The sequence below is a fragment of the Telopea speciosissima genome, chromosome 7, assembly GCF_018873765.1.
Source record: "Telopea speciosissima isolate NSW1024214 ecotype Mountain lineage chromosome 7, Tspe_v1, whole genome shotgun sequence".
NCBI lineage: Eukaryota > Viridiplantae > Streptophyta > Magnoliopsida > Proteales > Proteaceae > Telopea > Telopea speciosissima.
Genome location: NC_057922.1, coordinates 51295869 through 51413406, shown reverse-complemented (window position 1 = coordinate 51413406; position 117538 = coordinate 51295869). Strand labels below are relative to the sequence as shown.

Sequence of the window (117538 nt, the reverse complement as noted above, 5' to 3'; positions counted from 1 at the left end):
GCCCGGACCGAGCCACATCGATGTCTTATTAGACATGTTTTGGATTGCAGTATTATGACCCCGAAACTGAACCGAACCACACCGAAAACCGACTAAAACCGGCTCAAAACCCAGACCGAAGCCAAACCGATCTGCCCCGATACCAAACTGATAACAACCCGAAACCCATTTATAAAAATCAAAACAAATTTGTCCTTAGTTTTTTATAACTATGTACGTTCAATCGAGCGGTTCGGGCCGGTTGAGTCGGTTTCGGCATGGGAATGGTGAGTCCTAAACCAATAAGAAAATTTCGATTTTGGGTTCTGGTAACGGTTTGTTATCGGGGTCGACTTCGGTTTAACATACGTATTTATACAAAAACTATAAAAATACAATTGGATTTTTGAATGGGTTTTTATCGGTTCCTATACAGGGTAGATCAGTTAGGTTTCGGTTTCGGTCCGGGTTTTTTAGCCAGTTTTGGGTTTTTTCGGCTTCCGGTATGGATCAGTTCGGTTTTGAGGTTGTAATACCCCAATTCAAAACCTATCCAGTAAGACAACGGTTCGGACCGGTTTACCCAGTTCAATTGACACCCCGAGGTAAATCGATCCCAAATGGGCCAAAACCAACCCCTATTACAAATCAATACTAGAAAGCGATACAACCCGAACCCAAATAGAAACGAGCAGAAACCGAATTTTCCTTACTGTGTTGGTTTCGGATTCACCATTCCCACACCTAAATCGGCTCGACCCGTACCGACCAATCAACACACCTAGGTTGGCCAATACACATCGTACCAGATCGGGTTGATTCGATATAGTTTTACCGGTTCAACAAGCACAAAACCAAAGGCCTAACCCTAGACCCTGTCTAGATCTGACTAATACGATTTTTTTGATTCGATTACACACCTGCTCCAGCCAATAGGATTAAAATTGAATAAAATAATTATCTTTTTTTTTAGAAACAAAAAACGAAACAAAATATATATATTTATGACTTGGATTTTAGAAAAAGTAAACCATATTTTAATTTTTGGGGTTTGTTATTTATTTCTTTGCTTATTTCATGCAAAAACTACTAAATAGATGATTTTTATTTATAAAAAAAATAATTGAGTGTAAAAAAATGCACTGGTGGGAGTCGAACCCACAATACCAATGCCTAATTGATAATCTTGATCAATTGAGCTATAGAAGCTTTCAAATTAAGTTATTCTTTATTTGTCATCTTAAATAGAAGACTATTTTACGGAAAACAAAAAAAAAACACAAATATTTGCACCTGGTGGGAGTCAAACCCACAATAACGAGGCCTAATTCATCTCAATTGATAAATTTAGAGCTACAGGCACTTCCATATGTTTAATTTTACGAAAAAAATAAAATAAACCTAAATCTAGTGCTTAGCTGATTAAAAATTACAGTTTATAAGCGTCTGTTGGGGTCAAAATTCAAACAAAACAAGATGAGTCGAACAAGAATAAATTGATGGTTTTTTTTTTTGGTAAAGAGAATAAATTGATGGTTAATTCTACGCTAATATAGAGTGTCATTTATCGAGGTACAACTCGAGCTTCTCCTTCTATAAGCATGCGATACTAGATATAGTGCCATTTATCAAGGGACAATCCAATCTTCTCTTTTGATAGGCACATTATTCTAGGGCAAGAGATCTCTGCTTGGTCACATGGTCTTTACACCAGTGTCTGGACCAATGGGCAAGGGCGTCATTTCATGTTGCCCTGTGAGAGGGCGTAGGGGGAGTGATCACACCGATACATATTCGTATAACTCTCACATGTATTGATGTGCACCTTTATTTTTTTTGAAGTCCAAGAATGCACCGTCATAATACTCTTAGGAATTTAAAATATTTTCCACTTGACCAGCTCTACTTGGGTTGAAACTTGACATGTAAGCAAGACACGCCACCCATCCCAAAAATTTCCGCATTATCCATCCTGCAAACATGGATTAAATAGCTTCAAATCTACTTGTTCACAAAAGGAATTCAAAGAATTTTCATAACCCAAAAAAACTAAACTGTATTAGCCTTCTTCTTCTTCAGATCAGTATTGAATGTTAAATAGTGTTAGGGAAGGTGGTGGCACACAAGTCCCATCTTAAACTGCAGTGTGGCACTGTAACAGTTACAAACAGTAAGCACAAATAAGATCATCCACCTCTATCATCAACCTATCAATTTTGTAATGCAACAAAATTTTTGTCAAATGATATAACAGTCAAGAAATGGAAGGCTGAAAACACTTGGGAGAAACCCAATATAATGTAGGGAACATACGGTTTAATTGAACAACCATGTTTGACAAACATGCAGACTGTCCACTCCAGAGGGCACCCTCTCCATCCTACGGTACATATTGCTGGCCTTTATCCCTTCATTCACCCATTGCCTAGAGAGTGATTACCCTACAAAGTGGTGTTAAGCAGTGCCGCTTTGTACTGACTAGGCGACAGAAAATTTTGCAAAAATGAACACTTTGAACAAAAAAATGATGACTACAAAGTTATGATTTAAAAGCATCTACGTACATCGCAACTAGTGCATCTTAAAGTTATACAGACAATGTTTAATCTTCCATAAGGTGTGTTGGACTCTACATTTAGAGGGAGGGAAATAACTGTCAAAGAGAATTCTGCTTAAAAGATAAAGAAAAACTTAAATATCAGCACAAGGATTGTTGCTTACCAAGAACTAAAAATTCAATACTCATTCCCACCAACAAAAAACAAAAAGCAGAGGAAGAACCCATCCTCCCAGTACCAAGGGAGTATTTATGAACATAAACAAAGCATCAGTTTATCAGCTCTTGACACTTCCAAAGAATCTAGAGAGCGGCAAAGGGCCATTACTCTCATCACTATCACTTCCAAAGTGTTTTCTCCTTGATTTGTGCCTCCTTTCCTTCTTTTTACGCTTTGACCTTGATTTTGTTCTCTTTGTTTCTCTTTCATCATCTTCACTGCTAGAATCTGAGGATGAACTCGGGGAACTAGATTCGGAAGATCTCCTCCTTGAACACTGCAAATTATAGTTCGATGAGATCAAAGCCAATGATAGGAAGATAAGTTACACTGAAGACCTATCAATGAGATATTACACTTCGTGTTTTTCTAACATAGCCACATATGGTCTCATAATGCTCCAAAACCCTTTCATTCGAAAGTAAATGAACATGAACCAACAATTGGAGGCAATAACCAGTTTGTGTGTATTCGTATAAAAGGAAATAGGAAAAACGCCACAGCAAAAGCATGCAATCAATCAAAAAAAGCCACAACAAAAACATGCAATTTATCATTCTCAACCTATGTTATAGGTAACATCCACATTGGAGTTCCCTTATACATGGATACCACAAAAGGGAGCTTCAAAAATATCGAAAGATAACTCAGTGATACGCAAGACTGTAAAGAAGTCAATCATTCAGGTGATATTTGAATTTGAGTTTGGTATCATTCTCCTTTTTGAGATGATACTAGGATTAACATCAGCAGGTTGTATGATTGGTTGGCAGTATTCAGGTTAAGCAAGGCACCACTTCGATGCATTGTTGTCCATAAATTGAACTGACGGTATGAGAATTACCACTTTACTGCTCTTGGCATCAAGTAATATAACATTAGGTTGGGTTCGTAAATGCAACTTTACCCCGTTGAGTAGGTGAGATGATCACCTTGACTTACCAGCCCGGTGTTGGTAATATTTTGTCACTGGCAGGTTCTCAAGGTTTCTTAAGCTCACTGGACAGCGAGTCGACCCCAAGAATGAAGAAGTTGGTCTAGAAAGATACAAGAGAGAACTTAGAAAGAGACAAGAGGAAGAGAATTTAGAGGTGAAGGAGGTGTGCTCTGAGAAAAGACAGACCCTCGATGACATTCGATGACTATGGAGTGTACTAAGGATATGAAGCGAAGGGTAGGAAAGGGTGCTTAAGAATGAAAATGAAGAGGCTTAAAACAATGTCTCTTGGGATTTCTTGGATAATGTTGAATGGAAAAAGAGTTTTGGGAGAACTGGAGATCTTAAGGCCGTTTGATAACACTCCAAGAAACGCGTTTTTCCGTTTTTCTGTTCTAAGAAACGGAAAAATACCCCAAATAGTGTTTGATAAACTTGTTTCGTTTTTACTGTTTTTTGAAACATAAAATAAAATTTATGGGCCACAGAACGGGTTTGAAGAAACAAGTATGACTTGTTTTTCTGTTGCTTGAAACAAAAAAACTGAAACTGTGCCCGATAAAATGAGGAGGGGAGGGGGGATCGTTTGGGTTAAGAAGAACTCAGCACCATCGTCATCCTCAAGCTCCTCCAGCAGCATCCTCAAGCTCCAGCGCCTGCAACTCGCCATCGCCATCTAGGGTAAGAAGAAATTCAGCGCCATCGTCAATTCTTCATCCTCAAGCTCCTCCAGTGGCATCCTCAAGCTCCAGCACCTACAACTCGCCTATTGCTTTCTTCTTCTGTATCGCTGCCGCCTCTGTTCCCTTTCGTCATCCACCACCACCGCAAGAATCCAGAAGGGCCCCTTCTGATTTGTTATCAGAGCTCTAAACCCTCTTCTATTTCTCCATTGAAAGCAATATGTTGCAGAAACAAAGCTGTTCGTTTTACTGATCACCACCGTTCGTCCTCCCTTGGTATGCAGACTCTTTCGGCGTTTTCTCTGGTTTTCTCCTCTGTTTCTTTCTTGACCCATTACAAACTCACCATAACAATGTAAAAAAAACACCCCCACAAGTGAAAAAGGTTTTCCATACTATCGTTTCTTCTTCTCTTCTGTCATTTTCTCTTGCAAGCTACAAGTGCGAGCTTTGTTCCTTTACTTTTATTTTAATGTATCTCTCTACCCCTCTGCTTTTCCTCCATTGCAAACAAAGCTTTCTTTCTAGTTTCCTAGGTTCTTCATTCTTTCGCAAAGAAGAACTCCCACCAACAAACCATTTTGCCAATCTCTGTTTTTTTGGCCTCTAAAGTTCTGAGAGGAGAGATTACTCTTCTCCTGCTTCTGTTGCTCTAAGATTGGATTTTTGTCCGGCCTTTGTGTGTTTAAGATCTTATTTGATTTTTGGTCTACCTCCACTTCTTAACTACTCTGCAAATCTTTATTTTCGGACTACTGCAGTGGCATTGCCTATATACCTATTGGCAGTGTTGCTTGAGAAATTCAAAAGCAGGTCTGTTCTTGCTTCTGTGCGGTGTCAGAATGGAAGATCAAGGGCGTTAGATCCCCATGAATGATACATTTTTTTAATTTTTTTGGTGGATTCACATCTTAGTCTCTATTGACTGCAAGTGGGGAAGAAGAAGAGGAAGACGAGTTCTTACCCCACCGTTTTTCCGTTTCCAGAACAGGTTTACCAAACACCCCAAAAACTGTTTCTCAGCACAGAAACGAAAAAAGCTGTTTCTGCTGTTTCTCAGCACAAAAACAGCAGAAAGATTATCAAACGGTGCCTTAGATTCATAGTTGTTAGCTCTGTCCACTGCTCTGTTCTTGTTAATGGTCTCCTTGCAGTTACTTGGCAAGGAAGACCCCCTTTCTCACTTCTTTTTACTTTTGGTTGCCGATGCCTGTGGTAGACTCTACAATGATGCTGTTGAAAAGAACATTATTTGCCATTTCAGATGGGGAGAGAGGTGTTAGTTTCAAATCACCAATTTGTTGATGATACTACGGTTTTTTACAATGCCAATGGGCAATGGATTAGGAGAGTCAAAGGTTCCTGAAAGTGTTATAAAAATATCTGACCTTAGATTAATTTGGAAAAGAATAGATTAGTGGGTTATTATCAGTGAAGAGAACCTCACAGCCTTATTTGATACCTTAGTTGCTTGAGAACTGGACCATAAAATATCTGCGCCTTCCTGAGGCAGGTAATCTGAAGGCAAGGTTCTCAAGTTGCCCAGACAAGCCCAGGCGATAGACCTTCTGGTCGCCTAGTCATCATCTACGTACTGCCTAGGCATCACCCAAGAACTGATGGGTTTCTAGAAGCCTAAGAGATTAGGTTTACAAACTCAGTTGCAAACCAGAACCATAGTGAAGAGAAAAATACCTGATTTAGAAGAATTCCACTCATGGGAATGAAATTCTGTTTGAAGGTCACTTTAGTGTCTAGAACAACTCTTCGAAAGATGAGTCTGATCTACTAGGAATAGGATTCTAAAACAGAATTTCAGAAGTGACTATCAATGGAAGATCTTATGGGGTTCAAACCAGCACTTAAAGAGCATTAAAACACCAACAAATTTCAGCAATAAAATAAGAATACTAAGCCAAAACAGGATATCAATTCTCATTTTAAAATAGAGTAAAACTAGAAATCAGCACAAAATCAAAATTAACTGTAAGAACGTGAAGATTAAAATAGAGTAGAACTCCAATCCAACTTGAAGTAGGACTCCAAGAAATCAGCATAAAATCAAAATTAACTGTGAAGGTTAAGACCAGCCAATTGCCAAGTCTGGAAGCAGAATTAAAATCCAATGGTCAGATTTGAAGTTTCTAAAATTTCTAGTTGGAGTAGGAATTCAAGAAACCAGAAAAATATAAGATTTTTATGCTAAGAACAGAATTAGTATTAGAAATTGATATGAAGAGAGAAGAGAATTGCAGAAATTAACCTTGTAATCAATGGAGAAAAAGAAAAGAAAAGAGGTCTGGGATAACAATCCCATATGCCAAGCTCAACAGGTCCAAAACTATTATAAAAACTCATATTCTTTATTCAAATCATCTTCAATTGATGAGGGGTCCATTACATATATAAAGACCTTTGAAATTCCTAAATTGACTCATAAAAGGCATTGTTACCAAGGCAATAAAAACCTTTTAAATTCTTAAATTGACTTATAAAAGTCATTGTTGTCAAGGCATCACCTAGACCTCCATGCTCTTTCTTGGGTCCAAGGCGACAGCACGCCAAATTTACGTTGATTTATGTTTAACGTTTTGTTTTTTGATGAATGTGCTTATATTATATCCTATGCTTTGTGTATTATATGTTGGCTTTCTCATATTAGGTCATTACTAGCATAATCATAGCATATTGCATTGATACAGCTTCTAAGTTGCTTTAGCATAATTATATAAAACTATCATTGCTATATTACATAAAATCATATACTGCATGCCTACAACGCTTAGGCTACGGCAGGCACTTTGTCACGTAGGTGCCCCTCCAATGCCTTGGGTCGCCTAGTTGCTGTGACAACTATGATAAAAGGACTCCTATATATTCACTCTCTTGTACTGACTTAGTAAATAAACTCAAAACAGAACCTCTTAAAACCTATTAATTATCCTAGTCTAACTCAAACATTTAACTATACCCCCACTTTATTGACTTATAAAAGAGGCCCATTATAATAATAATAAAAAAACCAAAAAAAAAAAAAAGATTTCTAAAACTCGTCAAGATCTCAACCTCAGAAATCTCGACCTGGTCGAGACGAGATCTCATTTGTACACAGTTTCGGTCGAGTTTGTACCGTCTCGCAAAAATGATACTTTCCCCTTTATAAATAGGCAGGGTCTCAACCATTCGTTCGAAATTTCGAACATATCTTGCCAGTTTCGTGGTTTTGGACCTAGAGAACGGGGAAAAACTTGGATCTTGATTTTTTTGCCACATCATCACTCAATACTAATGGGATACACTGCTGGGGATTGCCACATCACTACGAAGAGATCAATTGCAGCTTATTGTGGAAGATTTGGCTACATTCAACTATTTCAGGTAAAGTTATTATTCCCAACAACTATTTTTTGAAAAAAAAAACCGACAAATACTTGTTGCATGGAGGGGTAGATTTTTTATATGTCAGACAACGGAGGCTGATCTACAACCTCACGGTGTTGAAATTTTTTTTGTTTATATATTTATTTTTTTTCTGGTAAAAAAATTGACTTTCCTACAACAAAAATGTGAAAAAATTAAGGCTAATATAAACTAGATGGGGCACAACTATATATGTAATCACCGTTGGCCGATCTACAGCCTCACTGTGTCAGAATTTATTTTCAGCACGTAAGGCATTGGCCGATCTACAGCCTCACAGTGTCAAAAATTATTCTCAACACGTAAATAATCATTTTTAATTTCCAAAAATTATGAAAATATTTAAAATTTTCAAAAAAATAGGGAAAAATAGGAAAATATTGTGATTTGTTTAGAAAAATAAAAGAAATTTATGGTACAGCAATTGAAGCACATATGAGGGTTCAAATGTCGTACTATATTTGGTTTTCTTGTATTAGGATAATATTTTAATTTAAAGAAAATTCTAAAAATTATTTTTAATTATGAAAAAAAATATGAGGGTTAAGGGAAAAAAAATAAATGTCTACAGTTTTTTTAGTGGTCTCAGTTTGATGATTCTCCGTTAATAATAGCTTCTTTTTCTTTATGCAACAGTAAGGAGGTGAGATAATAGTACCCTGCACCAAAGCTATCTGTGTCGGATCTGCTGGCTGGACAACATGCAGAACCTTTCTATCTCTTAAACCTATTGTAAGTACCATTTACTTATATTGTATATTGTATTGTATTGATCAATTAGAGTTATAGGGGCAGATTAGTAATTTACCTCTGTGGAACCCCCGCATCTCCAGTGGGGAATTCAGTTTCCAGTAGTTACCCGTGTTTGGATTGCCCCTGATGTCATATGACATCATTTTATAATTAAAAGAAGATAATTAGGTACAAAATTCTAATTAGAATCAGTTTTAGGAAGTAATTTATAAAAACAGATTTTTCCTATTAAGGCAAACATGCCTAATTAACTATATAATCAAACTACAATGCACTATTCACTATTCTAAAACATACCAATCGATTCAGCCTTAGAGAAGAAAATAGTAGAAAGTAGAAGGAAGGAGAAAGGAGAAGAAGAAGAAGGGAAAAGAAGGCTGTAGACTTGGGGCTGGTTCTCTCTACCTGAAATTGGAACTTGGGACTGAATTTGGTCATCTTGCTGCATACCATTAAGCTGTCTACAAACTGAATTCAGAGTTGTACTCAGGTAAGCCCTAAATTCAACTCTTCCCATCTTGCTCTCCTCCAATTCTTCAGTCCTAATCATATCCTAACCTAATCAGCCATTAAAGCTTAGGAAATCAAGCTTAATTAACCAATTTCAGCATATATAAACCTGTTTTGGATCAATTAGTGGTTCAATTATGGCTGTGACCTGAAAACTGCTCCTTAAGAACCCAATTTCTGGCTGAATTGATCAATTGACAAACCCTAGGATTACAATTGGGGTTTATTTGTTAAATCCCCAAATTACTATTAGTTTTTTAAATTAAATCATTAAATAGGTTTGACCCACCTTAGAATAGGCCGGGAACATGAAATCTGGACCTTGCATGTCAAGATCCAGGGATTACAGACTAAACCCCCAATTCTGCCTTTTGGACCGGATGCAATTGCAGGTCTGCAACCGGTCGACCGTTGGGTTTGACCCTTGAATCTGGTCCAATATTTTTGCCCCAAATTGCCCCCCAGTGCTTGGGTTTTGACCCAGGACTATTCCTGACCCTAATTTATGATGTTCTGTGTTATTTTAGGACTGTTTAAGCCTATTCTTGAGTGTTGTGTCTGGATTGCTGGACTTTACTGCCCTAGACTAGTCAATCATAGCAGGTAAGGGAATTTTGACTTAATTTGTGTGTTTATTGGGTTAATTGTATCTTTGTTGTGTATGTCATGTCATGCATCATGAATAATACTCAAATTCATGTAGTTTTATAGCTTTTGGTTCTTTGCACTAGTTGCATGTGAATTAGGATGCATTGGCATTCTGCATTGCATCGATATTTACTTGAAACTGTATAAATGATGATAATGATGCACTGGTTAACTTACAATTAATCTATCTGATGCATATGCCATCATGATAGACTGCATTGGGTTAGGATTTTCATTGCCCAGCACTACGTCCCTTACCAACAGGTGAAGAGGTGTTGGATAACACATGGTAGGTCCGAAGGGTAAATTCCGGAATGCCATTCACTGTCCTATGTTACCGTAGAACACTCAGGTGTGGGAATAAACAATAGGGTTAGTCACTGGGGGTCCGTTAGCGTCAGATGTATGATGCCTGAGCTGCCGGGTCTCCACCATAGTAGAATGCTTTCGCTCGGGTGACCGACATCTGGTTATGTGTTTCCGGGACCGAGGCTAGTATTCTATTACAGTAGTACTTATACCTCATGTGACTTAGTATCCATGTTAGAAGCATGCTTGTTTGGGGCATTCATCATAGACTATTTGTATGTGTTTGCATGCTTTTCCTTGGGGCTCAGTGGGGCTCACCCCTGTGGATCCTCATATTTTTCAGATGATATTGTTGTTGATTCTGTGAGAGTTTCTTCTACTCAAGACACTCCTTCAACTTTTGGAGTTGACACTCCTTTCGTGGTGGAGTACAATGCTTTGTGATCTTGCGACGACTATGCTTTCTCCTGAGCTGTTTGCTAGATCAGGCTTCCTCCTTTTTGTTATACACTTTTGAACATAGACTTGTGTAGATAAGTCTTTTTGTTTTAGATTACTGTTGTGTGGACCAACCTTGTAACTCAGTTCTCTTTTATATATATATCACAGCTGATCACTAGTTTTCCTTTATTACTGTCTTAATTCTATATTTAAATTGCTTCCGCTGCATTTAAATTCTGTATTTGTGAATATGATTGCGAATGGATGCGATCCTGGTGGGTTGGTTGGATGTTAGAGACATCCAGTCACACTTGGCTCTTATAAACTGGGCCGGGGTGTGACACCAATACTGACATAAGTTAAAAGAAAGTTGATTGAGATGGTATCGACATGTGCAACAGAGGCCTTTGAATGCTCCAATAAGGATGAGTGATATGATTCAGGTTGGAGGAAGTAAAAGAGCTAGAGGTAGGCCTAAAATGACTCTAGAAGAAGGGATGAGGAAAGACATGCATAGCCTAGGAGTAGTAACAAATATGGCTTCAAATAGATTTGATTGGATAATGAAGATCCATGTCCAACCTCATTTAGTTGGGATAAGGCTGAATTATTTTGACTTGAGCTGTAGGCTTAAGAGAGAGCCATGAAAAGATTAACACTTTGGATAATCTTTAGAGGAGAGTAAGGGTTCTATTTTCCTTCATGTTTGTTTGATGTTCACTTTGGCCAGGGAACACATCTTTTTTTTCTCTTGTGACTTCACTAGAATGGCTACTTTTAATCTCTTTTGGGAGTTAACTAGACCTAATCTCTGGAATCCGGATTTGATGGAATTTTGGAAATCAATTCACCTCGGCGAAAGGTGCAAGATCCTTTGATGATATGGGTGTATAGAGGCATTTGGACTATCTAAGAGAAGAGAAAAAACAGGCCATTAGGAGATTGGGTTAGATTCCATAGAGGAGGTTGAGACTATTATGTTGAGAACAGCAAGGAGGGCTGCCACTTTAGCAGAATTCCATGGTATTCATATTGACTATTTCATGAGACACATAACTGAGGCACCTTCCTTAATATTACAAGGACTAGAGAAACATGAAAATGGTGAAACACAGAGTTAGTAACCCTTCTTTATGGCCCTTCTTTGGAAGTTATCTCTCATGTGACAGATACTTCTTATTCCTTTCAACCCATTAGGCAATAGGGCATGAGTTACCCTTGTTGCCTTTCAATCGACACCATTCCTCATCCCATAACCATATTACATATTACTAAGAGAAGACTGTAGGCATGTGCAGGCCGGTGTCAAGGTACCATAGTTACTTATCACTCTAAGCCAACTGGTGGGATTTGGAAGTGAGGTGTTCCATAACAAAAAAAAAAAAAAAAAAAAAAAAAAAAAAATGACATAAACAAGATAGTCTTCAAGCAACATTCCACTTGCTAAGTCAGTAAGGCTTGTATATGTGCAGTATAGGACAAGAAAATAACATGACTATAAAATTGTTATCAAGGAACACACCTTTCTCTTTTTGCTGCTTGTCTTGTTATCCTTGTCTTTCCTGTCTGCATGGATAAATCTCAGTCAGAACAGAAGCTAGTAAAATTATTGAAAGCCAGGAGAATTATTCATAATTTTTCCACTAACCCCTTTTATGACTAGACTTAATGCTAGAATGGTTTCTACCGTGAGCAAGCTTGCTCGCCCTTTCAGCATCCAATTGAGCCCTATACTCTCTCATCATTCGACCTTTATCTGCTTCCAACTCCCCTTTTCTTATTTCATCTTCCTAATAGTTATAAATAACATGTCAAAGCCTTGGGTGTCAGAAACAAAAAAACAACAAAGAAACAACCTAGCATGCAGTAAGGAAGCATATCAGGACTCCAGAAGCAGAACATCAAAAAGGATAGAAAGCATTTGGAAAGATTATATTTATGTTAGTGAAGCACTAGGATATTTTATTCTGCTATGGTTGCATGCATCTTTTTGCTATCAAAGTATGTAGTACGCTACTTATTTGGACGAGAGAATGATGTGGGGAGTTTTCAGTCTTTGTTCTCTACTTGTCCTGAGCATTTGAAACCTTGTGTCGATGATGATTTCATATTTTATTTGAATTGAGTATTAGAATTCTTCTCCTTCACCAATGATATTTTATTCTGCTATGGTTGCATATATCTTTTTTCTTATCAAAGTATGTAGTTCGCTACTTATTTTTGTATAGAATGATTCTGTTTTCAATATCCATGCAGTGCATCAAACTATAAAATCATTTTAAGGGTCTTGGCCTATGACCCTATTTTCTTCTTGTCGTCACAATTGTTGTATATGCTTGTGTTTCTTTGCTTAGTAATAAAATTTGCAATCCATAAGAGAAAAATAATAAGCATTATGGATAATTTGCTTATGCATTTAATTATTTTATCCAAGATGTACCCAAAGCCCAAGACTTCCAGAATATTCTAGGAAGAGTTTCCCCAACCAAACATAAATACAAAAGGATAGAGTCAGCATCTCCAGCACAATCGCTTTTGAATTTTGAGATGAACCTCAGGTCTCCCATTTAAAGGGCAGGAGGCCTTGGTGCAACGGTAAGGTTGCTCCATTTTGACCAAGTGGTCACAGGTTTGAGTCTGCAAACAGCCTCTGCAATGACCCTTTCCAGACCCTACAGTGGCAGGAGCCTCGCGCACTGGGTACGCCCCTTTTTTCCCTCAGGTCTCCCATTGGCATCCTCCACCTCCAAGGTAGAGAAAAGATGCAGTATGTATAATAACATAATTGATAAAATCACTGGTGAAGCCATTCGAGAAAATCAATCAATCCTATAAGTAACTCAATGAATACCTGTTCAACACAATGAGTACTCATACTCATACTACTCTATATCCAATTTCTTACTTTCTAAAGTTCAATTCTCAATCATCAGCTATCTAAGCAGAGTTAAGGTCCATTACAATTGTAAATACCATAGTTCACGTACATTACATGAGTTTAGATCTGTATTTCCAAAATGTTTCTGAACCACATTCTATTTGAAGTGTCCTCTGGAAGGAGATACATCCTTTGCTCTACTATGGGGATGCTATTCCTCAACTAAAACAGTTATATTTATACAAATATTAGGGTATAACAGAAAAGAAGCCTGGTTTTAAGCATTGCAACAATACAAAGCACCTACCTGTCAAATAAAGCTAGATTTTAAAGGGGCAAACAGGTGGAAAAGTTGGTGGAATTAAAAACATACTGATGAAAGGACTTTCTGTGTATCCATATAAGTGTGTAGTATGATTTTTCCAGGACCAATGCAAGGATTTCAGGTGGATGACAAATTAAGAGGAAAATAGAGAATTTTCAACATCTCATATGCAAATAGCAGTACATTTGCCTCATTTCACAGTTACCTTTTGCTTCTTTTTGAACTCTTCCCAGGTAATTGTATGTGAAGTTTTGAGACTGGCCAAACGAGCAGCATGCCACTCTGGCGAATGAAAAGAACCATCCACCTGAGACTGTCCTCGTCAGTAAACATCCAAGAAAGAAAACCATCTAAGAAATGACTACACTCAATTACCCAATCAGAATTCTCAGTCAAGAAAACCATCTAAGATATGAGACTGCACCAATTACCCAATCAGAATTTTCAGTCAAGCATAGATAGCAATAGAACTCAATGGCAATCTGAGGAGCAGGGGGCGAATGCTCTATTTAACCCAGATAACTGAGGAAAATCAAGAGGCAGTGGCATTTTCCTCTCAATTATAGGTAACAATATTTAATTTAGAAAGGACAAACCAACTTTACTTCACCAATACAATTCAAATCCAAATTTATTAAATCCTCCACTGGATCATTCCTAACATAAGTGAATACTGACTGGCTATCAACAAACTTATTTCAACATTCCACTAACTCTAACAAATGTGAATTTATTATTCATTTAAGACACAAAAATACCAACTGAATTTAGCACTGCAAAAGTAATTCCTATCATTACAGAAAACCTAATACCAAGGATAACTTATCAGTATTGCTAGGAGTCTTAGTAACAAAATTGAGATGTACCACCAATACACATGTAAGAGCACAGATATACAAGAAAAATGAGATGCAGAAAGAAAGGCCAAGGAAAGAAATAGAAAGGATACCTGTTTCAATCTATAAATTATTAGAAACATTATAAATACATATGGAATTGTTTCAGAAACATACAAAAAGAAAGAAGCATTGACTGATAGAATCAGATTTTTTTTTTTAATTTCAAAAGTATACACAAAACCTAATTTCATTTCAAAAATAAAGAAAAATCAATATATCCATTAATGATTTGAACCTTTGTATCATATATCTTTTCCAAAAAAAATTCAAGGTGTCAAGTATCGGTATCGCCCAACATATTGGGAGGGTGGTTTTAAGAAATGTCTCGGAGACGTATCGAAGAGACGCTAAAATATGCATGGAAATTAAGAAATGCATGTACATGCTTAATATACATGCAAAATGCTGTTTTGAATCATAATACACCCAAAATAAAGCAGTAATTAGATCTGATCATAGGATGTTAAGTGGTCAGACCCAATATTTGGCATGTGGAAGATCACTAAAAGCCTAAATTTTGTACACAAGTATGCTCCATGATACCCTGCTTACTCATCAATTTTGAAATTTGAACTCAATCAAAGTTGGCCATGTCACAGTTCATAGCTTTGAAGATAAATTACATTTTGATAAACAAATGGATGTGATGTAGATAGAAATATGAAGAAAAGAGGCCAAAACACTGTTCACGTGAACAGTGTCACAGCCCCTATTTTACCTTGGTGTGAGTGCTACTAGAAGATCTTGTGGGGCCCAAGACCAGATTGCATAAAGACTTTTTAGAAGAGTCAATTTTGTCTATCCATGGGGATTTAAAAGTTTAGTTTAGTTTCTAATTTCAGATTTAGAAAGTAGGCTTAAGTTTCTATTTTTAATTAGACTTAGTTTCTAATTTTGTTCCTTGCATGTTGGCTGAACTATAAAGCCTAGTTTCTATTTTCTTTAGGTTTCTATTTTTAGGAGTTTCTATTTCTTAAGTTTCTAATTTTGTAAGTTGACCTATTCCATGAAATAGGCAGCCCCTCTTATAATAGAGACAGAATTTTTAGAGAAAAGAAACTGCAGGCCAGGTTAACCATCGAGTATGGATATTCCCCTATGCTGCAACAGCTGAGATAGCTATGGGTGAGAGACCAAGGGTGTGAAGCCCATTCCCCTCCTACCCCCTTCTTCTATCTTCTTTTCTTCCCTACCCCCTGTTTCGATCTCCACTGCCGCTACTACCTGTAACTCCAACAACTACTGAGAACACAATCTGAAGATCAGAATCCATCCTTCTATTGACCCCCAAGACTGTTGCTGCTACTTCCAATCGAACTAGGGCTGTTGTGTGCACATTCCTCTGCCCAGAAGGTCAATCGAGTGCTGCTGTTGTTGTCCCAAATTGTTGCTGCTGCTGCACACCATTAATAGATCCTTATCGTGTTGATCCTGGTTGCAATCGATCTCTCACTGGTTTCTCACAGGTTCGAGGTCAACTCTTGCTTTAGGATGTCTCAAAAAAACACAAGGGAATGATGACAATACATGGGTGGTAAATGATTGAGTTATGCTGTCAAAATTGACATGTAATCAATCCAGACCATGCCCTTCCTATTCAACGATAGGATTTTTCAAATCATCTTTCCATGTAATACATTAGGTGGTCAGTGCATGGAAGCTTCCTCGGGTGTAGAGACCACCAAGAACATTTACCCAACTATAAAAGAGGAAAAGGTGGGGCATAACATGGTTGAGGCTTTCTCCATGATTTCACCGACACTGCCGTTGCTGCTGCTGCCAGGTGAGTCCTCTTCCATCCTCAGCTGCTACAACTGCCGGGCGGAGGTGGTGGTGGCTGCTGCTGCACAGGGCGGTAGAGATGGAGGTGGCAGTGGCTGCTGCTGGTGGTGGTGGCGGAGGCTTCTGCTGCTGCCAGGTGGTGGCGGCTGCTGATACTGCCGGCTGGTGGCGGTGGCGGTGGCAGTGGCTGTAGCGGCTGGCTGCTGCTGCTGTAGCTGCTCCATGGAGGAGACTGCTGCTGCTCAGCATCTCGGTGTGTATCAACCCGTCTTGGTTTGTATATATTTGTGCATTTTGAACAAATCTATAGTTCATACCCTACAATCCTAGGTGAGTCGATTGTGGTGTATATATTTGTGCATTTTGAACCTTAAATCCTTATCAATTTATATTATCAACATAGTAAGAAATACTGCAAGTTAAAAAATTAGAAAGGTTTGCCTTGTTGTCTGTATTGTTGTTCACCCAACATTGAAATTGTTCAAGTGGTTAGGATTATCTAGCAAAGCCAATTTTTCACTTGGAGATGCCTTCGTGGGATTGAACAATTCAAGAATGTCTACAATGTTACACAACTATTATCGAAAGTTCACCCTGTGTTATTATTTGAATATAATGTTGTGTGGTATCCTACCATTTTATAATGGTGAGAGATAAGAGAGGATATGGCACCTAACCACTGGTTTAGAACCTTGAGTCTAGAGAGACGATGTAATTGATGGAACTCACAGGCAAATATGAGTTTCAAATATCTTGCATTTAAGTGGTTCACTGTGTTACCCTTGCTTTACTGTCACTAATTAACATACCTACAGGCTTATAGGCAACGGTAAAACCTTTGAAGGGCTTATGCTTAGAGGAGGTTTGCTAAGACTTTAAGGATTAGTATAAGAAGAATACTTAATTAGGAAATGCTTGATGTCCTGTGGTCCTCCTCCTTGCCTTGGTGAATCGAGTAACCTTGCAGTCTAGCCACCATCAATGGAACTGCTAGATGTATCAATCATGACTGCCTGACACCATATGGAACTGCTAGATGTATCAATCCTGTGGTCCTCCTCTTGTATAAGAAGAACATTATTCCTGTTACTCTTGCTTGACACCATATGGATTTTTTTTAATCATTGTTTGAACTGCTCAAAACCATAATTGGGACCCCTTTTTTTTTTTTTTTTTTTGGGGGGGGGGGGTGGGGGGGTGGGGGTTGGTGTTCATTTGGTTTTGAAACCTATGGATCCAACCTCCTCAGAGATGGATCGTGTAAAATAGAGTAAGTTGATCATGGGTACATTCCATCTAGGCTTGTAAGCTTCCTATGACGGCTAATTGTAAGAGAACCATGTATAAGATTGAGAAATAATTGTTCATTGCATGCACAATTGATATCCCATGGCTCTGCCCCTTTTGTACTATGCATGATGAAGTCATGGTACTAAATCTCGTTTCGTTTCGGTGTTTCGGTCTGACCGAAATTTCTGAGATATTGAAATTTCGGTCAAAATATGGTATTTTTCTGTGGGTGTAAAATGACAAAAATGACCGAGATTTCCGAAATTTCCGAAACGAGATGACCGAAATTTCATCGAAATTTCCGAAATATTCAAAATATTGCATTTTTTCATATCAGACTTGCGTTTCGTTTCGGACAGGTCGAGATACTCGAAATATTCGATATCTCCACCGAAATTTCGCGAGTTTTAGTACTATGGATGAAGTATTGTACTCTGCAGAGCTGGATCTTCTAATCATGTCATGTAAATTATCTTTGATTTATAATAATAGTCTTATAACAAACAAAAACTGATTTAAGGATGATCGCTGTAATCCTCTTTGCAAATTGTTGGATTAATTTATAGTGTGCCCTCCTTATAAATGTCAATAAATATTATTGTTATTGTAAATAGATTCCTAGTGTAATCCATAGTCATTACTATTGGAAGTTTTTGAATCTTATTGAAGTTCATGAAAGGGTTCCATTTGTCTAGTAGATATACTTAGGCTGGGTTGAACCTGTTCCAGAATGATGCAAGGCTTGGCTTGGACTTGAAAATCAAAAAACCTACTCACGGGTCTACTTGGGCTTGAGTTCCAGTGCAAACCCTTGTAACCCAGAGTTGATACCCTTGAATATCATCTTTTGGTTTGGAAGATTGTGATATAGGCAATAAGAGCATCAGATGTGGTTTGGTGGTTCTTCTCAAGGGTCCCTCTACCTCCTTGAACACATTTAATAAGGCATCAGAACATCAAAACACAAGGAATTGCTTCTATGGTTTCTTCTCATTTGAATTTCTTTCACTGTTATTTTCTTTTTCATTTATAGATTTAATGAGACTGTGGCTGCACTTGTGTGTTATTTATAAAAAATGCAACTTGCATATGATGATAATCATCTATTCCAATTGCTTTCAATTAAGTTTTCAAATGGCATCGAGTTCAAACCCTACTCCAATGATTATCAACTGGAGTGTAATTGAGACCGATAAATTCATTAACCTAGTGGTTGATAATGTGAGGAATGGTCAAAAGACTACCACAACCTTTACTAAAGCTGGTTGGACTAACATCAAAATTGGACTAGAAATTGCTTTTCAATGTTCTTTTACTAAGGAACAACTCCGCAATAAGATATACAAATTACGGGGTGATTATGATAACTTCAAGAAACTGCTAAAGATGACTGGATTTGATTGGGACTCACAGACTAGGAGTGCTACTGCAGATGATTCAGTTTGGAATCGGGCTATACAGGTAACAATCGAAGTTTCAACTATTATATGATATCTATATCATTAAAGTTTATAAAGAAGGTGTACTAAATCCATGGTATTTTACTAATAGGCAAACCCTACTTGGTCCAAATTTCGAAGGAGTGGTCTTCCATGGTGGCCTGAGTTGGAAGAGATTTATTCGAAACATCGTGCTCGGGGAGATAGAGGAGTGAGTCAAATTATAGTCGACATTCCTCCTAAAGTCATCAATGAGCTTGAGGATGAGTTACCTCATACCTAAGGATCCCCTCGTTATGTAGGTTTGGATGATATAGAAGAAACTAATGGAGAGGAAGAAGTGACTCCTATTGTAGACAAACGGAGGAGGCTAGATTGAACACCTCAAGATCGTAGGAAGAAGGGTACTGGAAAAGGATTGGTTGCTTCTGCATCAGAATTAAGCAGGTATCTTAATTGGAAAATGGACCGAACAGGCAGTATCACTCCCACTTCGTCCAACCAACCAGTAGCATGTACTAGTACACTGTCATTCCTACTGATCCTCTAGTAGATGGAACATACAGTATGAAGAATTGTCAAGCTATGTTGGACTCAATACCAGACATTACAAAAGAGATATATGTGAACGCTCATAAGAAAATTCACACTGACCCTGGTTGAGACTGTCATTTGTAGAAGTGATTCCTGAACGAAGGACATCGATGTTGCGTGCGTTGCTTAGGGAGTAACAAAACTTTTAGTCTTTTCAGCAGTTTGTGTGTGATTTTATGAACTATTTTGGATGTTTAAATGAACCTTTACAATATGTGAGACACTTTTGGAAGTGTGATTTTATGAACTATTTTAATTGGTGTAACATTTGGTTGAAATTGCTTTTTCAACCTTATATTATGCATGTGACAACTTCTACTTTGATTAAATAGTCTTTTGCTAAATGGATTTTTATGTATATTGATATCTATATGTATTTACAGATATGTCAATGAACAATGATGACCGTGATGATTCATCAACTGATGAGGATATAATGATGATACTAGAACTTCAAATTTAAATAGATCATTACTGGATTAGAAAACCATTAATGAATAGTAGTTACACAGGAGCTGTTAGGGTAGCAAAGATATTGAATGGTTATTCAAATCACTGCTACACTCATTCCAGGATGGAAAGACATGTTTTTCTCAACCTACGTGATAAGATGGTACGTAATGGTTGGTTGGCAGATAGTCGGTATATTCGAGTTAATGAACAACTTGTAATATTTATCACTACAATAGCGCATGGTAGGGCTAGTAGACAAGTATGTACGAAATTTTAGCACTCCGCACAAACAATTAGTTCTGTCTTCCATACAGTGCTGAAGGCTATGCTCAAATTAGCAAAGGAAACAATCACGCTGCCTTCTTTTGATGAGATCCCCAATGAGATTCGTTACAACAAAAAGTACTACCCATATTTTAAGGTAGTCTCAAATCTTTAATCTTAAACTACATAATATTGTTTATTTATTCGTACATATAATTACCCAATTTTGTAGTGACTTTGGTTGGTTGTATGTTCCATATAGGATTGCATTGGTGCAATAGACGTAACTCATATTAGTGTCGTTGTCAAACCTTCAAAGCAAACCCGATATAAGAATCGAAAAAGATTAATCACACAGAATGTCATGCATGTATGTTCCTTCGATATAAGTTTCACATTTGTGTACGTAGGCTTGGAAGGAAGTGCACATGATGCTCGGGTATTTGAAGCAGCAAGATCAGATCCCAACATAGGTTTCCCTCATCCACCTCCAGATAAAGACTATTACTCCAATTTTAAGCTTATACAAATTATAATTGAATGTTAACACCGAAATATTAATTTACAATGTCCATAATACTTCAAGACAAGTATTATGTTGTTGACTCAGGTTATGCAAGTCAACTAGGATACTTCACATCGTTTCGAGGTGAAAGTTATCATTTGTCAGATTTTCAAGGGGATGGAGGGCATGCAACAATAGCAAAGGAGTTGTTCAATCACAGGCATTCCTCTCTACGTAATGTTATTGAAAGGTCCTTCGGCGTATTGAAAAATAGGTTTTAAGGTCAATGAAATCTTATAAAATTAAAGAACAAGCCGCCATTATAGTAGCATGTTATGGACTGCACAACTACATAAGAGATGAACAAAGACGAGATGAGTTATTTGAAGAGTATGGTCGTGAACAAACAGTAGAAGATGAACTAAATCTAAGTCATCAATCTTTTGAGCATACTGCTGCAACTACTAGTCAAAGGGCAGGGGCAAGACTTATGAATGAAATTCAAATAATTATTGCAAATCGTTTTGCTAGAAAAAGGAAGATACCCCAGATTCCAATTCAACAGTGACAATATTTCATTATGTTTGAATTTTCAATTGTTACATTGTTTAACGTTTGATTTAATACTTTTGTTAACTTTAATTTGATTCTACTTTTAATATCTTTGATTATACTACATATTGCGAAGTCTACATTATGCTACTATTTCAAGCTTTTATCTTCCAGAACCGTTATTGTATTTATTTTTTTAACATTGAACAGATGACTTCCAATGAGACTTTGGTTACCGTTGCGAGATGCAAAATCTGCCAAACGTTGTGTAAAGTTTATACAACAAAGAACGGTCCAAATAGTGGTAGAGACTATTTCAAATGTCCAAACCATAATACATTTTCTATGTGGGTGGACGAATTCCGATTATGTGAATGTGGGTTAGGACAATGTAAAGTTCGAGTAGTAAAATCACAAGCAAACCTAGGCCGACGATTTTGGTGTTGCCCACTGACTACCAACTTCTACATTCAATTGAAATGTTGTGATTTGTTCTTTTTTAACCCAATAATGGTCTCTTGATATGGAACAATGTATTTGGAATACAGGTTGAAAACCGTTGTTGCAGATTTTTCAAATGGGTTGATGATGACATCAAATGCTCTAGTACCAAAGATAACCCACTCACAAATGATTCTGTGGGACCATCCACGTCTACTCCTTTGCCTGACAATCCCCCTTCATCTGATTATGCCAAGGGATATATACAAAAAGCAATTCAAGGCGAGGAAGAAAAAAAAAAATGTTAACTGTAGAAATTCAAGATGCAGAGGAAAAGTCAAGGATATTTAAAGGTATCCTTGATGCTGTTCAGAAACTTGATTTAAACAAAGGAGGAAATTAGAACCCCATTGAACATATTTGGTATCTTGCTTTGTTGTACACTTTTATTAGACCATAAAACTTTTGATTACGATGTTTATTTTAACCTTTATTAGCTACAGTACATTATTCAAAACAAATATGTTATTAAAATTTTCTAAGTATTGGTAACAGTATATGTTCCAGAAACAGATTTTATCAAATACCAGTGGTGTTCCAATTTTCTTCTGGAAACATTTCCAGAACAAGTTTACCAAGCAGGTCAAAAGCGGTTTCTCAGCACAGAAACGGAAAAAATTGTTCTGTTGTTTCTCAGTACAGTTTCAGCACAGAAACAGCAGTAAGGTTATCAAGCGGGCACGAAGTAGCTCAATCTCAGAAGGGAGTGTTTCTTTCTTGGAGGAAATATGTTTTGGACTTACTTACTGAAACAGGCATGCTTGGGTCTAAGCTTATTGACTCTCCTATGGATCACAATGTGAAACTCACTACTGAAGGGGGAGATGTTCTTGATGTTCCGGAGAGGTATAGGAGACTGGTGGGTAAGTTGAACTATCTAACAGTTACTCGACCAGATATTGTTTTTACTGTTAGTGTGGTGAGTCCATTTCTTTCTTCTCCCCGGACCTCTCATTGGGATGTAGTTATTCGTATTACGCTATCTCAAAAAGGCTCCAGGTAGAGGAATAGTGTATCGAGATCATGGTCACAACAGAGTTGAAGGATTTTCGGATGCTGATTGGGCAGGGTCTCCAACTGATAGGAGATCGACTACAGGATACTGCACATTTGTTGGAGGAAACCTCGTTTCTTGGAAAAGCAAGAAACATAGTATCGTAGCCCGTTCTAGTGTTGAGTCAGAATATGGAGCTATGGCACACTTGACATGTGAGTTGATGTGGATACAACAATTGTTATCTGAATTGAGTGGTAAAGTTTCAGCTCCCATGCAACTATGGTGTGATAATCAGGCAACAATTCATATTGCTTCCAATCCTGTATTTCATGAGAGGACGAAGCATTTTGAAGTCAACTGTCATTTTCGTGAGAAAATGCCGAATGGGTTAATTCTTCCTGGTCATGTTAGAACTAGAGAGCAACTGGCAAATGTGTTTACAAAGCCTTTGCGTAGTGGGCAAATTGATTATATTTGTGACAAGTTGGGCATGATAGATATATATGGGATTATATGCTACAGCTTGAGGGGAGTGTTAGATATTAGTTGTGAGCCAATAGTGGCTCTTGGGATTAGCACCTAGCTAATACCGAGAGCCTTCTTAGCTTTAAAGATATGTAGGGTAGTCTTTTAATGTTTTACCCCTATTCTTATGTTTATATTGTAAACCCTCTTCTCCCTGATAGCAATGGAATAGCTCTACGATTGAGAGAGCTCTTCTTCTCTTCTCTTCACCCTCTACTTTCATTAGTTACAAACCTTAAGCCATGAAACATTCAAATTTAAACTTGAAACCTGAAACCATGAAATCAAGAGATAAAAAATTCAGGCATGAGAGAGATTGGCAAAGAAGAAATTTTAGAGAACTCTAGAGGAAAATTCTGAGATGAAAAGGTCACTAGAGTTGTTTGCTGGAGTTGTGAGGCTGCCAGAGTAGAAGGTGGTGTTGACTTGAGCAAAAAAATGGTGGGGTGGTTGGACGGAGAAAGTGGGGTTTGCAGGAACAAAGAAGAAAGATGCAAGGGAGAGGAAACAGAGGAATGGGGTAATGGGAACCCGGATCAAAATAGCCTATTGGGTTTGCTATGGGCCCACCCGATTCAACAAAAATCAAAGCAATAGAAGGGAATGGAAAACTTGTGAATAACCAGAATTCCTAAGGATTATTAGAGAAGTTACAAAGGAAAGAATATGAAAGGGTTTTGATTTCTTGAGCAGGAGGAGACTTGGAAGCAATGAAAATAGGGGACAAAGAAGGATACAGATATAAGGAAGGGGTAATTAAATAACTACAGCAGTGGTACTTTAAAGGCAAATAAAAAAGGGTCTTAATCTTCAACCTACGATAAGTATTAAGAACAAGAGAAGAACCAGCAGTAAGCTGGTCTCATTTCAGATGAAGAATCTCCCTCATGTGGGCTCCTTCCAAGGAGAAACTCAAGATCGATGGTGACAATCCCAAACCCTATGAACTCCAACAAGCACTCACAGGATTCAGCAGCCTAACAACTAACAAAAGATGCTGAAAAAGGATATGGCAGTAAGAGTAAAGCTCAGTGTTCACTACCGTTTCACCTAAAAGCTCAAACTGTTAGGGAAGGGCAGCATCAATGTATACATCAACACTCCCCCACACCTGCAGGCCAAGATCCCATGGTCCTTGCATGTGGAGTTCACGTGACATTTCCCTCACGTAGCACCGAGGGAGAAGAAATGTCGGGAAAACTCTTCCGATGCACTTTCCAGGAATCGAATACTTGACCTCCCTGCTCTGATACCATGTTCGCTACCGTTTCACCTAAAAGCTCGAACTGTTAGGGAAGGGCAGCATCAATGTATACATCAACACTCAGAAAAGGTTGCAAGTTTAGTTCCCTAGTGCAGACAGAATATTGGGTGAGGGGTGTTAGGACACCTATAGGTAAGGAGAAAAGCCCTCACATCTGAATCCAAACTGATGGAACACCAAGGAGTTCAAACTCGCGTTATAGGGGCTGGGTTCTGCCCAGATACAGAGCACAATGGACAGTATTAAGAGGTCTGAAACAGAATACGATGAGAGGGAAAAGGAGAAAGAGCAAGGGGAAAGGAGATAGAAAAGAAGAGAGGAAAACAGCTCGCGCCACTCAAAACCTGTGAGAAAATTCTCAATTTTCATTCAATGTTCCATCTTCTAAATTATTTAACGTTGATTACAAGCTTGTATTTAAAGAGAAAATAAAAGACTCCTAACTAGACTCTAAACCTTAATGGAATCAAACTCTGAGTCCAAAAATAGAGTTCCAAGCTAATTTGGACACTCAATCCTACATAGCTAACATTAATAAACAACAACAACAAACTCAGCCTTATCCCAACTTAATGGGGTCGACTACATGGATCCAAACAAAACAAAATAGGGGAAAACTGAGGTCTAAACAGAGAAGGGGAAAAGAGGGATGGCGAATGAAACGAAAAATGTAAAACGTCAAAAGAAAGATGGAGAAATAGAGAGAAAAATGAAAGATGGATGTAAGAGGAACGAGGCACAGCCCGGCAAGTTAGGAGAATCTCAGCTACATGGGGTCTGGTACATGGATCCTTGCCCTCCAATAGGCTCTATCCGAGGTCATACTTGGAACAAGACCTAGACTATGTATGTCCTTCCTCACAACTTCTCCTACAGTTAACACCAATAAAGAAATAATTAAATGAACTTCAAATTACAAAATATCCCATTGAATAGAAAATATCAAGACATCCCTATTGAACCATAAAACCAGGTTTGGACCTGGTCCACCTTGCACCGGGTTTCCAGACCAAGCCAAGATGGTCCAACCATGGATGTGCACCTGCATCAGGAGGAGAGCCATCCGATCTAATAAGATGGCTCAGATCAGGAAAAGAGACACCATTTGTGGGTCATCCAATAAACCTTTTTCCATATAAATGTAGGTGCAGTACCAAACAAACACCACCTCAAACATGCAAGGTCGGGTGAACATCAACTAAATTATCTCTTTGATTTTCCCCTTACTTTGTTTATGCTCCAAACACTGAATTTTAGGCTCATAATTATATCACATAATCCAGTTGTTTTTACTTATAAGATTCACCAAAATTTCAGTTTTTTTTTTTTTGAGGGCGGGGGTTATAAATTTTTTTGCAGGTGAATGGGGGAGTATAAATTAATTTGTACACAAATGCTTTTTTTGCTAATGTGGATGTGCTCGTCTTTGTGTTTGCCAAATACTGAAACCGTGACGAAGTTAAGTCCTAGATCTCAAGTAAAAATAACTGATAAGGTGACCTACCTGATCCACAGTCCACAAGTCACTTTTTTAGACATTGCCACATCAGAATTGCAAACTTGCAATACCCTCAACAGTTTCAGGTCCTCATCTGTTTTCCTGAAGAACTTGAAGAATTAATACCTTGTTCTATGACACATGAGCAAAACCTTCCACCAAGCAACAGATCTCCATATCTTCTCCCTGTCTCAGTGATTCTGGGTTATATCGCATAAGTTTCTGTTAGAAGCCCTGGAACTGAATGCTTGAGTGATCAATATGGATCACCAAGCCCCTTTATTTATATTCAAAGAGTTACAATAATCATACTAAAAAGGAAAGCTACCCTTTCCGATTCAGATTAGGAACACCCAAATAAGAATCGGCCAAGGGAGAACAAACATAAAAAAGACAAAAATATCCCTATCGACCCCATCGGGTAGAACTACTTATTCTAACACTCCCCCTCAAGTTGGAGCATAAATATCAAACATGCCCAACTGAACAAGAATAGGATAAAAACTTTTCCACTTAATCCCTTAGTGAACACATCAGCTAGTTGGTCAGCAGACTGCACAAAAGGAACACAGACCAACCCTTCTTCCAACTTCTCTTTGATAAAGTGCCTCTCAACCTCCACATGCTTGGCACGATCATGTTGAACAGGATTGTGAGCAATGCTAATGGCAGCCTTGTTGTCACAATACAACATCATGGGACGACGGACAAGAGCACCAAGATCTTGCAATAAGCCTTTGAGGCATAGCAATTCACAAATACCCTGTGCCATAGCACGAAATTCTGCTTCGGCACTAGACCTTGCCACTACGTTCTGCTTTTTACTACGCCATGCAATAAGGTTTCTACCCACAAAAGAGCAATAGCCAGAGATGGACTTCCTATCAGAGGATCCAGCCCAATCAGCATCAGTATATGCTTCAACACGAAGATGGCCATTCGGAGATAGAAGGATTCCTTTTCCCGGGGCTGACTTCAAGTACCGGAGAATTTGAAGAACAGCATCCATGTGAGAAGAATGAGGATCATGCATAAACTGACTTACCATACTCACGACGGCGACTATATCTGGTCGTGTATGAGATAGATAAATAAGCTTGCCGACCAATCCCTAATAAGGACCTTAGTCAAAAGGTTCACCCTCCTTTTCTTTAAGCCGTATAGTAGCTTCCATAGGTGTATCAGAAGGATGACACCCTAGCATTCCAGTCTCAGTCAACAAATCTAGGATGTGCTTCCTTTGAGAAAGAAAGATGCCCTTAGAAGATCGAGCAACTTCTATCCCTAGAAAGTACTTTAGGTTTCCCAGATTTTTTATTTCAAATTCTTGGCCAAAGAAAGTCTTCAACTTGCTGATCTCATTATTATCATTCCCGATGACCACAATGTCATCCACATAGACTATGAGAATAGTTATTTTTTCACGATTCCTTTTTATAAACAGGGTATGATCAGCATTACTCTGCTTATAACCCACAAAAACCATAGCCTTGTGAAACCGTCCAAACCATGCACGGGGTGAATGCTTCAGCCCGTATAAAGCAAGTTTCAATTTACACACTTTGCCGTTGGTTTTATCACATGAGAAATCTGGTGGAATATCCATATACACTTCTTCTTCAAGCTCTCCATGGAGGAAGGCATTCTTCACATCTAACTGCTGCAATTCCCATCCCAGATTTACAGCACAAGATAGTAGTACTCTGACGGTGTTTAACTTTGCAACTGGTGCAAAGGTCTCCTAATAGTCGATCCCATAAGTCTGAGTAAATCCCTTTGCCACCAATCGTGCTTTGTATCGATCCACAGTGCCATCTACCTTCTGTTTCACCACAAACACCCACTTACATCCAATTGGTGTCTTTCCTGGAGGAAGAACCACAAACTCCCATGTATCATTCTTTTGTAAGGATTTCATTTCTTCCATTATTGTTGCCTTCCACTTTCCATCTGTAAAAGCTTCCTACCAATTTTGGGGAATACAGACAGAAAAAAGAGAAGAGACAAACGTACGAAAGGAGGAGAAAGGGAATCATAAGAGACAACATGAGAAATAGGATGCCGAGTACAAGCCTGAATACCTTTGCGATGAGCAATAGGTAAGTCAGGAGAAGAAGGAGAAGAGATGTTACCTGGAGAATGATCTGGTTCCAAGGCCGGCAACTAAATTGGTACTGGTGCTACAATGGATGGGAGCTGCGTGTTTTTGGAATGTCCCCTATGGTAGGTTTTAAGATTAAAGTCATAATTTTCTTCTGAAATTCCCTAATGGTTTGTTGAACTGGAGTCAACTCCCCCTTAATAGGATTTTCAGCAATAGGATTTTCAGCATTATCTAAGTTCTCCCCTGGGGAAAATCCTCTCTGTCTTCAGTAGGAGGGAGGGGAGGAGCAGAAGGGTCAAGAGGGGTGGGGTCAATATTCGGCTGGTTTTGTCCAGGAAGCTCAACCAACACATCTTTACTAAAATTCTCCCCCTGAAGAGGTGCAGATGGATAATAGGAGAGAGCTTCATAAAAGATAACATTCATACTGACCAACGCACGACAGGTGGAGGAGTGGTAACATTTATAACCCTTTTGGGATGGAGAATATCACAACAAAATACAACGGACGCCACGGGGTTCAAGTTTGCCTGGGGATCGGGTATCCCTAGCATAACAAACACAACCAAAAACTTTAGGTGGAACGACAAAGGAGGAAGAGCCCTGTAATAAAGTAGCAAGGGTTTGTGAGTCAAGGACTCAGGTAGGCAGTCTATTAATGAGATAGGCTGCAATAAGGACAGCATCTCGCCAATATTGGGAAGGAACAGAATGGACAAACATAATAGCCCGAGCCACCTCAAGGAGGTGGTGGTTTTTCCTTTCAGCCACACGATTTTGGGCTGGGGTCGACACAACTGGTCTGATGGAGGATTCCATGGGCAGCAAGATAGTGTTGGAACCGACCATCTATATATTCTTTACCATTGTCACTCCTCAATATCTTGAGAGTGGCATTGTATTGGGTCTGAACCATCTTATGAAAGCTTTGAAAACAGGAAAAGACATCACTTTTGTTATGCATTAAATAAACCCATGTACTCCTAGAATAACAATTAATAAAAAAAGCAAACCAACGATGGCCTTTGAGGGAAGATTTTCAGCTAGGTCCCCAAACATCAGAATGAACAAGATTAAAAGGAGAAGAACTTCTTTCATTAGAAATAGAATAAGTGGAATGATGTTGTTTGGCCAAAACACAGGCCTCACAAAAAAATTCGTCCTTACATCGTTTAACTAATAATGGAAATAAAAAAAATAAAGTTCCTAAAGGAGAATGACCTAGTCTTTTATGCCATTGTTGAAGTTCAGAAGAGACTAATGAGCTTTGATGAATAGCAGAAGGAAGTGGTGGTGGTGAAGCAGGACTCCCATTATCAAGCAGGTACAATCCACTATGCATCTTACCACATCCAATCGTCGCCCCTGTTGCCAAATCCTGAAAAACACAGTGTGAAGGGAAAAAAGTTACTTTGCAATTTAAATCAAGGGTAAGACTACTGATGGATAGAAGATTAGTGGTAAATTTAGGGATATGTAAAACAAAGGATAAAGTTAGAGAAGGAGAGCAACAGATAGATCCTTTCCCAGAGACAGAAGATAGAACCATCAACCACTCGAACTTTATCTTTACTAGAAGTAGGAGAATAACGATGAAATAGGCTAGAGGATCCAGTCATATGATCAGTGACACAGGAGTCTATGATCCAGGGAGAAGAGACTACCGATGCACAATGACCAACAAATGAAATACCTGAGTGGGCAAAATTTAAACCTGGGTGGAAGAACTGGCAAGAGTCGATGTAGTAGAAGGAGCGGAAGCCTGTAACATACGCCGGAAAGCTTGAAGTTCCTCCTTGGATAGTCCAATGTCAGTAGTAGGAGTAGTAGTAACAGCCTCGATATGATTGGCTTTGTTTTTCAATTTTCCACGAGCAGCACGCTTAGCTTCAAAGTCGCCTGGTTTACCATGCACCTTCGAACATGTGGCCTTAGTGTGCCATAACTTACCACAATGTTCACATTTGATGGCTGCCTTTTCAGATTTAGAAGTTTCAGCAATAGGAGGATTCGAAGTAGTCCCAGTATTTAGAGCTGACCGATCTGGAGGTGTAGTATGGAGCATAGTTGCACGGCGTCGATCTTCAATGTGGACTAATGCGTACGACTGTTCCAGAGTAGGGAAAGGATCCTTGCTGAGAATCTGAATTCTAATCGGATCATATTCAACATTAAGGCCAGCCAAAAAATCATAATTTCCTGTATGCAGCATTATAAGTAGCAGTAGTGGGTTGATAATCAAAGTAATGGTCAAGTTCTTGCTAGCACTTTCGGAGTTCAGCATAGTAGTGAGAAACTGTCAATTCATTCTGTTTAGTATCATGAATTTTTTCTGGTAATTCATATATACCTGAGCATCATTCCCAACCTAGGAATAGGTATCCTTTGCAGCCTTCCATGTCTGGGCAGCAGTGTCTAGGAGAAGATAACCCGGTGCAATGGAAGAATGCATTGAATGTATAAGGTATGACATTACCATAGAGTCATGAGATAACCATCGAGCCAGGGCAGATCCTTCTTCAACAGGTTTGGGAAGGCTGCCTGTAAGGTATCCCGTGTAGCCACAGCCAGCAATAGTAAGGTAAGTAGACCTTGACCACATCAAGTAATTAGTCCCATCTAGTTTAGTGGGAGAAACAAAAGGAAGTTACTCGGGTTGAGCAGATCCATCTAAGTCAACAGAAGTCAGATCAGACATGATGTCCCGAGTATATAACAGAAGGGTTTTGAAATTCTCAAAAATTTAGCCGTCAGAAAAGACTCAAATTTGGATCGAAAATCCCTCTGGTAGTGAACAACAAGTCTACAAACGATCAGCCACTCCTGATGAGAAAATAAAAAACCCTAGCAAAGCAGTTGTCAGAATCGAGCAGAGAACTGGATTTTGAATTTCTAGAAATTCCAACCATCAGACTAGGCTAAAACTGAGGTAGAGTTTCCCTCTTGTAGGAGAGAACAAGTCCTCAAAATATGAGCTGATTCTGATGAGCCAATAAGAAGCCCTAATTTCAACAAATTGGGCCAAAAAACTGTTTGGAGAGAAATCGCAAAGCTAAATCTGTCTTTGACTTGATCCAATACTACAGTCTTCAAACAGGAAGGGGTGTGTACCAGGAATAGCAAGAACCAATCTCCAGAAAAAAAACAGAAATCGATCTTCAGCTTTTGAGGGAAGAACACGATCTCCAATGGTGGAGGGAATCTGCCAGTAGTAGGCCACACCAGTAATCTTCAGTCCTCAATGAGGTGAATTTGAGGGCAGCATCTAAATCTCCATTAGATCACCTCATAGGTGCTGCCCTGAGTGAAAGAGAGGAGCTGAGGGTGGTGGAGAAGGGAGAAACCAAAAACCATTGGAGGGGGGAAGAAAAAAAACCATAAAAAACTTTGAGAACTCCTTCCTAGATCAGATTTAGCTCTGATACCATGTTAGAAGCCCTGTAGAATTGAATGCTTGAATGATCAATATGGATCACCAAGCCCCTTTATTTATATTCAAAGAGTTACAATAATCATACTAGAAATAGGAAAGCTACCCATGCCGATTCAGATTAGGAATACCCAAATAAGAATCGGCTAAGGGAGAACAAACATAAAAAAAGGACAAAAATACCCCTATCACAGTTTCAAAGTAAGATTATCAGAAATTACCCCTTGTGTATCATCTTTCTGAGCTGCATGCCCCACCCATTTAATAGAAGAGCTATATAGAAGCTACAAAAGGTTGGTCAGAGGACTCCAATCACACATCTCTTGGTCTATAATGTTTACTTTTAACACAGTATTCCAAATGATACTGCCTTTTACTCAATTTGGTTCACTGTTGAGTTGAGTTGTATTCCAAGTGATACTGATTTTCATCAATTCTATATGCCGATTGATTTATTGTGACCACTTTTCCATCACCACATCAAAGAGAATGGGGAATCTATCAGCAAGTGTGACATCATCACCCCCAGGGGTACTTCCAAATAGTTCCAATATCTAACCCCCCCAGCCATTCACTACCTCAGAAGTTACTCCTAAAATAACCCTATACCATGAGAACATCCAATCCTTTTAAAATCCCACCTTCCCCAACTATGCCATCTTTGCATCCCACTAGACTCCTCAGTGGAACTACTCCCTCATTATTGAAGAATCATAACAATTTTGTACGGATGGCCTGGTTCATTAACTTGAGATGTCCTATACCAAAGTCACCCAATTCTTTTAGCCTGAACATCCACTTCAACTTTACCAAAGGGAACATCTTTATCTTTTCGTTTGACCCGCTCCACCGGAAATCTGAGATCAACTTTTCCAATTTCTTTGGGGCCAAGGCTGGTGCATAAATATCGAGTTAACTGGTACACCACCCAAAGCACTTTGAGTGTGAGTGAGCCACCCAAGAAATGGATGGAAACTTTGTCTTCCGACCCAGAAGCCCTCTTTATGTCTTCAGTTCTACAATTTCAAATGGTTGTTGCGTTCAGCTTTGCACTCGCCAGAACTCCCAAGGTATTTAACTCAACTTGCAGCCATAATCTTGCCCTAATCACCAACATTAAATCCTTTAACCCTTCAAATATTTCTCCCAAGACCTTCAGCCAAATCAGATGCTTCTCCCATTAGCAAAATTAGCAAGGGGAAAGGTTTGCCTCTCTAAGAGGGAAAGTGCAAATTTCCCCTTTGTCCCGTTTTCCCTAAAGGAAGTCCACATATAGTAGTGAACTACATGATCCATCAGAATAATTGAAAGCATATCACTAAAGCTTTCCATTTCACTGCCCAAATTCCAACAGACAGCACTTATCACATAAGGGTCACCATTTTCAACAACAGGTTTTAATTACAAAATTTGACAAGAACAAAACTTCCCGTCACTAATGAATGGAGCGTTCTCAATTTGAATAATAGATTATGAGTAGTAGATTGGAGGGCACCTAGCAACACTTAAAATTACATTTGACATACAAGTAAATCAGGCCACAAAATGTAGAAAATATCACACAAATTTGAAACTAAAATGTTACGAAGATGGACTACCCACGAACAGACCAATAGGTACTCATTAAACACCGCACAGAGATTTAGCCCTCCACCCCCCCCCCTCCCCCGGAGGGCAGGAAAATATTCAACAAAACAAACACGCAACAAGGTTTCTGCAAATAACGAAATTAGGTTATACGAAGATAAAACAAGCAAAAGATTCAAAATGAGTTAGTATGGAAGGATGCAAACCATGCCGTCTTCCATCTCCTCCGGCCCAGCCGAACTCGAACCCAACCTCGCTTTTTGCATAGCTTTGTAAGCTTGATTCTTCCCCATTTTAAAAGAAACTCCGATGAGAAAAAGCGAACAATAGGAAAGAGAACAAAGGAGAATAACAATTGCCGGAGTCTACGAATTGAGGAATTTATGCGAGTTTGAGTAGAGTTTTTCTTTTATTCGGCAGATTTCGAAACACCCATTAACGAATTGAGCCAATTAATGGGTAGACAACCCATTAATATGACTACAGAAGGGTGGAAGATCGTTTGTAACTCTATATACTATATGAAACAAGAGGACGGAATATGGGAGAATGAAGGCGTAAGTTGGGTATCTGTGCTTCGTTCGGAGAGAGAAAGTGGGGGATTTGTATTGTTAAAGATCAGAGAGAGAGAAGAAGCACAATATGGGTGAGTTTTCTAGGTGAATATCCAAAAAGAGGAATCTCTACCGGCGTTTTGGAATTGTTTTACCACGTGGCACCCTTCTTATTACATAAATTCCAAGAATAAATGCTATTTTGGTATGATTTTATGAAATATTTCATAGACACTCGTAAATTGAAGTTTTTTTTTAGGGACGGATTACACTCCTGCCGTCTGCCTCAAGTGGAGTAGCTAAGCAGGGATCGGAATTGGGCCAAACAATTCGCTCCGTAACAGATTAAGCCCGCCTAGCAAGGGTATCTGCAACAACATTTGTTGCCCTTGAGGTGAACTGAAATTGACAGTCAACAAAGTATGAAGCAAGGTACAAAATATCCTTAATGATTGGCCGAATAGACAAAGTTGAGTCCCTCTCCGAGTACTGTAACCCTGTGACCACCTCTTGGTTATCACTTTCTACCTTAATTCTCATTGCTCCTTCTGATATCACCTCAAGCACACCTTGCCTAATTGCTTCTGCCTCCCCCACCACAACTTCAGCAAAGTGTATTGGATCAAAGACTGCTAACTGGCAGTGACCAAGATGATCACGTAATAGAAAACCAATCCCACTGCAGTTTCTTTCTTTGCTATAGGAAGCATCACAGTTGAGCTTTGAGTAACCAGAAGGTGGAAGAGCCCAGGTACGACTGACAGGAGGTCTCACCATAATTGCATCAGCCAAGGGGCATTTACATGCATCAAGAAACTCTCCACACGCCTTCTCTGCTGTAGCAATAACCTCCTCCGGCTTCCACTACCTTTTTGCAAATAGTAGATCATTACGCGCAGTCAAAGGAACCATACGATAAATGAGCATAGCGTTAGGGTCTCCTTTGAAGCCTTTTTTATCCTGAGAATCAAGACACAACCAGGCCTCAATCCAATTATGAAATTTAAGTTCTTCACCTGTTGGGATTCTATGTGGCAGTTCGCAACCAAACCAAACACTTCTTGCAAATGGGCATGTGAGCAAGATATGGGAACTCATCTCAATATACAGACTGCATCGTTGGCACATCTTATCCACTGGTATCTGACGTTGGTGTAGAGCTACAGCCGAAGCTATCCCATCTGCACAAACCCTCCATAGCAAGCTTTTAATCTTCGGCAGGTTGTCGCTCTTCCAGACCCTCTTCCATACAATCTCAGGGACCTCGTCCCAAGAGTGAATTGAAGATGAAGAGGCTATAAGGATTTTAGCTTCCCGTTTCTGGTTACATAGTAGATGGTACACACTTTTAACTGAAAAACTTCCTCGCTTTGAGCCACACAAACCTACCTGTCTTCAAAATTGAAAAAACGAAGTTGGGTTTTGTAGATTGTCGCCTTATCCTCTGATACATCCAAGATTCACCGGACCAATCAGCGGCCGCCATGTGTCACAGGGCGACCCGCTCCAGAACCAAGGAGAATGAACCGGGGGTCCCACCCGGGTGCGGCCAGCACCCAGGCGTGGCCTCACCCAGGCGCGGCCTGCACCCAGGCGCTGCCTCACCCAGGTGCGGCCTACACCCAGGCACGGCCTGCATCCAGGCGTGGCTTCACCCAGGCACGGCCTACACCCAAGCGCCGCCTCTCACCCAGGTGGGCCTGCACCCAGGCGTGGCATCGTGGACGTGGACATGATGTACACGGACACCGGGGCCACTCATCTATGACCCAATCGTGTCACTACAGACTCATGTCACCACCAGGACTCTAGGCCACCGCTTAGAAGTCACGTCACCTAGACGGATTCAAGCACCAACGACATTATCACCACACACGGGTATCTATCCGCCAAGGATCTTGATACCACTAGGACACTCCCTCCTGCGGGGAGATGACCAATCAGGATAGAGCCCTGTTACCCAGGGCCTCTATCCACTCAACGGCACACTCGCCATCAAACTGGGACTCTCCACACCGCCATGCACTACTATAAAAGGCAAGGTACACAACCCCATTAAGGGACATCTAAACTCATATTGAATAATTACTATTCATCTATTTGCTCAGGAGATCTAACTTTGGCATCGGAGAGCCCCAGGCCAGAACCACACCGGTTTTATCTGTTGACCCCTTGGTCCACTTGCAGGTGACCGCACTCGCAGGATCGCTCAATGATTTCTTGACGCAACAGATTGGCGCCGTCTGTGGGAACGACGGTAGCCATTACAGCTACTAGCTCGCTTCCATATTCATTCAATGGCACGAAGGAAGACTACCACCACCACCAACGGAGCAAGGAATGGATCACCACCCCCAGAGTACTCTCGCCGCAGAGCCAATGACCAGGACCATGCCCCTCTAGAGGAAGAGATCCCCCTTAATAACTAATTTGTGGTCGACGAGCCCAACAATGATGAGGCAGACGATGTGGTGGTGGAGGTGATACCTGACCCCAATGCTCCAGCCACTGTGGGTCAGATCAACGACCTGCAATGACAGATCCTCGATGAACAACGACTCTTTCAAGAATACTTGATACAGCGTGCGACGTCTCACCGTCGAAGGACTTCACCATTAGCAAGGGTGGAGACCGTACCTCGATAAGAGCCGAACCCTAGGAGATCATCTCCCAGGGGCGTGAGATCAGAGAGACTTGCGCAATGGGCAACCCCCACTCCGCAGCAGGGGGAGCCTTCGCAGCATCCCAGGAGAACAAGAGACCTCTCGCCACGGTCAAAACGTGGGAGGACGCCAACACCCAGGGCAAGGGTGTCTAGCCCGCAAAGATCGGTCCGGAGGTCTATGTTCGACGGACGACTTGAAGAAGGTCACATACCACGACGAAGCCGAACCTACAGAGAGGAAAGCCCCTCACCTTCACGACAGGGTTCATCACGGCGTGACCATTCACCATCCCGCCAACACTCAAGGCGAGAGGGGACATCCAGGAGAGAGCGTGAACGGGGTCGCAGCGAAGGTTCGGCCAAGCGTGAGGGACAGACACGGGACGAGGAGCTTGATCGAAGACTCCGCGACCTGGATGAGAAGCTGGAAGGGTTGAAGAAGCAGACCAAAGGTGAGACACATTCCATACCTGGACAATACCCATTCTTGGCAGAGATCATGTCAGCCACGCTACCTTTCAGGTTTCGACTACCCACCTTTGAACTTTACAGCGGTACCACTGACCCTAATGACCACATCAACTACTTTAATGGCATGATGACGTTGTATGGTGGGTCGGACGTGGTCTCCTGTCGGGCATTCCCTGCATCCCTCAAGGGAGCAGCCACATCATGGTTCTCCAGGCTACGATCGAGATCTATATACTCGTTCATAGAGCTATGCGAACAGTTCGTCACCCGCTTCCAAAGCAGTGTCAAGAAGAAGAAGACCACCGTCAATCTACTGAACGTGGTATAGAACCCTGGGGAATCTCTCAGGGAGTACATTAGCAGGTTCACCAAGGAGTCCCTGGAGGTTCGAAACTTACACGACTAAACACAACATGCAGCCCTAGCAGGAGGCATCAGGGATCTGGACCTGATCAAGGACCTGGCATGTCATGAGACTAGGACTATAAAAGAGCTCCTGGAGTGGTGCAACGAGTTTGCAGATATGGCCGAGGTACTACAAGCTAGAACGAAAATAATAGAGGCCAAGTCGTAGGACAACAAGAGGTCAGCACCTGATGACCGCAAAGAGAGTAAGAGGTCGAGGACAGAGCGTCGACAAGAGAAGAGCGACCGCCCATCTGGGAGGACAAACCGTCGCCCAGAGAGAAGTGAGAGGGCAAGCACCCCTGAGTTCCCACCACTAAACACCATCAGGTCCCAGATACTCATGCAGATCCAAGACTGTGACCTACTCCATTGGTTGTGACCCATGCTAGCAGGACCAAAGAAGCGAAACCCTAACAAGTATTGTCTCTTCCACAAAGAGAATGGGCACGACACAGAGGAGTGCTATCAATTGAAGAGAGAGATAGAACAACTTGTAAGAGCAAGACGCTTGAACAAGTATGTGAAGGGGAGACGTGATAACCGCTCAGGCCAAGGAGACAGAGGTCGCGATGGAGACAGAGTGGAACCGAGACGAGAAGAAAGGAGAACAGATCGAGAGAGAGACCGCCCAGAAGAGCGGAGAGATGCAACAGAACCTAGTGGCACCAAGGGACCTCCTATCCTCACCATACTTGGAGGACCGGGGCAAGAGCCCACCAGAAAAGCTAAAGCTCATGCCAGGTTCGTGGGAGTGGCAGAGAAGCCAAGCATGATAGCCAAGACCGAGGCGGTGATCTCCTTCTCGGATGAAGACTTGGAAGGACTAAACTTCCCACATGAAAATACCCTGGTAGTATAGGTGGAGGTAGCCAACCGACCTGTACACAGGGTACTGATAGACACAAGGGCGTCTGTTGACGTACTCTCCTTGGATGCCTATCGACAGTTTGGGTTCAGGGACGATCAGCTCAAACCAGAGCCCACTTACCTCCATGGATTCTCAGGTGCCACCGCCTCCATCAGAGGTACCATAGAACTACCCGTCACCTTCGGGGTACACCCTCGAAAAGTGACCATCATGGTGAATTTCATGGTAGTCAAGTCCGTGGTGTCCTTCAACGGCCTCCTAGGGCGACCATCTCTGACAGCCCTTAGAGGAGTCATATCGCCACTTCACCTGAAGATGAAGTTCCCCACCGAGAATGGGGTAGGCGAAGTCCAAGGAGATCAGAAGAAAGCAAGGGAGTGCTACGCTACCTTCATGAAAAAGAACAATGGTAACACCCGTGGAATGGCACTCTGCCTAGAGAACATGGTCAGTGACCAGACAGATGAACTGACAGAGAGAAGGGGAAGACCAGTGGAAGACCTCATCCCATGGCCCCTCAGCCGGGACGACCCCTCCAAGGTCGTTCAGGTCAGCTCGCTGCTAAGCAAGGAATAGAAAGAAGGGCTTGGATACCTCCTCCAAGCGAACATGGATGTCTTTGCATGGTCGACCTTCGACATGCCGGGAATATCACGTTCCATAGTGGAGCACCGACTATATGTCGACCCAACCAGGAAGTCCATTCAACAGAAGCGGCGTAACTTCACCCTTGACCAACAAGTAGCAATCAAGGAAGAGGTCGAGAAGTTAAGCCAATCAGGGTTCATCAGAAAGGAGAAGTTCCCAACCTGGCTCGCAAACGTGGTCATGGTACCAAAGCCAAGTGGGAAGTGGAGGATGTGCGTCGACTACACCGACCTGAACAAGGCATGCCCAAAAGATGAGTACCCACTGCCCAGGATCGACCTACTGATCGACGTCACCGCCGGCCATGAGATGCTGAATTTCATGGATGCCTACTCCGGATACAACCAGATCCTCATGCATGAGGGTGATGAGTCCTACACCGCATTTCGGACGAACAAGGAGAACTACTGCTACAACGTCATGCCGTTCGGGTTGAAGAATGCAGGGGCCACCTATCAGAGGATGGTCAACAAGATGTTCGAGGAGCAGATAGGGCGCAACATGGAGGTATATGTGGATGACATGCTCGTGAAAAGCATCCATGCCAACCAACACCTGACCGACTTAGAGGAAGCATTCACAGTACTGAGGAGGAACCAGATGAAGCTAAACCCTGTAAAGTGCACCTTCGGTGTAACGTCAGGAAAATTCCTGGGGTTCATGGTCTCAGTACGTGGAATAGAAGCTAACCCATCCAAGATCAAGGCCATCCAAGAGATGGCACCTCCTCGGACGGTCAGGGAAGTGCAGAGGTTGAATGGAAGGGTCACCGCCCTTTCCAGGTTCGTGTAATGAATAGGTGATAAGTGCTTATCATTCTTCAAAACATTGAAAAACCTCCGAAGCCCTAAAGATTTCACATGGACGGAAGAGTGCCAGAAGGTGTTTGGAGAATTGAAGGAGTACCTAGAGAGCCCACCACTGCTTGGGCGACCGGAACCTAACGAAGAATTGCAGCTCTACCTGGCCGCCACCCCTGTCACGGTCATCGCAGTACTGCTGAAGGAAGAAGACAAAGTCCAGAGGCTTATCTACTACGTCAGCCATGTTCTGATCGATGCAGAGACCAGGTACACCAGGATCGAGAAGGTAGCCTATGCATTAGTAATTGCAGCTAGGAAGCTACGACCATACTTCCAAGCCCATACCATCACAGTCATCACAGACCTACCTCTGAAGAAGATACTCCACAAGCCAGACGTCTCCAGACGATTAATAGCATGGGCGGTGGAGTTAAGTGAGCATGACATAAGGTTCCAACCAAGGACAGCCATCAAAGGCCAGGGTCTTGCAGATTTTATTGCAGAGTGTACCCTGTCTGAGATCGAATCAGAGATAGGGGAGCCCGAGGAGAAGGATCATGGATCGTGGGACATGTTCGTGGACGGGTCGAGTAACGCGGCGGGAAGCGGCGCTGGCCTCATATTAACCAGCCCCGAAGGATTCCGTATCCAATATGCTCTCCGATTCACCTTCCAAGCATCCAATAATGAAGTAGAATACGAAGCACTACTAGCTGGACTCCAGGTGGCCAGAGCCATCCAAGTCACACACCTATCCACCCGGAGTGACTCCCAGCTTGTGGTGAATCAGGTGAATGGAGAGTACGAGGTGAAAGATGATAGGATGGCATCATACCTAGCACGTGCTCAAGCATTGATCGAGGGTTTTGTGAAGTTCGAGATGGTTCGAGTTCCCAGGGATGAGAACGCCGCCGTCGACGACCTATCCAGGCTAGCCAATGAGGAACTCTAAAATTTGGCTAGCGCAGTCTATGTTGAGATCTTGCATGAGCCAACGTATAAAGAAAAACAGGTTAACGAAATCGAGGAGGGACCTAGCTGGATGGACCCTCTACTCAACTACCTCTAGAATGACGTCTTACCAGAAGACAAGGCCAATGCAAGAAAGATCAAGATGAGAGCTGCAAAGTACACCGTCCTAGACGGGGTACTATACAAGCGGGGGGCAACAGCACCACTACTCTGGTGCCTAGGACGCAGAAGTCCATGAGGGGATATGTGGAAGCCACATGGGGGGACGAGCCCTAGCCTACAAAATCCTCCGCCAGGGACTATACTGGCCACGAATGCAAGAGGAAGCCATCCAATATGCCAAGAAGTGCGAGCAGTGTCAGTTGTTCACCCAAGCACCCCATCTACCCGCCACCAAGCTGACATCAATCCTCAACCCCATACCTTTTGCCATGTGGGGACTGGACATCTTAGGTAACTTCACCGCAGCACCGGGAAACAGAAAGTACCTGGTCGTTGTGATTGACTACTTCATCAAGTGGGTCGAAGCTAAACCCTTGGCCAAGATAACAGAGACAGAGATGGAGAAGTTCATCCACGACGACGTCATCTACAGGTTTGGGGTACCACAGATCCTCGTCTCAGACAACGACAAACAATTCAATAACCCCAAATTCTAAGCATTGTATCACAGGTACAACATCGACTATCGGCCTGTATGATCCTAACATGAAGCAGGTTTTCCTGAACTCTTTCCCTGAACCTTTGGGAAAAGAGGCTACAAAGGCTTTGCAGCAGTTTGGCCTTCGTATTGATCAGGCCCCCATAGGACGTCTCTACCAAGAGATCCTCGGCGCCTTGCAAAAGCTTTGTGATCAACAGCTCTTCTTCAAGCAATGGGAGAAGACTACCCATAAGCTCACAGATGCGTGTGACACCTCATATCTCAAGATTGGAGGTCACTAACAGAACACTACTGGAAGGAGTCAAGAAAAGGCTGGAGGGAGCCAAAGGAAAATGGGTCGAAGAGCTACCAAACATCCTGTGGGCGTACCGAACTACAGTACGGACACCCACAGGAGAGAGCCCATTTCGCCTACCATATGGCACTGAAGCATTGGCGCCAGTAGAGGTCTGCGCCATGTCCCATAGGGTTCTACACTTCAACGAACGTACCTATATCGACGGACTATGGGCGAACCTAGACTTTATAGATGAGGTCCGTGAGAGAGCACTACTAAGGAACGTCGCCTACCAACAACGTACTGCCAGATACTATAATGCCAGGGTCAATGAAAGGCTATTCCACCAGGGAGATCTAGTCCTACGAAGGGCAAGTGCATCACAGCCATAGAAGGCAGGGAAGCTGTCAGCCAACTGGGAAGGACCCTACATAGTCTCCAACCAGATACGTCCAGGGACCTACCGCTTGAAGACTCCGGGGGGCAAGAAGGTAGATTGTACCTGAAACTCAGAACACCTGAAGAAGTATTACCAGTAGAAGCAAACAGCTCCATCAATAGTAGCAGTCAAGTAGTAGTGTAGTGGTAGTGGTAACAGCAGTAGCAGTAGACAACATCACTATTTCAAGGGCAGTTTGAAAATTTTCATTCAAAATAAAGAGGTGTTTCAGGAATACTTGTCTTCTTCTACCACTCAATCGAATCACTGCCACTACACCAAGGCGTTATGCCACCACGGAGGCTTTATGCCTAAGGCAACATGCCACTACTGAGGCTTTATGCCTAAGGCAACATGCCACCACTGAGGCTTTATGCCTAAGGCAACATGCCACCACTGAGGCTCTATGCCTAAGGCGTCATGCCACCACTGAGGCTTCATGTCTAAGGCGTCAAGCCACCACTGAGGCTTCCTGCCTAAGGCGTCATACCATCACTGAGGCTCCATGCCTAAGGCATCATGCCACCACTGAGGCTTCATTCCTAAGGCAACATGCCACCACTAAGGCTTCATGCCTAAGGCATCATGCCACCACTAAAGCTTCATGCCTAAGGCATCATGCCACCATCGAGGCTTTTATGCCTAAGGCGTTATGCCACCATTGAGGCTCCATGCCTAAGGCGTCATGCCACCATCGAGGCTTTTATGCCTAAGGCGTCATGCCACCATCGAGGCTTTTATGCCTAAGGCGTTATGCCACCACTGAGGCTCCATGCCTAAGGCGTTATGCCACCACTGAGGCTCTATGCCTAAGGAGTCATGCCACCACCGAGGCTTTATGCCTAAGGCGTCATGCCACCATTGAGGCTCTACGCCTAAGGCGTTAAGCCACCAAGGTCCGATGACCACCAAGGCACAACGCCACTACCAAAATCCCATGACTATCAAGGGTCATAGGGCATCAACATGCAAACAATCACCAAGAGACAATGCAATCAAAGAAAAGCAACGGCGATCACATAGAGAAGTCATAATAGTTACAACTCAAGTTCAAAAAGAAAAAAGATCAAGACGTCTACAAGATCGGTACAGCAGTAGGGTCAAGGGACCACAGAGGGGTGGGTCACCTCCGACCCAGCAGGAGACATCATATCCACCTCAAGAAGATGCATAGCAGCACCCCCCTCAGGCAGGGCAGCCTCCACCTCTGACACTGGAACGCTCTCCACCACCGCTACACCCGAAAGCACCGCAACAAACTCAGAGAACCCCAAGATAGAGAAGTCATAATCGGGGGTCACCTTCAGGACACAAGCGGCTAAGTCCCGGACCCCTCCCTCATAGGCAGGCTGAAGCTGCGCCTGATACAGCGTTGAGAATGCCGAGGACGCCTGGAACTCAGCCACAGCTCGCTCGCCTGCAAATGCAAGCTCCGCCTCATGTCTCCCCCTCAACGAATGAAGCTCCTCCTCCAAGGCAAGAACCCTAGCCAAGCTCTCGGCCGCACCAGCAGAGGTCACACGAAGCTCCTCAAACACCTCCAGGAGATTCCCTGACGCCATCGCGAGCTCCCCCGACACCCTCTACGCGTCGGCCTCTGCCCTCTCACGGGCATTGATCTGTCCCTGGAGCTCCCTCTCCACATCACGCAGGGTGCGCTGTATTTGCACCTAGCGAGAAGCGTGACTCTCCAATCAAAGCACCATCTCAGCAACAAGGTGATGGACCTATAATCAACATGCCAAGTGATAAAACACTCTAAGTATAAGTGGAGCAGCGAACATGATGAGACAAAAAAAAAGGGATAACTCACCGAAGCCATATCATGGTAGAGAGTCTGGGCCAGACACGCATCGCTAAGCCTCTACAAGGCCACCCTCGCGATAGGGAGCCTACCCCTATCCACCCACTCCCGTGACACGTCGGCTCCAGCCAAGGTTGAGCCATCTGGCACGCCCAAGGTGATCACCATGGACTCATCCATCGCGGGAAGATCAGTGGCAGTACCACCAGAGGAACTCACCCCTTTCCCCTTGGAGAGGGGCAATGCAGAAGACCCAGAAGAGGCGACAGATGGAGGCAGAGGCACAGAGCCCAAAATGCCATCATCATCAAGAGAAGTACGGGGAAGGAGGACACGCACACCAGAGCTCATCACATGGGCATGTCCTAGACCACCCTTCCGCTTTGCTCCAATAGCCACAGGTGCAGAAGCACCACCAACATCGGTCACTTCAGCAGATGGACCACCCTGAGGAGCGGCCTTCCTCCGCAGATTACCACGGAGCAAACTGAAGTCCGGACGCATATCCACTGCATAGACCTCCCAACCAGTCAGATGACATATATATTCAAATACAAACATGCCAATCAAGTACAAAAGACAGTGCTCTTACCAGGACCTAGCTTCCAGAGGGACAGGAAGGCCTCCGAGTCCAACTCCTGGACGTGGAATGGATTATGACCCAGGCACAGCTTGAGGGAGTCACCCTCAAAATCACTCAGCTCAAGCCCCTGATTGACCCTCTTGGGGTCAATGACTTCCCTAATAGTCCGTAGTGGGCATCGGGGGACCGTGGCAAAAAAGAAGTGATCCCTCCAATACTTCATGTTGCTAGTGATCCCCGTGAGAAGCTCCACAGACGCATAGGGCCCCTTGAGCATGCGATGAGCAAAGTGATAACATCCATGATTCCCTTTCTTCAACAGATAAAAGTGGGAGAACAGGGGAATAGTGGCGGCACGCCCCAGGCGGGCGAAAAAGACATAGAAACCCAAGATCACCCTCCAAGAATTGGGCAACACCTGCCCAGGGGTGAGGTGCCAATGCTCTAACACCAACTCGACAAAGCGAGGGATAGGAAGGCGAAGGCCTTGGAGAAAAAAGGAACGATAGAGACAGATCTCATCCGCATGGTGAGAGAAGGCATACTCGCCAGGTCCAGGAGTACGCAACATGACCTCAGCGGGAATATGGAACTCCTCATGGAGGGAGACCAAGTCAGAAGGTGACAAGATGCTAGCAACATGGCCCAACCTATCAGCAGGACCGGCGACTAAGGACGCCGCCCCAAAGGGCCTATGATCCCTACTGGGACCAGAGACACTAGAAGGTCCCACACCTCCATCAATAGCACTAGGGGAGGGTATAGAGGATGGAGTACCCACAGAAGAAGGTGATCCTGGGGAACGCTCCTTTGAAGATCCAACCCCGACTGAAGCAGGGCCAAGGTCACCCGAAAACGACATGAACGACAAGAGAGGAATGGACTACTTACTCGAGAAAGCGATCTCCCAAAAGAGAAGCTAGCAAGAAAAATGAAATTAAGGCCACCTGCAAAGTATAAACAGCAGATCCATCACAGACAAGAAGAAGAAAAGTGAAGAAGCATGAGGGTCCATCACACCCACGCCGCGGCCACCATAGGTGCCGCCTCACACCCGCAGGCGGCCTCATGCCAGCCACCCCCAAGGGCGGCCCCATGCTCGCAGGCGTGGCCACCCAAGTGCGGCCTCACGCCCCACAGGCGCGGTGACCTAGGCGCGGCCTCATGCCCCACAAGAGCGGCGACCCAGGCCGCGGCCACCAGGGCGCGGCCTCACTCAGGCGTGGTGACTAGGCGGCCTCACCCCCGCAGGCACGGCCACACCCGCAAGCACGGCCTCACCTAGGCACAACCCTGCATTAAAAAAAAAAAAAAAAAAAAAAGAGGAAAAAAAAAGAAAAGAAAAAGAAAGAGAAGGGGTCGAACTTACCTCAAGGGGAAGGCGATCGCACGGGGAGGCAGGCACACGACGACGCGGCCACACCACGGGCACGATCAAGTAACAAAGACCACCAGAGGCAAGGCACTCAAGCCAAGCACCACTCAAGCCCTCCAAGCAAATAAGGCACCAAGTGAACACAAAGTAAACACAAGGACCCAAAATCAAGCAAAATGGATACTAGTCTAGGTGACCCAAAGACAAGCACATGGTGGGCACCAAAAAGAGGACAAAAGACAAAAAGTGGAATGCAAAGGGGAAATTAAAGAAGAGCAAAATGGGAGACAAAAAGTAAGAAAGAGAAATGAGAAGTAAAAGAAGAGAAAGTGAAGGAGAGGAACATATATCTACAAAAAACAAAAGAAGAAAAAGTGTAGGAGGAAAGGTTTGAACCCCCAACCTCTCCTACCTCACTAATAGATTTACAGGCAAGCCCCGTAAAGAAAGTTTATTCGTAGCGGACCCCTCACTATGTAAAGGCATCTACTCTCTTGGACATCCTATCTCAAGAGAGTGGGGGGCAAATGATACATCCAAGATTCACCTGACCAATCAGCCATCGCCACGTGTCACAGGGCGACCCACTCCAGAACTAAGGAGAACGAACCAGGGGTCCCACCTGCAGCACAGCGCAACCAAGGCACCACCCAGGCGGCCTCACTCAAGCGCGGCCTACACCCAAGCGTGGCTGCACCCAGGGCGTGGCTTCACCCAGTGGGCCTCACCCGCGCGCCGCACCCAGGTGCGGCCTCACCCAGGCGCTGCCTGCATCCAGGCGTGGCCTCACCCAGGCGCGGCCTACACCCAGGCGCGGCCTCTCACCCAAGCGGGCTTGCACCCAGGCCCGGCATCGTGGACGCGGACGTGATGTACACAGACACTGGGGCCACTCGTCTATGACCCAACCGTGTCACTACAGACTCATGTCACCACCAGGACTCTAGGCCACCGCTTAGAAGTCACGTCACCCAGACGGATTCAAGCACCAACGACGTTATCACCACACGCGGGTATCTATCCGCCAAGGATCTTGATACCACCAGGACACTCCCTCCTACGGGGAGATGGCCAATCAGGATAGAGCCCTATTACCCAGGGCCTCTATCCACTCAACGGCACACTCGCCATCAAACTGGGACTCTCCACACCGCCATGCACTACTATAAAAGGCAAGGTACACAACCCCATTAAGGGACATCTAAACTCATATTGAATAATTACTATTCATCTATTTGCTCAGGAGATCTAACTTTGGCATCGGAGAGCCCCAGGCCGGAACCACACCGGTTCTCTCTGTTGACCCCTTGGTCCACTTGCAGGTGATGGCACTCGCAGGACCGCTCGACGATTTCTTGACGTAACATCCTCATTATGGAAATAACAATCCACCACTTCCTTGTTCCAGCGCCTGTTCTCTTGATCTATCAACTCACTCACCTTAGAAAGAGAACACTCCTCAAGAGGTGGATATTGGGATTTAAAACATGGCGCTTGTGGGATCCAATTATCGGTCCAGATGTTAATATGCTCTCCTGTACCCACTTGCCAAAGAATGCCAACCTTGAGAGCTTGGCACCCTACTAAAATACTCCTCCAAGCCCAATAGGGAGTTGATCCCAAAGATGCCTCCATAAAATCGCACTTACGAAAATAAATACTCTTCATGAATCTAGCCCACGACGTTCGTGGTTCCTTCCACAGTTTCCAGGCCACCTTTGCTAACAGTGCATTATTATGTAGAGTTGGTCCCTGAATCCTAGTCCCCCTTTCTCCTTAGACTGACAAAGGTGAGACCAAGAGATCCAATGGATCTTCTTCTTATCTGACCCGAGACCCCAATAAAAATTGAAGTTAAGGTATTTTATATGATTTTTTCGCCTTGTTTATGAGAAGATGAAATAAATTTCATCTAAAATAATGAATAGTTGAGGAACTGGAACTATTTCAATTATGAAATTGAAGGCTACGTTTGGTTTCACTCTCAATCCTTGATTCTATTGATTCTTATTCCTTAAAATCAATTCAGTAGTGGAATTCTATTTGATATATCTGGTTCAATTCCTTACTCCATGGGTTGAACCGATGCAAAACCTAAACCTAGTTCATTAGTTCCCGATCAAAAAGTAAAGAACGAAACCTAAACCTAATTCATTTGTTCCCGATAAAATACCCCCTCTAAACCATGGTTCGTAATCTCGGATCCAATCGACTGATATCGATCGGATTAGATCGGTATCGGCCAAGGCTGATCTTGAGATTAGATCGATCTGGCAAGGTATTCCTGGATCGTTCTCTGAATCGGTCAACTTAGTTGGATCGTCCAATTCGATCTGATACATGTCATTTAACCCATTTTTTTGAGTTTTTGACCGACTCGTACCAATTTTTAGTATTTTAGTATATATTTTTTACCGATCCAAACCTAATCTAATAAAACCTGAATTTTGATCATTTTTACCAATCCAAGCCAATTTGATCGATCAGGATCAGTATCGGATCTGTATCGGCATTGATCGATCTACATCGGCATCGAATCTGTATCGTCATTGACCAATCCCGAGTCTGATACCTGGATTTGGAACCTTGCTTCAAACCCAACTGCTTTGCTCATTCCTTCTGAGCTGTGATTCCTGAAACCCCATTACTAGCTTAAATCCTCACAACCCCACCTGAAACACTTTTTTTGGGGGGGGGGGGGTGAAAAACACGCCTCTACTCCTGAGCTGCCCCATCCTGCCATGCTGCGCAAACACAATAGGGCGAGAAATGATCGCCTTACCTCCACTCAGGAAAGGCGCTCAAGCAGGGGTAAGGCGGTCATTTCCCACCTTGTTGTGTCTGCGTAGCACGGCAGGACGAGGCAACTAGGCAGTAGAGGATCCAAATTAGAATAATACCTCCTTAAACCCGCATTATTGCGCTATCGATACCTGAAACCCCGAAGAGATACAGTATAGGCAGGGCACTTCACTAAAACACCTCTCCTCCCTGAACCCGTACTCACCAGTGCACCTCCTTGAAACCCGTGCTCAATAGCTCATTCAACTGACCGTACGGGTCTATGGTGACCTACAAATTTAGGAACCAAAAAATTAATAATAAATAAAGCTTATTTCAAATGTGATACGAGTGTTTGACTGAGCAAGTCTAGTCTGGTGGCGTAGACTTGTTGGGAAGAAGTGGCGGTCAGGTTTTAGCGAAGGTTCTTAAGTATCGTCGTCTTATGTCCTCTGTGCCAAGAAGTTTTCCTTCATCGGCAACCCTTTTGCTGCTGCTAATCTCCATCTCTTCAGTTTTCCTTCTTCTTTTATGTTTTGTTTACCTTTTATTGGTTGACAATTCTTCTTGGGCAATTGCTGGATATGTTACATATTGATGTGTGTCCATCAAACCTGATTTAATTTGATTAAATTAATTATTTGATTTACTTATATTATATGCTTGTCATAATTGTTATTCAGTGCAATTGCCCACTTTATACCGATTGTTATTCACAACTTTGGATAGAGTTGGGCAATCTACTCTATGGTTACCATATTGTACATTCGTTCAATAGGGATTGGGCAAAAATATAAATACGGACACATTTAGTGTTAAACATTGATCCACAGAAATTTCTGGATTATTCACCACTATGTTTTGATCTGCGATGAGAATCTCTGGTAGTTACTTTTTCCATACCTGAAAGATACTTGCTATTTTATTCGTGTTGTGTGCATTTGTGGTGAGTCAATGGTTGATGTCTACCGAAAGGGCTAATTATATATCGGCCACTGTCTACAATCCAGATAGTAATAGATGTGATGCTTAATAGGGTTTTCACTGCCCATATAGGGAGAACATCTAAAAGAGAGTTGTCGGATTTGATTGTGCCAAATTCAAGGCCTTGGTATTTGCTAAGTGTTTGCAAAAGATTATTTTATTTTATTATTATTAAATTAAATTATTTTGAAAATAGTTTTGAAATGTTTTTTGGCCATTTTGCGGTGAATTTTATTCTATGGTTGCGGGAGTCTATTATAGATGTTAGTACGTAGTGTGGGGAGAAAGTGTAATAAAACATCTACCGATTGGGAGTTTTCAGGTTACGCCTTTTGTAATGATGTCCTTTTATACAATTAAGAAAAACTTTATTGTAGAGATTTTCTTATTTGCAGATATGGATAACTTAAAGGGCTACCCTTTAGGATCACACCACTTGGGACGATTTGAACCGTTAGATTGTAATCTCCAAAATAAGCATTCTCTTTAGATCAATTTTAAAGACTAATCGTTAGTTCTCAATTACTAATAATTTTAGAGAGTTGAGAGTTGAAAAGAGAAGAGTCTCCTTCTTCAACCTCAAGCTTGGGCCATTGGAGAGTAAAACAAGCTTCGGTGTTCGTGACCTTGTGCTGCATTCCTTTGGAGGAACACGCCACTTGTGTGTTCTAGGTGACCACTCCATCCCCATCAAGGTTAGTATGATGTTCATGTATTAAATGACTTGAGCTTAAAATTTTTGAATTGATTCGCTTCCGCCACCGCTAACAATTTGTATCAGAGCGATGGTTCTTCAATAAATAAATTTTAGATATTCATGTTTGCAATCTATGTCATGGTTTTGGGCTTCTATTTTTTGGTTCCATGTTCTTCTCTATCTTCTTCCTCTTTTTCTAATCTTTTCTCCCATAAGATTTTTTTGTTTTCAACAAGAAAAATCAAGCATTTGAACACCCCAAATGAGGCATCGTCTTTGCAAAAAGAGAAAGAGAGAAAGAGAGAAAGAGAGTGATGCAGCTAGGAGCACAATCGCTTCCGCGATTGTGCGCTTGGCAGCGGGTGCGCTGGGTGCAAGGAAGAAAGGCGAAGAAGGCGTGGAAGCGGCAGCCTGGCGCTGCGCATCGCGGGTAGCAGACTGCTACCTGCACTCGTGCAAGCGGCAGCTCGCTGCCAACACTCACGCAAGCAGCAAGCTGCTGCCTTGCATGAGCGTGGGGCAGCCAGTGGCAAAAGAAAAAAAAAAAAAAGAAGGGTATGGCCATATGGGGGTTGGGATTTGATTTTGGTCATTGTCTTCTTCTCCCAGATTCTTTTTTTAGCTCCATTAATGGAGGTCTTGTTTGAAGGTCTTTCAATGGAGATTGGTTGGTGATTCTCTAATGGTGTTTTGAACAAATTAGGAAGCTTTCATAGTTTCCTATTTAGATTAGAAGAGATCATTAATAAATCTTTGATTTGAATTAATTTTGAAAAGTGTTTCCTAAACTAACTCAAACTCTAGATTTGTTTTGTTTTAAAAGGAAAGTAGAATTGGATTGTGATTCTATAATACAAGAGCTGTTGTATTGAGTTTCTATTTTTAAGAGGTTTACTTGGAGACAAATTAATCTTAATTGCTAATTTTAATTTCTCTCTCTGATCTTCTCCTTTTATTTTTAAAATTAAGATGGGACCCACATTAAAATCGAACCATGGGTAAGACCCATGGATCGAGCCATAGTGATCGAACCATGGGTAAGACTCATGGATTGAGCCATAGTGATCGAACCATGTGTAAGACCCATGGATCGAACCATGAGTTAGATCCATGGGTCGAGTCATGTGGATCAGACCATGGGAAAGACCCATGGGTCGACCCATGTAGTGATCCACATGGGGCAACCCATGTAGTAATCCATATGGGGCGACCCACATGGCTCGAGCCACACAATTATGGGTCCATGGATCGATCGACATGGGTTTGACCCTTATGGATCGACCCGAATTCTTGTAATCCTTTTCTTGCATTTTAGTTTTGAAATTTAAGGTCAAAATTGAAATTGATTGATTTTGTATTTATCTAATTTCTTTTTATGAACAATTGCATGCATTTGTTTCAAACTTCAATTAATTAAGAAAATTCCAGCTTTGCGCATGGAATTGGGTAATTAATAGATGTGATTTGAATACCAATTCTACCTTATTGTATAAAGTGCTATGAGATAATGCTTGGGATGCAATAAAATTCTGTTTTGCAAATGTTAAGTGTTTAAACCAAAAAAGCCCTTATACCTTGTACAAATTGCTCATCCAAGTGTTAGGTGCTCTTTTGATGTTTGGATTATTTTTTAAATGTTAAACTATAATGCCATGGGATGTATTTTGTGCTAACATCTTTTTTTGTAGCATGGAATGGTCATGGGATAGTTGTGTGGTGCATATTTTAATTTTATGTCACTGTACTATTCCCCCCTCTTCTTTCTGCATTTAATGGTTGTATTCCTCCTTGAGCAGCCTTAATCTTGGAGGGTTGGTTTCTTAAGATTTTCACAAGGGTTGTAATTATTAAATTTATTTTTAAGTTCATTGGATGTAAGTATATAACTGGTTGAAGACATATGATATACTTTGAGATGAAGAAAGAGGAACTACATCTTCTTAGAGGATGCCGCATTAAGTGGGAGCTTCTCAAGTTTCAAGGCATTGAAGATTACTTGGAAAATCCCATGACCATGTCATTTACATTTTTATTAATGTTTGTATGGTTTGATGCATGCTAGTCTATAAGGTAGCTTATTTTATTTTACGTGTTTCTAGATACATATGATGTATGAATGTTAGATGTAACATGTGCGATGCGTATCCATAATAATTTACCTTATTACCCTCAACTTTTAAAGCAAGTATTAATATGGGAATCTTTAAAAGGTAAGAATCTCGTGGCCTCCTATCACGGTGGGTATAATGACTATTTTGAAAGCATTTTAGGAACTCCGAAAGGCTAACCTTAGTGAGTGATGAATGAATCGCTTACTCCCATCTCCGGTGTGATAAAGAATGAATCATGGTGGATAAAATATGCCCTTGAATGTGGGTATTATCTCAAAACCATGATTTATTTTGAGTGATAGGTACATACTTGACTTAAGTGTGCAGTGAACTCCGAAAGGCTAAGCTGTTACTCAGGTAGCCAATTTGTTGGAGGTCAATACTATACATAGTTTTTTACAGCAAAGGAAGTGCACAGTAAACTCCGAAAGATTAAACTGTGTACATTCCAAGTGCTTAGTAGACTCCAATGCACATTATCGACTGATAGGGTTGTTGATTCTGTGAATTACCATTGAAATAGTGTTGCACGTTTTCTTATTTCTTTCAATTGTAGCTTTATTAATTAATTGTTTGTACATCATTTGTAGACTTACTTTCTCAATATGACGAACAATAATGCCCTTACATTCCTACTGAATGACAATAGACTGACCAGGTCTAATTACCTAGACTGGAAGCGAAAGCTTATACTTGTTTTGAAAGCGAAAAAAATCCACAATATGCTTACTTCTGATGCACCTCCTTTACCCAAAACCACTGACGGGGATGACTATATTGCCTGGGAGTCCTTCAGACAGAAGGATGCTTTAGCCACCAGCTACATACTTAGTTCTATTGACAAGAGATGCAATGTTCACGTGATGACATGGAGACCGCCAAAGAAGTGATGAAACATCTGGAGACAACCTTTGGCAAGCAAGATCGTCTTGCACGCCTAAGGATATCCTCAGCGTTGTTTGAATCAAATATGACTGATGTCATCACCATCCTGGATCATATGATGAAGCTTAATAAGCACTTCCAGGACCTTGAGGGTTTTGGCACTTTGTTTGATCTCGATTTTAAAATTGAGATCATTTTTGCCTTACTCTCTGATGCATATAGGTCATTCATTATGAATTATCATATGAAGAAAATGACGGTTAAGAATGTCTCTGAACTTACTAACATGCTTATTGAAGTAGAAAGTACACTCAAGAAGGGCAAAGTTGTAGCTCTTGTCACTGAGAAAAGTTCTCAATCTTCAAAGAACAAAAAGAAGAAGAAAACTAAGAAAGGGAAGAAAGGCAATTCAACCACAGTGAAAGAGGGAGGGGTACAGAAGAAGAAGGCAAATGCTGAAAAGGGAAAGTGTTTCTACTATAGTAAGCCAAAACATTGGAAGAGGAACTGCCAAGAGTACCTTGCTTCCTTGAAGAAGGATAAGATAGAGACAGGTATTTTTGATACTTTTGTTACTGAATCACTTTTGTTGGTAGGACTAATTGACATGTGGTGTGTGGACTCTGGATCCACTGCACACATTTGCAATATGTTGCAGGGGTTTCAAGAGAACAGAAGGACAAGAAAGAATGAAATCACCCTTCGAGTAGGAACTGGAGATGAAGTCGATGTAGTAGCTGTCGGAACATATTTTATTCATTTTAGTAGTACTAGAGCTTTAAGATTAAATAATTATTATTATGTGCCAGGATTTAGTAGGAATTTGATTTCTGTTTTAAGACTCATAGATGATGGCTATAAAATTTCTTTTGATAATGACATGATCATTAGTTATAGAGACAAACATGTTACTTCTGGTTTTAGAATGAATGGCCTTTACTTTCTAAATTCTGTCTTGAATCAATCCGCTAATTCTAGTATTACTGTTAGTGTAACGAAACAAAATATTCTCTAGATAATCAAACATACCTATGACACCTCAGGTTAGGCCACATAGGAGTAGACAAGATAAATAGGTTGGTTAAGGATGGACCTCTTGAAAGTCTTAAGGTGCAAGCATACCCTATCTATGAATCATGCTTACAAGGAAAGATGGCTAAGCAACCTTTTCCCAAGAAAGGAAGGAGAGCCACCGGCACGTTAGATTTAATCCACTCAGACTTTTGTGGCCCATTAAATATCACTCCTAGGCATGGATATCAATACTTCGTCACTTTCACCGATGATTACTCACGATAGGGATACATTTATCTAATGCATCAAAAAATTGGAAACCTTTGAAAAGTTTAAATAGTTCTAAGCCGCGGTTGGAAACCAATTAGATAAACTTATCAAAAGCCTCTGATTTGATCGAGGTGGTGAGCATTTATCCGATGAATTCTTGGATCACTTACGTGATATGGGTATCTTATTGCAGCTAATTGTACCAGGCACACCACAACAAAACGATGTGTCAGAGAGAAGGAATCAAACTCTGTTAGACATGGTTTGATTGATACTCACATACTCTCAGCTGCACTTGTCATTTTGGGGTTATGCTTTGGAAACGACGATATATATTCTGAATAGGGTTCCGAGAAAGTCTGTACCCAAGATGCCATATGAGTTGTGGACAAGGCGTAAACATACTCTACAACATCTTGGGGTATGGGGTTGCATTACACATATGAAACGAAAACATGCAGACAAACTAGAATCCAGGAGTGACAGATGCCATTTTCTAGGCTATTCCAAAGGTAATCAGATCATCCCAAGATCTGAGCCAGTAGTCATACAAGAGTTGGAAATCCCTAATGCTCAGACAGTCCCAGACACACCCACCACTGAACCCTCTTGTAGAACCAAGGCGTAGTGGCAAGACAATTAGAGCTCCTGATCATTTGGTTTACTTTAACGAGGAATGAAACGAATTGGAAGAGTTCTATATGGTCACCGACTCTTAGGATTCGGATCCTAGCACCTACTAGGAAGCTACAGGAGATGTAGATACAACTAGATGGATAGATGCTATAAAAACGAGATGGACTCTATGTATATCAATGGCGTTTGGACTCTAGTGGATCCACCTAAAGGTATTAGACATATTGGGTGTAAATGGATCTAAAAGAAGAAGAAAGGCACAGATGGAAGCATAGAGAGATTTAAGGCAAGGCTGGTAGCCAAGGGCTATACCCAACGAGAAGGCATAGACTATGAGGAAACCTTCTCACCAGTCGCAATGCTAAAGTCCATACAGATTTTACTTGCCATAGCAGCACATTTGGATTATGCGATCTGACAGATGGATGTCCAAAGAACTTTCTTAAATGGACATCTTGATGAGGACATTTATATGTCCCAGCCAGAGGGGTTCACCACTCAAGGAGAGGAGGACAAAGTGTGCAAGTTGTTGAAATCAATCTATGGACTTAAGCAAGCATCTAGAAGTTGGAACATCAGATTTGATCAAACAATCAAAGAGTTTGGATTTGATTAGAATCTTGATGAACCCTTTGTTTACAAGAAGTTCAGTGGGAGCCCTGTTTGTTTCCTTGTCCTGTATGTAGATGACATACTTCTTATCAGGAATGATGTTGGAATGGTATCTTCTGTAAAGATATGGCTATCTACAAATTTCTCAATGAAAGACTTAGGTGATGCCACGTACATACTAGGCATCAAAGTAGTCAGAGACAGGAAACTCAGAATTTTAGGATTGTCCCAAGCCAATTACATAGATAAAATTTTGGATAAATTTAGAATGCAAGATTTTAAGAGAGGAAATGTTCCTTTCAGATATGGCATTACACTTTCTAAGTCGCAATGTCCACAGACTCCTGAGGATATAGAGACTATGAAAGGGATTCTATACGCTTCAGCGGTTGGAAGCCTTATGTATGCAATGCTATGTACCAGACCGAATATATGTCATGCAGTTGGTATGGTCAGCCGATATCAATCAAATCCTGGACAGGATCACTGGACTGCTGCTAAGTGCATCATGAAGTACTTGAGAAGAACAAAGGATCATTACCTTGTTTATGGTCCAAATAACTTATCAATAGTAGGATACATAGACTCAGATTTCTAGTCAGATAAAGATGATAGGAAATTGACTTCTAGAATGATCTTCATGTTAGGAGGAGGGGTTGTCATATGGAAGAGTGCAAAGCAGAAGTCAACGGTAGATTCCACAACAAAAGTTGAATACTTGGCAGCATGTGAAGCAGCCAAGGAGGGGGTGTGGTTAAGAAAATTTCTCACCGACCTGGGGGTTGTACCTGACCTCGTGAAGAACCATATGAGTCTGTTATATAATAACAGAGGAACCATTGCTCAGACTAAGGAACCAAAAGCACATCAGAAGCACAAGCATGTGGAGCGCAAATATCATCTCATTTGGGAGATCATACAACGAGACGACATATCCATTGTCAAAGTTGATTCTGCAGATAACTTGTCTGACCCCTTGACTAAGGGACTTGCACCTATAGTATTCAATGGACATGTTGAAAAGATGGGTATAAGAGTAGTTGGATGTTGGATTTGATGTACAACTAGGAGATTGTTAGATATGTTACATATTGATGTGTGTCTATCAAACCCGATTTAAGTTGATTAAATTAATTAATTGATTTACTTATATTATATGCTTGTCATAATTGTTATTCAGTGCAACTGCCCACTTTATACCGTTTGTTGTTCACAACTTTGGACAGAGTTGGGCAATCAATTCTATGGTTGCCGTATTGTATGTTCGTTCAATAGGGATTGGGCAAAATGTAAATACAAACACATCTAGTGTTGAACATTGATCCACAGAGATTCCTAGATTATTCACCGCCGCATTTTAATCTGCAACGGAAATCTCTGGTATTTACTTTTCCATACCTGAGAGATACTTGCTATTTTATTCGTGTTGTGTGCATTTGTGGTGAGTCAATGATTGATGTCTAGCGAAAGGACTGACTATATATCGACCGCTCGGTGTATACAATCCGGATAGCAATAGATGTGATACTCAATAGGGTTTCCACTGCCCGTATAGGGAGAACATCCAAAAGAGAATTGTCGGATTTGATTGTGCCAAATCCAAGGCCTTGGTATTTGCAAAGTGTTTGTAAAAGAGAATTTTATTTTATTATTGTTGCATTAAATTATTTTGAAAATAATTTTCAAATGTTTTTCGGCCATTCAAAGTCCTAGACACTCTCATGATTAATTATAGTCGACCGGAATCATAGCAGTGAATTTTATTCCATGGTTGCGGGGGTCAATTATGGATGTTAGTAGTGTGGGAGATGTAATAAAACATCTATCGATTGAGGATTTTTAGGTTATGCCTTTTGTAGAAGTGGGTCAGAAGAGGACTAAAATTCTGAATCATTGAGGAGGAGATGTTGGATGCCTACATTGATGATTGGAAAGCATTATTGGTGAATTTTTTTACTCCATTAAAGACATCAACCATGCTATGTATGCATAGATGCTCATATGGTGAGGGTTTTGCCATAAAAGGTAAGCGGTAGAAGAGGAGAGAAGAAGGTCTCCCATGCATGCATTAGACTCCATCAAACCATCATTCGAGCTCATGGTTTGCCTCCATTGAAGCTATGAGAATGGTATGTGAGCATTAAACCTAACCTAGGAGGGTTTTTACAAGAAAAGGAGGAAGAAGAGAGGATTGAAAGATTGTGTTGGAGATATCCACTAACAAAAATTTTGGAGATTATGAGATTACTCCGGTTAGGATAATCCACTTTGGTATTTCTCTGTTTTTTTGGTTTCTCACATGTAGGCTAGGTGGTTGTAAAAATGCCTATGTGAATGCTTGTAGTGTAATTGGGGGGGGGGGGGGAGGGGATTTACATTTGTACTTGTGCTTGAATTGTAAGGGAATCTTATAATCCCATTTTAGTTTGTATTTTGGGGTTGTTCAATTGTAGTTGGACACATACGCGTTGCAGTGCCTTCACTATTAAGGTAGAGTCCATGTAGTTGGACACATACGCGTTGCAGCGCCTTCACTATTAAGGTAGAGTAAACTTTGGGATTGAAGCCCTTGGTTTTGTACTACAAGAGTTGACGTAAGTGTAGAAGCACCTAGATTATTAAAGTGGTCAAAATAGCGTTGCATATTGGGTATAATACGAAACCCTAGTTAAGGTATTACCCAGTGGATGTAAACACACTGCCGAACCACATATATATTATTTACTATATGGTTGTGATTGATATTGTAGAGCTTGGAGTACCATATGTGTCGTAGGATGGGTCTACAAAATCTGGTAGACTTGACCATTTTGGCAGTGAAGTGGATGTGCACACGACTGTGTATATGATGGTGACAGTGCATGGGAGATTGGTAAAATTGGGATTGCCCCAACCAGTTTGGTTTGTGCATGAGACATTGTAATGACAATTGGTGTGTGTGAGCCAGTGAGGGTTGAACAGTCAATGTTGTTTGTGTGTGTCCATTGATAGTGCCGAAAGTGTTTTGTAGATCACAATGTTGATTGTGACATTGCATTTAGTATAGTGGACAATAGGTTGCGGTGAAAGTGTCATCAGTGTCGGCATTATCAAGGGAGTGTTTTAAGGAGTGTTGGGAGTAAACTTGGAAGAGTTTTTAGTGACCCTCATTCATCCCCTTTCCATGTCAAACTGGAAATAACACTTTTCATTAGATCCGTCCAGAAATAATGTTACATATGTGTATATATAGAATAGGAGTGAAACAGAACCAGGTTGGGCTAGGGTTTTAACTTGGCCCTAGGTCAACCCTATCGGGCTCAGCCCAGCCTTGCCCAGCTTTAATTGACCCTGATCGGACTGAGTTGGGCCGGTTGGCCTTGATTGACCCTAATTTTTGCCAAGAGCTGGGTTGGCCCTGATTGATCCTAATTATTTCTAAGGCCTGGTTGGCCCTCACTTGCCCTACCTTTTTGCCATTTACATCGTCCTATGCTTTAAAAAAAGAGACACGTGATTGGGTATTGGTTTATTTCATACTCAATTGACTATAGACTTTTCTTTGGGTTAATAAACTTACCCCAATCTTTAAATTGTAAATATTTCATTGAATATATAATCAATCTTTTTTTTTTTGATAAACCAATAGATAATTAGATACTAAACAAGAATTGCAAAATGTAAACAATAACTTGTAAAGCAAAACCTAACACTAGACTGGGCCGGGCTGGGCTTAGCCAAAGGCCTCAACCTTGGCCCAACCCGACCTTGACCCAAGGCCTGAAAATTTTAACCCTAACCCGCCCCCAAGGTTGAAAAATTCAACCCAGGCCCTGTTCGGGCTCAGAGTGGGCTAGGACAGGCTCGGGCCGTCGGGGCCAAACTTACACCCCTAACGTATATGTACATATCTCAAATTTCGCTTTTGCCAATAATACGTTGTTATGCTGTCGAAATTTCCATAACCATAAAGAGCTAGCCAAACCATCCCAGAACATCAAATTAATCTCCAAAAAGAATTTCAAAAATGACTTATCATTAATATAAGATAAAATGAGGAGACGCATTTCACGGCTAACCTTGGCCCCAACCTATATTTTCTCATCGCGTACCTCCCAACAGTGGTCCCAATTTTAACTGGCTTGCACCTCGCGCAAATATTTCGTCTATAGAATGTTTTATTGTCTAGAAAAACCGGCCAATGGCCAAGTGGGACTGGGTGGTTAACATCTTCCCAGTATGTAGCCTGATCCCTTACTCAACCTTTGGAAACTTTCACTTTTTTTCCCCTTGAGGGGGGGGGGGGGGGGGGGGAAGCATCTAAGGGACCTATGACCCTCTAAACCTAGGGGTGACTCTAAAGAATAAGAAGGTCCCAAAACCTAGGTGGCGGCTCTTAGTCATGCCACCATGATCGTCTGGGTCATCACCGTGGTGGATAACATTCCCCCACAGCTTGGCAACTCCACTGGAAGAACCTTTTGAGATCAGACTTTTCGTTCAAACCATGTGAATATTTCCTTTTTTATGTTTTTGAATATTTTTGTACATTTGAACAACATGTGAATATTTGTAAACATCATGTTAATTTCATTCTAATGAAAAAACACTTCATGCATACCACGTACACAACGTTGATTCCCTCTAGCCCTGTGGCGTAGCTGTCAGGTCCCTTATGTATATTTGGGTTACCCTCAGCGAAACCACACCTCTTGATCTTGTACAAATGATATTGCTTTTTCCCCAATTGATCGAATCCCAAATGAAAAACCAATTGGCAGTTTGACAAGTTTGATGGATCAGGCGATCCCAAGATGCACATGAGAGCCTACGTAAACCTAATGAGGGTGTGGGATTTCTCCGATGACCAAATGTAGCAGGCTTTCTACTTCACACTTTCAGGGTCTGGCCTTTGATGGCTCATGCAATTGGATTCCTCTCACCTCTAGACTTGGAATGAAATGGCCAAAAACTTCACAAAAAAAACTCGTACAATACAGAGATTGATGTGACACGTGTGAACTGGAGACCTTGAAGCAAGATGCTGAGGAAGGATTCTCCAAGTACATTGCAAGATATAGAGATATAGCCACCAAGTGTGGAACTGCCCTTCAGAGCACGAGCAGGAAGACATGATCATCAAGAATCTTCGGTCAGAGTACTATTACCTCCTGTACTTCTAGCCCCTCAAGTCCTTTGATTCCCTCATAGATGCGGGTAGGCATATTGAGAAAAAGTTATATAAGGATGCACAGAATCAAGCCGTTACCTCTTCCTAGGGGATAAGTGGAAGCCGCCATCGCCAAGAGACCGGCAGAACCTAGAAGCAAGCTGAGGGTCATGGCTCAGAGCTTATGCCACTGAATTTAAGTCATTAACCTGCCAACTTGTATTCCACAGTACCTCTACCTCCCCTGAGACAAAGAACAACATAGACACCTGCTTTAGTGCCCCTCATAGTCTAGCAGGATCCATCACCATTGCAGTAGCAAAGACAAAAGTGGTAGTTCACTAACTTGAGAATGGCCATGACTACCCTCTACACCAAGCTACAAAAAGCAAGATTCTTGAGAATCGTCCCTCTGTGACCAGTCAAGGATCCACTTCCATCCTGGTACAACAAAGACATGTATTTCCTATACCATGCCCAAAAGGGGCACTCCACTAACAGTTGTATGATACTCCGACACACGATACAAGATCTCCTCGATATTGGCAAATTCAAGTTGAGAACCAAGCAGTAGCCGAATGTAAGTTCTAATCCTCTTCCAGCACACGACTCCATCAACATGTTAACTAGAGATTCCTTCGGAATGGATCCTCCTTCACTTATCAGGCCAGTTCTAGGCCTCGTCCTAGCATGAGGGACTCATACAGAAATAAGACCTGGCTTGTCTGATAGCTTGATCTTCCGGCTGAAGCTCACGCCTGCATTTCTGTGTTCCTGCGAGAGATGTATGAAGAAAAATCGAAGGCAAGACAACCTTCTCCTTTTAATGAAAAAAAACTTATATGCCAAGAGGAGGAGACCTAAGAGACATGGTATGCCCATATTGTGCAAGAACCAATTGTGACGGAAGGTCCGAGAAATTGAATATTGCTGTGATTGTGGCCATGAAATTGCCTCCAGCAGTAGGATGGAAAAACTGGATTTCTAGAATGGCATGAGCAACTTGGGGCGAGATGCTTCCTTCAGGAAATTTGGATTTAAGAGTCTTGAAATCAAGTGATTCATCTATGTCGACGAAGTTGCTGTGAAATCAGTGAATGAAGTGGTGGTGACACTATCAAAGAGCTTCCAGCGAATGTGACATGCTTCCTATACAAAGAGTATCTACAAAGCATTACAAGGTCTGGGTTGGAGCACCCCTTCTTGCAAACACTTTCTCTATGAAAAAAACCTAAGTCCTTATCCTTTCTCTTATTTGAAGAGACATCGTTGTAAATATACCTTTTGTTGAAATCTCGTTCCATAGGCTCTTTGGACCACTTTTTGTAAATCTTGGTTGATTTCATCACCCATCAAATGAACCAACTTCTTTCAAGTCACTCTTGCTCAGTATATACTACGTTTGGCCTAATCCCTAATCAGGGTACATAAGCAGCTTGGCAACATAGAAGTCAAGTCTGATTTGTCATAAAAAAATCTTGTTCCATCTCATCATCTTAAAAAAAAAAACACTAATCCTTCTTCATCTTCCGGTGCCAAAGCCTTGATGGTAAAAGATCCTAAGATTTCCACATATCTGATTTTGTTCCATCGAATGCAGAGCTTAGAAAATAATGTCATCCTATTAGGCCCATTAAGGGAGGCCGTGTGTGGCCTCTAGTAATCCCAAAGAATCCCAAAACAACAAATCCGCTAGTGTCTCTGTTGAGCCTTTGCCTTTCCTTTGGAATACTTACTTTGGCCTACCCATAACCACCATAAAAATACCCTTTTATGTGGTTTGTTCTATCAGCCCCAGGAGTTTGATCAATGGAAATTTTGCACCAAGGCCTGTTGAAACTCCTCCCCACAAAGGAAATCCCTCAAGATTTTTTGATTGTTGAAGAGGAATAATCTTAGATACATTCCTGGACCTGGCACAATGGCCATCAACATGCCCAAAGATCTTGCAATGTGAGCAGCGGATAGGACTCTAGTTGTACAAAACAACTTGAGAGAAACGCCTACCTCCCTTTTCCATTATCTCTATCGAATCGACCACCTCCGAGGCTGTCCAGATATCCATACACAAACGGGATAAGACAGTCTTTTCTTTCGGTTTGGTCCACCTATCCGTGAATAGTGGAGTCCCAAGGATGCTATTAATGAGGTTTAAAGCCTCTTCAGAACAAAGGTGAAATGGGAGACCCAAAAGGTTAACCATAATAAGAACGGAAGCAAGAGAAGAGCTGGACATGTCCAAGAGAGGGGGTCCAAGGTTTGAGCACAATAGGCTTTCGTTATACAAACCAAACACCTCCTTCAAGATTTCTGAGCTTATCAGCTTCAAAGGAAAATTTAAAAACAAAGAGGTCAGAGTCAAGGAGGAAGATGTTGATTCCCCCAACATTTCACTGTCATGAAAAGAGGGGGGGGGGTCTTTTACCCAGGAATCGCCGCACAATAGTGTTCTCCCAATGCGACTTTTCAAAGTTAACCACAGCCTCTGGGCATACAGCTACAAGTCTACCTTCGACCTGTTGAGGCTCCACAAAGGGAAGAAGTAAGCCCTCAACCTTCTCTTGACACTTCAAGAAAAGAGTCTTCTCCCCACAAGAGAAATTGCAACCAATACTTGAAGTCCCAGTAGAGGGATTACCAGTCAAGTGAGATGGTGGAGAAGCATCCAACTCCCTAACCCTGAACTCCTCTTCTTCCAGTATTTCTTCTTCTTCCAAAGCCGCACTGGCAAGTGAGGACTGTAACCCAACCGCAATAGCACTACCACCTCCATGCGTCTAGAACCCATCCTCAAATTCACTACCACAGTCATGCAAAATCGCCAAACCACTGCTTGGTAGAGGAGGGAAATTCTCTGGAACCAAGACCTATGGGGAGGTAGATGAAGAAAGCTCCCTCAAACTAGGCCTCGTGGGCAGCCTTCTGGGCAGGCTAGCCTTGCCTACAGCCAGAGTCTTTGCCACCCAGATCCCCCACCACCTTCAATACAGACAGACAAGCCCACCTCACCCTACCCGAGAACTTCTAGTACACCTTCTAGTTCATTGCCGGAATCTGACCTGAGAACTGCTCACCACCTTATGTAAAAATGATGTTTGTTGATTATTCCTCTCTTAGTTGATATACTTATTATTTCATACATTACTGTTCTGTTTAAACTGAACCTGAAGATAGCATTCTCTGAATTCTATAGTTCAGAAACTTGAAGTTCCAGCTTGCTGGTTAAGAATTGACTTCTCTGTCAAATCCTGACCTGTTCTCTGATTTTCATCATAGTATATATATATATATATTGTTAAGACCCAACAAAAAAAAAAAAACACTACTCAAAAAGCAAAGAAGATTCATTATTCAGTTATATAAGTTCTACTTTTGCTACTCCTGGCATACACAGCTAGTTTATGAGCAACTTCAATACAGTTCATATCTTTAATAATAGATCTTATGTTCAACAAAACAGTGAAGGACTCCCATGGCCACCAATAGTAATTATGGTTCATCCACGTTACCAAATATCTTTAGTCAGTCCAAATGTTGATGCATTCGACATTTAATGTTCTTGCTCTTTGTAATCCCTCGAGCATTCCCCGTGCATCTGCCTCTTATGCACTCCCTGCATACCCAAAATCCATAGAAACAACTATAAAGTTTCTATTGAAGATAATAACTTGATGCCCATCCTGCTTCATGAGTTTCTTTAACAAAATTTCCATCATACACAATTGTGTGAAATATCCAGGTTGAGTAAGCTCAATGTAGTCAAACATAGACAAAGATATAGATGTATATGGATTTGTTAAAAGACACTGATTTCTTGCATTCCATAACAGATAACAAGTAAATTGAGAAAACATAAATGAAGAAGCACTTATCTGTGATAGGAGATGAACATGTCATAAAGGAAATTAAACAAAAGATCATATATGGTTGAACCTTGGAGATATTCTGATCTTAATCTTAATACCCCTGCTGCCTGTAACCTTTAGAGAAAGGACATGATAAAAATAAATGTCAACCAGTCTCTTTTTCTTTTGAACAAAATACATGAGTATCCTCAACACAAAGAAACCGAGTCAGATTCCCCCTAGTAGTAATTCCACCATTCAACAGTTAAAAATCCTAAATTTTGGATGCACTTTAGTTTTCCATATTAGATGCTACACAACTCCTAGTATCATAACTGTAAGATATAGATAAATTAATAGTATCAAAATTATGTGATGACAATGATGAACTTTAACAGCCTAGCAGAAGCTTTAGTGGTTAAGTTTCCATTCCTTGTATGTGGACAGAATAGAAAATCATCATGTATAGTATTTGCCAAGGGAATCCCAGTTATTAAGGTGGCTATATCATTGGGAAATAGTGAGCAAACCAGTGGTGTATGCCAACTTCTGCAAATGAGAAGTTCAGAGAGATGAAGAATAGATGTCAGTGTTCTCATTATAGAACCAAGAAAGAATTGTCTCCACCAAAGTATCCAAGGTTCCTCCCACAGATTAATAGAATCACCTGTACCCACTTTCCAACATACTATACTCCTTAGATGAGGAGTGATATGGGAAATACTATTCCATACCTAAGATCCTTTCTTAGGAATGAAATTTTGATTTATTATACTAGCACTAGGAAAATATTTAGCTTTGAGAACCTTTGCCCATAAAGAAGTAGGATTAGTTAACAATCTCCAGCCAAGTCTTCCAAGAATAGATTTATTGTGCACAAAGCTCAATATAAACCCAAACCACTGCAGCTTTTTGGTTTACACACACATGACCAGGGAATTAGAGAAATCTTTTTGTAACCAGGAGATTCACCTCTCCAAAAAACGAGCACTAATCAAATCCAGCTGAAGAAAGACATTAATTATGTTGGCACGGAACAGAGAACATATTTTATTAGGATTGATCTTCCTGCCTGGGATAAGAGGGAAGCTGTGCCAACTCAACAGCTTATGTTGCACTTTGTGAACTACATCTAGTAAGGAATTCCTCCTAGCTCTATTAACAATTAGGGGCACCTAAATAAAGTGAGGATGAAGACATTTCCTTCATCCCCAGCTTATAACAAATCTGGTTTCCTAATCCAGAAGGGGTATTCTTTCTAAAATAAACTTCACTTTTATTTTTAGTTATATGCAACCCAGCAAGATTCTCAAAAAGTTGAAGGATAGCTTGAATAGTATTAATATCCTCAATATTAGCACGACAAGATATAGGTGTTGTCTGCAAAAACAAGTGAGTAAACCCAGCCCTCCCCCACCCCACACCCAAAAAAAAAAAGAAAAGAAAAAGGGCACATAATGACATTATGCTTGCCGGTGCTACTGTACTTTAAAACTTACGGGAATTTAACTGGAAACCATCAAGGAGTACTACTACCTCTCCCCAGTGAAAAGAACAACATATCATATCATCATAGTCTAACCTTCCATCACTCTTTTTTACAATTAAAAAAAAAATCATTGAACCATGATCTAAAGGTCCAACAAAGGAACATGACAGTGAAAAAAGTAACATACTTGGATCCCTTTGGACAATAGAATCATAAACTCTCAGAAGTTGCCGACCTCAATCTGTCAGAACTTGGAATAGCATCACAGCCCGACACAATTGAACTCAACATTCAAACACCAAAGCAGCAAAGTTTTAAAAACATAGTCGTCAAGCATCACCAAGACGCCGCCTAGGCATCCGGGCACCCTTTGCTGAAAGGGTGCCACCTTAACATCCAGGACCCCTCCAACGCTTTGGATCGCCTAGACTCAATGACAATTATCTTTATAAACATATGGTCATAACAACTGTCACCGCTAGTTCTAAAATAACCCCTTCCCCCCCCCCCCCCACACACACACACACACAAAAAAAAAAAAACACACACACACCTGCTGCGATGAAAAGGTAATATAAAATCCACACAATTTGCAATAGTAAAGGACTGTAAACTACTTGGTTCAGTATGTCAGCTAAAGATCAAAGTATTGTCTTACCACGTCTTCATGGTAATTCAACCAACCACAGCTTTCCATTATGAGAAATAGAGTCCCTTAACCCAAAATTGAAGACAATTAAGAAAATTCAGTAGAATAATAAGATATCCTGAAAAGTAGTGACAGATTCCACCATAAAAGAAATTGAGGCCTTTCTAAACAGATGTATAGCAGCAGTAACCTTTTTAAATACTAGGCAAATGCCACAAATTTAACATAAAATCGAGTCTTTCTATGAGAGGGATGAAGTGAGCACGCTACCAGATTTGAAAATAATTTCAAGCTCTTCTCTGTTACCAGATCAGGGTTTAAAACCGCCCTCATTTCCAAGCACAAGCACCTTAATGTGCCTTTTAGCCAGGAAGCTCATTATTTGTAATGGAATGGCAAGAAGCTATGACAGAATGGTTGATATTCTAAACATGTTACATTTCCATGAGAATTGTCATCACAGTTGTCATGGCGTCCAAGGCGACCCAAGGCGTTGTTAGGGGGCCTGGATGCAAGGCGACCAAAGTGCCAGCCTAGGCAACCAAGGAGACCAAGGCATCGCCAAAGCAACACCTTTACAACTATGATTGTCATACCCCAATTTCAGTCCATAAGGAGGTCCACCAGATTGCTAATTTTGCATCATTGCTCCATCGGGTTCCCCACAGATCTGCAGGGGGGGGGGGGGGGGGAGAAGTATATCAGCAATCATCATCACATCCCAAATATCTGTTTGAAAGAAAACAATGCCAAGAAGGAATCCTAGCAGTCAGAGAGAACATGGATACCTACAAGATGCAAAACTAATCCACAGAAAAGTGAACACCCACAAAGTTTACATCCAGAAAGAAGCTGGGTACAAAAACAAATATCAAGAAATCATCATCCTACACACACAGATTTTCTTGTAATTGTACTCTGCGCTACGGAAAGTGTGTAATACTCTTTTTTCTTTCCCCTATTGGGTAAGAAAGGGAAGAGAAAAATAAGGAAATAAATTCATATGAAGGGTTATATTTATTAGTGAAGAGAAAAGAGTTCGTGGATATAATATTCCTATCATCACCTTTTGCAAAACAAGGAAAGCTGACACTGAATTTATAAGTGACTGGTCATATTTTCAGAGATATAGCCAGGAAAATGGAAACTTTCCTCTACTCTTATTGCCTGTGTTACATTGATATTCATGCATTTTTTTTTCACTTCCATCCATTCCACTACTTACTGTATTAAGACTTTGAGTCATAGTTCAAAAGTCTTATCAAAACAATGGACTGATCCAGAGACTATATAATACCTACCAGCATTTCAAAAAGGTTTGACAAGCACATGGGAAGATTTATTGCATTGGATAATGTTAAGATATACCAGAATATCCACTGTAGGGGTATTCTGGTCTTTTTTCCTGTTTTATTTAGTTCCTTAGTTATTTTTCTGTTTTATGTATTCCTAGTCATATTTCAGCTATGACTAGGGTTATTTTTGTCTTTTGGCTGTTTTACTTTATTCTATAAATAAAAGGTTTGGCTGGTCTCATCGATCCAACCAAGTATTCTCCTAATTTCTGTCTTCTAATATGGTATCAGAGCAGTAATCTCTGATCGAGCCTGCTTATTAGCCCCCCCCCCTCCATTGTTCTCTCTTCTTCTTCCTCCATTCAATCCCTTCTTCCCCCCCCCCCCCCTTCTTCCACTCGATCTTCTTCACTTTTTGTTTAGATGCTGCCCTAATTAATCACCTCATCCCTTAATGCTTTAACAAGTCTTTTGGATTGATAGCTGCTGCACATTCCTCTGCGATTTTGTTTGGAGCTCTCCCCTCTTGCAGATCAGTCTCCTCTCTCAATTTGAAACTGGTTTGATTATTGGGATCCATTCCTGCAGTTCCTATTGGACAGCTGCTATCACAGGTTCTCTTCTCCAGATTGAAGCATCTCCTCAATCGATCTACATTCAGGGTTTTTTTGAAAAACCCTAACTTTATCGATTTTGGTTTTTTTCTGGTTCTGTGTGGATTTTTGGAGAGGCTACTTCATCAACAATTAGCATCATCTCTGCAGAATTTTCTCAGCCTTTGAAGACCTCATATCTGCAGAGTTTTTTTTCAGCCTTTGAAGACCCCTAAACCAGATCGATTACTTGTTTTAGGGTTTTTTTCTTAAACCCTGCTTCTCGATTTTGGTTTTAGGGCAGTTTGTTGCTGTTCTCCAGCTTCTGTTCTTGTTACCACAGGGCTTAATCAGGCCTTGTATATCTGTTTTTTGCTGCTGCTCTCTTCTCTCCAATATGGGAGACTCAGAGGTTACCACAGCCAACTCTGGAGGAGATTCTCAGTCCCAGACAGAATTCCTCCCTTATGCTGCCTCCATTAAGCTCAATGGCACTAATTCTCTCATGGGGCCAGATCTCTATCTTTAACTGTGGCTGGTAGAGGACTCAGTGGGCATCTTAATGGCACTTCTAAACAGCCTACTGAAGAAGGGCCTGCCAAGACTCGATGGGCTGCTAATGATGCCATGGTTATGTCTTTCATCTTGAACTCCATGCCACAGGACCTTTCCAGCCAGTACCTTCTTCTTGATACTGCTGCACAAATTTGGGCTGCTGCCAAAGGCACGTATGGCCAATTGGGGAATGATGCACAGGTATATGACATCCGGAAAACACTCTCTTCTACTTCCCAAAAGGAGCTGTCCGTGACTAAGTACTATGCTGTCCTCAAAAGTCTGTGGCAACAATTGGACCACTATGCCCCTTTTCAGCCTACCACAGCCACTGATGTTACTGCTTATTCAGCCTATGTGGACAAATTTCGAGTTTATGACTTCCTGGCTGGTCTTAATGTTGATTATGATCCCATCCATGTGCAAGTACTTGGTCGGGTGCCGTTCCTTACATTGGAGCAGGCCTTCTCCTTTGTTCTTACTGAGGAAACCCGTCGAGCTGCGATGATGTTGGGTTCCTCTGTTGAGAGATCAGCCCTACAGGCTGCTGGTTCTAAAGCTACTCCATCGGATACTACTGCCACTGCTACTGCTGCTGCTGCCCCTACCCGGGAGCCTGTCAAGTGTGACCATTGCAATAAACTCTATCACACTAAGGCCCAGTGCTGGAAATTACATGGGAAGCCTGCTGATTTTGAGGCTAAACGTGGCCGTGCTAAACCTAAAAACAAAGCCAATCACACTGAAAGTGTAGCTCCAGCACCCACTACTGACAACAACTTCTCCCAGGAAGAATTCCAAGCTCTCCGGCGTATGTTACAGTCTTCCACTGCCTCTGCTACATCTGTTCCTGCCAGTCATTCCACTGCATCAGGTTCACACTTTGTCCGCTTAGGTATTTCCTTTGCTGGTCACTGTGCATCAGTTGTCTCCGCTCCCTGGATTATAGACTCCGGTGCCACTGATCACATGACAGGTTCTTCTAATCTTTTTTTTACATATTCCCCTTCTTCTAGCAAAGATAAAGTTAGGGTGGCTGATGGTTCCCTCTCTTCTATTTCGGGCAAGGGGTCCATCAGTTGTTCCCCATTACTTTCCCTTTCCTCTGTTTTGCACATTCCTAATTTTACTACTAATCTTCTCTCTATTAGTAGTATTACCAAAAATCTGAATTGCAAAGTGACATTTTTTCCTACTCATTGTGTCTTTCGGGAACTGGACTCGGGGAGGACGATTGGATCGGGTAGGCTGCATAATGGATTGTATCTTCTTGATGATGGACCACACCAGGCTTTGCCTTCTCAGTTATGTCCACCATCTTCTTCTTCTGAACTGCACCAATGGCATTCTAGATTAGGACACCCCTCTTTGGGCACATTATCTATTTTATTTCCAAATTTGTTTAAAAATTGTAATAAGGAAGACTTTTTTTGTGAGCCTTGTGTCTTCACCAAACAGACACAATCTAATTATCCTATATCTAATAAAAGGAGTTCTTCCTTATTTCACCTCATTCATAGTGATGTGTGGGGCCCTAGTCGTAAGGCCTCTCTTCATGGCTAGCGATGGTTTGTTACCTTCATTGACTGTCATTCCCGTTTCACTTGGGTATACCTCATGCATAACAAGAGTGAAGTCTTCTCTTGTTTTCAGCATTTTCATCAGATGATCCTCACCCAGTTTAATGGCACTCGAAAGATTTTAAGGAGTGATAATGGAAAGGAGTATATGAAATTGTTAGTTCCAACGATACCTTTCTTCCCATGGCATTTTACATCAAACCAATTGTTTTGATACTCCAGCCCAAAATGGGGTGGCTGAGAGAAAGAATCGCCATCTCTTGGAGGTGGCCCGGGCCCTCATGTTTGCCTGTCATGTTCCCTCCTTTTATTGGGGGGATGCTGTCCTTACTGCAGCCTATTTGATTAATAGGCTGCCGACTTCGGTCCTTGATTCTAGGTCTACTATTGAGCTTTTATCTGGCTCTGGCTTTTATATTGTACCCCCTAAGGTTTTTGGGTGTGTCTGTTATGCTAGAGATACTAGATCTCCTGGCAAACTTGAGCCCCGCAGCCTCCGCTGCATTTTTTTAGGTTACTCTGCCACCCAAAAAGGGTACAAATGTTATTATCCTCCTGCCCGCCGTACCATGGTAAGTATGGATGTTATCTTTCACGAAGCTCTCTCCTATTATTCGTCCCCACCTCTTCAGGGGGAGAGTCCTAGTGAAGATGTGTTGACCGTTGAGCCCCCTCTTCGGCATGTTTATGATGAGTCTAACCCTACTGTCCCGAGTATGCCTACCCCTACCCTTCCCTCTACGTCAGGGGGAGAGATTCCTACACAGGGGGAGGTTTCTACTGTTCCTGCTCAAGGGGAGGTCACCCCAGTCCAAAGAACCTTTGGTGAATTTCAGCGGAGGATTGATGCGACAAATTTGAAGGTATTTTCACAGAACAGGACCAGACATAGGGAGCTTCAATCCACTATGACACTAGTTCCTGTCCAACTGCCAACCCAGGATCCAGAACCTACTTCTCCACCTGGTAATCCTTCTTCCTTGGATCTCCCCATTGCTGTTCGCAAAGGTGTGAGAACTTGCACTCAACACCCTTTATCTCATGTTGTTTCTTATGATTCTCTTTCTCCATCTTTTCGTGCATTTGTTTCCTCTCTCGCTTCTGTTCGTATTCCTCACAATTGGCAGGAAGGTCTTACAGATGGAAAGTGGAAGGCAGCAATGATGGAAGAAATGGGCGCCTTGAAAAAAAATAACACATGGGAGCTTATGACTCTTCCACCAGGGAAGCGGACTGTTGGATGCAAGTGGGTGTTTGGGGTGAAGCAGAAGGTGGATGGAACTGTGGATAGGTATAAGGCACGTCATGTGGCCAAAGGATTTACTCAGACATATGGGATTGATTACCAGGAGACCTTTTCCCCTGTCGCTAAGCTAAATACTGTCAGAGTACTCTTATCTTGTCCAATTAATTTTGGATGGGACTTACAACAGCTTGATGTGAAGAATGTTTTCCTCAATGGGGAACTCAATGAAGAAGTATACATGGACATTCCACCGGGGTTCTCTTGTGACAACAACCGAGGCAAGGTTTGTTGATTGAAGCGCGCTCTTTATGGGTTAAAACAGTCCCCTCGAGCGTGGTTTGGCCGGTTTCACAAAGCAATGGTTTCTATAGGCTACAAGCAGAGTAATGTAGATCACACTCTCTTTATTAAGCGAGAGGGCGAAAAACTCACTATCTTGATAGTCTACGTTGATGATATTGTGGTCACTGGCAATGATTGTGATGAGATCAGCAAGTTGAAGAAATTTCTTGGCCAAGAGTTCGAGATTAAGGATCTAGGAAAACTAAGGTATTTTCTTAGGATTGAAGTTGCCAGATCTTCAAAAGGCAGCTTTTTTTCCCAACGAAAGTATGTCCTAGACCTACTGACTGAGACTGGGTTGTTAGGGTGCAGTCCTTCTGATACTCCTATGGATGTTAATGTTCGTCTCAAGGAAAAGGAGGGTGATCCGGTTGATAAAGGGCGATATCAACGACTAGTGGGAAAGTTGATTTATCTTTCTCATACTTGTCCTGATATTGCTGTTGCTGTTAGTCTTGTCAGTCAGTTTATGCATGATCCATACACTTCACATATGGAGGTTGTTCTTTGCATACTTCACTACTTGAAGTCAGCCCCTGGGAAGGGAATTCTTTTATCTCCTCATGGTCATCTACGAATTGAGGCGTATACTGATGCTGATTGGGCAAGTTCCCCAGACCAAAAGTCTATATCTGGGTACTGTTCTTTTGTGGGTGGTAATCTTGTCACCTGGCGTAGCAAGAAGCAAAATGTGGTGGCTCGCTCTAGTGCTGAGGCAGAGTTTCGTGCTATGGCACAAGGTATTTGTGAGCTACTCTGGTTAAAAGGTTTGCTACAAGATCTTGGACTGCCTATTCGTCTTCCTATGAATCTATGATGCTCTACTACGACAACAAGGTTGCCATTAGTATTGCACATAATCCGGTACAGCATGATCGCACAAAGCATGTTGAAGTAGATCGGCATTTCATCAAGGAAAAATTGGAAGAAGGCCTTATTTGTGTTCCTTATGTGAAGTCTGCTAATTAGCTCGCTGATATGTTCACCAAGGGACTGCCTGGACGGGTCTTTCATCCTAGCCTAGTCAAATTGGGCATGAGTGATATTTTTGCCCCAACTTGAGGGATCTTTATCACCTACAATTTTGACACCCTCCAATTCCCTACAATGCTTCACATGGGAGTGAAATGACCACTTACCCATTGCCTTGGGAAGGGTGTCCAAGCAGTGGGTAAGTGGTCATTTCAGCTCCCATGTGAGGCATTGTAGGGGAATTGTAGGGTGTCAGAATTGTAGGAGATAAAAATTCCAACTTGAGGGGGAGTGTTAAGATATACCAGAATATCCACCGTAGGGGTATTCTTGTCTTTTTTCCTGTTTTATTTAGTTCTTTAGTTATTTTCTGTTTTATGTATTCCTAGTCATATTTCAGCTATGACTAGGGTTATTTTTGTCTTTTAACTGTTTTACTTTATTCTATAAATAAAAGGCTTGGCTGGTCTCATCGATCCAACCAAGTATTCTCCTAATTTCTGTCTACTAATAGATAAAAATAACTGGCTGGCCAAGAGACCAGAAAAGAAAGGGCTCAAACTAACAAAGGGAACATGGCCATCAAAAAAATATCAATGATAGGTAATGGCCCCTCAATCACTTCAGAGTTCAAACATATCTAATGATAGCATAATTGCACATGTAGTAGCACCATATTTATATTTTATTTTATTTAATTTCTTCAGTCAATCAACAAAGGTAGGTATGTTTACCACTTTACAATTCGAACTTATTTCTTATATATTCTTCATTTTAATGAGACATTAGATTAATATGTATTTGGATCCCAAGTTCCAAACCTTAATTATGGGTCGTTATGGAGCCCAAAGGCAACAAATCCAAGGTTCAGGCAATTCTCTAAATAAATGGAAGTTCTGAACCCACAAGTGAAGAGAACAGAGTTTGATGCTTAATTGGAATTAAATATTGAAGTGGATGGTGTTTAAGGATAGGAACAAAATAAAATGGGATGCATCAAGGAAGGACTTTTAGGTAATTCTCGAAGGTTGGGGCCTTATGCGCAAAATACACTAGAGGTCTTCTCCTATCTCTCAACAGGCTAGAGGGATAGCCCAGTCATGATTCCACTGTGAGAACTCACTCAGCACACCCAATCAATCAGAAAATTTAAGTGATGGCTATTAAATCGATGTGTGGGGTGAGATCCGGAGATCTACGAAGGAACGCCAAAAGCAAAGGTAGCTCTCTGGGTCTGTACCGACGCTGCGACATGGAAACTCGGTGAGCGAACAGGATTAGATACCTGATAACCCTTGTCGTAAGCGATATGTGGTCGCCCATGGTCTACGCGAATCAAGGGCCCAGCTAACGTGTCAAACACTCCGCCTGGGGAGTACAGTCACAAGACTGAAACTCAAAGGAATTGACGAGGGTCTGCACAAGTGGCACAGCATGTGGTCTAATTCGATACGTGTAAAACCTTACCAGCCCTTGACATATGATCAACAAAACCTGTCTTTAATGGGATGGTACTGAACTCTAATGCAATCTGAAAATCCAGACTATAGATCTCAGATGCAAGCAGGCCCAATGATCAAATGTGCGATCAGATTTTTGAGATATAAAAAACAGAAGCAACTGTATGCTTAAGGGAAGAAATCAGATCGATGGAAGGGGAGGGAAAGAGATTAAATAGAGGTGCTTGAGAGAGAGAGATGTGGGATAACAATCTGTATGCACTGCTCAACAGCACCAAATTCTAAATAAAAACCAATATTCTAAACTCAAATCATCTTTGATGGGGATTTTGTAAAATTTCAAATTGACTCATAAAAGGACTCCTATCACTCTAATACACTCAATAAAGTAAATAAATTCAAAACAGAACTCTATCTAACTATTAAGTGTCCTAATCTAAACCAAATACTTAAGTTAATTACTAATCCCTTGTATTAACTTTATCCCCACTTTATGGGCTTATAAATTAGGCTTATTACGATGAAACCCAAAAAAAAGTAATAAATAAAAGGCCAACCTAGAATATAACAACCCAAAGGTCAATTTCAGCCCATTGGACTGCCAACTGCTCCTTGGGGGACCCTTCTAAACTTACACATAGGCATCCATACGGGATTAATGTCTAATGCAACTGCATCAATTCCCCCACAGTTCAAAAAAACTTGTCACCGAGTTATCTTGTTCTTACCCATTGTTCAATGACTTAGATCAATTTATCAAAAGAAAATCCATACGATCAGATGTGACAAAAAATTAGTTCTTAAATAATTTACAGTCACCGAGTTTCTTCGATTTTCACTCAACCATTCGTGAGTTCTCATTCATGAGTTCAAGTTGACGGCGGAGAGCAAACAGGAAGGTAGGATACATGGTATTAATGGGCAGGTTTGACTCTCATACAAATTTATACAATCTGAAAAATCCAAATTATGGATCTCAAATGCAAGCAGGCCCAATGGCCAGGGGGTAGGTAGGCTGAATACTAGGGTTCAAATATCCCACCCCTTTAACAAGATCTCAAGAAACCCAAATCAGAAATTAGGTTATGTATAAAAGTCAAAGTCAACCCTTACGAATGGGGCTGGTCAGAATTGGCAATCCCATATTATATCAAATCCCCAAAGTATGAATTAAGATCCGATGACTGGCATAAGATCAGGAATCAAATAAATAGAATCTGAAATCCAAAACCCAGATTTGAGAGATTTTATGCAGCAGCAGATCAGATGATCTTGGGAGTCCCTTTAATACCCCAGAACAAGGGTAGAATCTGATGGACAGATTCCTCTTTATAGGAGATATTGATTCTACAAAAAACAACCCAACACAGGGCTCCTGCCAGGTCTTTTTGACAGATTTATGCTATACTTCTTAGCCTCAGTAACGATAACATATAAACACCAACTAAGGTAGATCATATTCTTCCCAAACCATAGATTTAAATAAATTCCAGCAACCTCTTTCAAAAGAGGAAGAAAACAGCAACTTACTTGAGAAGAAAACAGAGCATTGGAAGAAGAAATGACCTTTGACTTCCCACCAATAGGCCTGGATCAGAATCCCTCCAATCAACAAAGTTTATCACTCCTCATATCAACATACTTTCTCCGCAGCAACACAGCAAAGCCAAAATTTCGTTCATTCAAATTGTTGGCAACAGCCATAAAAAGCAATCTATTTAAAATAAAAACTCCCTGTCCATGTAGATAACTTGTATACACACACTTACATAGAAAATAGGAAACTTAAAAGCAAACCCTCTATGCAAGGTAAAGTCTTGGACTGAAATTTAACAAGTTAAAAAGAAATAAGGCTAAGCCCACGAGATGAGCTGGTGGACCGAATGGGCTGGACTTAGTGTCACACCCCGGCCCGGTTATTAAGGGCCAAGTGTGGCGGGATGTCTCTGACATCCAACCAATCCCCAAGGATCACAAGTGCAGTACCCTATTCATAATCATTGCTCACAGATACAGTAATCAGAGGCAGCGGAAACAATTTAATTAATAGAGATAACATCATTAGTAAGAGAAGTCTAAATGATATTTCATTTATATAAATGATAAGGCTTGTGATACAACTATACGGTTCTCAAAGGTAGCACAGAGCAAAAGTATACAAAAAACTATTCTATAAATATATAAAGCATTTATAAAGCATAAAAGAGTGGGGAGGTAGCCTGGACTATCAGGCCAAGATCAGGAGGTTGCCCAATCATCACGTGTGCACGAAGTATCGTGCACTTCAAACTCCAGCGCCGCAAATCCAACATTAGAAGTAACTAAATCACCTGAAAAATAAGGATATCCACAGGGGTGAGCTCTCAACTGAGCCCAGTAAGGGGGGTACAAGCATACAAACACAATAAATCCATGATGTATGTGCTAAACTAACATGTTCCTAGCACAGATACTAAGTCTCATGGGGTATAAGTACTACTACTAGTGGTAGATGCTAACCTCGGTCCCGGAACTAACCCTTCGTCACCGAGCGAAACCATTATACCACGGTGAGGACCCGCCGCGGAACTAACACATCGGACCCGACGGACTCCCCAAATGACCAACCCTGCTTGTTTATTCCCACGGCGGAATTAGGGACCCGCTAACATGGGACGAAGATGGCATCCGGAACTAACACATCGGTCTCCGCCACGGGTTGTCCAACACCTTTCCCCTGTTGGTAAGGGCGCGATCTTGGGTAATGAATATCATCCTAGCCGGTCAGGTCTAAACATGATGAGGCAAGCATGATCCGAGTTATAAATTACGAATTCCATCATCATAAATTCACATCATATAAATAATCAATGCAAATGCAATGCAGTATGTCTTTGTGCAACCTATTTCACATGCAGTCTAATGAATTAAATAAAAGCTAGAAAACTACATGCTCCAGGTATAGAGGTAATGATGCATGAGCATGGCATTCAGCATAAAGTTGAAATTAATGTGATAAACACGCAGGAAATTAAGGTCGAATCCCCTTACCTATAATTGTAGCTAGCCTAGGTGAATAAACTCCAATAGGCAGGCAAGAACAGACCAAGACAGTCCTAAATATGAGACAAGAATATTATAGATTAGTTATATAAGGAATCCTAGGTCAGTTACCCACCAACAATCCAACAAACCGACTAGAAAACAGTAGAAACAGCCCTAAACAACATACCAAACACCATGCAATAGGTTCTGGGATGGTCCTAGGTCAAGTCCCAAGGGGTATAGGTCATAAGGGCACAAAAATAGGAGAGCCGAATGCAGACTTCCAGGGAGCCGGTCAACCGCCCCTGGGCCTGCAACAGCATCCGGGTCAGTGTCCGAATTTGGGGGTTTTGCTTCAATTGGCCAGATCTTTGCATGTATGGCCCAAATTAGGAGTTTTAACATTAATTCAAGGTGGGTCAATCTATTTTGGGTGTTCAATTTCATAAATAGTTAGTTAATTTAGGAATTTCTTCAATTAAACCTAAATTAGCTAGGTTAGGGTTTACTATACAAGTAATAGCTTAAACATTGAAGGTTTGATTAGAGTTTAACACTCAATTTCAGGTCTGATTGGGCTGGAATTAGTTAGAACAGCCCAATCTCACAACAAAATCTAATTATTCAAGCTTAACTTTGAAGCTTTAATGGAGTTCAGCCATCTTAGGTGTATTTAGACTAAACATAAACTAAACTTAGAGGAGAAGGAGAAGGATACAGCAAGGGTTCTCAGGGCTTACCAAAAATTAGAGGCAGAACAGGTGCTGGAAGCACTTCTAATGGAGATTCAAGTTCAGGTTCGGTTGTGGGAGGTAAGCCTTCAAGAACAGCCCTTGTTCTCTCTTCTTCTCTTCTCTTTTCCCTTTTCTTTCTTCCTTCTCCAAGCTGGAACGAATTTTTCAGCTTCACTAACTTGTAATGTGGTTTGTAAATAGTATAAGAGAAGTTATATATATATATATAGGATACTTAACCACTAAGGGGCAGAATGGTCATTTGGTTATAAATTATTTCTAAAATTGATTCTTTTGTATTTATTACCTTATTCCAGCTACAGAATGATGTCATGCGACATCAGGGATGATCCAGATACGGGTAACTGTCCGGAACCACATTCCCCACTGGGGAACTGGGTCCCACGGGGTCAATTTTACTAAAATACCCTTCTAACCCTATTTGGTCGTACAAAACGGTATATAAATATATTTTAAATTATACTTGCATTGAGTTTAATTAAGGGGGAGGTCCTGCAGCCTGTCCAGCCAGCAGACCAGACACAGGTAGCTCTGGTGCGGGGTCCCACAAGGTAAAAATTACTATTTTGCCCCTAATACACTAATTAATTAAAAATACAACATATATACATATAAAATGGGATTCTTACCTGAGATTCGGCTTAAGACAGAGAGAGATTTCGCAAGCCATCAATCCAGCATGCCACACTTATGTGTTGTCTTCCGCTAGACACCTCAGACTCATTTAAGGCCACGGTAGTTAGCTGATCGAAATGCCTTTACAGATAGGTCTGAATTTCTTAATCAAGACGGCCCACAAATTAGAGGCTAGTATGGGCAAAGTTGAACCAGAACTTGAAATCACACAGATTCCAAAAGTTCAAATTTATTATGAAATTTGACCGGGTTTCACACTTAGCCCATGTCGAGCCAAGGTTCTAACTTTGAATTGTGGCCAATTAAAGGCCTGATTCAGCCCTCTCCTTCCTGTGGGAGTAAGTTTTAAACTTCTCCCCTGCATGAGCTGCATCACACAATGATCAAATCTGAGACAAAGGAAGCAACTGCGTTATTAAGGGAAGAAATCAGATCGACGAAAGGGGAGGGAAAAGAGATAAGATCGATCTGCTTGGGAGGAAGAGAAAGAGAAGAGAAAAAAAGATAAGAGAAGAAATCAGATATGGTATACCAATCCCGTATGCACTGCTCAACAATACCAAAACTCTTAAAAACAACTAATTTTTTACTCAAATCATCTCCAAATGATGGGGAGAGTATTACATATATAAAGACCTAAAATTCCTAAATTGACTCATCAAAGGACTCCTTTCTGGGGGTGAATAGACTTTATTAAAAGAGAAGGCGAAAAAGAAATACAAGCACCTATAGGGAAACAAGAAGAAGCAAATATTAAAAATAAAACAATACAACTAAGGCAACTTAGAGAAGCCTAATCTGAAATTCCCAGGAAAAGACAATATGCTGGTTCCTTGCAGAATCTGCAGCTGAAGCATGGAGATAATTAACCTTGGTTTTTATGTCAAAGTCAACTGCACTCCGGATTTGATTGAAATTACGAAAAGATATGATCCACCCTCACAAGTCTCTCCCACCAAATGTGATAAATTGTAGCACAAAAAGCAATCTTAACCGCCAAGTCACAAACCGAATTATCTTTAAATTCCGTTTTGATCCATTTCCATCCTCTTCAAAAGAGGACAAAGGAATATGGGAGGGACAACAATTCTGGAGAACACCTTTCCAGATATGCAAGGAGAATAGGCAAATGAAGAATAAATGATCAATATCCTCTTCCGCATTCCAACAAAGACAGCAATTTGGGATATTGATATTCCTATATCGAAGGAAGGACTGGGTCAACCAGGTACTAGTCAAGGCACGCCACATGAAGAAACTATGTCTAGGGATATGGTGCTTGAAACAAACAACAGGCCACCAAAGAGCTGGGTTACCTTAAAACTGAACCAACTTCCAAGCAGAAGCGGAGGAGAAGTACTTTCAGGAATTCAGCAACCATTGAACCCCATCCCCACTACTAGAAGGTCTTCTGGATATCAAGTGCAATTGATCCCAAACTAACACAAGGTCAGTAGAAGCTGGAGGACCCACATTCCAAGAGCCCTTTGAAATAATTGAAGACACTAAAGCCAATTTATCTGACCCAACATCATATCTGATCCTCTCCAAAACCAAGAAGAACTCCACTACGGTGCCTATTGTCTAACCATAATCTTGTAGAGGCGCCATCATCAATCTGGCATTTAAATGCATTCATCGCCATAAATCTGATTTTGAGGATTTTTCTCCAAATCCAACTAGCATTAAAAAAAAAAAAAAAAACAAGAGACAGTACATATAGAGTCAGCCTTGAGGTACTAGGAATAGATCCATTTCACCCAAAGGGTATCCTTATTTGCAAACTATATTCCAGAGAAGCTTCAAGAGATCAGATTTATTCATCTCCTTTACCCTTCTTAACGGTAAGGTTGCTCCATCGAGACCAAGCAGTCATTGGTTCGAGTTTGGAAACAGCCTCTCTACAAAAGCAAGGGTAAGTCTGCGTAATTTATGACCCTCCCCAAACCCTAAATGGCGGAAGCATCATGCACTGGGTATGCCCTTTCTTTACCCTTCTTAAACCAAGTCCCCCCTCTTTCTTTGGAAGACAAACCAAAGCCCAACTAGACGTGTGTAAAAATCTGTTCTTGTCACTACCTTTCCACAGAAAGGCACTCATGATAGATTCAATCTTCTTAGTGATAGAAACTAGAATTCCAAAGATACCAGTAAAGAATATATAAGAAGCCTGCATAATAGAGCGAACCAACTCCAACCTCCTGCATAAGACAGCAGCCTGCTTTTCCACAATTGAAGTCTCTTCTTAAGCCCATCAGGATAGGAGAGCAATGAGTGAGCCTTGAAGCCAGGGGGAGACCCAAATAAATAATTGGAAGCTTGCACACCTCACTATATCCTTCATCTGATCTCTCACATCAATAGGAACGCCAGTAATAAAATCAAGGATTTTTGTGGATTAATAGACATACCAGCAAAGAGACTCAAAGCATCCATGACAGCAGAAATAGAAAGAGCAGAGGCTCTGGAAAAGATAAAAATGTCATCTGCATATGTACAATCATTTGTTTACACTTTTAGAAAAGAAAAGAAAGCTAGCTCATTAATCTCAACTTTCCAATTGAGACTGGAAGAGAGGCCTTCCATAACCAAGGAGAACAACAAGGGGGAGAGTGGTCAGCGTTGCCTAATGCCTCTCAGGGGGGCAAATTAACCAACCAGAGAACCATTCACCACCACAAACATATGAACAATAGAATTACAAATTGAACCCAATGAATAAAGGCTGGAGGGAAGTTCATTCCGTCCAAAATGTTTTAAGATATATTCCCATCTCACAGAATCAAATGCTTTCATAATATCAATCTTCATCATGGCAGAGGAGGGGGGGGGATTACCAATGACTGACCTCAGTCTATCGGCCAGCACCTTAGCAATGAATTTGTAAGACTAGCCTGTCTTTGCCTTCCTTTGTTATTGACGACGGTAAGTCTGTCTATTAGGTAGGTTAGTTATCAATGCTTTCAAAGCCTTTATTCCCACAAAGCCACCCTCAATAATAGATCCTGTTGATTCGGCGGAACCACCACAGATAGTAGCATCCATTAAAGACCCATCACCAGCAGCGAAGAGATTACTCAAAGAAATGGGCATGTAATCATTGACCTTAGAAGCACCCTCATGCTTATAGAAGAAGCTTTTGATAGTGTTAACCAAATCATTCCCAATGATGTCCCTAAAAGCATTATAGAAGCTCATACTAAAGTCACCAGGACCTAGAGATTTCTGCACTTTATGAGTGTAAATAATAAAGAGAAGAGAGGAAGAAGAGAATAGAAGAAGAAGAATGAGAATCGGGTAAACTTTGGAATGTCTCACTTGCTGTGAGAGCTCCACATTCGTTCACTATATATAATGACTTAAGAGACACAATAGGAAATAAGAAAACTGAAAATACCTAAACTGCCCCTGAACATACGGAGACATAAAACAGTCTCTACTAACACCCCCTCAAGCAGGGAGCATAGATATTAATCATGCCCAACTTGTTACAAATATAATTCCCTCTAGCACTCCCCAAAGACTTTGTAAACAAATCTGCAAGTTGTTCTCTTGTACGAACATGACTAGGAGAGACGAGTCCCTGTTGCAGCTTCTCTCGAACAAAGTGACAATCTACTTCAATGTACTTCATTCTTTCATGAAACACAGGATTTAAAGCAATATTGCATGGGAGAATCATTCATAAATCCAAGCTCAGTCAAATTTCACCCACATCAACTCACAAGTAACATGTGCCATGGCTTGATATTCTGACTCTGCACTCAATCTAGCCACGATAATCTGTTTCTTACTCTTCCACGACACACGATTTCCACCAACAAAAGTACAGTAATCAGTAGTTGATCTCCTATCAATGAGAGATCCAGCCCAGTCAGCATCCGAGAAACCTTCAACACGCCCATGTCCATGATCAGAGTAAAGTAATCCACATTCAGGAACCTTCTTAAGGTACCTCAAAATATGTATAACAGCATCCCAATGAGATGTATGAGCAGCAGATAGAAACTGACTCACTACACTAACAGGAAAGGCAATGTCAGGTTAAGTCACAGTCAAATAGTTTAGTTTCCCAACAAGTCTCTGATACTTCTCAGGATTATTAAGAACATCACAAACATCAACTGTAAGCTTTAAATTAGGATCCATGGAAGTATCCAGAGGTTTGGATCCAAACAATCCTGTCTTTGAAAGAATATCAAGAACATACTTTCACTGTGAGAGTGAAATTCCTTTCCTAGATTGAGCTACTTCCACACCTAGAAAGTATTTCAATCTTCCCAAGTCTTTAGTTTGAAACTTCTGTTGTAAATGCATCTTTAACTTCTCAATTCCTGAAGAGTCATCTCCTGCAATGACAATATCATCCACATATACAATAAAAAATATTATTCCTACAACAGAATGCCAGAAAAACACAGAATGATCACTACTACAACGTGTCAATCCAAATTCCAAAACAACTTCAGTAAACCGACCAAACCAAGCTCGGGCCAATTATTCCAGCCCATACAAAGACTTCTTGAGCTTACACACCATCCCATACTCCCACTAAGTAACAAACCCAGGAAGGTTGCTCCATATAAACCTCATCATAGAGATCTCCATGTAAGAATGCATTTTTAACATCTAACTGAAATAGAGGTCAATGATGTGTGGCAACAAGAGAAATTAATATACAAACAAAAGTAAGATTAGCTATATGAGAAAAAGTGTCCACATAATCAACACCATACACTTGGATATAGCCCTTGGCAACAAGGCGAGCCTTCAAGCGAGCCAAAGAACCATCAGGATTCACCTTCACCACAAAGACCCATCGACAACCAATAACTGATTTACTAGAGGGCAAAGGAACAAGATCTCATGTCTGATTTTCCTCTAAAGTCAACAATTCCTCAATCATAGCAGCCCTCCAGCTAGGATTAGATAATGCCTCTGCAACAGACTTAGGAATAAGGTGGTGCTCAATAGTAGTCAAGCAAGTATGGAAAGTAGAGGATACACCAGAGTAGGACACAAAGTTAGACAGAGGATGATGGATACAACTCCGAACACCCTTACAAAAAGCAACAGGCACATCAAGGTCAGAAGGAACATCAAGAGAAGAAGAAAGATTACCTAGGGCAGGATCAGCCGACGAAGAAGATGATGTTGAAGTTGGAGTGGGGGGACCCAAACTTTCCGAAGATGGCGCTGGTATATAATAAGAGGTGGCGGCGACAGTGGTAGTGTTGGAGGAATCTGTGGACCAAAAGACTGAACAAAATACAAAGGAAGATCATCATCCAATTCAGAAGCAACAAAACGAGAATCAGTATAAGGGGTAGACTCAAAGAAAGAAACATCAGCTGCGACAAAGTATTTCTATAATTTAAAGAAATAGCATTGATAGCCCTTTTGAGTACGAGAATAACTAACAAAGATGCATTTAAGAGCTTTGGGATCCAACTTAGAGACACCTGGACAATGATCACGAATGAAACAAACACTACCAAACACATGGTGGTATGGAAAATAAGGGAGCAAAAGGAAACATGAGAGAATGAGGTATCCCACCACGTAAAACAGAGGAAGGCATGAGGTTGATGAGGTAACATGCTTTCAAAACCAGATCAGCCCAGAAAGGTTTGGCTACCTTCATCTCAAATAAAAGAGACCGTGTGACCTCCATCAAATGTCTATTCTTTCTTACTGCCACACCATTTTGTTGTGGGATGTCGGCACAAGAAGATTGATCTATAATGCCATGATGAATCATAAAATCAGTGAAAGGAGCCGAAAAGTATTCCTTAACATTATCACTACAAAGAATACGTAAAGGAGTACTAAATTGAGTCTTAACTTCATTCACAAAAGCACAACAAATAAAGAACAACTCAGAATGATTCTTCATTAAATAAAGCCAAGTAACTCTGGAATAGTCATCAACAAAAGTAAGAAAATAACGAAATCCCAATTTAGAGACAACCGGACAAGGGCCCCATACATCGGAATGAACTAAAGCAAAAGGTTGATTAGACCTTTGCTTGACTCTGGGAGGATAGCTTACACTGTGAAGATTCCCAAATTGATAAGATTCACAAAGTAAACTAGAAAGAGACTAAAAATGAGGACCTAAAATCCGTAAACTCTACAAGGATGGATGACCCAAACGACAATGTACTTGGTGAGGAGACGCCAAACTCGAATATGCTACAGACAAAGTGTCTTCAAGTAGATACAACCCCCCCCGACTCACGACCTCTACCAATCGTCTTCTTCATCGTAAGGTCCTGAAAGACACATGAATCAGATAGAAAAGTTACAGAACAGTTATAAGTTTTAGAAAACTTAGTAACAGACAGGAGGTTAAAGGGAAACTCAGATAAATAAAGAACAAAATATAAGGATAGAGGAGGAGTGTCCTAAACAATGCCTGTACTAGTTACTTTAGCTAAAGAACCATCAGCTAAGGTAACACTAGAGGATGATGCACGAAAGGAAGAAAATATACCTGAGACCCCAGTCATGTAATCCAATGCTCCTAAATCAATGATCCAAGGGCGGGAAGTAGTCGAAAAGACATGTAGTGTCATTACCTGTCTGACCAAAAGTAGCAGTAGACGGCTGGTAAGACTGAAAGATCTGGAACTGGGTAAAGCGAGCATAATCCTCATCAGACATCATCACAGTCTTACTCTCAGAATGAGATGATGATGGAATAGTAGACTCAGTAATGGCAGCAGAATTAGCAAATTGTTTTTGTGGTGGTTGATCATGAAGTTTCTAGCAGAAGCGTTGGATATGTCCAGTGCGGCCACAATGGTGATAGGCCTTCACTATGCCTTATGGATCTGAGCCAAAAGTAGGTGCTTTCCAGATAGAGGGGCTTTGCAAGAACCACCCCCACGATCACGGGCACCACCAACCCCCTATCCCACTACTAGGACCATGACTAGGTGTGAAAGAGGCCAAGGCTGAACTATCCACAATAGTAGAGTCATGAGAAGTCTCACGAGATACTCGTAGAACTCATGAAAAAGTGTCAGAAAGTGTGGCTACCTTATCACCACTATGTATCTGGGAACGAACAGAGTCAAACTCCCTCCCAAGACCACCTAGAAACCCCATAATTGCGAGCTGCACTGTGCATCTGTTGCACATCTAAGGTGATAAGAAGTAGGGAATTCAGCTTCTCATACATCCTCTTAAAATCAGCAAAGTACTGGGTCAAGGGGCGACCCTTTCAATCAGGTCTGTAGAAATCTTGAAACAACTCATAGATACGAGATAAGTTGTTCTGCCCAGAATACAGAACATTCAGATAATCCCATAGCTCCTTGATTGTATCAATATGAGTTACCAGATCAACAATCTGGCTGTCCAAAGAGTTCAGCTGCTGTCCCAAAATGCGTGCATCAACTGTATCCCCTGAGGTATCACTTGCAGGTTTGGTCTAGGTCAAATCCTGTTGATCCCTACTAATTAACAATCTTCTTCCATTGTTGGAAGTTGTTGATTCCCTCTAACTTCTTCTCAGTAATACGGTTAGATGAAGAAGACACAACTTCACTAACAACATTCTTCGATGGATTAGACATTTCAACAAACACAAAGTGAATGGAAGATGCAACACTTACCAAAGGATTCAAAAATAGAAGAAGACTCCTAAGAAAATCGATCTCAGCTTCCAAAACCATGAAAGTCGATCTCAAAACCTTAAAAAGGGAAAACCAATCTTCAAACCTCCAAGTGAGGTTGATCTCCAACTCCAAATACCACAAGAATTAATCTCCAGTCACTGTGGTGAAGAAACCAATCACAAACATGCAACCAAAACTCAATTTCAACCCCTTTCTGCAGAAGTTGATCTCAAAACCCTGACAGAAAATCGACTTTCACTTCTGCCCCAAAAAAAATTGACGCAAAAACTTCAACAAAACTAAATTTCTATGGTCTGGAATGTATTCTTCACTCCATAGATCATCTCTACCAACAAACAAGACCTAGTTCTCAATCTCCAGAGAGGAACTAGTCTCTAAACAGTCCGAAAATACAGCATAGGGTGCTGCACCCCTTTCACATGAAAGCCGAAGAGCCTCTCAAGAATTTGAACTGAAATGAATCAATCAATGATAATTGAAACCTAGAAAGGGAGGGGACAAGATGCTAAGAAGGTTGTAGCAGCAATCCCTAGAGATCTTGCTCTGATACCATGTAAATAATAATGAGGAGAAGAAGAAGAATAATGAGAATCGGGTAAACTTTGGAGTGTCTCACTTGATGTGAGAGCTCCACATTCAACCATTATATATAATGACTTAAGAGACACAATAGGAAATAAGAAAACTGAAAATACCTAAACTACCCCTGAACATACCGAGACATAAAACAGACCCAACTAATAATGAGATTTAATGGCACCCCAGTTATCCTCATCTGAAGGAAAGGCAGCAAGCAACTTGATGGCACCTAGATCTTCCAAAAGGATACCTGCAGGAGAGGAAATTCTGAAAAAGGAGTTGTAATTTTGCCTAGCCTTCATTGAACAATGAAAGAAGCCAGAGACAACCAGTTAACTCTGGATTTCTGTTTAAAGAAGCATTCTTCCTGAAGCAACAATCTGCCAAACTTATATGCAGCTCTTCTTTCCTCCAAGGTGAAAAAAGAATTATCCTCTCTGACTGAAGCCTGAGTTGAATATAATGAAGCAGCCCCGAAACATACGTGACTCTTTGAGATATATTCCCAAAAATGGATTTTTTCCACTCCTTTAGGACCTCTTTAACAGCCTTGAGCTTCCTTGCAAAAGCCACCAAGGGAGAAAAGGAAACAGACTTGAGCTCCCTATTCCAAGCAAGTTGCACCTGGTCACAAAAATCCTCGGAAGAGGCCCACATATCAAAGTACTTAAATGGCTTAGGCCTGATTGAGTAGCAAGAGGCAAGCCTAATCAAGGCCATGGAGTGATCTTAGATCCCTAGAGTCTCAAATTTTACAGTAGAAGCTGCGAAGTTAGAGATGTGTCCGGAGTGTTGTGTGATTAGCCTATTCGTTTAAAACTTAAAGGAAAATTTTATAGAACAGTCAAACAACCGGTTATGATGTATGGTGTGGAATGTTGGGCAGTTAAGTAGCATCATATAGATAAACTCAGTGTAGCGGAGAGAGGATGTTGAGATGGATGAGTGGCAAAATTAGGAAGGATAAAGTAAGACATGATCATATTAGAGCTGGTTTGGGAGTAGCTCTGATACATGATAAGCTACGAGAAAGTCGTTTTAGGTGGCATGGCCATGTTCAACGGAGGCCTTTGGATGCTCCAGTACGGATTAGTGATTGAATTCAAATTGAAGGAACTAAAAGAGCTAGGGCCAGACCTAAAATGACCTTAGAAGAAGTGGTGAGAAAAGACATGCACAACTTAGGCCTTGTATCAAGTATGACCTCAAATAGAGCTGATTGGAATGTAAAAGTCGACCTCGAACCAGGGAAGCCAGCGGGAGATCGATTGCAGCAGGATCGATACAATGAAGGGAACAGCAGCAGGGTTCAAGATTGAGGTCTAGTGGGCTCCTTAGGGCCTGAAGCAGTCCTCCAAGTATCACTGTCGATGGGAGGAAGGTTGCTGAGTTAAGCCTTTCGATTATAGCAGCAGGGAATTAGGAACAAGTGCAGCCACAGGTGTGCATATGGTCTTCCTTGTCTCTGATCAGCAACAGCAGCTCCAGCAGTGGTTTGGAATAACTTCTGGTCCTTCTCAAATGTAGTAGCAGCAAACAAATCTCAGCCACAAGTAACGGCACAGCAGTGTATATCGAACGGGGAAGGGAGAAGAGAAAATAGAACAAGGGGGTAGGAAAATGGGCCTTTCACCCAGGGTCTCTCACCCACAGCTATCTCAGCTGTTGCAGCATAGGAGGAGCTCCCATACACGATGGCTTAATTGGCCAAACAATTCTTTCTCTAAATTCTGACTTTCATTAAAATCTGATGCCTTTTAATAGGCAGGCTTACAATAGAACTTCCAAAAATAAAACTAAACTAAAATAGAAACTCAATAAATTAGAAACTACTAAATGCAAAGAAAAATTAACTAAATCTGCTAGGCTTTATAATCCAACCACAAAATAGAAACTAAAACAAATTAGAAACTAATAAAATAGAAACTTAAGCCTACTTTCTAAATCTGAAATTAGAAACTAAATTAAACTTCTAAATCTCCATACATAGACAAAATTGACTATTCTAAAAAAGTCTTCATGCAATCTGGTCTTGGGCCCCACAAGATCTTTTAATAATACTCCAGCAAGGCAAAGTAAAGGGCTGTGACACTGTTCACGAGAACAGTGGCGTGAACAGTGTTTTGGCCTCCTTTCTTCATATTTTGATCTACATCAAGGGCAAGGATCCATTTAGTTGGGACTTGGGATAAGGCTGAGTTGTTGTTGTTGTTGTAAGCTGGGAAGTGAGAGAGCCAATTTGAGTTAATAAACACCCTATCCAACTTGCACTGAACCCTGTTATCACTTATCACCACACCTTTTGTTTGACCAAGTGAACTGGAGACCTGTCCACTGAAGATCAACCAAATTTATAGAATTCAAGCGCTCCAAGAAACCACTCACTGAAAGAGCATCACCAGGCTCTCCCCCTGACTTTTCATGTTCATATAAAATAGCATTGAAATCTCCACCAACACACCAAGATAGGCCATCAACTTGAGAAGAAATTGAGACAAGGGAAGATTCCGACATTCCATGTTGTTATTAGAAACATAAACAGCAGTGAATTTGAACTTATCATTTGAGGAAATCAAATTAACCATCATATGAAGATACTAAGAACAAGTTGGGATAAAGCTGAGTTTGTTGCTGTTGTATAAATATAATAAGAACCTTCATTGATATAGTCTATATTGACACGAGAAGAATTCAACAACACCCAAATCCAGCCATTAACACAAGACTGTAATTGCGACTGAGTTTCCAACCCGGATCGATGGAGGATAAAACTGAACAAGCCGCAAACTCTTTCACTTTTGCCTCAACAAGAACACAGAATCCCAGCTTCTTATCACGACTAAAAGCCTTACCAGCAGCCTACTTAGATGGCTGATTAAGGCCTTGACATTCCAAACCAAAAAATTGATAACCTGAATTGAGGGAACAAGAGAAGAAAGAAGGCCAGACTCCAAAGGGATCAAGGGAAATTAGGCAACAGGTGGGTCAGAACCCAGGGGAGGCCTGGGACGGGATTTGACCGGGATGAACGCCTAGGCTGGCAGGGAATTGGGCCAGAAGTAAAAGAGGCCAGAGAGCTTCTGTATAATAGAAGTGTGGAAAATATATTACATGTAGCTCATGTTTTTGCTTCCGACTTCATTTCAGCAGCCCCAGAACTGATCATCAAAGGAGAACTCGTTATGTTGCATGGTCTCCACCGCCACTTGGAGTCGTTAAATTTAATGTGGATGGAGTTAGTTTGGGAAATCCAGGCCTGGCTGGAATTGGGGGAGTCTGTAGAGATCCTCAAGGTTGCTTCTTATGCTGTTTCACCGGAGGAATTGGCCACAACTACGCTGGAGTTGCTGAGGCACTTGCTGTTAGATATGTGCTGTTTATTGCTCAAGCCCGTGTATTCCTGAATTTGTGCATTGAGAGTGATAGCTTGATGGTCATCAATATTTTGAACCACAGGTCCAAACTCTATCTATTAGTGAACATCATTTCAGATTGCTTTCAGTTATGTAATAGTTTTGGACATTTTTCAGCAGCAAACTTCAAGCATATGAAACTCCAGATCAGACCCTTGGTTTCAGCCTATGTTTTGACAGAGTAATACCCTTCCTGGACACCTCCTTCGATAGTGACTTGACTAGATCCAAAGGCTGGTTTAGCTGTAACATTGAGTTGCTATTTTTTATTTCAAATACTAATTTTGTAACCTTGTCATTATCCAGCCATCAGATTTGGCTTAAGTTTTGATGAGGAATTCAATCCAAAGAGACCTACCTTCATAGGGATATTTGTCTCATCATAGTTACCTAGTTGCTAATTCTGTTACTATTTGGTTTTCTGGTTATTCTGTCTATTTTCTGTCCTGCGATAGACCAGAAATTGGTACTGTTTGTGTCTCTTGTGTTTAGACTTCATCACAAAGTACTGTTATAAGTCGTCAAGAGTCCTGAGGGATGAAACACTTTGCTGTTCAGGTATTACTGTTATTATTGCTGATTTACATGCTGTAACCTACTGATATTAATATTGAGTGATCCAATTGTGGGATTGACTCTTAATTGTCTAGTTGGGAACTGGTCTTACATTAAGAAAGCTTAGGTTCATTAGACTTCTAGTGTATGTCCTTTTTAAAAAGCTTAGGTTCATTAGCTTAGGTTCTGGACTTCTAGTTGTGTAGTACCCAGTGCATGAGGCTATCGCCACTGCAGGGTCTGGGGAGGGTCATAATATACACAGCCATACCCCTGCTTTCGCAAAGAGGCTGTTTCCAGACTCGAACCTGTGGTCACTTGATCACAATGGAGCAACCTTTACCGTTGCACCAAGGCCCACCTATTTTATAAATACAAGTAAGAGGTTAGACCTCACCATGATTTGGAATTATGGAATAGAATTGTTTTGTTTTCGAAAAGCAAGTTGTGTGCTCTCTCTCCTCTCTCCCTCACGAGTTCTCCTTCCTTTCTTCTTTCTCTTCTCTCCTTATTCTCTTCTTTCCCACCATGAGCATATCCTACATCCTCTGATCTCATCACTTGCGTTGCCAAAGCATCCAGGGGCCTTGGTCGCCCAGGCATCCAGACTAGGTGCCTTGTTGGTGTCGTCTTGCGTCCAAGCCCCTCCAATGCCTTCGGTCACTTAGATGCCATGACAACTATGCCAAGATTATTAAAAAATCTAACAACCATAACTAGTCAACACTATAAAACACTGCCACAAGAAATTTATATACGCAGAAAAGAAACTGAGATAACCACGAAAAAAGAATTGCACAAGCATATCAATTGTTGGGTTCCTCATTCCTGATTCTACTTGATTATGAGAGCAAAATATAGCCACACAATGGTCATTACAGATAAGTTTCAATTTCATACAAGATAAGAACAATTAAATATTCAACTAGAAATCAGAAAACCAGAATCTACATATTCATGGAAAATTCAAAACTTAACAAAATACGATTAACAATTGGCTGAAACTGCAACCAATTGAGAAGTACCTAAAAACAATCCTATAGGTCACCTAATGTAAAGCAGCACTTCTCTTAGGTGCAGCCCTAGCTGCGAAGGTGGGGCATGAATCCCACTATTTCATGGACCTACTAGTACAAAGTAAAAACATCATCTTGTTCAAGCAACTTGAGTACCAGCTCCTCACTAGCAAAAAGTAACACACTTGTTCAAGTGACTCTTAGCATGCGGCACCTATGGGGGCACGGTACGGAGCATCATACAGGATGGGCAGGGGGTCATTTCAAAGGACGGAAGCGAGAGATAGACAGACACAGGCTAGGCACACCACCCTTTTCGCATTGAAGAATAATTACTGAAGTTCGAATAACAAGCATTTTGAATGAAGCAAAAATTACCTACTAGAGTAGCTTTCGCAAAAGATGAAGAAAGACCCATCCTCTTTGAAGGACTAACCGATTGGAAATTGAAGGTTACAAACAAGGACAGTGGTTTCCTTTGTGCGTGAGTGATACATCAAAATCCTCTCACTATCCTCAGCTCGAAGAGAGGGGGCGAGGAGCAGCATGAAGTTCCTACAGCAAAATAGTGCGTCAGAACATTGGCATGGGATATAAATGATCTAACAGAAACTTAAGCTGGGACTCCCTGACGTCAGCCGAGACAACAATCTCACAAATAACAGAACCTTTAAGTACCAATATACACAAAGCAAGGCAACACAGAACACCCATGCAACTCTCCGTAACATGTATGCTTATCATATGAACCAACAAATGCCAATTAACACAATAGAGGAAATCTAAGATGAACCATCCAACACACATTAAGGTCAGTTAAACAAAACACGCAAGTATTAATGATATACATACAATATACGGAACAATACGACCTTCAACGCAATGGATATAACAGATCTGCCAAAGTGCTTAACAGTCCGCCAAAAGATAAATTTACTATTTATGCAATCCTGATGCTCCCACCACAACTTTTACTCCAAAGAAGTCCCGTTCTAACACCAAGAGAAAAGTTATTTATAGCTATCCGAGTTCCTCTCTTTAACTCCTTAACCACTGGAGAACCATAACAACCTAAATGCAGATTGTGCACCAAAACCCAAGTACACACACAAACAAGAGAAATATTCCACCTTGCCACCTAATAGAGGACCTAAGCAATTGTTCCTTTTTTGTGTCATCTTAACCTAGAATTATCAGATGCAAATACTGACAAATGGAAATGGATCCCAAAATACAGTAACGATACAACTCTCCAAGTCAATATGCAATTTAATGCTTTACACTTTGTAATTTTGAAGCTAAATATCTGTGAGTTTTAAGCTAAATATCTTCTTTGTTACCTATGCCAACTTTACCAGAACATTCAACAATCCAAAGTTTCTCCCTGCTCTGGTCTAAAAAAAGTAATGTGTTAGATGCACCTGAGCTTTTTCACTAAATGATAGGTCCAATGGAACGGCAAAATGTTTTTAACTTCTTCATCTTTATTAACATTGAGGTTATCCATTAACTTCATCTCTATTAACTTCTCTATAGAGACGATTACTAATATTTACAAACAATTCTCAAAAATAAGATAAAGCACTGAAACACAGCAAAAACTCAACTAAAATAACAAAACAAAGGCTAAAAACAGCGGTCAGCTATGATTGAAAACAGCATTCAAGGTGCTAAAAACTGATGCCTAAATGAATACATACACCAACATGGCTCATGCATTACCACTACCAAAAAGAAAATCTAGAACAATTACAGTGGCTCCAGAAATGTTGGGAACTACCGACGAAGGTTCATTTGAAATTATATATCAGTGACAACTACCAGAACATTCCAATAACTAATTTTGCAGAGTAATTCATGTAGGTTGTAGATGATGCATATAACAGACCTCTTGAGTCCTGATAAATCCGCATTTCTACTCATATTAAAGTGCTTGCAGAAAAATCAAGGCAAATGAACTACTTTGATTTGGCACATTTAGCCGGGGGGATGGAGGTGGGGAGGATAAAACAACCATGAACAAAGCAGATGACATGATAAGCAAAGTAAAGGCACCTGGAAATCAGAAAGTTGCTCCTTAGTCAGAAAAATAATTCAATGAATCTAACTAATGGTAACAAGAAATTCTATGATAAAAAATATATATAGAGGAAACCAGACAAGGGGCAACTACAAGAGTTATAATTGAGAGTACTAGCACTGAAACCTCAACTGCACTCTAAGAGTCTTGCAGTTAGGACCCCAGCTGCTAGACTAGGAACCCCTTATGCATGTCACACACAAGGAGTACAGATTTACTAAACAAGATAGAGTTGGAAGTCATGGTAATAAAGGTACCTTTATGTCCACATGATCTAGTTACTTTGCCTTCTATCCAAGCTAAACCAAAAACAGAGAAATAAACAGCATAAAGAGAAGGGAAAAAAAAAAAAACTACTCAAATTTCTGCACCCAGCTTCACCAAAGCTACAGTCGAGACTTGAATCCTATTCATATGAATTTGACCTCATATAGGATGCTACCATGAAAAAGAAAGATAGATAAACAAATTCAAGAAAGGAATCCCCCATGAGAACAGGCATCCAAAGCTCCAAAAACATATAGGGACCTTTAGAGGTCCTTTGACTGAAAATTTGGTGGGTCATTTAGTGTCAACTTGTCAGATTACCTATTCATCTCCTATGGCCAATTTCATGGAATAATTGAAAGAAAAAAAAAGACTGAAGGTTATAAATTTATCCAATTAGCAAATCTTTTCAGGCTGCTCTTCTAGATGAGACCCATGGAGAGGTGGATTGCTGTCCCCATATGCATGTCACATTACTCGATAAAACTAAATGAGGGAAGAAAAATAATGAAACAGAAGCATATCTCTTACTCTGAAAGAAATTCAAATGGGAAAAATGCATTCATTATAGGAAAATTACACACAAAAATCCTCTCCATAAGCTAAAAGAATGATTTTCAAAAACAGATTGTGAATCTGCACCAAACAACCCGTAGATGATCTACGCATCAGCACCAATTTCAATTGCTTGCAATTCCTCCTCTACTAATTCCTTTGTTGCCCTTATAAGACCCCTAGTGATGCCACTAAGAAACAAGCCATTATGTTTCATTTCTTCTAAGAGCTTCTCTGATGTCTTCCAGTCTAAGGATTTGAGGCAAAGAGACTGAATCAACTTATTATACTCATCAGAATTTGGCTGGACACCAAATTCCTTCATCTCACTCAGCAACTTCAGAGCCTTATCGAATTCCTCAAGTTTGCAATACCCACGAATTAGTATATGGTAAGTAACAGGAGTCAACTTGGAATGCCTCTTTTTTGCTTCTAATAATACTCTACACGCTTCTTCCATATGACCACCCTGTGCATAACCACTCATTATCACATTATAAGTGTACACATCAGGTCTTAGCCCCCTACTCTCCATTACTTTCAACAGCTCCATGGCCTCCTCCATTTCCCCGGCTTTAGAAAGCACACTGATGACCGAATTGAACACTGCATTCCCAGGAGGTGGGCCTTCATCAATCATCTTAAATAGCAAGTCCTTTGCCGCTTCCACATCTTTCATCCTACATAGACCGCAAACAACAGATGAAAATGGCTTGATTGCGTACCTACGCGCTTCTCCTGAAAAATCATGTAGCAACTCAGCCGCTAACTGAACAGTTCCATCCTCTCCACATAGGGAATTGATCAGAAAATTAATACAAGACCGAGGTGGGTACTTGTTCTTCTCCTTTGCCATCAGATAAACCAAATGTGCATCTTTAGCCCTACTTCCTTTGCAGAAACAACAGATGATCTTACCAACCTTCTCAGAATCAGGCAAGTTTCCAGTGTTGAGCATCTCCTCACAGACAGACCAGGCCCAATCGTAGAATGACCGGCAACAAAGTGCGTTAATGGTCAAATAGTAAGAATCTGCATTAGGATCACAACCAAATTCTACAAACTTGTTAAAAACTTCTAGAGCAGCCTTTCCCTTGCCCAACTTCCGGAGCAGATGGATCAACTCATTAAGAATATCAGTGCTCAATATAGCATTCTCCGTCTCTCCAATCTCCTTGACCAAATCCCACAAAGCGTACGCATCTCTCTTCCTCACACTAGCACTGACCACTCGAACAAGGGTATAAACAACCCCAGTACTGATAGAAAATTCAGGTCTCTTCCACGCCCATTTGAAAAACCCAATTAAATTCTCACCCACTATTAATGGCGTCTGGAGTACCCTGTTAACAAACTCGTCATTTACTGTTAAATCCATCTTCTCCAGGCTTGACTCTAAAGGCTCCTCCAAAGTACTTTGAAGAATAGATACAACACTCTCGACTTGTTCCAGATCGATCTCTGGAATTTCGGCCGTGATTTCTTCTACAGATTCTTCTGAGACAAAACTACTCAGTCGCTCATCACCATCAGCAGTCTCATTCGAGGAAAAGCCTTGGTCTTCACCTTGAACAACCTCTTTATCGGCAGCATCTTCGTAGACTTTCGAAGAAGCATCCAATTCATGAGAAACAAAACTAGCCTTCTCTGCAAAAAGGACTGAAGAAGACTCTGATTCTTGCGAAACACAACCAGTTTTTTCATGAAGAACAGCATCTCTGTCAGTAGGTGAAGAAACATCTAATGAATCATGAGCTTCATCACTGGAATTAGATGTTGAATCAAGAGAGAAAAATCTAGGGCTTTGATAAAGGGGTTTGATTTTGGAGACCCAATGTGAGAAATGTGGAGATGCAAATCGAATTACAGTCAGGTTTTCAATGGTACCATGTTTTGAAGGAGCTAAACGGCTTGAACGTCTGAAGAGAAGAGCACCAGCTTTAAATCTCCACATCTCTCTCAGTCTCAACCTTTCCGTCTCAACTTCTTTTATTTTTATGGAAAGTCTCAACGTTACAATGCGAGGGTTTTGGAGTGAAGAATGAAGACATGAGAGTGCAGAAAAAGTCCGGCTTAGGAAAATGCCGAGATGAACCAAAGAATCTGGCCGAACCAGTATACGGTTCAGTGTCCGACCCGACTTTTGAACGCTCACTACAAGATGCAATTTACAGTGTTATATAGACACCCCCTCTCCTCTAGAAATGGATTTCCTCAAGCCGTGGCAGGAGCTGGAGGGTCCAGCCCTGTAAACGACAGCAAAAAGAGGGATGTGCTGGTCATTTCACAGGTGGGTTTCGCTTGGGGCCCATCTGTGAAATGACCAATCCCTGTTTTTGGGGTGGTTTCCAAGCGCTGGACCCTCTAACTCACGCCACGACTGGAGGAGAGCTAGATCCCTCTCCCCTCTCCACTCTCCCCTCTCCTCTCTCCCACCCTGATAGTTATAGCCTTCCCTCTTCTAGCTTAGAGTAGATTAGGACTGACCAAATAAAATATAGGTTATAGGTATCGGTAATCATCATGTTTGTGTTGGTCTCGACGGATACCAGATACTAATAGGAATCATGATTTGAGGAATCAGTATTGGATTGGATCGGTGGAGACCGATAGCAATTCTGGCCGATCCCGTATCAGCAGATTGATAGGACAAGGGTAAAAATGTATAAAAATCAAGTTTCTTGAAGAATACATGATTGCTCAGATTGATACGAACCGATCCGGATCAGTATCGATACGAAAATTACTAAAACCCTAATATGGAATCGGCTGGAATTAGATCGATATCCACGTAATTTCAAAAAATGATCCACTTTTTTACCAATACATCTGATCATTGGTATCTTATTGATATCAGTTCTGATTGTTTACCAAAGCAAAAAAAATATCAACTCTGATAGTACGTATCGATCGATGTGTGTGTGTCTCAATACCATGGAACAAAAACTCGATTGAAACCTATCGAAACCATTGAGTTAATTCGATTTCTCAGGTTTCTGAGACGAGTTGAAGGGGGATTTTATAAAATCTCCGGATTCGATTGAGTTTCGATGGTTTCGACCATATTTCAGTGGTTTCCACACATATACCCATCGAAACTAGAGAAAACTTGGCTCAAAACTAGGACAGACAATTATTTATGCCAGAAACCAGGACAAACACTTAGTTATGTCTAATATCATTTAAGTAAATATTTTTGTATTTGTATTTCATTTACTTAAGATATTATTCATAAATTAGCAAATATCTCCCCTATTTGAATCCAATAAAAATAGTTAAAAAATAAAATTTCATAAAAATAAAAAAAAGTCAACCCCCAATTCAAGAACAAAAAACTGGATTTTCGACGATAGGTGCAATTTTCAATTTTCTAATGCTGAGGTTTTTCTCAAATCTAAAAATTCCATAAATCTTAATATAGTAAAACATTGTTAAAAACCAAAAGTGCAGTAAAATATTCATTTGTTTTGATGTCCAAAAAAATATTTTCATTCAGAGCGATTTTGACAGTATTCGCGCACACCAAATTTAATTTGACCAGTACATAACTCCTTCAATAAAAATCAGGTTTAAGTAACCTTAGACTTATTGGAAAACTATCAAAACATAGCTCTCTAACAAATCTAAGATTGCTTAAGTCTCATTTATATTGAAGGAGTTATGTTCCGGTTAAACCTTATTTAATATCATGTCCAAGAACAATATACAATATCAAACTTGGATTAAAATCACAAGTAATATTTTTAGTGTTCTCTATGTGAAACTAATGCATGGATTGAGTTTAAAATATAAAAAATAGGCAGCACAACAAGAATCAGGGCAAAAAAAAAAAAAACTTCTGGGCTTCGAAACCAATGTTCAAGTTAGCCTGGAGAAAGTCCCAAGTATCGACAAGGATATGGTCAAAATCGAGACGAACTCATTTTCTAGTTGGTCGAAACCCGAAGTTTAGAACCTTGCTCAATATAGCAATATAATGTGTGTGTGCGTGTGTCGATACACCAATTTGATGTGTATGTGTCAATATACCAATATAATACCAATACTGAAAAAAGATGGTTGAGCACATGGTTCATAATTTCAGAACGGGTAGGAAATTGTTACCAAACAAAAAAAAAGAACGGATGGGAAGTGACAGAGATAATTGTGTGTGTGTGCTCAACACATGTTCTAGGAATTAACCATCGAGTGTGTGTATTAAATGCATTTACAGAAGAAAAAGAAGTTTTGAAATACTTCTTTTTGGTTTTTATTAAATGCATTTACAGAAGAAAAAGAAGTTTCAAAATACTTCTTTTTGTTTTTTCTAGATTTTGTCTCCCACAAATTTTCAATCCAAGGCCTCCTAGATGTTGCTTCTAGTAAGTGGGATAGGATTGTCTAAATCGGTCTGCTCAGCCTGTAGAATATGACTGCGAATGGAGGTGACGGTCACTATGGTTTCTACTGCCCAATTAGGGACAACATTCAAGTGAGAGAGTCATCTGCTAATGATTGGTCGAAATCCAGGCCTGGTACTTGTTTCGTAAAGAGTTTGCAAAAGATTTATTGTTATTATTATTATTCTAACCCAGGATATATGTGTAAATGAAGATACCAAAGAACTTTAATGAGTTCTAAGATTTTCGAGCTTTTGCTCATAAATTCTACCCTCTTCTTCTAATAGTCTTGTGACACTCTGTATGGCAACGCTTCTGTTTATTTTTAGTGGTTTTGGGTCTGACACATTTTTATGTGTTTCTGTGTTTTTTGAACATTTTTTGGTCTTGAAATGCAGAAATTTGGAAGAAATAGAAATCTGTATGAGTCATACTTAACAGAATCGTTTCTATTGTTTACAAAAAATTACGTAATTGCTACCTACACCATGGCTTTTATACTTATGATTTTTTTAGCAAAACAAAAGCAAACAATACAACTAAAAACTACTTAAATTATTTAGGTAGTACAATCATGAGTTTAAACAAGTTGTTACAACTGAATTCTAGAGTTGAAATAAAACAGAACAATTGATATGATTAGGTTCCATATCAACAAGAAGTATGCAACATCAAATACAAAATACTTCGGCCGATTTCCTCTTGGTGGATGAGTTCGAATGCCAATCTTGAGAACATTATCATAGATGTGCTCATCAATATTATCATCGGGATTGTGGGCATCTACCCACTTGAAATGTCCTACATGATCTTCATTTGCGAGGCATTTGAAAAACCATCATTCTGAGTTTCTGTGTGTGCGAGACATCTTCAACACCATTGGACCCTGACCACAAGGACACATGGGACCTTCACATTTCATCTTTCTATAAGATAATTAAAATTAAGGGAAATTTACGTCAACTACTCCTATATTTTAAACAATTACATCAACCACCCTTGGAATTTTAAAAATTATGTCTGTACCCCTGATTGCTAACTCTGTTAGTTTTATTTTGAAAAGATAATTTTGCCTTCTTTTTTTTTTTGTTATTAGGAAAATTTATGTTTACCACCCCTATGGTTTCAAACAATTATGTCTACCACCCCTAAAATTTCATCTATTTCCTAAATCTCCCCTATATTTTGAAAGATTCTTACAAACGTATCCTTATCGTTAGATGAGAACAGTCAAGTGATGATGTCATTGCCCAAATATTAACAAAATGCCTGTAATACCCTTAATGAATGTGCTTTTACATATTTACCCCCATTTGTTTGAAACACCATCGTCTCAAAAGGGAAAATCGTCGCCCACACATCCTCTGCAAAACCCCCTTCATCCCAATCCACCACCCCACCTCCACCCTTGCAACCCAGCTCCACCCCACGCTATCACCATTTCACAAAAGAAGAAAACAATTCAAAGATGATAACCATTTTCAAAGCCCACAAAACCCGGGGGCTAGTGGTGGTCGTTAGGGAACAGGGAATTAGATCTCAGTAGTGTAGGAGTCCTATGGTTGAGCAACATTGGTTTAAAAGTCGAATCAAGTTGAAACTCGGTGATGCGTGGGTGGATGATGAGCTAGATGATTAAGGAGATAGCACCCATGATGATGATTACCATGATTATTGTGATTGTCAGGATGTGAAGGAAGGTGTCGCACCGCTACCGCCGCTGGTCGTTTGAGGACGGACTTGGCTATGGGTTGTAGAATGAGCTTGGGACTGGCGGTGGAGCTGCGTATGGGTTATATGATGAGCTTGGGGCTAGCAATGGAGTTGCATATGGGTAGGCTTTGCCACCAGAGTTGTTGGGGTAGATCGGGTACTCTTCTTGCTTGGTATTATTGTACTAAGTTTCAGAGATGTGACCACAAAGTTGTTGCTTTGATCAGTGGTGTAATAGGTAGGATTGGAGACCCATCTAGGAAAAGCTTAGAAAGACCAGAATTAGATATTGAAACATTAGAGAATAACACTATAGGGATTATGAATACAATTACTAGGACTTTAGGTAGAAAGACTTCGATTTCAACAATAGGTAATGAGAAAAAACTGACTTCTGATCTGTTGTAGCTCAGGATCATATAGCTTAATTGGAGCTCTGTTCACTACAACCTTGTGGCGTAAGTACTCACTCGGCTCAACACAGCTGAAATCCGAAAACATAAGAACTCAGAAATCAAGCGTAGCACTTCCGTCGGAGCAGCAGGTGGTCGCCGGAGCAGCAGGTGGTCTCAAAATGGAAGCCTTGTCGCTCCAAATAACAAGATATACAATGGTAACAACGGTGGGTGGGGTGAGTTTATTAATAAGAAATAAGAAAGGGTAAAATTGTCTTTTCAAAATAAAACTAACAAAGTTAGCACTCAAGGGTACATACATAATTTTTTAAAATTCTAGGGGTGGTAGATGTAATTATTTGAAAACACAAGGGTGGTAGACATAAATTTCCCTTATGTAAAAGCACCTTCATTAAGGGTTTTATCAGCATTTAGTTAATATTTGGGCGACGACATCATCACTTCATTGTTCTCATTTAACGGTAGGGGTACGATTGTAAGAATCTTTCAAAATATAGGGGAGGTTTATAAAATAAATGAAATTCCGAGGGCGGTAGACATAATTGTTTGAAATCATAGGGGTGGTAAACGTAAATTTACCTAAAATTAAAGATATGGAATTTTGGACCTAGTACACTATCAAGCAAGGATTTATTTTGAACTTGTTAAGAACTATCTCAATTATAAATTAGAACATGCGTGTATCCTTTTAATGCATAAGAATTAATGAGAAGCATCATATGTTTTTCTCGGACTTTACTCCTCTCAGGTTCCCTGCCCGGTCAGGTTCGTAGGTTCCTCTCATAGGGGGTCGGAAATGACGACCTCACCCCCTGCCCAAACACATTGACCGGGTGGGGTGAAGTTGTCATTTCTACCATCCCTATGAGAGGAACCTATGAACCTAACCAGGCAGGGAACCTGAGAGGATAAAAATTCGTTTTTCTCATGCATGTATTAAACACTAATTACTAAGAAGGTGGAAGTAGCTGAACATTGAGCCTTCGGATGGATATAAGAAAGCTACAAGTGGTTTTTTACTCAGCCGAACATAGATCAACAAGAATAAAGATCACCACTCTCTTAAATCATGTTTTATCCTCATTTGGTTTTATAATCATAGAAGCCATTTTCTCAAAGTTACAAGTTCTCAAAAGAAAGAGCAACAATATTGAGTACGGCAAGCTTAAGAGAAACAAGAAGTTTTAGGCATATTTTACTTTCCAAACCTAGAGGACAGCAAGCGTAAGAGATATTTATATATACCATCAGGCTTAAAACCATTCAAGGAGCAAGAATTGACAGTATTGAAAATACAAGAAAAAGGGCTGCAAAGTAATTAAATCAGTCATACATGGTCTGGACTCACTCCTAAGAGATCACCTAAGCCAAAACTTATCTTGCTAGGTGATCTCAACATTGTATTTTACTTAAGCTGATGAATTCTATGAAGATTCCTATCTTGCTAGGTGATCTCAACATAACAAAAACTTGTCTCACTTATCCTGAATGGAATGAGTCCCTGAATTCTGTTCAAGTAGTCATCTAGCTACATTATAAGAACAGATCGAGATGAGACCACTTCATTCACTAAGTACTGTGCCAGCTGATGACTCCATTGCCAACAAAGGAATCTTTCTTTTAGCATGCATGGGAATGGGATCAAAAGCATTCCCAATGCAGCTTCTATAGATTATCAACAGCATTCTGCAAATTACCTATTTCCCTTCTTGTCAATATGATGAAAACATAGAAAATATTTCCCTACTGAATTTCAGTTCTTTATCAAATAGATACAGATAAAAACATGTTCAAGGATGCATTTGCTTAGGATGATTTATGGTGTAAGTGATCTCTTAAGTGAGGCCATCTGACACAGTCTCGTATTTCTATTATTATAGAGCACTTGCCAAATTGGTATCTTAATGAAAATTTTGTATCAAATAGAAGAATTTAATCAGGCAAAGCCTACAATGTTGAGTACCCTTATAAAACATACCTAAGAAGTTTACACAAAAACCAATTTAACAAAATCTGTTGGTTATACAAAAAAAAAAAAAAAAAAAAGAAAAAGGATTAAGCTCTTCACAGTCTAAATCAAATCGAGGACGATTGTTAGGGTTGCAGAGGTTACTGCAAATAAGAGAGAGCATAACCGGGGTTGCAGAGGTTATCGCTAGAGAGCACAACCGAAGTTGCAGAGGTTACTGCAAGCAAGAGAGAGCACGATCAGAGTTGCGGAGGTTACCTTTAGAGAGCACGATCGGAGTTGCAGAGGTTACCGCAAGCAAGAGAGAGCACGACCAGAGTTGCAAAGGTTACTGCAAGCAAGAGAGAGCACGACCAGACCAGAGGATCGAAAAAGGCGAGTTGCAGAGATTTTAGGGTTAAAAAAGGCGAGTTTTTGAAGTTACCACAAGAGAGAGAGAGAGAGAGAGAGAGAGAGAGAGATCCTAATCGGAGTTGCAGAGGTTACCGCAAGCAAGAGAGAGCCTAACCGGAGTTGCAGAGGTTACCAAAATCAAGAAAGAGCACGACCGGAGTTGTAGAGGTTGAGGCTTTAGGGCTGCACAAACTCCGAGTAGACTCTTAATGTTTTCATTAAGCAAGCAATGAAGTCACGTAAACTTCTACTTTCTTATTGTTTTAGTAAATAATCAAACCATGTAACTACCTCTACTTCCTTAATGGGAGGAAATGGAAGAGTTACATATGAGATGAACACTTAAGTCCCTCTTTCTATTTAATCATTTTTCTCGTTCCATTGAGAAGGCAAGACTTTAGAGAAAAAAGAAATAAAAAAGAGATAGACTTTAAGAAGTGGGAGACTCCAAGAGAGGCTTAGAGCATTCCCAACATCCAGTCATGACAGGTTACTACGGTCCAAGAGGACGTAGACCATAATATATTTTTTCCGGATCTTGTACGGTCTCTAGGATTATCGTCCTCCCTACAATCTAGTCTCGTGGTGTAGTAAGAAGCAAACAATTGTGACTAGATCTATTGCTGAGGCTGAATACAGAGCTATGGCAAGAGATCAGTGTCTAATCGTGTAGTGCCTAAACAAATGTGGGCCAATGAGAGTGCCGCAGAGGCATCAACATAGAAATGATTTTTTATTTTATGGGGGCAAGATGGTTCTTCCATGCGCTCATGTGTTTGAACTTGAGGGGAGAGGGAAGGCCCCTAAAAAAAGAAGAAAATGGTCAATAATGCTTTGGTGGGTGTCCTCAAAGAGGAGAGAGGGTTATACATCTTGTGTTTGATTATGAGTTTTTTAAACCTTGGGTTATATATGTAATATTTTTCTAATTACCCCCCTCCAAAAAAAAAGAAAAGAAAAATAAATTAAGAATGCATAACAGGAGGACAAAAGGCAATGACTTATATATAATTAATTAATGGCATACGATATAAGATTCTTCTTTATGCAATATTTTTCGTGCACGGTCGTATATGTGCACGATCTATATTAAATACAGTCAGATTGATATAAATGTCCATCCAAAATGACATAAAAACCCCTCCCCACCCTATATGATGGAGCTGATGGAAGATGATGTACAAATACCTTCCCCATATATAAAAAGGAGGTAGTTTTCTATCAGGGAGTGTGGCGTACGCCAGCACTCCCGTGTGTCTATCTCTCTCTTCCTCAAAACAAGGAGCAGAGATGTCTTTTTATATGGAGAAGGAAAGAGATAGACTCATAGGTATGCTGGCAGGGTTCTTTTACCCATATATCATATGGTTTTTGGATATAGCGCTTCTCTGCTGCCAACCCTCTGCTGCTCTTTATTTTGAGTTTCTTCAACATTAATTGTGTTGTTATAATGAGGAGAAGAACTCAGCTGATCAACATCAGGAACTCCCTTGATTTCTGCAACACTTGCCTTAGCAGGCTTCTTCTGTAAGCTTTGTGGTGACTCATTGCTCTTATTTCCCCATAGAAATGCATACAACCCCAATATTATCATCAATGTTCCCAGAATGCTGTAGTGCGTGCATGCACGTCAATATAAAAATGTATTAATTAATTTATTATTTTGTCATTAAAATTATCAGATTTTTTTGATGATCTGAACCAGGAAGAAATATATAATTACGTACCTTCCAAGACTAATCTGTTCTCCCAGTACGAGAGCTTCAGCAATTGCTACAAAAATCAATGATAATGGGTTGAACATTGAGGGATACGTTGGGCCTCTTTTTACCACAGCCCATGAGATTAACCAAAATGTTGTTGCTGTAGCCAATACTCCCTGCATCCAAGAATGGTTTAATGCATGTTCCAGGTGATAGATCTAAAAATTTTTTAAAAAGTTTTAAAAGAAATTAAATCTGTTAATAGTCATGCCGAAGATGGATCCTTAATCTGATTCTGGTTTTTTCTTCTCCCTATCGATGGCCATGCCGAAGGTGGAGGTGGCGATTACGAGAGTTTTGGATCCTGTCTGGGTATGCCTGGACGTTAAATCTGTACTTTTACTTTCTTTTTAATATATTAATATATTCAATGCTGACTTTATAGCAAAAAAAAAAATCTGTTAATTAATTAATAGTATCATCACTAACATACCGAATAAACAATGGTTAGCAGCTGTAAATCCCATTGTAACCTCCAGGCAACCTTACTTCTATCCATTGATAGACCGATCACCATTGATTGTAATGATGCTATGATGCACATTATCATTGTTGCAGAATATTTGAAAGGATAGACTTTTAATAATTTGACCTGTTACAAATATATAAAGACAAACATGTTATGTGCATGGATTGTCTGTCTGTCTGTCATAAAACTCAACCTTTGCTTAGCACTACTACAAGAAAAGAAAAAGCAAAAAAAAACAATCCTTAACACCTTCCACCCCCTTCTTTTGCCCTAGCTAGTATATAAGTTTCTCTATCCTTTTCAATTTGGAGATTAAAAAGAGCGTACTCAATGCACAAGGTTTTTGTCACTGCGAGGTCTGGGAAAGATCATAATGTACACAGTCTTAATCCCCGCTTTACAAAAAAGCCATTTCCCGACAATTTAAAAATTAATTCTATTAATTTTATTGGTCTTAGAGAACCCCACGATTCCCAGCACATATGATAAACCTAATTGTGCCATGTAGCTAGAAGAGAGATTGGTGATTCTTCCTACCATATATTGGATTGATAGGGCATGGTTTGAATTTGACTTGTATTAAAAATTTGAGTAATTCAATAATGCATCCATTTATTGGCAATCCTTGTATCTACAGCTAGCCAGCATTTATTGTTAATCATTCTTCTTCAAAAGTTTCATTTTTTTTGTGTGGATTTTCAAAGCTTTATTTGACTATACGGCAAACTTTGTTTGGGCTGGATTTAACATGTAAGTAGGGGACTTTGGGCTTTTCTGCTCACAATATTTGGCTCTCATCGAATCTTCTAGGTTGAAATTCTCAAAACCATATAGAAAATTAGAAAGGCCTTCCTAAGTAACTAACAACAACAATAGTAAGGAAAAAGAACGATGTCTAGTAGCATGATTTCTACGCCCAAACACAGGAGTATGTAAAATTACCATCCTATCCCTATAAAATAAAAAATCCCATCCATTTAATGCCTTTGCGCATGCTCTTAGTGACCCCAAGTTGGATGTAGGGGGCAATCTATGGTACTCGGACCGGTACTACTCTATATATTCTTCCATAGTCTTGGATTCTCAAAACTCTATTTTGTCACTTGAAAAACTTATTCAAACAAATAAAAAATTGGCTTGTGAACAGTGGACCTATTCATGGAAAATCATGCAAATTATTCTTGACCTGCAGCAGTAATGTTTTTTATACTTCCTTGTACTTTTTGTAATAAATTCAAAGTTCATTTTTATACTTCAATGTCTTAAGTTTGATGTATTAATGAAGCACCCAATAGAACATGTGCTAGCTGGACTTGAAATATACCTGTAGGATAAACCAAGTAGCGTAGCAAAAGCTGCTGCCCATAAGAAACATAGTGCCACGTGTCCAATTACCATTGCTTCCTTCTTTTATATGGAGTTGGTAGCTCATGATACTATGATGAGAAGGCCTTCTTAAATAGAAGGAGAAATCTTTGCCCTTATAAACACTACTAACAGTACTGATCAATGCTCCACCTACACACACTATTACGCCTGCCAGCTTAACCCTCCCTGCTCTGCTACGCAATCCTAACTTCTCCACCCTAAAGTTAGGGAATGAAAAATAAGAAAAAATAGAAACCAATTACCCAAATTAATTTAACCAATTAAGAAAAAAAAATTACTTATTACTTACCCGGTAATTGTAGAGAAGATATATGTGATAATTGGGATCAAATTAAGGAAGGTGCTTCCATAGGTAGCAGTGGTATCTCGTAAGCCATAATAATACAAGCTCATTGCCATTGTTATCCTGGATTACATTCATAAAGAAACAACTCACGATTAATTAACAGTTACAGCTGAAGTCAAGGTTACTTTACTGATCCAAACTCCCTTGCACATATTTTCTTTTGGAAGAAAGTTCTTTGTGGGGGAGTGTGCGCGCACCCTGCACCCATACATAGAGAGGGTGAAATGACCATATGCTATACATATTATATATAATATATGTTAAATTCATATTATATTATGAATAATATACTATATATTATATGTTACAGATGATATAATATAGTATTATATAATATTTTACAAAAAAAAAAAAAAAACATGTTCATTTATGGTACCCGCATAAATGGCCAAAAATGATTTTTGATTATGATAGATAAATGGGTCTTGACCCTATTATGAATTTTCTTTTATTCTGATTTATTTTAAATAGAAATAAGATTCATAAATGATGCCAAACACCTGGAAAAACATTTTTGTGTTAGGAAAAAAGAATACCAAAGAGAGCCTTAGATAGCCTACCCCAAGAAAGCTTTATTATATGACCTATAATTGCGAGTAGAATACAGTTCTTGCAAATAAAATGAGAGGTAAATAATTGAGTTTGATATAAAATTTGACATATGGTCTGTCTATACCATACCCTAATATATCTGATTGGTGGAATTGCCAAAAATCACCATTATACCATACCCTAATATATCTGATAGGTGGAATTGCCACAAATCACTATACTTCCAAATGGTAGGACTACTAGGTGAGCTGGCTGTATAAGGGAGGCTTCCTTGCTTGGCTAATTGAAAACAAAAAAACAAAAAAAAAGCTTGCCTCTTTATATTAATCATTCGTTATTCTCTGTTGTCCGCTGCCCGAACAGCACCTGCTGTCCCCTCATATGGGGGCAAAATGACGACTTAACCTCCCTGCCTGAACACACTACCCGAAGGAGGTTAAGTCGTCATTTCGCATCCCATGTGAGGGGACAACACTGTGCTGTTCGGGCAACGAATAGCAGAGGATAAAAATTCTTGGATTTATTTAAGGGAAATGGATGTAAAAAGAACATTGGCATGTTATACCATAAAGCCTTAAACTATAAGACTGAACATCAATTAACAGTTTTACCTGAATCTCAGTTATGGTCCAAATGTTCAAATTATGTCATGGTGCCTCATCACATGATCATTTTTTCTGGGGAAAAGGTTCTCTAAGCCTAAAACGTATACTACGTCTCATATTATACTTTTTTTAATTTTTTTTTCTTTTCTTTTAATAAATGAATAAACAATATTTACATGAGAGGGCGAAAAATACCCTGCTTGCTTAGAGAACCTTCTCCCTTTGTTCTAATTAGGTGGATGGCTTTCATAAATATGTGAATTAAGGGATAATATTACTGGTGCTATTGTCAAATGCATTGAACCCTAGCACATTTTTTTAGATGTGCAATACACTCATTTGTAATGTACATCTTGTTGTCTAGTCCACCTTTGGACTCAATGATTTGTTGAGATTCATGTTAAGTTATGCTATGTTTACATAAAACGAAGGAAAATGAGAAAGATAAAAGTTCATGTAAGGGTCCCAAGATACTGAACAATCAATATTATTAGTTATCTCAGTGACGGATATTATCAGTTAAAATAAATTGTAACTTCATTCATAAAATGGGGCGCCACGTCGAGAGGAGATCATAAAGAGCCTTAAAAATAAACTGTTATTGTTAAAATTCATTACCACTCATAAGTCATACCCTTTCCTTGCTTCTTTTTTTTTTTTTTTGGTAAAAACCCTTCCTTGCCTTCAACAACCCATCTTCCCTTCCCAAACCCAAAAAAATAAAATAAAATAAATTGAATATCCTTTTGTTTTCTAAAATACCTGTTTAGTAATTCCTTTTTACTTGATAATTTTAAAACCTTGATCACTTTATTTATTTTAAGTACAAAAGGGGGAGGGGGGAAGAAACCTTTATTACCATCTAATAAAACCAAAGGGTAAGGGATCGTTGTCTAGTCGCATAGTTCTTGCACCAGCGCAAAGACCAATGAGAGTGTGTATGTAGAGGCGTCAACATAGATGTGATTTTTTATTTTATAAGGGACAAAAAAGTACTTTTGCATATTCCGGTGTCTGGACATATGAGCCATACAACCTGGTAGTGTTCTTTTCCAAAAACGAAATTACATACAACCATGTAAATGAAATGGATAACAACAAAAAAAAATTTTATGGGACCAACAAAATTTTATAACATATGTCTTTTGTTCCTCCTTTGGTTGAAATCGTCATAATACATTGTGATTGTATTGATCTCTGTGTCTTCTATTGTCTACTTGTTTTGAAAGGAAGTACAAGCATTTTGTCTTTTACGTGCTTCACACATGTACAAATGCCAGAAGCATTTTACAGGTTCTCAGGATTATCCCGCCTGTCATTTGCCATAAGGCTCTCCTGCCGATTTTTTTATCCCCTCTGTTGAATGTTGTTAAACTAAACATAGACGGTGCTAGTAAGGGGAATCCAGGAATCAATGGGGGAGGAGGCATCATCAGGAACGGGGATGGTGAGATCGTTGCAGCCTTTGCCAACCATTACGGTGTATGTACTAATTCAGTGGCAAAAATGAGAGCCCTCAGGGATGGTCTTCAGTTGTGTGTGGACTTGGGTGTCTCTAGTGTTCAGGTTAATTCAAACTCGACCACATGCAAGTATGAACTTTGTTTTACAAAGGGCTTGTAACTTGTGGAATTTTTGGTATTGTTTCCATGAAGTCCTCTTGCTATGCGATTTGATTGGGATAAATATCTCTTTCGCATTTTGGAAAGTAATCAAGTGGCGGATTGGCTTGCTAATTTGGCATATGAGTCTATTAGTAATACTTTTTTTTCTTCTTGCAGGTCAGATTATTCTCGGGGAGCTTAGTTGTATTATTCAGAAGGATAAAGCTAATCTCTCAAATTTTAGATTTTAACGTTTGCGTGTGATAGAGAGGTTTCTCATTTCAAGTTTGGGATAAGGCGGGTTAAGTTCCCCCCTCCCCATGTATTATTTGTTTCAATCAATTTTTAATAATAATTTAAGGGCTAGCTTGGGTCCCTGGTAATATTCGGGTTTAAAAAAACATGTCAGAAGCTGAACATATTTGTTTTTAGGGAGAATGTTCTTTGTGCCGCAGCGCAGCCTGCGCCCAGGCACACGAGTAGCCTATGTAGGGGGGCAGGGTGGTCGTTGCACCCATCCCCATGTGCCTGGGCGCAGGCTGCGCTGTGGCACAGAAAACAACGCCCCTTTTTTTATTGTGTTTTGTTTTATTCTCAAAAATTCTTTAAGGCATGGGTAAAAAAGAATTTTTAAAATTATATAAAAGTGGATTATCTCCTCTAGATCCCTGCCAAGCCAGTTCCCCAGTGCCTCTAACAAGGAGGCCGGGTGGACCCCAACCGACCACTCTACCCTTGCCCGAACAATTTGCTCGGGTGGGGTCCACCCTCCCCCCCCCTTATTAGAGTCATTGGGGAACTAGGCCGGGCAGGGAATTGGAGGGGATTATGATCCCTTCCATTGTACCATTTTCAAGAGTCATCTTGTCTCGCACACATGCGTTTATGTATCTAGGCCGTATCCGATATCTGGCTGATATCGGATCAGTGCACGGTACGGACACGAGGGGTATAATTTTCAAAATACCCTATGGTATCTCTAAGGGCAAAACTGTCCAATATGATTGATACAATCGCACAATTTTTTAGTCCAATGACAAGTTTTACCTCACCAAAAGAAAATAAGTGTATCTTACCAAAAAAAAAAAATAAGTGTATTAAACTATAGGGGCGCTGTTCTCTGTGCCGCAGCGAAGACTGCACCCAGGCACATGGGGGTGGGTGTAATGACCATCCTGCCACCCTGAGTGGTAGGCCCATGTGGGTGGGCACAGCCTGTGCTGCGGAACAAAGAACATTCTCCCATTATTTGACACCTAACGAGTGTCAATAAGAACATCCCCTCTTCTAAGTTTGATTTGAGTCCAGCATTTAAGCCTGATTCTAAAAGATTACAATGAAAAATCATACTTTCTTTGATACAAACAGAGCCTTACCCGATTAGGGCATTGGTGAAGATCCAAAACAAAGCTGACCAAGTAAGCTTCTTTACCATGTCTCTGCATAAGAACAAAACAAAACCTTAAGAAAATCAATTTCAAACTTACCATTAACAGAACAAGTGAAAAAAAAAAACAAAAACTGAATGTCTTTTACCAAAATGCCAAGGTGCTGCTCTCTAGCTAGTCTATGGACTTACCACACAAGTCCACTAGAAGACTAGAGCAAAGATGAGAAGGCAAAGGCTTCACATACCTTTCACTGAGTGTAAGACAACAAACAAGGAGCATGCACATTGATGAAACACCAAATACATTGACAAACATGCCCTCGTGGAAATGGATTAATACAATGACATACAATTAAATTATATTTATAAGGGCAAAAAAATCCTCTGTTGTTTACTAACACAGGAGCAAGGAAAAAACCAAAAACCATCTCAGTGCCAATCGCGGAAATCAGTCATTCCTGTCCATTGTAGTAAATCGTCAATGTAACGTTGTTGGCATAGAAGTAACCCCTGAGAAGTATTTTCATCCTCTCAAGTGCGGTGCATTGGCTTGTGCACCTTTAATGTGCATGATGGCCACTACACTTGGGAGGATAAAAATCCAATGCACAAGTAGTGCACCATCCGATGTACTTTAAAGGTGCACTAGGCAATGCACCACACTTGAGAGGATAAAACCCCCTAAGAGTGAGGAAGAGCCTCTACTAGGGGTGTCAATTCCAGGCCCGGCCTGCCAAGCCGGACCAAGCCTGCCCGGCTAAAACCCGGCCCGATTACTAAACGTGTCGGGTTTAAGCCCGACATGTTTAGTAATCGGGCTGTCCCGGTGTGGGGTCCTAGCCCGTCGGGCGCCCGACCAGACCGATTGATTCCAGGCCCGACCTAGACCGCCCGGTTACAGCCCAACCCTTTAACTTATAAACTTCCCCTCCCCTTCCCTCCAAATCTCATTTTTTTGTTTGTTTCTTTGTTGGTCTTTGATATTTATTGGTTAGATACACTTAACGTAGGTGAGATGAGGCTTAGTTTTAGTTTTTAGATCTTACTTTATTAGATATGCTTCTATTCAGTGTTGTACTGCTATTTTTTTATTCCCCTCTACTTACTTTGTTAGATGTGTTTCTATTCGGTGTTATGCTGCTATTATTTTTCCCTCTACTTACTTTGTTAGATGTGCTTCTATTCGGTGTTGTGTAGTTATTTTAATTGGGATAAGCTTTATTTGACTTTGAGTTGAGGTGTACCGTGACTGCCAATGATGTGATGGTTTGAATTTAAAATTCTGATTGCATGTCAATTTGTAAGCCCACACTGTTTAGAGACCGTTTAGAGTTAAATGGCTCATTAGCCTGTTTTGAACCCGTTTAGTCCGAATAAGGCTGCCCCGATTAAAGACGGAACACCGATCGACCGAAATGAAACTGTACCATGCCCGCCCAAGGCAAGCCCGAATGCTTAAACGGTCGGACACAGTGCAGCCTGTAAAATTGGTGAGGTCCGGTTAGGCCCAACCTAGACCGACTGAGGTTGACCGATTGACACCCCTAGGCTCTACCCTCAAGAAAAAGTGAAGGGGACCTAAGTTATTGATGGAGAATTCAACAAGGTTGGGTAGGACCGGGTTTTTTAAAACCCTAGCCCAACCCTAAGTCCCACTAGTTGGGCCCAGGCTCGACCTGACCCGCCCTCAGGGTCTGGCCGGGCTGACCCTAATTGGCCCTGATCATGGGGAGGGGGAAGGAAGATGCATGGACTGGGTTAAGCCGAAGAGAAAATTATCAATTTTACATAAAATAATGTTATAATAAAAATATATTATATCACTTATTATCTTCATATATAATATATTATATGACAAAATGTGTGTAACATTTAACCATGTTTTAAGATAAAACTATAAATAAATAAATAAATATATTATTTTTTTTATTTATAGTTTTATCTTAAAACATGGTCGGGCTAACCCTGACTCAGGGTTAGAAATTTCTAGCCCTGACCCACCCTCAAGGCCAAGAATCTCAGTCCAATCTCTATTCGAGCTCAGGGTGGGCCAAGGCGGATTCGGGCCAACAAAGCCAAACTTGCAACACTAATTTACGAGATAGGTGGTCAAGGAGAGACCTGATAATTAGAGATGGGATGTTGTTGGTTACCAAAATGTTATCAAATTATATCAAGACATAAGTGGTGACCATTCCTTGAGTGTAGATAAAAAGGGACGGGTAAGAGGCACGAAACCCATACTGGATAGCCCCGCCCTTGGTGCTTGCTTCAAAACATAGAGAGACCGACCAAGTTTGTGCCATACAGAACAAATTAATTCATTATGATTTCAACTACAGATTGTATTACATGTGATGATATATATAAGAGTGCAGCCTAATCCAAAATGGAAACCACAAGAATAGAAACTGAATATACACAAACAGCTGTATATTCAGTTCGGTTCATACATGCCAATATTTTTACATAAATCCCCCTTGGGACAAAGGGTAAATTATAATATTAAGAAGGTCCTCCGAAAAAGAAGACTTTCACAAACCTAAATCAGGGTATAATAACACCCACTTAAAAACTAGTGTGGGCACAAGCATACGTTGTCATCTCTGACAACAAAAGAGAAAAAGATAAACTCAAAACAAGGAGAAAGAAGCCTTAAACCCCAAAATTCCAACATATTTATAAGTCTAGATTTGGGATGCTTTCTCCAGGCTTTCAATTGGTTCCGGATCACTTACACCTTACAGCTCCAATAACACATATAAATGAAGAGAGAGAGAGAGAGGCCATGATTGACTCACCTCTCTATGAAGAAGGCGAGAGGGGCAAGAAAGACAAACGCAACTAGATGACGATACGTCATGAGCGCAAAGATGAAAGTTCCCTGCTGATTAAGAATCACCCTTGACAATAACTGCATCCCTGTCACCAAAATCTGCACTGCGATCATGCTCACCATGGCTGCTGCTTCTGTTCTTCCACCAACCCATTCCTTTAAACCCATAATCTCTTTTTCTTTCTCTCTAGCTAGCTAGCTAGCTTTTTTGTAAAAGAAAGAAGAATAGAGGATGAAAGATGAAGGATGACAAATAATCACCAAACCTGTTGGCAGGGGTTATATGGCTTCTCTTTGTAATTTTGCCATACGAGTTTGGAACTGGAGAGGTTTTAAATTAATGTAGTAATGGTTACCAATTATATAATTTCCTTTTCCTTCTCGCGAAAAAATATGTATAAAATCATGGTATTTGTAAGTGGCCGGTTTATTGGATACCAGAAATTAATACTTTAATAGGGGCATGAAGTGATTCATTCCAATCCATCTCTAACTTCTTGAAAGTTTGTTTTTCATTTTTCTTCCATTTTCCCTTGGGATAGGGGCATGTATTTTTTGTGTGTGAGAGATTTGTAGGTTGTTAAGTCTGTTTTTTCTGTCCTCCTTACCTGGATTTTTCTTACCCACTTGCATGTTCTTTCTTGGTCGATGATCATGTCAAATTCCATGGGCATTTTTACAAAATTTTTCCAGTACGTACCTTCAATTATGTGTTCATTTTGACCTTTGGATAGATTGGATTGTTGGGGTATATTCATCAAACCCGAATTTATTTTGAATAAATAAATTTAATTTTTATTATTATTATATGAATTTAATTACAACTTATCAAAACAGTTCTCAACTAGGGATGGGATTGGAAATCCTATTCATATGATTGTACATTGTATGTCACTAGAACTGATGATTTTAGGACATAAATATAATTAGGAAAAGATGTGTACCTGTCACCAGCAGACCCTTTGACCTGAGAGATCCTTATATTATAGTGTTACGTTAAGGGTTTTGGTGCACCAATGGTTGATGTCATGTGGATTATATATCACCATATCCGTGCATTGGATTTGTGATTGCGCATCGTAAATGAAAAAGATGCTCAACATGGAATCCATTACCCTTGATTGAAGAATATCAAGAAGAGAGAAAATCGATGATCAAATGGATTGGAATATGGATTTAGTGGTATTTTTTGTAAATTGATTACAAAATTATTTTCTCATTACCAAGTATATATTATTATATTATTTCAATAAAGTTTGATCATGTTTTTGTTGTCCGATCATGATCATAGAATCTTTGATAAGGACATGTATGATGAATTGGGGTTTGACAGTATTTAATTGCATGCCCTTTAGTTCATCATGGGATATTGTTTAGTGGAAGATCTTATATGCAAATACAATTTTTTAATTATGCATAACATTTATCAAAAAAAAAAAATTTATCAACTATAATTAAAAAGATTTCAAAATCCTTTTTAAATTTTACCTCTTCCCACTTTAGAAGCAAGATAGATTGCAAACCAAATAACTTCACTAACAAGTCTTCCAATCAATTTAGGAAGTTTAATGTTGAGATTCTCTTCAACCCTAATTGGGTTGATCAGGATCATAAATAGACACACGGGGAAGAACCAGAGCACCCTAGCCGAATTTCTTGAGCTGCTCTCTCTCTCTCTTCCTCTTTTGAGTGTGAGTGGTTTTGTTGCTTGAAATTTTGAATCTCAAACTTGGTGGTAATAGCTAATCCGTGTTGTACGTTTGCTTCAAATTGAGGATTCAAGTGTTTGATCTTCTTCAATTTCTATTGTTGCTCGGGTGGGTGGAAGAACTATTACTTGGAGGATGAACTAAAAATCATTTTCTATATTTCCATGATCCAAAAAATGCATGATCTAGCACTTTTACCATTTTGCGACCAAATTTCATTTGGGGTGCCGAGAGCGTTTTTATCACTCACCCTTGCATGTTTTAAATTTCATTAGCATGTTTCAAGATTGCAATTTCATCTACATAAGGTTTCCGTGCATACTTGTATTTTTCTCCATAATAGGGGTACTTTGGTAATTTTCAACATCTTGTACTTTTTAGCCTTGTAAAAATTCTTAATGAGTCACAGGCATGTCTATAGTGTTGTTTAATCATGCTT

At 40.6% G+C, this 117538-nt stretch overlaps 4 protein-coding genes across 5 annotated transcripts; all 4 read right to left on the bottom strand.

The window, feature by feature from the left end:
* Positions 1-2497: 2497 nt before the first annotated feature.
* LOC122666858 (protein FAM133) lies at positions 2498-43252 on the bottom strand. 2 transcript variants are annotated; one of them, XM_043862954.1, is made up of 6 exons: positions 43248-43252; positions 33551-33648; positions 13866-13967; positions 12106-12247; positions 11980-12023; positions 2498-3033 (listed from the first exon to the last, which is right to left on the bottom strand). In XM_043862954.1, exons 2-6 carry the CDS (start codon positions 33635-33637, stop codon positions 2815-2817), a joined length of 594 nt encoding a protein of 197 aa, XP_043718889.1. In that variant the 5' UTR covers positions 33638-33648; positions 43248-43252; the 3' UTR covers positions 2498-2814. The 2 variants fall into 2 exon arrangements, with proteins under 2 accessions (XP_043718889.1, XP_043718888.1); XM_043862953.1 differs by lacking the exon at positions 43248-43252 and having other exon boundaries at positions 33551-33886.
* LOC122668666 lies at positions 34244-34675 on the bottom strand. The gene has a single exon (XM_043865203.1). The coding sequence runs from the start codon at positions 34673-34675 to the stop codon at positions 34244-34246; it is 432 nt and encodes a 143-aa protein (XP_043721138.1).
* A 52291-nt stretch (positions 43253-95543) lies between the features above and the next one.
* On the bottom strand, positions 95544-97520 carry LOC122668665 (pentatricopeptide repeat-containing protein At3g02650, mitochondrial-like). The gene has a single exon (XM_043865202.1). The coding sequence runs from the start codon at positions 97518-97520 to the stop codon at positions 95673-95675; it is 1848 nt and encodes a 615-aa protein (XP_043721137.1). The 3' UTR covers positions 95544-95672.
* Positions 97521-105796: 8276 nt separating this feature from the next.
* LOC122668663 (WAT1-related protein At5g64700-like) lies at positions 105797-115558 on the bottom strand. The gene is made up of 7 exons (XM_043865201.1): positions 115356-115558; positions 112541-112603; positions 108347-108463; positions 107993-108254; positions 106633-106791; positions 106164-106315; positions 105797-106046 (listed from the first exon to the last, which is right to left on the bottom strand). Exons 1-7 carry the CDS (start codon positions 115556-115558, stop codon positions 105797-105799), a joined length of 1206 nt encoding a protein of 401 aa, XP_043721136.1.
* Positions 115559-117538: the final 1980 nt, after the last annotated feature.

Bases quoted from the DNA above. Each gene is read 5' to 3' on its own strand.
- LOC122666858 (XM_043862954.1), bottom strand. From the start codon at position 33,637: ATGGGGAAGAATCAAGCTTACAAAGCTATGCAAAAAGCGAGGTTGGGT. The intron at 13,968-33,550 runs GTTTGCATCCTT...GGACAGTCTCAG, and splicing joins AGGAGATGGAAGACGGCATG to GTGGATGGTTCTTTTCATTC. The intron at 12,024-12,105 runs GTTAGTGGAAAA...TTATCCATGCAG, and splicing joins TAAGTCTAGTCATAAAAGGG to ACAGGAAAGACAAGGATAAC.
- LOC122668666 (XM_043865203.1), bottom strand. From the start codon at position 34,675: ATGGTGAGACCTCCTGTCAGTCGTACCTGGGCTCTTCCACCTTCTGGT.
- LOC122668665 (XM_043865202.1), bottom strand. From the start codon at position 97,520: ATGTGGAGATTTAAAGCTGGTGCTCTTCTCTTCAGACGTTCAAGCCGT.
- LOC122668663 (XM_043865201.1), bottom strand. From the start codon at position 115,558: ATGGGTTTAAAGGAATGGGTTGGTGGAAGAACAGAAGCAGCAGCCATG. The intron at 112,604-115,355 runs GTGAGTCAATCA...GTTCTTATGCAG, and splicing joins CTCGCCTTCTTCATAGAGAG to AGACATGGTAAAGAAGCTTA. The intron at 106,316-106,632 runs GTATGTTAGTGA...TCTTGGATGCAG, and splicing joins TGCTAACCATTGTTTATTCG to GGAGTATTGGCTACAGCAAC.